Source organism: Eleutherodactylus coqui, chromosome 7 (genome assembly GCF_035609145.1).
Source record: "Eleutherodactylus coqui strain aEleCoq1 chromosome 7, aEleCoq1.hap1, whole genome shotgun sequence".
NCBI lineage: Eukaryota > Metazoa > Chordata > Amphibia > Anura > Eleutherodactylidae > Eleutherodactylus > Eleutherodactylus coqui.
The window spans coordinates 201,260,165-201,369,562 of NC_089843.1; the positions used below are offsets into that span (position 1 = coordinate 201,260,165).

The 109,398-nt window shown below is 45.7% G+C and overlaps 18 non-coding genes and 2 pseudogenes across 18 annotated transcripts; all 20 read right to left on the reverse strand.

The window, feature by feature from the left end:
• Positions 1-2,597: 2,597 nt before the first annotated feature.
• LOC136574103 (U2 spliceosomal RNA) lies at positions 2,598-2,788 on the reverse strand. The gene has a single exon (XR_010786232.1). It is a non-coding gene; the product is annotated as a U2 spliceosomal RNA (small nuclear RNA).
• Positions 2,789-5,463: 2,675 nt separating this feature from the next.
• Positions 5,464-5,649, reverse strand: LOC136573940 (U2 spliceosomal RNA). Its single transcript, XR_010786140.1, has one exon. It is a non-coding gene; the product is annotated as a U2 spliceosomal RNA (small nuclear RNA).
• Positions 5,650-13,331: 7,682 nt separating this feature from the next.
• On the reverse strand, positions 13,332-13,522 carry LOC136574115 (U2 spliceosomal RNA). Its single transcript, XR_010786242.1, has one exon. It is a non-coding gene; the product is annotated as a U2 spliceosomal RNA (small nuclear RNA).
• A 2,665-nt stretch (positions 13,523-16,187) lies between these two features.
• LOC136574126 (U2 spliceosomal RNA) lies at positions 16,188-16,378 on the reverse strand. The gene has a single exon (XR_010786245.1). It is a non-coding gene; the product is annotated as a U2 spliceosomal RNA (small nuclear RNA).
• Positions 16,379-19,045: 2,667 nt separating this feature from the next.
• LOC136574138 (U2 spliceosomal RNA) lies at positions 19,046-19,236 on the reverse strand. Its single transcript, XR_010786255.1, has one exon. It is a non-coding gene; the product is annotated as a U2 spliceosomal RNA (small nuclear RNA).
• Positions 19,237-21,904: 2,668 nt separating this feature from the next.
• On the reverse strand, positions 21,905-22,095 carry LOC136574150 (U2 spliceosomal RNA). The gene has a single exon (XR_010786265.1). It is a non-coding gene; the product is annotated as a U2 spliceosomal RNA (small nuclear RNA).
• Positions 22,096-24,792: 2,697 nt separating this feature from the next.
• On the reverse strand, positions 24,793-24,984 carry LOC136574114 (U2 spliceosomal RNA). The gene has a single exon (XR_010786241.1). It is a non-coding gene; the product is annotated as a U2 spliceosomal RNA (small nuclear RNA).
• Positions 24,985-32,791: 7,807 nt separating this feature from the next.
• On the reverse strand, positions 32,792-32,982 carry LOC136574161 (U2 spliceosomal RNA). The gene has a single exon (XR_010786270.1). It is a non-coding gene; the product is annotated as a U2 spliceosomal RNA (small nuclear RNA).
• A 2,665-nt stretch (positions 32,983-35,647) lies between these two features.
• On the reverse strand, positions 35,648-35,838 carry LOC136574173 (U2 spliceosomal RNA). Its single transcript, XR_010786277.1, has one exon. It is a non-coding gene; the product is annotated as a U2 spliceosomal RNA (small nuclear RNA).
• Positions 35,839-38,501: 2,663 nt separating this feature from the next.
• Positions 38,502-38,692, reverse strand: LOC136574185 (U2 spliceosomal RNA). The gene has a single exon (XR_010786282.1). It is a non-coding gene; the product is annotated as a U2 spliceosomal RNA (small nuclear RNA).
• A 2,655-nt stretch (positions 38,693-41,347) lies between these two features.
• LOC136574196 (U2 spliceosomal RNA) lies at positions 41,348-41,538 on the reverse strand. The gene has a single exon (XR_010786287.1). It is a non-coding gene; the product is annotated as a U2 spliceosomal RNA (small nuclear RNA).
• Positions 41,539-55,028: 13,490 nt separating this feature from the next.
• LOC136573700 (U2 spliceosomal RNA) lies at positions 55,029-55,219 on the reverse strand. Its single transcript, XR_010785922.1, has one exon. It is a non-coding gene; the product is annotated as a U2 spliceosomal RNA (small nuclear RNA).
• A 2,687-nt stretch (positions 55,220-57,906) lies between these two features.
• LOC136573829 (U2 spliceosomal RNA) lies at positions 57,907-58,097 on the reverse strand. The gene has a single exon (XR_010786047.1). It is a non-coding gene; the product is annotated as a U2 spliceosomal RNA (small nuclear RNA).
• A 2,670-nt stretch (positions 58,098-60,767) lies between these two features.
• Positions 60,768-60,961, reverse strand: LOC136574145 (U2 spliceosomal RNA). The gene has a single exon (XR_010786261.1). It is a non-coding gene; the product is annotated as a U2 spliceosomal RNA (small nuclear RNA).
• A 7,693-nt stretch (positions 60,962-68,654) lies between these two features.
• Positions 68,655-68,845, reverse strand: LOC136573702 (U2 spliceosomal RNA). The gene has a single exon (XR_010785924.1). It is a non-coding gene; the product is annotated as a U2 spliceosomal RNA (small nuclear RNA).
• A 2,695-nt stretch (positions 68,846-71,540) lies between these two features.
• On the reverse strand, positions 71,541-71,731 carry LOC136573879 (U2 spliceosomal RNA). Its single transcript, XR_010786094.1, has one exon. It is a non-coding gene; the product is annotated as a U2 spliceosomal RNA (small nuclear RNA).
• Positions 71,732-79,708: 7,977 nt separating this feature from the next.
• On the reverse strand, positions 79,709-79,877 carry LOC136574037 (U2 spliceosomal RNA; annotated as a pseudogene).
• A 7,760-nt stretch (positions 79,878-87,637) lies between these two features.
• Positions 87,638-87,824, reverse strand: LOC136573921 (U2 spliceosomal RNA). The gene has a single exon (XR_010786124.1). It is a non-coding gene; the product is annotated as a U2 spliceosomal RNA (small nuclear RNA).
• Positions 87,825-95,850: 8,026 nt separating this feature from the next.
• Positions 95,851-96,039, reverse strand: LOC136574006 (U2 spliceosomal RNA). Its single transcript, XR_010786187.1, has one exon. It is a non-coding gene; the product is annotated as a U2 spliceosomal RNA (small nuclear RNA).
• Positions 96,040-103,688: 7,649 nt separating this feature from the next.
• LOC136573971 (U2 spliceosomal RNA) lies at positions 103,689-103,869 on the reverse strand (annotated as a pseudogene).
• Positions 103,870-109,398: the final 5,529 nt, after the last annotated feature.

Below are 109,398 nucleotides of genomic sequence, written 5' to 3' on the forward strand. Positions count from 1 at the left end.
ACACGCTCAGCCAGCACTCTGGGCGCACCCACAATGCACCCAGGCAGCGGGGAGAGCTTGTAAAACTTTACATAGCCCCGCCCCACGCCTTCTCAACCGCGCCCAGCCTCACACCCTCAGTCCTTCCTCTTGCACCGAGCTCACGCATCCTAGGCTTGCAGAGCCTGCTGCTGCAGGACTCGTCAGCTCCCTACAAACGAGGGTTAAGCCGGCGATGACACTAGAAGCAAGCACTAGTTTGTCTCTGAAGGTGCGTCGGCCGGTCGGTTGGAGGGATCTCTTCGGCCAGCCGCATTTCGAGTAGGGACGGATGGAAACTTTTTACCTAAAATAAGGGAAATTGGCTTCGGCCCCATAGGGCTTTATTGCCTTCCCCTGGGCCAGCATTAGTAGACCCTAGTAAGGAGAATATTAGAGCGGCATGGTCATCCGAAGAACTTAAAAACATACAGCAGGCCTTTTTTTCCCGCCATACATACATACATACATACATACATACATAACTACAGATTTTATATTTTTTTTACATATATACATTATATATATATATACACACACTATATATATATATATATATATATATATATATATATACACACACACACACACACTTATATACACACACACATACACACACAAACAATCTTAAATCTATCTTTAATCTATATCTACAAAATCTGTAATTTAGAAATAATCCATATCTATATTCTACATAATTAATAAAGATAGATAGATAGATAGATAGATAGATAGATAGACTCACATACATGCATACATACATACATACATACTGTATGCAATTGAGCCAGGTGTTTGGAAGGCTGATGATGTCACTCCTTTGTGATGTCATCAATTTAGAAGCATTAATACCGGGCTTGGCAGCCATTTCAGTCAGTCTCTGCTGCAGCTGGGAGACGGGAGATGGTCTTTATTTCCACCAAGAAGCTGCAGAACTACCGGTAACTGCATCATTTTTATTTTATTCAATATAGGTTTTATTGGTTTCATGGAGGGGGGGAAACTTTTGCCTTATCTCAAAGCAATGTAAAATTAACTTTGACAATGAAACTTAATAAATCAATTTCGAGTTGAACTATATCATGTTTGTCTGTGATATTTTATAAGGTCTACAAACAGGGGAATGAGGGGAGGGTAAGGGGGGGAGTGGTAAGGGATGGTAGGTATCTATGACACGGGAGAAAGAGAAAATAAAACAAAAAGGGGGGGGGGGCGGGCTCCGGGATTGTTGTTTCTCTTTACGATTGTGGTTTAAACGTGTTACTCACATGTCCCTGTCTGTAACCACCTAGTAAATAGGGGTGAGCTCCGGGCATCTATCCATATCGCCCAGGTGTGATACAATTTATCATAGCCTGACGGCTCATCTTGAAGCCTCATTCTCTCCCTACGCTCTATTTCGTGGATCAATGTTATTTTTAGTGGAGTGCATTTTTTATGCAGCACACAAGGGGGAGACAGCGGCCTACCAAAATCGAGTTGGCTGCTGCTGTGGCTTTCTTTTTTTAAAAAAAAAAGGTAGGTTCCGTTCTTCCATGGTGAGGAATAGGCAGGGAGGTTCCGTTTTTGCCAGCTGGGGAATGCTTATAGGCAAGGCCTTATCCCTGGTGGTGCATGTAACGTTAGACCACGTTTCAGCATTCAGTCAGTCAGTGGCTGACAAACGAGCTCCATGCAAGTTTACATTAAACAGACACATTTCTTTCTTTACTGTATTGACTGCGGTCTGTAATCGAGCGGTTGAACTGTTTCTGTGTCCATGCATTGAATAAAGCAATACATCCTTGTAAAGTAGACGTCCGTTCGTTGGAGTTCTTTGCTCCCCGAGTGTTGCTCCATCTCTAAACGTTGGCCTGGATCTTCATGGACGAATACTGCCCATCCCACGTGGAGCGTGTATCTCAGCCCGCGTGGAGTGCTGCAGTCCAATGAGGTATTCCGTGCTACATAGCAAGCCTTGGGCCTGTGTGATTGGGGGTCCGCTGCTGTCTGTCCACTCTGAAGCGCGCATCCGGGGCCGGCCGCTTTTCGACTACCAGCGACTGCAGGTCACACACACAGGCTGGTTGGAATGGCCTAGCATTATCCTGATCCGGAGGTGTAACTTGAAGCTGCGGGGCCCCAGTACAAAGTCTGGAACTGGGCCCCCAAACTATAAAGCTTCATTGATAGCATTGGTTTACAATGTGGGGAAGAGAGACTTTATGGGCCCCCTAGGGCTCCGGGCCCCCTGCACATACACCCATGACCCGAATACGTGGAGCATACAGACGCAGGCTGCCAGGATACGCTGTGCCTGCCCGATGTTTCCAACTTGGCTATTAGCGCAGCGGTAGGTACGAACTATAGAGTGCGGCTGCCATATGAACTGGTGTGTGTGTTGTTTTGCTTCCAGTTGTACCTGTGCTGTGCACACTCTGGCAGACGCAGCTGCTCAGTGGATACAATGTTGCGAGCAGACGGGCTGAGTGTCAATCAAAGTGCTTGGGTGGTGGTGGTAGCAGCAGCCGCCGCCACAGCTGCGCTGCACCTCTTGCTCGTCGGTGTTGTTTTTCTGCTTTTGGAAACGGTTGTAGGAAAGGGGGTGCACCGGTCCTGGAGGTACTGCAATACCAGGTCAATGCGTGGAGTGGACAGAGCAAGCTCTTTTTCCAGCTCCCTGTTCTAAAAATCCATTTAATATATGGTCCCCAGATAGGGGACGTATCAGATATTAAACTGATAAGAACAGATACTACACTTGATCTTAGCCAAAAGGCCGAGAAGCGATAACCCGAAATGGGTTTCACCTGTAGCCCGGTCCGCCCAACTCCACTTCTAAGGCTTGAGGCAACACGCTCAGCCAGCACTCTGGGCGCACCCACAATGCACCCAGGCAGCGGGGAGAGCTTGTAAAACTTTACATAGCCCCGCCCCACGCCTTCTCAACCGCGCCCAGCCTCACACCCTCAGTCCTTCCTCTTGCACCGAGCTCACGCATCCTAGGCTTGCAGAGCCTGCTGCTGCAGGACTCGTCAGCTCCCTACAAACGAGGGTTAAGCCGGCGATGACACTAGAAGCAAGCACTAGTTTGTCTCTGAAGGTGCGTCGGCCGGTCGGTTGGAGGGATCTCTTCGGCCAGCCGCATTTCGAGTAGGGACGGATGGAAACTTTTTACCTAAAATAAGGGAAATTGGCTTCGGCCCCATAGGGCTTTATTGCCTTCCCCTGGGCCAGCATTAGTAGACCCTAGTAAGGAGAATATTAGAGCGGCATGGTCATCCGAAGAACTTAAAAACATACAGCAGGCCTTTTTTTCCCGCCATACATACATACATACATACATACATACATACATACATAACTACAGATTTTATATTTTTTTTACATATATACATTATATATATATACACACACTATATATATATATATATATATATATATATATATATATATATATATATATACACACACACACACTTATATACACACACACATACACACACAAACAATCTTAAATCTATCTTTAATCTATATCTACAAAATCTGTAATTTAGAAATAATCCATATCTATATTCTACATAATTAATAAAGATAGATAGATAGATAGATAGATAGATAGATAGACTCACATACATGCATACATACATACATACATACTGTATGCAATTGAGCCAGGTGTTTGGAAGGCTGATGATGTCACTCCTTTGTGATGTCATCAATTTAGAAGCATTAATACCGGGCTTGGCAGCCATTTCAGTCAGTCTCTGCTGCAGCTGGGAGACGGGAGATGGTCTTTATTTCCACCAAGAAGCTGCAGAACTACCGGTAACTGCATCATTTTTATTTTATTCAATATAGGTTTTATTGGTTTCATGGAGGGGGGGAAACTTTTGCCTTATCTCAAAGCAATGTAAAATTAACTTTGACAATGAAACTTAATAAATCAATTTCGAGTTGAACTATATCATGTTTGTCTGTGATATTTTATAAGGTCTACAAACAGGGGAATGAGGGGAGGGTAAGGGGGGGAGTGGTAAGGGATGGTAGGTATCTATGACACGGGAGAAAGAGAAAATAAAACAAAAAGGGGGGGGGGGCGGGCTCCGGGATTGTTGTTTCTCTTTACGATTGTGGTTTAAACGTGTTACTCACATGTCCCTGTCTGTAACCACCTAGTAAATAGGGGTGAGCTCCGGGCATCTATCCATATCGCCCAGGTGTGATACAATTTATCATAGCCTGACGGCTCATCTTGAAGCCTCATTCTCTCCCTACGCTCTATTTCGTGGATCAATGTTATTTTTAGTGGAGTGCATTTTTTATGCAGCACACAAGGGGGAGACAGCGGCCTACCAAAATCGAGTTGGCTGCTGCTGTGGCTTTCTTTTTTTAAAAAAAAAAGGTAGGTTCCGTTCTTCCATGGTGAGGAATAGGCAGGGAGGTTCCGTTTTTGCCAGCTGGGGAATGCTTATAGGCAAGGCCTTATCCCTGGTGGTGCATGTAACGTTAGACCACGTTTCAGCATTCAGTCAGTCAGTGGCTGACAAACGAGCTCCATGCAAGTTTACATTAAACAGACACATTTCTTTCTTTACTGTATTGACTGCGGTCTGTAATCGAGCGGTTGAACTGTTTCTGTGTCCATGCATTGAATAAAGCAATACATCCTTGTAAAGTAGACGTCCGTTCGTTGGAGTTCTTTGCTCCCCGAGTGTTGCTCCATCTCTAAACGTTGGCCTGGATCTTCATGGACGAATACTGCCCATCCCACGTGGAGCGTGTATCTCAGCCCGCGTGGAGTGCTGCAGTCCAATGAGGTATTCCGTGCTACATAGCAAGCCTTGGGCCTGTGTGATTGGGGGTCCGCTGCTGTCTGTCCACTCTGAAGCGCGCATCCGGGGCCGGCCGCTTTTCGACTACCAGCGACTGCAGGTCACACACACAGGCTGGTTGGAATGGCCTAGCATTATCCTGATCCGGAGGTGTAACTTGAAGCTGCGGGGCCCCAGTACAAAGTCTGGAACTGGGCCCCCAAACTATAAAGCTTCATTGATAGCATTGGTTTACAATGTGGGGAAGAGAGACTTTATGGGCCCCCTAGGGCTCCGGGCCCCCTGCACATACACCCATGACCCGAATACGTGGAGCATACAGACGCAGGCTGCCAGGATACGCTGTGCCTGCCCGATGTTTCCAACTTGGCTATTAGCGCAGCGGTAGGTACGAACTATAGAGTGCGGCTGCCATATGAACTGGTGTGTGTGTTGTTTTGCTTCCAGTTGTACCTGTGCTGTGCACACTCTGGCAGACGCAGCTGCTCAGTGGATACAATGTTGCGAGCAGACGGGCTGAGTGTCAATCAAAGTGCTTGGGTGGTGGTGGTAGCAGCAGCCGCCGCCACAGCTGCGCTGCACCTCTTGCTCGTCGGTGTTGTTTTTCTGCTTTTGGAAACGGTTGTAGGAAAGGGGGTGCACCGGTCCTGGAGGTACTGCAATACCAGGTCAATGCGTGGAGTGGACAGAGCAAGCTCTTTTTCCAGCTCCCTGTTCTAAAAATCCATTTAATATATGGTCCCCAGATAGGGGACGTATCAGATATTAAACTGATAAGAACAGATTTTTTTTTTTTTTTTTTATAACCAAAGGTTTTTATTTATTCACCACATAATAAATCCATCACATTATACAACATAAATACATTACAAATCATGACAAATCAACTAATTGTATCCATTTTTTAACCTTCCATATTCCTTCCGCATCGACTCCATCCTTTCTTTTGTCCCATAAATAAATAAAGTATAATTTCCCCAACACCATTCGCACGCTGTCCCTCTCACTTACATCCTTCCTCTTGAACACATACACATTCCTTACATCCCACAACACTTCCTTCACGCACGCCATAAACAGCCACAACAGTCTCTCTCTCACACTGCCTCTCACACCCAAACCAAACATAACTAACTCAAAGGACATGAAATTAACTCCTGTTATTTCTTTGCATAACAGACCAAGTCTCCGCAGCACATTTTGTGCATGGCTGCAGTTCCAAAATAAATGAACCACATTCTCACATCCACCGCACCCCTCTCTCGGACATCTCTCACTCCTCACCAAACCTCTCACACGCTGAAACTCTCGCACCGGTAACACGCCATGCAGACTCTGCCATACAATCTCACTCTGCCTATTACTCATCCCATCCATCCGCACTTTCTTCCACACTCTCTCCACATTCACTCTGCTAACAGAATTAATATCAGACATCTCGTCCTTACTCTCAATCATTCGTTTAACCATTCGCTTATTCTTAAGTACATTCACTTCACAGTCATCCAACTCAAACTTCGCCACAAAACATGCTGTCCATTCATACCACTTAGGGATTTGGAAAGCAACTGGTTTCCTCAAGTCGTATACGCACCATTTCATACGTACAAACCATCTCCCTGCTAGATACCTCATCATGCACGCCCCTTTGGTGGTTTTTTGCAACATGCTTAGTAGGAAAACTACGCTGTTGCATCCAAAGTATGTCTCTAAATTGGGAAAGCCCATCCCTCCTCTCTCCCAACTCTTGTACACTGCCTCCCTCCTCAGACGTTCCATTTTGGACCCCCAGAAGAACAGAAACATGACCCTGTTCAGCCTCCTCTGACCCATGTATCCCGGAGGGAAAACTAATGCCACGTATAAGAAAATGGGCAAAATTACGCTCTTTAATATTACGATTTTGCCTATCATAGTCAGGTTGCGTAATTTCCAAAAATTTAACCGGTTCTCCACCTTCTGTCTTGCCTCCTCCCAGCTCTCTTCCCCCTGTAAATTGTTATTAAACCTAATGCCTAGAATTTTAATTGGCCCGGACACAATATTTAAACCTATATCTGCATCCACTCCAGTCTCACCAAACACCTTGCACTCACTTTTATCCCAGTTGACACGGAACGCAGACGCACCACAAAACACAGACACTAACAGCTTCACTCTCCTCACTGCACTCTCAGACTCACACATCACACACACATCATCCATATACGCACACACCTTTAACTCTCTGCCGTCACTACCTGGGATGTGGATCCCCCTCACCATCTTCTCCTGTCTTATTAGACATAGTAACGGCTCCATGGCGCAGATGAAAACCACGGCCGACAGCGGACACCCCTGACGCACACCAGACATCACATTCACTCTCCTTCCAACCTTCCCATTCACTAACATACTACTATAAATCCTTTCATACAGACTCCTCACTCGCTCTACAAACATACCCGGGAACCCCATGCACACCAACACTCGGAACAAGAATCCATGCGACAACCTATCATACGCTTTTTCAAAATCCAAGCTCACCACATACACACTCTTCTTTCGCTCCTTACAATCTCCCAGACAATCCCGCACCAGACACAGACTCTCATGCACCCTCCTACCGGGCACCGCACAGTACTGGTCCTCGCTCACCACGCTCTCCACTACCGCACGCATCCGATTTGCAATGATTTTAGCATAAATTTTATAGTCAGCATTAAGAAGCGTAATCGGACGCCAATTTTTTAAATTTTTCAGATTGCCCTTTTTGGGGATTAATACAACCACTCCACCTCGCATACTTTCAGCCATATCCACATTCACCCACATGTACTGGCACACTTCACACACATCTTTCCCTATCACACTCCACAGCATACGATAATATTCAATCGGTAACCCATCCATACCAGGCGTTTTATTAGCGGCCATACTCTGGACCGCCTCCCACACTTCTTTAGCGGTGATGTCATGTGTGATGGACACTTGGTCCGCCTCCCCTAACTTGTTTTCAAGTGTGGTTAACACGTCATCCTCCAGGACTTCATCCCTCCATTTTACCTTATATAAGTCCTCATAGAAGGATGCTACCTCTTCGTACACCTCCTCCCCCCTCACCTCCCCTCCTGTATCTCTCTCTATTACTTCGAAGGTAGGTTTTTTAGAAAACACTTTTTTAAAAAAGAACCGCGAACATGTCTCATCATGCAGCATCTTGTCTAATTTAGCGCGGTACATTATGCTCTTCCCTTTTTCCACTAGATAATTATTTATCTCTCTTCTGGTTCTCAAGATGTCTTCTTGCACATCTCTTCCGTTATCGCGCAATTTTATCAACAGGCTTAGTTTGTTGCCAAGCCTCACGTACTCTGCCTTCCTTTCCCTGGCTACTTTGTATCCTGCCGACTTGAAAAAGGTTTTAGTTTTCCCCTTTACCCAATCCCACCAATCTAAGACATTTACAAAGTCCCCCTTTCTGTCCCTCCACCTCCTATACAGACTTTCATATTGTTTTTTTATGTCCTGTCCCTCCAGAAGCTTGAGGTTCAGCTTCCAGACTCCCCTCCCCCACACAACACCGTTCCCTACCTCCACCCCACATAACAGACACTCATGATCTGAGAATAGCGCCATCTCTTGAACATAACTTGTGGCAGATAGACCTTCTGATAAAAAACAATAATCAATTTTGGAGTGGACTCCACCCCTGTCCGCATGGTATGTATTAAGCTGAGGGGATATGCCACACGCCTGTTGGATATCCCTCAGGTGAAAATCAGAGCATAGTTCAAATAAACATTTTGCAGACACGTCAAACGATTTTTTTGAGAGGTCACAATTCATGTCCCCTATGAGGACGGTAGGTGTCCTTCCTTGCATGAAAAACTTTATTTTGTTAAATAGAGCGCTCCTCTCATGCTTCTCCGCAGGTGCATACACATTAATAACACGGAATTGTGTACCTCTATATAATAACACCGCGGAGATGCATCTTCCAGCCTCAATTATTTCGCTACTCTGTAGCGCCAACTCTCTGGAGTTAATAAGTATACCGACTCCGTCGTTTTTGTTATATGCACTCCCAGACCACACAGCAGCACCATAAGGCCATTCTGACGGGCTGACATCAGTGTCTATACCACACTCCTGCAAGCAAAATAAATCAGCATTCTTCTGATGCAAAAACCTAAAAATTGCTGCCCTTCTGGCCTTTGATTTAAAAACGCGCACGTTCTGGGAACATATATTCAAAACCATAATTGTTATACCTTTGCAGAAAAATGTCTTAGTTCACGCAAAGACCTTTTAACAAATGTCATACACTTATATGCCTTCCACTTAAAGTGGCTAAACCACTAAATACACAGGATTATATAGACACTTTGTGGCTCATTTTATAAGTCCTCGCCACTCTCACCTGAGCACTCCAGGTCTTGCGCCAAAGTCTCGAAAGGGTTACTGACCTCCATGAGCCTTTTTGTGCACCTTCTTTTTTTGGCTGTGTTCTTTCCAGCCACCTCCACAAACTCCTCCTCACTGGAGTCATTCAGCCCACCACCTCCACCTCCCCCCTCCCTCTTACTCAGGACTGTCTCAGGGGAGGAAAATTCCTCAATGTTCCCTGAGGGGTTAATGGGGCTGTCCACTTCCTCGATGATCTCCTCCAACTGTCTGATAACCCCAACCACCTGCTCTTCCGGAGTAGCACTCCCAACATGCGGCGTCTCAGGTACTTTTTGGGTATCCACTTTCCTCTTAATTTCCTCCTCTTTTCCTGCTTTAGCAGCCGCAGACACAGACGCAGCTGCAGCTCTCACTGCCTTGGCTCTCACAGGAACAACAGGTGTAATACTTTCAGCAGTTCCCTGCTCAGGCTGGACAGACACCTCATTAGCTGCAGCTGATGGCCGAGGTTCTGCAGCAGCCGCACCTGCAGACGTGCTCGCCTTGCTGGCTGCTGCTCCCTCCTCAGGGGGTCGCCGCCAGCCACCAAAACCACCGTTCGCCGGGCAATCTTTCACCACGTGCTCAGACGACCCACAAAGATCGCACCTCTTTGGCTTAGGGCAGTCGCCAGCATGGTGCCCAACACCCTTGCAGTTTCTGCACACAAGGCCTTTGGTACAGTCCGCTTTAATGTGACCAAACTGCTCGCAATTCCGGCAATAGGTCGGCTGTCCCGCATAATGTAAGTAGCCACGGTAGCCAGCAATGGAAAAATTGGCAGGGGGGTGCATCACTCCCCCGATACGACTTGGGTTCCTCTTCAGTCTCACCATGAATTTATATTTACAGTTAAATATTCCTAGGATATTCTTCTGTTTTTCACCACCTCGTACGTGGTCGCAATACTGCTCAAGGAAACTGAAAAGGAGGCCCACATCCGTGTAAGGGTTAAACACGTGCACTGTCACCAGCCTCTCCTGCAAGCCAAACAGGGGGGTTATTTTAACCCCGTTAAGGAGCTCAGTGTCTCTCTGGGTTCGCAGCCATTCAAACACGTTTAGGCATGCCCCTTCATCACAAAAAGTGACATCATATTGCCCCTGACGGGGAAAGTCCTGGACACTATAAATCTCCTCCACAGGTACATCACCTTTTTCCAACAGTACGTCCCGGACGATGTAAACCAGGTTGTTCTTTAGGCTGCTCTTGGACTCCACCTCAAACCGGATCGTGTTCTTGATGCCGTACATCCTGCAAGGTAACTGTCGGTGTAACACCACAGATAAAGTGATCCTTCTCACTGGGTGAACCCCAGCACACCCACGGCCCACAGCTCAGACCAAGCTTTACACTTGATCTTAGCCAAAAGGCCGAGAAGCGATAACCCGAAATGGGTTTCACCTGTAGCCCGGTCCGCCCAACTCCACTTCTAAGGCTTGAGGCAACACGCTCAGCCAGCACTCTGGGCGCACCCACAATGCACCCAGGCAGCGGGGAGAGCTTGTAAAACTTTACATAGCCCCGCCCCACGCCTTCTCAACCGCGCCCAGCCTCACACCCTCAGTCCTTCCTCTTGCACCGAGCTCACGCATCCTAGGCTTGCAGAGCCTGCTGCTGCAGGACTCGTCAGCTCCCTACAAACGAGGGTTAAGCCGGCGATGACACTAGAAGCAAGCACTAGTTTGTCTCTGAAGGTGCGTCGGCCGGTCGGTTGGAGGGATCTCTTCGGCCAGCCGCATTTCGAGTAGGGACGGATGGAAACTTTTTACCTAAAATAAGGGAAATTGGCTTCGGCCCCATAGGGCTTTATTGCCTTCCCCTGGGCCAGCATTAGTAGACCCTAGTAAGGAGAATATTAGAGCGGCATGGTCATCCGAAGAACTTAAAAACATACAGCAGGCCTTTTTTTCCCGCCATACATACATACATACATACATACATACATACATAACTACAGATTTTATATTTTTTTTACATATATACATTATATATATATACACACACTATATATATATATATATATATATATATATATATATATATACACACACACACACTTATATACACACACACATACACACACAAACAATCTTAAATCTATCTTTAATCTATATCTACAAAATCTGTAATTTAGAAATAATCCATATCTATATTCTACATAATTAATAAAGATAGATAGATAGATAGATAGATAGATAGATAGATAGATAGATAGATAGATAGATAGACTCACATACATGCATACATACATACATACATACTGTATGCAATTGAGCCAGGTGTTTGGAAGGCTGATGATGTCACTCCTTTGTGATGTCATCAATTTAGAAGCATTAATACCGGGCTTGGCAGCCATTTCAGTCAGTCTCTGCTGCAGCTGGGAGACGGGAGATGGTCTTTATTTCCACCAAGAAGCTGCAGAACTACCGGTAACTGCATCATTTTTATTTTATTCAATATAGGTTTTATTGGTTTCATGGAGGGGGGGAAACTTTTGCCTTATCTCAAAGCAATGTAAAATTAACTTTGACAATGAAACTTAATAAATCAATTTCGAGTTGAACTATATCATGTTTGTCTGTGATATTTTATAAGGTCTACAAACAGGGGAATGAGGGGAGGGTAAGGGGGGGAGTGGTAAGGGAGGGTAGGTATCTATGACACGGGAGAAAGAGAAAATAAAACAAAAAGGGGGGGGGGGGCGGGCTCCGGGATTGTTGTTTCTCTTTACGATTGTGGTTTAAACGTGTTACTCACATGTCCCTGTCTGTAACCACCTAGTAAATAGGGGTGAGCTCCGGGCATCTATCCATATCGCCCAGGTGTGATACAATTTATCATAGCCTGACGGCTCATCTTGAAGCCTCATTCTCTCCCTACGCTCTATTTCGTGGATCAATGTTATTTTTAGTGGAGTGCATTTTTTATGCAGCACACAAGGGGGAGACAGCGGCCTACCAAAATCGAGTTGGCTGCTGCTGTGGCTTTCTTTTTTTAAAAAAAAAAGGTAGGTTCCGTTCTTCCATGGTGAGGAATAGGCAGGGAGGTTCCGTTTTTGCCAGCTGGGGAATGCTTATAGGCAAGGCCTTATCCCTGGTGGTGCATGTAACGTTAGACCACGTTTCAGCATTCAGTCAGTCAGTGGCTGACAAACGAGCTCCATGCAAGTTTACATTAAACAGACACATTTCTTTCTTTACTGTATTGACTGCGGTCTGTAATCGAGCGGTTGAACTGTTTCTGTGTCCATGCATTGAATAAAGCAATACATCCTTGTAAAGTAGACGTCCGTTCGTTGGAGTTCTTTGCTCCCCGAGTGTTGCTCCATCTCTAAACGTTGGCCTGGATCTTCATGGACGAATACTGCCCATCCCACGTGGAGCGTGTATCTCAGCCCGCGTGGAGTGCTGCAGTCCAATGAGGTATTCCGTGCTACATAGCAAGCCTTGGGCCTGTGTGATTGGGGGTCCGCTGCTGTCTGTCCACTCTGAAGCGCGCATCCGGGGCCGGCCGCTTTTCGACTACCAGCGACTGCAGGTCACACACACAGGCTGGTTGGAATGGCCTAGCATTATCCTGATCCGGAGGTGTAACTTGAAGCTGCGGGGCCCCAGTACAAAGTCTGGAACTGGGCCCCCAAACTATAAAGCTTCATTGATAGCATTGGTTTACAATGTGGGGAAGAGAGACTTTATGGGCCCCCTAGGGCTCCGGGCCCCCTGCACATACACCCATGACCCGAATACGTGGAGCATACAGACGCAGGCTGCCAGGATACGCTGTGCCTGCCCGATGTTTCCAACTTGGCTATTAGCGCAGCGGTAGGTACGAACTATAGAGTGCGGCTGCCATATGAACTGGTGTGTGTGTTGTTTTGCTTCCAGTTGTACCTGTGCTGTGCACACTCTGGCAGACGCAGCTGCTCAGTGGATACAATGTTGCGAGCAGACGGGCTGAGTGTCAATCAAAGTGCTTGGGTGGTGGTGGTAGCAGCAGCCGCCGCCACAGCTGCGCTGCACCTCTTGCTCGTCGGTGTTGTTTTTCTGCTTTTGGAAACGGTTGTAGGAAAGGGGGTGCACCGGTCCTGGAGGTACTGCAATACCAGGTCAATGCGTGGAGTGGACAGAGCAAGCTCTTTTTCCAGCTCCCTGTTCTAAAAATCCATTTAATATATGGTCCCCAGATAGGGGACGTATCAGATATTAAACTGATAAGAACAGATACTACACTTGATCTTAGCCAAAAGGCCGAGAAGCGATAACCCGAAATGGGTTTCACCTGTAGCCCGGTCCGCCCAACTCCACTTCTAAGGCTTGAGGCAACACGCTCAGCCAGCACTCTGGGCGCACCCACAATGCACCCAGGCAGCGGGGAGAGCTTGTAAAACTTTACATAGCCCCGCCCCACGCCTTCTCAACCGCGCCCAGCCTCACACCCTCAGTCCTTCCTCTTGCACCGAGCTCACGCATCCTAGGCTTGCAGAGCCTGCTGCTGCAGGACTCGTCAGCTCCCTACAAACGAGGGTTAAGCCGGCGATGACACTAGAAGCAAGCACTAGTTTGTCTCTGAAGGTGCGTCGGCCGGTCGGTTGGAGGGATCTCTTCGGCCAGCCGCATTTCGAGTAGGGACGGATGGAAACTTTTTACCTAAAATAAGGGAAATTGGCTTCGGCCCCATAGGGCTTTATTGCCTTCCCCTGGGCCAGCATTAGTAGACCCTAGTAAGGAGAATATTAGAGCGGCATGGTCATCCGAAGAACTTAAAAACATACAGCAGGCCTTTTTTTCCCGCCATACATACATACATACATACATACATACATACATAACTACAGATTTTATATTTTTTTTACATATATACATTATATATATATACACACACTATATATATATATATATATATATATATATATATACACACACACACACTTATATACACACACACATACACACACAAACAATCTTAAATCTATCTTTAATCTATATCTACAAAATCTGTAATTTAGAAATAATCCATATCTATATTCTACATAATTAATAAAGATAGATAGATAGATAGATAGATAGATAGATAGATAGACTCACATACATGCATACATACATACATACATACTGTATGCAATTGAGCCAGGTGTTTGGAAGGCTGATGATGTCACTCCTTTGTGATGTCATCAATTTAGAAGCATTAATACCGGGCTTGGCAGCCATTTCAGTCAGTCTCTGCTGCAGCTGGGAGACGGGAGATGGTCTTTATTTCCACCAAGAAGCTGCAGAACTACCGGTAACTGCATCATTTTTATTTTATTCAATATAGGTTTTATTGGTTTCATGGAGGGGGGGAAACTTTTGCCTTATCTCAAAGCAATGTAAAATTAACTTTGACAATGAAACTTAATAAATCAATTTCGAGTTGAACTATATCATGTTTGTCTGTGATATTTTATAAGGTCTACAAACAGGGGAATGAGGGGAGGGTAAGGGGGGGAGTGGTAAGGGATGGTAGGTATCTATGACACGGGAGAAAGAGAAAATAAAACAAAAAGGGGGGGGGGGGGGCGGGCTCCGGGATTGTTGTTTCTCTTTACGATTGTGGTTTAAACGTGTTACTCACATGTCCCTGTCTGTAACCACCTAGTAAATAGGGGTGAGCTCCGGGCATCTATCCATATCGCCCAGGTGTGATACAATTTATCATAGCCTGACGGCTCATCTTGAAGCCTCATTCTCTCCCTACGCTCTATTTCGTGGATCAATGTTATTTTTAGTGGAGTGCATTTTTTATGCAGCACACAAGGGGGAGACAGCGGCCTACCAAAATCGAGTTGGCTGCTGCTGTGGCTTTCTTTTTTTAAAAAAAAAAGGTAGGTTCCGTTCTTCCATGGTGAGGAATAGGCAGGGAGGTTCCGTTTTTGCCAGCTGGGGAATGCTTATAGGCAAGGCCTTATCCCTGGTGGTGCATGTAACGTTAGACCACGTTTCAGCATTCAGTCAGTCAGTGGCTGACAAACGAGCTCCATGCAAGTTTACATTAAACAGACACATTTCTTTCTTTACTGTATTGACTGCGGTCTGTAATCGAGCGGTTGAACTGTTTCTGTGTCCATGCATTGAATAAAGCAATACATCCTTGTAAAGTAGACGTCCGTTCGTTGGAGTTCTTTGCTCCCCGAGTGTTGCTCCATCTCTAAACGTTGGCCTGGATCTTCATGGACGAATACTGCCCATCCCACGTGGAGCGTGTATCTCAGCCCGCGTGGAGTGCTGCAGTCCAATGAGGTATTCCGTGCTACATAGCAAGCCTTGGGCCTGTGTGATTGGGGGTCCGCTGCTGTCTGTCCACTCTGAAGCGCGCATCCGGGGCCGGCCGCTTTTCGACTACCAGCGACTGCAGGTCACACACACAGGCTGGTTGGAATGGCCTAGCATTATCCTGATCCGGAGGTGTAACTTGAAGCTGCGGGGCCCCAGTACAAAGTCTGGAACTGGGCCCCCAAACTATAAAGCTTCATTGATAGCATTGGTTTACAATGTGGGGAAGAGAGACTTTATGGGCCGCCTAGGGCTCCGGGCCCCCTGCACATACACCCATGACCCGAATACGTGGAGCATACAGACGCAGGCTGCCAGGATACGCTGTGCCTGCCCGATGTTTCCAACTTGGCTATTAGCGCAGCGGTAGGTACGAACTATAGAGTGCGGCTGCCATATGAACTGGTGTGTGTGTTGTTTTGCTTCCAGTTGTACCTGTGCTGTGCACACTCTGGCAGACGCAGCTGCTCAGTGGATACAATGTTGCGAGCAGACGGGCTGAGTGTCAATCAAAGTGCTTGGGTGGTGGTGGTAGCAGCAGCCGCCGCCGCCACAGCTGCGCTGCACCTCTTGCTCGTCGGTGTTGTTTTTCTGCTTTTGGAAACGGTTGTAGGAAAGGGGGTGCACCGGTCCTGGAGGTACTGCAATACCAGGTCAATGCGTGGAGTGGACAGAGCAAGCTCTTTTTCCAGCTCCCTGTTCTAAAAATCCATTTAATATATGGTCCCCAGATAGGGGACGTATCAGATATTAAACTGATAAGAACAGATACTACACTTGATCTTAGCCAAAAGGCCGAGAAGCGATAACCCGAAATGGGTTTCACCTGTAGCCCGGTCCGCCCAACTCCACTTCTAAGGCTTGAGGCAACACGCTCAGCCAGCACTCTGGGCGCACCCACAATGCACCCAGGCAGCGGGGAGAGCTTGTAAAACTTTACATAGCCCCGCCCCACGCCTTCTCAACCGCGCCCAGCCTCACACCCTCAGTCCTTCCTCTTGCACCGAGCTCACGCATCCTAGGCTTGCAGAGCCTGCTGCTGCAGGACTCGTCAGCTCCCTACAAACGAGGGTTAAGCCGGCGATGACACTAGAAGCAAGCACTAGTTTGTCTCTGAAGGTGCGTCGGCCGGTCGGTTGGAGGGATCTCTTCGGCCAGCCGCATTTCGAGTAGGGACGGATGGAAACTTTTTACCTAAAATAAGGGAAATTGGCTTCGGCCCCATAGGGCTTTATTGCCTTCCCCTGGGCCAGCATTAGTAGACCCTAGTAAGGAGAATATTAGAGCGGCATGGTCATCCGAAGAACTTAAAAACATACAGCAGGCCTTTTTTTCCCGCCATACATACATACATACATACATAACTACAGATTTTATATTTTTTTTACATATATACATTATATATATATACACACACTATATATATATATATATATATATATATATATATATACACACACACACACACTTATATACACACACACATACACACACAAACAATCTTAAATCTATCTTTAATCTATATCTACAAAATCTGTAATTTAGAAATAATCCATATCTATATTCTACATAATTAATAAAGATAGATAGATAGATAGATAGATAGATAGATAGATAGATAGATAGATAGATAGACTCACATACATGCATACATACATACATACATACTGTATGCAATTGAGCCAGGTGTTTGGAAGGCTGATGATGTCACTCCTTTGTGATGTCATCAATTTAGAAGCATTAATACCGGGCTTGGCAGCCATTTCAGTCAGTCTCTGCTGCAGCTGGGAGACGGGAGATGGTCTTTATTTCCACCAAGAAGCTGCAGAACTACCGGTAACTGCATCATTTTTATTTTATTCAATATAGGTTTTATTGGTTTCATGGAGGGGGGGAAACTTTTGCCTTATCTCAAAGCAATGTAAAATTAACTTTGACAATGAAACTTAATAAATCAATTTCGAGTTGAACTATATCATGTTTGTCTGTGATATTTTATAAGGTCTACAAACAGGGGAATGAGGGGAGGGTAAGGGGGGGAGTGGTAAGGGATGGTAGGTATCTATGACACGGGAGAAAGAGAAAATAAAACAAAAAGGGGGGGGGGGCGGGCTCCGGGATTGTTGTTTCTCTTTACGATTGTGGTTTAAACGTGTTACTCACATGTCCCTGTCTGTAACCACCTAGTAAATAGGGGTGAGCTCCGGGCATCTATCCATATCGCCCAGGTGTGATACAATTTATCATAGCCTGACGGCTCATCTTGAAGCCTCATTCTCTCCCTACGCTCTATTTCGTGGATCAATGTTATTTTTAGTGGAGTGCATTTTTTATGCAGCACACAAGGGGGAGACAGCGGCCTACCAAAATCTAGTTGGCTGCTGCTGTGGCTTTCTTTTTTTAAAAAAAAAAGGTAGGTTCCGTTCTTCCATGGTGAGGAATAGGCAGGGAGGTTCCGTTTTTGCCAGCTGGGGAATGCTTATAGGCAAGGCCTTATCCCTGGTGGTGCATGTAACGTTAGACCACGTTTCAGCATTCAGTCAGTCAGTGGCTGACAAACGAGCTCCATGCAAGTTTACATTAAACAGACACATTTCTTTCTTTACTGTATTGACTGCGGTCTGTAATCGAGCGGTTGAACTGTTTCTGTGTCCATGCATTGAATAAAGCAATACATCCTTGTAAAGTAGACGTCCGTTCGTTGGAGTTCTTTGCTCCCCGAGTGTTGCTCCATCTCTAAACGTTGGCCTGGATCTTCATGGACGAATACTGCCCATCCCACGTGGAGCGTGTATCTCAGCCCGCGTGGAGTGCTGCAGTCCAATGAGGTATTCCGTGCTACATAGCAAGCCTTGGGCCTGTGTGATTGGGGGTCCGCTGCTGTCTGTCCACTCTGAAGCGCGCATCCGGGGCCGGCCGCTTTTCGACTACCAGCGACTGCAGGTCACACACACAGGCTGGTTGGAATGGCCTAGCATTATCCTGATCCGGAGGTGTAACTTGAAGCTGCGGGGCCCCAGTACAAAGTCTGGAACTGGGCCCCCAAACTATAAAGCTTCATTGATAGCATTGGTTTACAATGTGGGGAAGAGAGACTTTATGGGCCCCCTAGGGCTCCGGGCCCCCTGCACATACACCCATGACCCGAATACGTGGAGCATACAGACGCAGGCTGCCAGGATACGCTGTGCCTGCCCGATGTTTCCAACTTGGCTATTAGCGCAGCGGTAGGTACGAACTATAGAGTGCGGCTGCCATATGAACTGGTGTGTGTGTTGTTTTGCTTCCAGTTGTACCTGTGCTGTGCACACTCTGGCAGACGCAGCTGCTCAGTGGATACAATGTTGCGAGCAGACGGGCTGAGTGTCAATCAAAGTGCTTGGGTGGTGGTGGTAGCAGCAGCCGCCGCCACAGCTGCGCTGCACCTCTTGCTCGTCGGTGTTGTTTTTCTGCTTTTGGAAACGGTTGTAGGAAAGGGGGTGCACCGGTCCTGGAGGTACTGCAATACCAGGTCAATGCGTGGAGTGGACAGAGCAAGCTCTTTTTCCAGCTCCCTGTTCTAAAAATCCATTTAATATATGGTCCCCAGATAGGGGACGTATCAGATATTAAACTGATAAGAACAGATACTACACTTGATCTTAGCCAAAAGGCCGAGAAGCGATAACCCGAAATGGGTTTCACCTGTAGCCCGGTCCGCCCAACTCCACTTCTAAGGCTTGAGGCAACACGCTCAGCCAGCACTCTGGGCGCACCCACAATGCACCCAGGCAGCGGGGAGAGCTTGTAAAACTTTACATAGCCCCGCCCCACGCCTTCTCAACCGCGCCCAGCCTCACACCCTCAGTCCTTCCTCTTGCACCGAGCTCACGCATCCTAGGCTTGCAGAGCCTGCTGCTGCAGGACTCGTCAGCTCCCTACAAACGAGGGTTAAGCCGGCGATGACACTAGAAGCAAGCACTAGTTTGTCTCTGAAGGTGCGTCGGCCGGTCGGTTGGAGGGATCTCTTCGGCCAGCCGCATTTCGAGTAGGGACGGATGGAAACTTTTTACCTAAAATAAGGGAAATTGGCTTCGGCCCCATAGGGCTTTATTGCCTTCCCCTGGGCCAGCATTAGTAGACCCTAGTAAGGAGAATATTAGAGCGGCATGGTCATCCGAAGAACTTAAAAACATACAGCAGGCCTTTTTTTCCCGCCATACATACATACATACATACATACATACATAACTACAGATTTTATATTTTTTTTACATATATACATTATATATATATACACACACTATATATATATATATATATATATATATATATATATATATATACACACACACACACTTATATACACACACACATACACACACAAACAATCTTAAATCTATCTTTAATCTATATCTACAAAATCTGTAATTTAGAAATAATCCATATCTATATTCTACATAATTAATAAAGATAGATAGATAGATAGATAGATAGATAGATAGATAGATAGACTCACATACATGCATACATACATACATACATACTGTATGCAATTGAGCCAGGTGTTTGGAAGGCTGATGATGTCACTCCTTTGTGATGTCATCAATTTAGAAGCATTAATACCGGGCTTGGCAGCCATTTCAGTCAGTCTCTGCTGCAGCTGGGAGACGGGAGATGGTCTTTATTTCCACCAAGAAGCTGCAGAACTACCGGTAACTGCATCATTTTTATTTTATTCAATATAGGTTTTATTGGTTTCATGGAGGGGGGGAAACTTTTGCCTTATCTCAAAGCAATGTAAAATTAACTTTGACAATGAAACTTAATAAATCAATTTCGAGTTGAACTATATCATGTTTGTCTGTGATATTTTATAAGGTCTACAAACAGGGGAATGAGGGGAGGGTAAGGGGGGGAGTGGTAAGGGATGGTAGGTATCTATGACACGGGAGAAAGAGAAAATAAAACAAAAAGGGGGGGGGGGGCGGGCTCCGGGATTGTTGTTTCTCTTTACGATTGTGGTTTAAACGTGTTACTCACATGTCCCTGTCTGTAACCACCTAGTAAATAGGGGTGAGCTCCGGGCATCTATCCATATCGCCCAGGTGTGATACAATTTATCATAGCCTGACGGCTCATCTTGAAGCCTCATTCTCTCCCTACGCTCTATTTCGTGGATCAATGTTATTTTTAGTGGAGTGCATTTTTTATGCAGCACACAAGGGGGAGACAGCGGCCTACCAAAATCGAGTTGGCTGCTGCTGTGGCTTTCTTTTTTTAAAAAAAAAAGGTAGGTTCCGTTCTTCCATGGTGAGGAATAGGCAGGGAGGTTCCGTTTTTGCCAGCTGGGGAATGCTTATAGGCAAGGCCTTATCCCTGGTGGTGCATGTAACGTTAGACCACGTTTCAGCATTCAGTCAGTCAGTGGCTGACAAACGAGCTCCATGCAAGTTTACATTAAACAGACACATTTCTTTCTTTACTGTATTGACTGCGGTCTGTAATCGAGCGGTTGAACTGTTTCTGTGTCCATGCATTGAATAAAGCAATACATCCTTGTAAAGTAGACGTCCGTTCGTTGGAGTTCTTTGCTCCCCGAGTGTTGCTCCATCTCTAAACGTTGGCCTGGATCTTCATGGACGAATACTGCCCATCCCACGTGGAGCGTGTATCTCAGCCCGCGTGGAGTGCTGCAGTCCAATGAGGTATTCCGTGCTACATAGCAAGCCTTGGGCCTGTGTGATTGGGGGTCCGCTGCTGTCTGTCCACTCTGAAGCGCGCATCCGGGGCCGGCCGCTTTTCGACTACCAGCGACTGCAGGTCACACACACAGGCTGGTTGGAATGGCCTAGCATTATCCTGATCCGGAGGTGTAACTTGAAGCTGCGGGGCCCCAGTACAAAGTCTGGAACTGGGCCCCCAAACTATAAAGCTTCATTGATAGCATTGGTTTACAATGTGGGGAAGAGAGACTTTATGGGCCCCCTAGGGCTCCGGGCCCCCTGCACATACACCCATGACCCGAATACGTGGAGCATACAGACGCAGGCTGCCAGGATACGCTGTGCCTGCCCGATGTTTCCAACTTGGCTATTAGCGCAGCGGTAGGTACGAACTATAGAGTGCGGCTGCCATATGAACTGGTGTGTGTGTTGTTTTGCTTCCAGTTGTACCTGTGCTGTGCACACTCTGGCAGACGCAGCTGCTCAGTGGATACAATGTTGCGAGCAGACGGGCTGAGTGTCAATCAAAGTGCTTGGGTGGTGGTGGTAGCAGCAGCCGCCGCCACAGCTGCGCTGCACCTCTTGCTCGTCGGTGTTGTTTTTCTGCTTTTGGAAACGGTTGTAGGAAAGGGGGTGCACCGGTCCTGGAGGTACTGCAATACCAGGTCAATGCGTGGAGTGGACAGAGCAAGCTCTTTTTCCAGCTCCCTGTTCTAAAAATCCATTTAATATATGGTCCCCAGATAGGGGACGTATCAGATATTAAACTGATAAGAACAGATACTACACTTGATCTTAGCCAAAAGGCCGAGAAGCGATAACCCGAAATGGGTTTCACCTGTAGCCCGGTCCGCCCAACTCCACTTCTAAGGCTTGAGGCAACACGCTCAGCCAGCACTCTGGGCGCACCCACAATGCACCCAGGCAGCGGGGAGAGCTTGTAAAACTTTACATAGCCCCGCCCCACGCCTTCTCAACCGCGCCCAGCCTCACACCCTCAGTCCTTCCTCTTGCACCGAGCTCACGCATCCTAGGCTTGCAGAGCCTGCTGCTGCAGGACTCGTCAGCTCCCTACAAACGAGGGTTAAGCCGGCGATGACACTAGAAGCAAGCACTAGTTTGTCTCTGAAGGTGCGTCGGCCGGTCGGTTGGAGGGATCTCTTCGGCCAGCCGCATTTCGAGTAGGGACGGATGGAAACTTTTTACCTAAAATAAGGGAAATTGGCTTCGGCCCCATAGGGCTTTATTGCCTTCCCCTGGGCCAGCATTAGTAGACCCTAGTAAGGAGAATATTAGAGCGGCATGGTCATCCGAAGAACTTAAAAACATACAGCAGGCCTTTTTTTCCCGCCATACATACATACATACATACATACATACATACATACATAACTACAGATTTTATATTTTTTTTACATATATACATTATATATATATACACACACTATATATATATATATATATATATATATATATATATATACACACACACACACTTATATACACACACACATACACACACAAACAATCTTAAATCTATCTTTAATCTATATCTACAAAATCTGTAATTTAGAAATAATCCATATCTATATTCTACATAATTAATAAAGATAGATAGATAGATAGATAGATAGATAGATAGATAGATAGATAGATAGATAGATAGATAGATAGACTCACATACATGCATACATACATACATACATACTGTATGCAATTGAGCCAGGTGTTTGGAAGGCTGATGATGTCACTCCTTTGTGATGTCATCAATTTAGAAGCATTAATACCGGGCTTGGCAGCCATTTCAGTCAGTCTCTGCTGCAGCTGGGAGACGGGAGATGGTCTTTATTTCCACCAAGAAGCTGCAGAACTACCGGTAACTGCATCATTTTTATTTTATTCAATATAGGTTTTATTGGTTTCATGGAGGGGGGGAAACTTTTGCCTTATCTCAAAGCAATGTAAAATTAACTTTGACAATGAAACTTAATAAATCAATTTCGAGTTGAACTATATCATGTTTGTCTGTGATATTTTATAAGGTCTACAAACAGGGGAATGAGGGGAGGGTAAGGGGGGGAGTGGTAAGGGATGGTAGGTATCTATGACACGGGAGAAAGAGAAAATAAAACAAAAAGGGGGGGGGGGGGCGGGCTCCGGGATTGTTGTTTCTCTTTACGATTGTGGTTTAAACGTGTTACTCACATGTCCCTGTCTGTAACCACCTAGTAAATAGGGGTGAGCTCCGGGCATCTATCCATATCGCCCAGGTGTGATACAATTTATCATAGCCTGACGGCTCATCTTGAAGCCTCATTCTCTCCCTACGCTCTATTTCGTGGATCAATGTTATTTTTAGTGGAGTGCATTTTTTATGCAGCACACAAGGGGGAGACAGCGGCCTACCAAAATCGAGTTGGCTGCTGCTGTGGCTTTCTTTTTTTTAAAAAAAAAGGTAGGTTCCGTTCTTCCATGGTGAGGAATAGGCAGGGAGGTTCCGTTTTTGCCAGCTGGGGAATGCTTATAGGCAAGGCCTTATCCCTGGTGGTGCATGTAACGTTAGACCACGTTTCAGCATTCAGTCAGTCAGTGGCTGACAAACGAGCTCCATGCAAGTTTACATTAAACAGACACATTTCTTTCTTTACTGTATTGACTGCGGTCTGTAATCGAGCGGTTGAACTGTTTCTGTGTCCATGCATTGAATAAAGCAATACATCCTTGTAAAGTAGACGTCCGTTCGTTGGAGTTCTTTGCTCCCCGAGTGTTGCTCCATCTCTAAACGTTGGCCTGGATCTTCATGGACGAATACTGCCCATCCCACGTGGAGCGTGTATCTCAGCCCGCGTGGAGTGCTGCAGTCCAATGAGGTATTCCGTGCTACATAGCAAGCCTTGGGCCTGTGTGATTGGGGGTCCGCTGCTGTCTGTCCACTCTGAAGCGCGCATCCGGGGCCGGCCGCTTTTCGACTACCAGCGACTGCAGGTCACACACACAGGCTGGTTGGAATGGCCTAGCATTATCCTGATCCGGAGGTGTAACTTGAAGCTGCGGGGCCCCAGTACAAAGTCTGGAACTGGGCCCCCAAACTATAAAGCTTCATTGATAGCATTGGTTTACAATGTGGGGAAGAGAGACTTTATGGGCCCCCTAGGGCTCCGGGCCCCCTGCACATACACCCATGACCCGAATACGTGGAGCATACAGACGCAGGCTGCCAGGATACGCTGTGCCTGCCCGATGTTTCCAACTTGGCTATTAGCGCAGCGGTAGGTACGAACTATAGAGTGCGGCTGCCATATGAACTGGTGTGTGTGTTGTTTTGCTTCCAGTTGTACCTGTGCTGTGCACACTCTGGCAGACGCAGCTGCTCAGTGGATACAATGTTGCGAGCAGACGGGCTGAGTGTCAATCAAAGTGCTTGGGTGGTGGTGGTAGCAGCAGCCGCCGCCACAGCTGCGCTGCACCTCTTGCTCGTCGGTGTTGTTTTTCTGCTTTTGGAAACGGTTGTAGGAAAGGGGGTGCACCGGTCCTGGAGGTACTGCAATACCAGGTCAATGCGTGGAGTGGACAGAGCAAGCTCTTTTTCCAGCTCCCTGTTCTAAAAATCCATTTAATATATGGTCCCCAGATAGGGGACGTATCAGATATTAAACTGATAAGAACAGATTTTTTTTTTTTTTTTTTTTTTTTCCCTCAGATAGGGTTAGTAAACTACTTCACTTAAACGCTCAAGTGAAACTTCGCTCACATGACTACTGCCATGCTAACCCACTTCATCATCAGGATTTATTTTCTTTTTTGCATATAACATAACAATACATATAACTACATAGAACTCATGTCAAGTTTACCAACTGCATCCATTTCTTAATTTTCCATATGCCCTCTGCATCCACCCCCATCCTTTTTTTATCCCACAAATAACAAATAAACAGTTTCCCTAGCACCATCCTTACACTCGTTCTCTCACACAAATCCACTCTTTTGTACACATACACATTCCTCACATCCCACAGTACCTCTTTCACACATGACAAGAACAACCACAGCACTCTCTCTTTCACCCCCTTACTCACAGCCAACCCAAACATCAATAACTCAAAGGAAAAAAATGTAACGCCCGTAAGCTCTTTGCACAAAGGGCCCAACCTCCTCAGAACGTCCTGTGCGTAAGAGCAATTCCAAAATAAGTGTGTCACACTTTCAGAGCCGTTACACTGCCGCCTTGGGCATGCCTCATTGGCTATTAAGCCCCTGTTCCTTTGGAACTCTCTGACTGGTAGAGCACCATGTAGGCTCTGCCACACAACCTCAGTCTGTCTGTTGGTCATCCCATTCATCCGTACTTTCTCCCAGACTTTCTGCACATCCTTTCCAGCAACCATGTTTATCTCACACATCCCCTCTCTCACTTCAATCATTCTCACAACCAGACGCTTATTCCTTAACATACACACTTCCACCTCATTCAACTCATACTTCTCAACAAACTTCACCAACCATTCATACCACTTAGGTACCACAAACGCAACAGGCTTCCTCAGATCATACTTACACCACTTCAGTCTCACAAACAGTCTCCCAGCCAAATACCTCAACATGCACGACCCCTTCCCCTCCCTCTCAATCATAGCCAACACAAACACCAACGCATTCACCCCAAAATACACCTCTAAGTTCGGAAAGCTCATGCCTCCATTCCTCCAGCTCTTAACCACCACTTCCCTTCTCAGTCGCTCCATTTTGGAATTCCAAAAAAATACAAACAAAATTCTGTTCCACCTTCTAAGGTACAAATAATCAGGTGGAAAAACCAACGCTATATACAAAAAGATAGGCAAGATTATGCTCTTGATAATCACTATTTTCCCCACCAAACTCAAACTTCTCAGCTTCCAAAAAGTTAGCCGAGCCTCCACTCTCTTCATGACCTCCTCCCAACTATCTTTCCCGTCTATACTGTCATTAAATAGGACACCCAAAATCTTAATTGGCCCAGTGACCACATTCATACCTAGATCCCTTACACTACCGCCCCCATACACTTTACACTCACTCTTCAACCAATTCACCCGGAACGCAGACGCACCACAAAAAATAGAAACCAATAATTTAACCCTTCTCACCGCACATTCTGACTCACACACCACACATACATCATCCATATACGCATTCACCTTCCATTCTTTCCCCTCACTCCGAGGAATATGGATCCCTCTCACAATCTTATCCATTCTCATCAAGCATAACAAAGGCTCAATTGCGCATATGAAGGCTACCGGGGATAGCGGGCAGCCCTGCCGCACGCCAGAAAACACATTCACCCTTCTACCAACACATCCATTCACAAGCACTCTACTATAGATCCTTTCATACAGACTTCTGACTCTCCCTACAAACTCACTTGGAAAACCCATTCGCATCAACACACTAAACAAAAACCCATGCGACAACCTATCATACGCTTTCTCAAAATCTAACGAAACCACATACACATCTTTCTTCCGACTCTTACAATCCCACAACACATCTCTCAACAAAACCAGACTCTCATGCACACGTCTCCCAGGCACCGCACAAAACTGATCCTCACCCACAACCCATTCAACCACATCACGCATCCGATTGGCAATGATCTTCGCATATATTTTATAATCAGCGTTTAACAACGTGATTGGCCGCCAGTTTTTTAGACTTCTGCGATCTCCTTTTTTTGGAATTAACACAACCACTCCCTCACGCATACTCTCAGCGATCCCAACACTCTCCCACATATACTTACATACCGCACAGACATCCATCCCAACCACACTCCACAACATACGGTAGAACTCAATCGGAAGACCATCCGCACCAGGCGTCTTGTTAGCAGCCATACTTTGCACAACCTTCCACACCTCCTCTGTAGTTATCTGCCTCATCACATATCCTCTCTCAGCATCCCCAAGCTTTCTCTCAAGCACACTCAGCACATCACTCTCCAGCCTCTCATCCCTCCATTTCTCCGCATACAACTCATCATAGAACGCAGCCACTTCCTCATTCACACCATCCCCACTCACCTCACATCCATCCTCTTTCACCAGCACATCAAGAGCAGGTTTTTTGGAAAAAACTTTCTTAAAAAAGAACCTAGAACACTTTTCATCCTGTTCCATTTTCTCTAGTTTGGCCCTGTACATTATCCCTCTCCCTTTCTCTATCATATACGCATTAATCTCTCTTCTCACACATACCAACTCATTCTGCACATCCATACCGCTTTCTCTCAACTTATACAACAAACATAATCGGGCATTCAGTTTGGCAAGCTCCTCCCTCCTCCGTGCTGCCAGCTTATAGCCAAGTGTCTTGAAGAACCTCTTTGTTTTCCCCTTGACCCACTCCCACCACAGTAATATGTTTGTAAAGTCTCTCTTTCTCTCACACCACCTCTTGTACTCACACTCATACTGACTGCGGACGTCCTTATCCGCCAAGTGGCTGATGTTTAATTTCCACAGCCCCCTCCCATGAATACCCCTCACATTCACATCCAACTCACATACCAGGCACTCATGATCCGAGAACACCACCGGCTTCTGCTGATAAGACAACGGCACCAAATTATCTGAAATAAAACAATAATCCAAACAAGAATGGATCCCCCCTCTGTCCGAGTGATACGTATTTAACTTAGGATTAATATTACACAAAACTTGCATATCCTGCATATGAAAATCACTTGTTATCTCGGACAGGGTTTTACCGGAAATATCAAAGGCTTTTTTGTTAATGTCACAATTCATGTCACCAATCATAACGACCGGCATTCTACCTTGAATAAAAAATTTCATTTTTTCAAACAGCAATTTTCTTTCATTTTTGTCATTTGGCGCATAAACATTAACCAGCAAAAACCTGCTGCCCCTGTAGGTCATAACAGCGGATAGACATCTACCCTCTTCAATAATCATATAGCTTTCCAGCTCCACCCCACCTCCCTTAACCAGAATACCAACGCCATCATTTTTGTTCTGGGCACTCCCTGACCAGACAGCCTTTCCATAAGGCCACTCATCCTCCCTTAACCCTCCCACAATCCCACACTCCTGCACGCAGATCACTTGTGCTTTCTCCTCTTTCAGTAGATCCAATATTGCGGTTCTCCGGGCCTTGTTTTTAAACACCCGCACATTCTGGGATAGAATCACAAACCCCATTACAGCAGACCTTACACTTTGCACAAAATAAACATCAGAGCAAGTCTTTGCCCCATGTAATGCCTCATCTATACATCTGCATCACTGCCCACAGAACCTTCACTGTCTTCCTCCACCTCCTCCAGCGGGTTGCTGGTTTCCATCTCTTCCACCTTTTTCCTCGTATACTTTCTTTTCTTTTTTCTATCTTCTGCCACCTCTGTGAACTCCTCCTCGCTTGTGCTGTACCCACCACCCTCCCTTTTACACAAAGCGGTCCCTGGAGATGAACCAGCAGAACATTCAGGTGAGGAAAACTGGCCAATGTTAGCAGGGTCAGAGGGATGGGTGGGGCTCCCCACGCTCTCAATCACCTCCTCCAGGTGTCTTATTGCCTCAGACACCTGGGTCTCAGCCACAGTAGGAACGTCCATGCTTTCCACAGGTGCTGCCTTTTTAACTCCTATTTTCCTCCTTATGCTAGGACCTTCTCCAGCCACCTCCTCTGCAGTTGCAGCCCTCTGCTCTTTCTTCTCCTGCCTCCTTCCAGCCACCTCCTCAGCAGTTGCTGCCCTCTGCTCCTTTTTCTCCAGCCTCCTTCCAGCCACCTCCTCCTCAGCAGTTGCTGCCCTCTGCTCCTTTTTCTCCAGCCTCCTTCCAGCCACCTCCTCTGCAGTTGCTGCCCTCTGTTCCTTTTTCTCCAGCCTCCTTCCAGCCACCTCCTCTGCAGTTGCAGCCCTCTGCTCCTTCTCCTCTCTCTTTCCAGCCACCACCTCTGCAAATGATGGCCTCTGCTCATTCTCCTCCCTCCTTCCAGCACTTGTGCTCTCCTCAGCAAACAGCCTGGTTCCCCTGCAGTCTTTGTACATATGCTCATAAGAGCCACAGAGGTCACATGCTTTTGGCTTGGGGCAACTGCCTGAATGATGTCCAGTGCCTTGGCAGTTTCTACACACCTGCCCCTTGGTACATTCAGAGCTGACATGCCCAAATTCACAACAGTTGCGACAGTATCTGGGTTGCCCAGGGTACGACAGATACCCCCTGTTGCCGGCAATTGAAAAATTTGCAGGTGGGTGCTTCACACCACCGATACTGCTTGTACTCATCCGGAATTTTACATAGAATTTGTACTTGCAGTTAAATATTCCCAGTACATTCTGCTGCCTCTCACCTCCTCTCACCTGTTCACAATGTCGTTTCAGGAAGCTGATAATCAGTTGGACATCTGTGAACGGGTTGTACACATGGACAATCAAGGGTTTTTCACAAATGCCAAACAGCGGTGTTACCTTCACCCCTTGCAGGTAATCCTCGTTGTGGTGATTGCGCAGCCATTCAAAGGCATTAAGGCAGGAGTACTCATCAACAAAAGTAATGTCATAGGTACCTTGTCGGGGGAAGTCTTGTATGCTGAAGAATTGGTCTGTGGAAAATCCAGCTTTCTCCTGGAGAATATCTCTGGCGAGGTAAACCAGGCTGTTCTTGCTTGAATCGCTCGGGTCAACATCCAGACGGATAGAGTTCTTCAGTCCAAACATCCTTAGAAAGAAACTGTCGGTCCACGAACCACAGAAAAGGTTTGCACTAGGCAAAAGTCGCTGGGTCCACCCAGGACACTCGCACCCCTGACCAAGCCCAAGCTTACACTTGAGCTTAGCCAAAAGGCCGAGAAGCGATAACCCGAAATGGGTTTCACCTGTAGCCCGGTCCGCCCAACTCCACTTCTAAGGCTTGAGGCAACACGCTCAGCCAGCACTCTGGGCGCACCCACAATGCACCCAGGCAGCGGGGAGAGCTTGTAAAACTTTACATAGCCCCGCCCCACGCCTTCTCAACCGCGCCCAGCCTCACACCCTCAGTCCTTCCTCTTGCACCGAGCTCACGCATCCTAGGCTTGCAGAGCCTGCTGCTGCAGGACTCGTCAGCTCCCTACAAACGAGGGTTAAGCCGGCGATGACACTAGAAGCAAGCACTAGTTTGTCTCTGAAGGTGCGTCGGCCGGTCGGTTGGAGGGATCTCTTCGGCCAGACGCATTTCGAGTAGGGACGGATGGAAACTTTTTACCTAAAATAAGGGAAATTGGCTTCGGCCCCATAGGGCTTTATTGCCTTCCCCTGGGCCAGCATTAGTAGACCCTAGTAAGGAGAATATTAGAGCGGCATGGTCATCCGAAGAACTTAAAAACATACAGCAGGCCTTTTTTTCCCGCCATACATACATACATACATACATAACTACAGATTTTATATTTTTTTTACATATATACATTATATATATATACACACACTATATATATATATATATATATATATATATATATATATATATACACACACACACTTATATACACACACACATACACACACAAACAATCTTAAATCTATCTTTAATCTATATCTACAAAATCTGTAATTTAGAAATAATCCATATCTATATTCTACATAATTAATAAAGATAGATAGATAGATAGATAGATAGATAGATAGATAGACTCACATACATGCATACATACATACATACATACTGTATGCAATTGAGCCAGGTGTTTGGAAGGCTGATGATGTCACTCCTTTGTGATGTCATCAATTTAGAAGCATTAATACCGGGCTTGGCAGCCATTTCAGTCAGTCTCTGCTGCAGCTGGGAGACGGGAGATGGTCTTTATTTCCACCAAGAAGCTGCAGAACTACCGGTAACTGCATCATTTTTATTTTATTCAATATAGGTTTTATTGGTTTCATGGAGGGGGGGAAACTTTTGCCTTATCTCAAAGCAATGTAAAATTAACTTTGACAATGAAACTTAATAAATCAATTTCGAGTTGAACTATATCATGTTTGTCTGTGATATTTTATAAGGTCTACAAACAGGGGAATGAGGGGAGGGTAAGGGGGGGAGTGGTAAGGGATGGTAGGTATCTATGACACGGGAGAAAGAGAAAATAAAACAAAAAGGGGGGGGGCGGGCTCCGGGATTGTTGTTTCTCTTTACGATTGTGGTTTAAACGTGTTACTCACATGTCCCTGTCTGTAACCACCTAGTAAATAGGGGTGAGCTCCGGGCATCTATCCATATCGCCCAGGTGTGATACAATTTATCATAGCCTGACGGCTCATCTTGAAGCCTCATTCTCTCCCTACGCTCTATTTCGTGGATCAATGTTATTTTTAGTGGAGTGCATTTTTTATGCAGCACACAAGGGGGAGACAGCGGCCTACCAAAATCGAGTTGGCTGCTGCTGTGGCTTTCTTTTTTTTAAAAAAAAAGGTAGGTTCCGTTCTTCCATGGTGAGGAATAGGCAGGGAGGTTCCGTTTTTGCCAGCTGGGGAATGCTTATAGGCAAGGCCTTATCCCTGGTGGTGCATGTAACGTTAGACCACGTTTCAGCATTCAGTCAGTCAGTGGCTGACAAACGAGCTCCATGCAAGTTTACATTAAACAGACACATTTCTTTCTTTACTGTATTGACTGCGGTCTGTAATCGAGCGGTTGAACTGTTTCTGTGTCCATGCATTGAATAAAGCAATACATCCTTGTAAAGTAGACGTCCGTTCGTTGGAGTTCTTTGCTCCCCGAGTGTTGCTCCATCTCTAAACGTTGGCCTGGATCTTCATGGACGAATACTGCCCATCCCACGTGGAGCGTGTATCTCAGCCCGCGTGGAGTGCTGCAGTCCAATGAGGTATTCCGTGCTACATAGCAAGCCTTGGGCCTGTGTGATTGGGGGTCCGCTGCTGTCTGTCCACTCTGAAGCGCGCATCCGGGGCCGGCCGCTTTTCGACTACCAGCGACTGCAGGTCACACACACAGGCTGGTTGGAATGGCCTAGCATTATCCTGATCCGGAGGTGTAACTTGAAGCTGCGGGGCCCCAGTACAAAGTCTGGAACTGGGCCCCCAAACTATAAAGCTTCATTGATAGCATTGGTTTACAATGTGGGGAAGAGAGACTTTATGGGCCCCCTAGGGCTCCGGGCCCCCTGCACATACACCCATGACCCGAATACGTGGAGCATACAGACGCAGGCTGCCAGGATACGCTGTGCCTGCCCGATGTTTCCAACTTGGCTATTAGCGCAGCGGTAGGTACGAACTATAGAGTGCGGCTGCCATATGAACTGGTGTGTGTGTTGTTTTGCTTCCAGTTGTACCTGTGCTGTGCACACTCTGGCAGACGCAGCTGCTCAGTGGATACAATGTTGCGAGCAGACGGGCTGAGTGTCAATCAAAGTGCTTGGGTGGTGGTGGTAGCAGCAGCCGCCGCCACAGCTGCGCTGCACCTCTTGCTCGTCGGTGTTGTTTTTCTGCTTTTGGAAACGGTTGTAGGAAAGGGGGTGCACCGGTCCTGGAGGTACTGCAATACCAGGTCAATGCGTGGAGTGGACAGAGCAAGCTCTTTTTCCAGCTCCCTGTTCTAAAAATCCATTTAATATATGGTCCCCAGATAGGGGACGTATCAGATATTAAACTGATAAGAACAGATACTACACTTGATCTTAGCCAAAAGGCCGAGAAGCGATAACCCGAAATGGGTTTCACCTGTAGCCCGGTCCGCCCAACTCCACTTCTAAGGCTTGAGGCAACACGCTCAGCCAGCACTCTGGGCGCACCCACAATGCACCCAGGCAGCGGGGAGAGCTTGTAAAACTTTACATAGCCCCGCCCCACGCCTTCTCAACCGCGCCCAGCCTCACACCCTCAGTCCTTCCTCTTGCACCGAGCTCACGCATCCTAGGCTTGCAGAGCCTGCTGCTGCAGGACTCGTCAGCTCCCTACAAACGAGGGTTAAGCCGGCGATGACACTAGAAGCAAGCACTAGTTTGTCTCTGAAGGTGCGTCGGCCGGTCGGTTGGAGGGATCTCTTCGGCCAGCCGCATTTCGAGTAGGGACGGATGGAAACTTTTTACCTAAAATAAGGGAAATTGGCTTCGGCCCCATAGGGCTTTATTGCCTTCCCCTGGGCCAGCATTAGTAGACCCTAGTAAGGAGAATATTAGAGCGGCATGGTCATCCGAAGAACTTAAAAACATACAGCAGGCCTTTTTTTCCCGCCATACATACATACATACATACATACATACATAACTACAGATTTTATATTTTTTTTACATATATACATTATATATATATACACACACTATATATATATATATATATATATATATATATATATATATATACACACACACACACTTATATACACACACACATACACACACAAACAATCTTAAATCTATCTTTAATCTATATCTACAAAATCTGTAATTTAGAAATAATCCATATCTATATTCTACATAATTAATAAAGATAGATAGATAGATAGATAGATAGATAGATAGATAGACTCACATACATGCATACATACATACATACATACTGTATGCAATTGAGCCAGGTGTTTGGAAGGCTGATGATGTCACTCCTTTGTGATGTCATCAATTTAGAAGCATTAATACCGGGCTTGGCAGCCATTTCAGTCAGTCTCTGCTGCAGCTGGGAGACGGGAGATGGTCTTTATTTCCACCAAGAAGCTGCAGAACTACCGGTAACTGCATCATTTTTATTTTATTCAATATAGGTTTTATTGGTTTCATGGAGGGGGGGAAACTTTTGCCTTATCTCAAAGCAATGTAAAATTAACTTTGACAATGAAACTTAATAAATCAATTTCGAGTTGAACTATATCATGTTTGTCTGTGATATTTTATAAGGTCTACAAACAGGGGAATGAGGGGAGGGTAAGGGGGGGAGTGGTAAGGGATGGTAGGTATCTATGACACGGGAGAAAGAGAAAATAAAACAAAAAGGGGGGGGGGGGGCGGGCTCCGGGATTGTTGTTTCTCTTTACGATTGTGGTTTAAACGTGTTACTCACATGTCCCTGTCTGTAACCACCTAGTAAATAGGGGTGAGCTCCGGGCATCTATCCATATCGCCCAGGTGTGATACAATTTATCATAGCCTGACGGCTCATCTTGAAGCCTCATTCTCTCCCTACGCTCTATTTCGTGGATCAATGTTATTTTTAGTGGAGTGCATTTTTTATGCAGCACACAAGGGGGAGACAGCGGCCTACCAAAATCGAGTTGGCTGCTGCTGTGGCTTTCTTTTTTTTTAAAAAAAAGGTAGGTTCCGTTCTTCCATGGTGAGGAATAGGCAGGGAGGTTCCGTTTTTGCCAGCTGGGGAATGCTTATAGGCAAGGCCTTATCCCTGGTGGTGCATGTAACGTTAGACCACGTTTCAGCATTCAGTCAGTCAGTGGCTGACAAACGAGCTCCATGCAAGTTTACATTAAACAGACACATTTCTTTCTTTACTGTATTGACTGCGGTCTGTAATCGAGCGGTTGAACTGTTTCTGTGTCCATGCATTGAATAAAGCAATACATCCTTGTAAAGTAGACGTCCGTTCGTTGGAGTTCTTTGCTCCCCGAGTGTTGCTCCATCTCTAAACGTTGGCCTGGATCTTCATGGACGAATACTGCCCATCCCACGTGGAGCGTGTATCTCAGCCCGCGTGGAGTGCTGCAGTCCAATGAGGTATTCCGTGCTACATAGCAAGCCTTGGGCCTGTGTGATTGGGGGTCCGCTGCTGTCTGTCCACTCTGAAGCGCGCATCCGGGGCCGGCCGCTTTTCGACTACCAGCGACTGCAGGTCACACACACAGGCTGGTTGGAATGGCCTAGCATTATCCTGATCCGGAGGTGTAACTTGAAGCTGCGGGGCCCCAGTACAAAGTCTGGAACTGGGCCCCCAAACTATAAAGCTTCATTGATAGCATTGGTTTACAATGTGGGGAAGAGAGACTTTATGGGCCCCCTAGGGCTCCGGGCCCCCTGCACATACACCCATGACCCGAATACGTGGAGCATACAGACGCAGGCTGCCAGGATACGCTGTGCCTGCCCGATGTTTCCAACTTGGCTATTAGCGCAGCGGTAGGTACGAACTATAGAGTGCGGCTGCCATATGAACTGGTGTGTGTGTTGTTTTGCTTCCAGTTGTACCTGTGCTGTGCACACTCTGGCAGACGCAGCTGCTCAGTGGATACAATGTTGCGAGCAGACGGGCTGAGTGTCAATCAAAGTGCTTGGGTGGTGGTGGTAGCAGCAGCCGCCGCCACAGCTGCGCTGCACCTCTTGCTCGTCGGTGTTGTTTTTCTGCTTTTGGAAACGGTTGTAGGAAAGGGGGTGCACCGGTCCTGGAGGTACTGCAATACCAGGTCAATGCGTGGAGTGGACAGAGCAAGCTCTTTTTCCAGCTCCCTGTTCTAAAAATCCATTTAATATATGGTCCCCAGATAGGGGACGTATCAGATATTAAACTGATAAGAACAGATACTACACTTGATCTTAGCCAAAAGGCCGAGAAGCGATAACCCGAAATGGGTTTCACCTGTAGCCCGGTCCGCCCAACTCCACTTCTAAGGCTTGAGGCAACACGCTCAGCCAGCACTCTGGGCGCACCCACAATGCACCCAGGCAGCGGGGAGAGCTTGTAAAACTTTACATAGCCCCGCCCCACGCCTTCTCAACCGCGCCCAGCCTCACACCCTCAGTCCTTCCTCTTGCACCGAGCTCACGCATCCTAGGCTTGCAGAGCCTGCTGCTGCAGGACTCGTCAGCTCCCTACAAACGAGGGTTAAGCCGGCGATGACACTAGAAGCAAGCACTAGTTTGTCTCTGAAGGTGCGTCGGCCGGTCGGTTGGAGGGATCTCTTCGGCCAGCCGCATTTCGAGTAGGGACGGATGGAAACTTTTTACCTAAAATAAGGGAAATTGGCTTCGGCCCCATAGGGCTTTATTGCCTTCCCCTGGGCCAGCATTAGTAGACCCTAGTAAGGAGAATATTAGAGCGGCATGGTCATCCGAAGAACTTAAAAACATACAGCAGGCCTTTTTTTCCCGCCATACATACATACATACATACATAACTACAGATTTTATATTTTTTTTACATATATACATTATATATATATACACACACTATATATATATATATATATATATATATATATATATATATATATATATATACACACACACACTTATATACACACACACATACACACACAAACAATCTTAAATCTATCTTTAATCTATATCTACAAAATCTGTAATTTAGAAATAATCCATATCTATATTCTACATAATTAATAAAGATAGATAGATAGATAGATAGATAGATAGATAGATAGATAGACTCACATACATGCATACATACATACATACATACTGTATGCAATTGAGCCAGGTGTTTGGAAGGCTGATGATGTCACTCCTTTGTGATGTCATCAATTTAGAAGCATTAATACCGGGCTTGGCAGCCATTTCAGTCAGTCTCTGCTGCAGCTGGGAGACGGGAGATGGTCTTTATTTCCACCAAGAAGCTGCAGAACTACCGGTAACTGCATCATTTTTATTTTATTCAATATAGGTTTTATTGGTTTCATGGAGGGGGGGAAACTTTTGCCTTATCTCAAAGCAATGTAAAATTAACTTTGACAATGAAACTTAATAAATCAATTTCGAGTTGAACTATATCATGTTTGTCTGTGATATTTTATAAGGTCTACAAACAGGGGAATGAGGGGAGGGTAAGGGGGGGAGTGGTAAGGGATGGTAGGTATCTATGACACGGGAGAAAGAGAAAATAAAACAAAAAGGGGGGGGGCGGGCTCCGGGATTGTTGTTTCTCTTTACGATTGTGGTTTAAACGTGTTACTCACATGTCCCTGTCTGTAACCACCTAGTAAATAGGGGTGAGCTCCGGGCATCTATCCATATCGCCCAGGTGTGATACAATTTATCATAGCCTGACGGCTCATCTTGAAGCCTCATTCTCTCCCTACGCTCTATTTCGTGGATCAATGTTATTTTTAGTGGAGTGCATTTTTTATGCAGCACACAAGGGGGAGACAGCGGCCTACCAAAATCGAGTTGGCTGCTGCTGTGGCTTTCTTTTTTTAAAAAAAAAAGGTAGGTTCCGTTCTTCCATGGTGAGGAATAGGCAGGGAGGTTCCGTTTTTGCCAGCTGGGGAATGCTTATAGGCAAGGCCTTATCCCTGGTGGTGCATGTAACGTTAGACCACGTTTCAGCATTCAGTCAGTCAGTGGCTGACAAACAAGCTCCATGCAAGTTTACATTAAACAGACACATTTCTTTCTTTACTGTATTGACTGCGGTCTGTAATCGAGCGGTTGAACTGTTTCTGTGTCCATGCATTGAATAAAGCAATACATCCTTGTAAAGTAGACGTCCGTTCGTTGGAGTTCTTTGCTCCCCGAGTGTTGCTCCATCTCTAAACGTTGGCCTGGATCTTCATGGACGAATACTGCCCATCCCACGTGGAGCGTGTATCTCAGCCCGCGTGGAGTGCTGCAGTCCAATGAGGTATTCCGTGCTACATAGCAAGCCTTGGGCCTGTGTGATTGGGGGTCCGCTGCTGTCTGTCCACTCTGAAGCGCGCATCCGGGGCCGGCCGCTTTTCGACTACCAGCGACTGCAGGTCACACACACAGGCTGGTTGGAATGGCCTAGCATTATCCTGATCCGGAGGTGTAACTTGAAGCTGCGGGGCCCCAGTACAAAGTCTGGAACTGGGCCCCCAAACTATAAAGCTTCATTGATAGCATTGGTTTACAATGTGGGGAAGAGAGACTTTATGGGCCCCCTAGGGCTCCGGGCCCCCTGCACATACACCCATGACCCGAATACGTGGAGCATACAGACGCAGGCTGCCAGGATACGCTGTGCCTGCCCGATGTTTCCAACTTGGCTATTAGCGCAGCGGTAGGTACGAACTATAGAGTGCGGCTGCCATATGAACTGGTGTGTGTGTTGTTTTGCTTCCAGTTGTACCTGTGCTGTGCACACTCTGGCAGACGCAGCTGCTCAGTGGATACAATGTTGCGAGCAGACGGGCTGAGTGTCAATCAAAGTGCTTGGGTGGTGGTGGTAGCAGCAGCCGCCGCCACAGCTGCGCTGCACCTCTTGCTCGTCGGTGTTGTTTTTCTGCTTTTGGAAACGGTTGTAGGAAAGGGGGTGCACCGGTCCTGGAGGTACTGCAATACCAGGTCAATGCGTGGAGTGGACAGAGCAAGCTCTTTTTCCAGCTCCCTGTTCTAAAAATCCATTTAATATATGGTCCCCAGATAGGGGACGTATCAGATATTAAACTGATAAGAACAGATACTACACTTGATCTTAGCCAAAAGGCCGAGAAGCGATAACCCGAAATGGGTTTCACCTGTAGCCCGGTCCGCCCAACTCCACTTCTAAGGCTTGAGGCAACACGCTCAGCCAGCACTCTGGGCGCACCCACAATGCACCCAGGCAGCGGGGAGAGCTTGTAAAACTTTACATAGCCCCGCCCCACGCCTTCTCAACCGCGCCCAGCCTCACACCCTCAGTCCTTCCTCTTGCACCGAGCTCACGCATCCTAGGCTTGCAGAGCCTGCTGCTGCAGGACTCGTCAGCTCCCTACAAACGAGGGTTAAGCCGGCGATGACACTAGAAGCAAGCACTAGTTTGTCTCTGAAGGTGCGTCGGCCGGTCGGTTGGAGGGATCTCTTCGGCCAGCCGCATTTCGAGTAGGGACGGATGGAAACTTTTTACCTAAAATAAGGGAAATTGGCTTCGGCCCCATAGGGCTTTATTGCCTTCCCCTGGGCCAGCATTAGTAGACCCTAGTAAGGAGAATATTAGAGCGGCATGGTCATCCGAAGAACTTAAAAACATACAGCAGGCCTTTTTTTCCCGCCATACATACATACATACATACATACATACATAACTACAGATTTTATATTTTTTTTACATATATACATTATATATATATACACACACTATATATATATATATATATATATATATATATATATATATATATATACACACACACACACTTATATACACACACACATACACACACAAACAATCTTAAATCTATCTTTAATCTATATCTACAAAATCTGTAATTTAGAAATAATCCATATCTATATTCTACATAATTAATAAAGATAGATAGATAGATAGATAGATAGACTCACATACATGCATACATACATACATACATACTGTATGCAATTGAGCCAGGTGTTTGGAAGGCTGATGATGTCACTCCTTTGTGATGTCATCAATTTAGAAGCATTAATACCGGGCTTGGCAGCCATTTCAGTCAGTCTCTGCTGCAGCTGGGAGACGGGAGATGGTCTTTATTTCCACCAAGAAGCTGCAGAACTACCGGTAACTGCATCATTTTTATTTTATTCAATATAGGTTTTATTGGTTTCATGGAGGGGGGGAAACTTTTGCCTTATCTCAAAGCAATGTAAAATTAACTTTGACAATGAAACTTAATAAATCAATTTCGAGTTGAACTATATCATGTTTGTCTGTGATATTTTATAAGGTCTACAAACAGGGGAATGAGGGGAGGGTAAGGGGGGGAGTGGTAAGGGATGGTAGGTATCTATGACACGGGAGAAAGAGAAAATAAAACAAAAAGGGGGGGGGGGCGGGCTCCGGGATTGTTGTTTCTCTTTACGATTGTGGTTTAAACGTGTTACTCACATGTCCCTGTCTGTAACCACCTAGTAAATAGGGGTGAGCTCCGGGCATCTATCCATATCGCCCAGGTGTGATACAGTTTATCATAGCCTGACGGCTCATCTTGAAGCCTCATTCTCTCCCTACGCTCTATTTCGTGGATCAATGTTATTTTTAGTGGAGTGCATTTTTTATGCAGCACACAAGGGGGAGACAGCGGCCTACCAAAATCGAGTTGGCTGCTGCTGTGGCTTTCTTTTTTTAAAAAAAAAAGGTAGGTTCCGTTCTTCCATGGTGAGGAATAGGCAGGGAGGTTCCGTTTTTGCCAGCTGGGGAATGCTTATAGGCAAGGCCTTATCCCTGGTGGTGCATGTAACGTTAGACCACGTTTCAGCATTCAGTCAGTCAGTGGCTGACAAACGAGCTCCATGCAAGTTTACATTAAACAGACACATTTCTTTCTTTACTGTATTGACTGCGGTCTGTAATCGAGCGGTTGAACTGTTTCTGTGTCCATGCATTGAATAAAGCAATACATCCTTGTAAAGTAGACGTCCGTTCGTTGGAGTTCTTTGCTCCCCGAGTGTTGCTCCATCTCTAAACGTTGGCCTGGATCTTCATGGACGAATACTGCCCATCCCACGTGGAGCGTGTATCTCAGCCCGCGTGGAGTGCTGCAGTCCAATGAGGTATTCCGTGCTACATAGCAAGCCTTGGGCCTGTGTGATTGGGGGTCCGCTGCTGTCTGTCCACTCTGAAGCGCGCATCCGGGGCCGGCCGCTTTTCGACTACCAGCGACTGCAGGTCACACACACAGGCTGGTTGGAATGGCCTAGCATTATCCTGATCCGGAGGTGTAACTTGAAGCTGCGGGGCCCCAGTACAAAGTCTGGAACTGGGCCCCCAAACTATAAAGCTTCATTGATAGCATTGGTTTACAATGTGGGGAAGAGAGACTTTATGGGCCCCCTAGGGCTCCGGGCCCCCTGCACATACACCCATGACCCGAATACGTGGAGCATACAGACGCAGGCTGCCAGGATACGCTGTGCCTGCCCGATGTTTCCAACTTGGCTATTAGCGCAGCGGTAGGTACGAACTATAGAGTGCGGCTGCCATATGAACTGGTGTGTGTGTTGTTTTGCTTCCAGTTGTACCTGTGCTGTGCACACTCTGGCAGACGCAGCTGCTCAGTGGATACAATGTTGCGAGCAGACGGGCTGAGTGTCAATCAAAGTGCTTGGGTGGTGGTGGTAGCAGCAGCCGCCGCCACAGCTGCGCTGCACCTCTTGCTCGTCGGTGTTGTTTTTCTGCTTTTGGAAACGGTTGTAGGAAAGGGGGTGCACCGGTCCTGGAGGTACTGCAATACCAGGTCAATGCGTGGAGTGGACAGAGCAAGCTCTTTTTCCAGCTCCCTGTTCTAAAAATCCATTTAATATATGGTCCCCAGATAGGGGACGTATCAGATATTAAACTGATAAGAACAGATACTACACTTGATCTTAGCCAAAAGGCCGAGAAGCGATAACCCGAAATGGGTTTCACCTGTAGCCCGGTCCGCCCAACTCCACTTCTAAGGCTTGAGGCAACACGCTCAGCCAGCACTCTGGGCGCACCCACAATGCACCCAGGCAGCGGGGAGAGCTTGTAAAACTTTACATAGCCCCGCCCCACGCCTTCTCAACCGCGCCCAGCCTCACACCCTCAGTCCTTCCTCTTGCACCGAGCTCACGCATCCTAGGCTTGCAGAGCCTGCTGCTGCAGGACTCGTCAGCTCCCTACAAACGAGGGTTAAGCCGGCGATGACACTAGAAGCAAGCACTAGTTTGTCTCTGAAGGTGCGTCGGCCGGTCGGTTGGAGGGATCTCTTCGGCCAGCCGCATTTCGAGTAGGGACGGATGGAAACTTTTTACCTAAAATAAGGGAAATTGGCTTCGGCCCCATAGGGCTTTATTGCCTTCCCCTGGGCCAGCATTAGTAGACCCTAGTAAGGAGAATATTAGAGCGGCATGGTCATCCGAAGAACTTAAAAACATACAGCAGGCCTTTTTTTCCCGCCATACATACATACATACATACATACATAACTACAGATTTTATATTTTTTTTACATATATACATTATATATATATACACACACTATATATATATATATATATATATATATATATATATATACACACACACACACTTATATACACACACACATACACACACAAACAATCTTAAATCTATCTTTAATCTATATCTACAAAATCTGTAATTTAGAAATAATCCATATCTATATTCTACATAATTAATAAAGATAGATAGATAGATAGATAGATAGATAGATAGATAGATAGATAGACTCACATACATGCATACATACATACATACATACTGTATGCAATTGAGCCAGGTGTTTGGAAGGCTGATGATGTCACTCCTTTGTGATGTCATCAATTTAGAAGCATTAATACCGGGCTTGGCAGCCATTTCAGTCAGTCTCTGCTGCAGCTGGGAGACGGGAGATGGTCTTTATTTCCACCAAGAAGCTGCAGAACTACCGGTAACTGCATCATTTTTATTTTATTCAATATAGGTTTTATTGGTTTCATGGAGGGGGGGAAACTTTTGCCTTATCTCAAAGCAATGTAAAATTAACTTTGACAATGAAACTTAATAAATCAATTTCGAGTTGAACTATATCATGTTTGTCTGTGATATTTTATAAGGTCTACAAACAGGGGAATGAGGGGAGGGTAAGGGGGGGAGTGGTAAGGGATGGTAGGTATCTATGACACGGGAGAAAGAGAAAATAAAACAAAAAGGGGGGGGGGGGGGCGGGCTCCGGGATTGTTGTTTCTCTTTACGATTGTGGTTTAAACGTGTTACTCACATGTCCCTGTCTGTAACCACCTAGTAAATAGGGGTGAGCTCCGGGCATCTATCCATATCGCCCAGGTGTGATACAATTTATCATAGCCTGACGGCTCATCTTGAAGCCTCATTCTCTCCCTACGCTCTATTTCGTGGATCAATGTTATTTTTAGTGGAGTGCATTTTTTATGCAGCACACAAGGGGGAGACAGCGGCCTACCAAAATCGAGTTGGCTGCTGCTGTGGCTTTCTTTTTTTAAAAAAAAAAGGTAGGTTCCGTTCTTCCATGGTGAGGAATAGGCAGGGAGGTTCCGTTTTTGCCAGCTGGGGAATGCTTATAGGCAAGGCCTTATCCCTGGTGGTGCATGTAACGTTAGACCACGTTTCAGCATTCAGTCAGTCAGTGGCTGACAAACGAGCTCCATGCAAGTTTACATTAAACAGACACATTTCTTTCTTTACTGTATTGACTGCGGTCTGTAATCAAGCGGTTGAACTGTTTCTGTGTCCATGCTGATAGGGGTCAATCATTATTAATCAATAACCTAACATAAGAAAGATAAGGAAACAGTGTAATAAATGTGACATTAGTTATTTGGTTATATAATGTTATGTATTATATGTAAAACATTCCGGAAGTTGCTAGTAGAATTTGGATATAGAATCATATGTAAAAAGGTATATTCAAGCGTTTATTTGAATATTGATTTTAAAATACTAAATGTATGATTAATTAGATTTTATTCAGCTATCTTACTGAATACCAACTTACCAACTTTGTGCTGACTCCCAGTAGGTGGCTGGACCAGTTTTGTCTATGTGAAAAGTAGAAACAATGTCCCCTCTTTTGATGTGCAAATTGTTGATGGATCTTTAAGATTACATTCTGATTAAGTAGGTACTCAGGCAGCCAGGAGACAACCTTTATTATCACATGTAATTGTTTTATGTATAGTTCAAACAGCTTTGTTGATACCTTTTGTTTAAAAGGCTTTTGATTTACAGCCCTATTGTAATCTGTTGGAATGAGGGTTTGGTCAGCAAAAGTAGAATGAAACTAGGTATTGGAAACGCCTTCTTTCCAACTTGCATATAAACTAGCAATGTACAACAATAAACAGAATTCATTCTGATTTACTAAGTCTGTGTATAGTGGGTCATTATGGTTCTCAACTATGAGTACTCTATATAATATTTCCTCTTAATTTGGATACAGGCAACATTCGCATTACGGTCTGCGTTCCAGACCCCCCACAGTTTATTTGGCGCCCGACAAGTGGGGCAGAAGCTAACTCCTTACCTGCAGCCGATACCTGACTACACTACCTGCCGACCAGCCGGACGAGAGGCCACGGGACCCCAGATCTACAAAACACCGGTATACGGTAAGCTCTTGACTTGCCACTCAAGCTCTGGGCTCTCCTGACTTCATTCAGTCCTCGTGTCGACAGGGGGTGAGTTGCTGTATGTTATATAGGACGCTTCTGCCTGTTATTTACGGTGTTCTTAGTGACCGTGCTAGACGGAAGAACCCTTGTGTGTATATTGCCATGTTGCCTGTAGTAATTGTTGAAATCTGTACGTTGATAGTCTGTGTCGTGTTAGCCATAATTTGCTTTTACTGAGTCTGTTATAATATCACCAGAAGTTCCCTTAGAAGAGAGGTCTGGTCTCCCCAACCCCCCCCCCCCTTAAGGAGTCCGTAAAACTATTCCATGACCAGGGGTCCTTAGTGTACTGTGTGAAATAGAAGCCTGTGTGACCTATAGAAGCCTGTGTGACCTATAGAAGCCTGTGTGACCTATAGAAGCCTGTGTGACCTATAGAAGCCTGTGTGACCTATAGAAGCCTGTGTGACCTATAGAAGCCTGTGTGACCTATAGAAGCCTGTGTGACAAATAGAAACCTGTGTGACAAATAGAAACCTGTGTGACAAATAGAAGCCTGTGTGACAAATAGAAGCCTGTGTGACAAATAGAAGCCTGTGTGACAAATAAGGTTCTGTGTGCCATAAGCTGTGTGAGAAAGGGAAGGGGGAGACGATTGCAGACAAGTGTATAAAATATAGAAAGATAGGACTTAGAAAGCAGGAACCTTTAACTATGAGTTCTGGTAACAGTACGGAAAAAAAAAAAGCATATGAAAGATATCAGAGACGCCGGTTTAGATAAAGGAACAGACAATATGGGAAACGTACAGGGCAAGCAGTATGCCTATATGGAAATCAGCCAGAGAAATAGTAAAAGACAAAGAAGGCACGTTAGCTGTGGGAAGAAGAATGTAGTAAGGTGTTTAGAATTTTGGGAGTCTTAGACCAGCACGTTTGGGGAAAAGATTCAGAGATAGTCAAAAGGTTGTATAAAAATATGTTAGACAGATGGATTAAGGCAAGTATAGATACGGCAGTAAGGGGTTATCAGAGAAAGGGAATCCTCTTATAGTTTGTGTCCCTCTGGGACATAAAGTAAGTTCATGCAAAATCTGTGGACAATTATGTGACAAATAACCACTATTGTTTGTCTTGTAAGTCTTGTTGTTATGTAAACTAATCTTTGTTGTACGTCTTAGTGTTCTTGTAATGTCTAATTTCTAAGTGTAAGAAAGTTATACCCCACTCACATCTGTGGGGGTTCAAAAGAACAATGCACGGTAATAATAGTTGCTATCTGGAGTGGTGAATATCAGTATGTGGGTAGAAATGGGCATAAGTTGTATTGTGTTTGTCATTGGGTAGCCTATTCTGAGCGAATCGTGTAAAAACCGCGGTACTAAGAGTTTTTCTTATCTATACATAATTCGCTCATTATTGGAAGTCTGGTGTACAGTAAATACAATCCCAATTTCTACTTCACATATTATCAGTCCGTATAGGAATGGAAAAAAAAAAACCCTTAGTGAGTGTGAATTTGCAGTTTAGAAGATGTTTACAGGCAGTGGAACCAGTTATACAGCTATTTGTCTGGAGAAGTTTCTGTGTTCTATAGAAGATAAGATACATTTCAAAGGGTGGGGAGTACTGGGCTTTAGAAGACCTACTTGTCTTTGCAAAGAAATGTGAATTAAGAATTGGTTATATTTGGCTACACAGGAAGTATGTTGTATTATATATATACTGTTCAATAGCTAAAAATGAAATGAGAAAAGAATTCAAAGCACAGGTATATAATGTTCTCTCATTGTGGGGTCAGTTCCCTCTTCAACCTTCACCCCCTCCTTCATCTCAATTCCAACCGTCTCCTCCCCCCCACCCTATGCCAAGTCATCCACTCCAAGGTCAAACATTGGACTGGAGGGATGGACCTGCTGGCATTGTGGACAACAGAACCCGGATTGGAGAGAGAGCTGCCCTGCTTGCGGAGCTCCTCGGTGCAAACCGGTTATGCCTATGCTCACTAGATCCTAGGCTAGTGAGTGGAAGCATGAGGACAAGAAAGAGATGCAGGGAGCGGAGGGTGATATAGAAGCAGATGTAAAACAGGGAAGGCAGTGGGAACTATAATCTAAAATTATGTGAAAGACTATTGTGGCACAGATTGGGATAAAAATAAACATAAGAGAAGTAGTAGAGACGAGGGAAATAAGAAGGGTTGGGAAGTACCGACACTTTTAGACAAGTGAGGAAGTACTGACACTTAAAAAGTAGTAACTGACATGCAAATGTTTTTGTCTTTATGTGTGTGTATTAATGAAGGGCCCATATGAGAGTTAGATTGTGTTATATGGTGTATACTGTCCGGTGGCTAGAAACTAAATGAGGCAAGAAAGACCAAACACTGAGCCAGATCACAGGGGGTGGAGCTAGGTGATGTAAGGAGATGGGAGGGAAGAACAATAGGAAGAGGTCTTCCACCCTCAACACAGACCAGCCTAGGAGAGAAGTATACGTCTTGTAATTACTAATAATTAATGCTGTTTAAAGTCTGAATGTTTTAGTTGCTTATTAATATCTTAGCTATTGTTTCATAGAGATAAAATTCAGTGTCATAGAAAGGAAGAAAGACGCTGATGAAATAAGAAACTTGTAATGAATTATGTGAATTATACGGTCTTAAAAATAGAGAACATAGGGATTTTAAGATATATATATATATATTTTTGCTTTTTGTGTAAATGTCAGTTCTGTGATTGGTTGGACGTCTATATCACTGCTAAATGCTGTTAGTACTGCACTGTCTCTGAGAGAATGTTCTGTAGGAGAGACATGCAAACGACCAGCATCGAAGGGGTGGAGCTAGATAATGTAAAAGTAGGTAATGTTTCATCCTTCTTTTGTCTACAAAGGAGGGGGTGAGGAGCTTGGGCAGTTAGGAAGTTTTTTTTTTCTTCTTAAATTTGATGAGACATTGCAGGCAGGATCAGATTAATACATGTTTGTGGATTATTCTGCCTTGTTGTAATTCATGTCTGTTATTTGTACTAATATCTTACAAGCCTTATCTGCATCCATCAAATTTTCACCGGATGGATCGGTACGGGTTGAGACCTCAAGTGACAGTTCAGAGGAGGTTTGTAAACTAACTGCTCTCTTGGTAGATCCGGCTCATGCATTTGTCTTGATAGCTACTGCAGAAACTCAGCTTTCCGCAGGTCCTGACAAATAGTAAGCCACCTCCAAGACAAACTCCAATTCCTGAGTCATTGCTTAGCCCAAGGAACTGGATATCTGACATAGGTGATCCAGGTATTGCAGGTCAGCAATTTCAAAATTTTTAAATTTAATTTTTTTTTTTGCAACAAGGTTCTGATCTATTTTTAATAGAATACCAGCTTGATTGTCTAGCAGTAATTGGTGCAAGGGGTTTCAGGAGTGCCGATTCAGCTGGCAGAAACTGAACCACTAGAGGTAATGTTTAAAGGGTCACGATGCCTCATGCGCTTCCTTGTGCTGGAAAGTCCTGAAAGCATATTGGGAACCGACGTGATGGGATCCTTGGGATCTTGTATCGAACTTCACTCGTCCGGTGAGGCTCGTATACACCCCAGGTCTGAAAGTCACCCGACCTTTGGTCGGATGGCAGCAGACCTAGCGACACCTCTCCCTGTCTTCACTTTTACGCACGCAGAGAAACAAGTTCTTAGTGTCGTTCCTTTGAGCCTTTGGGCTACCAGTCAGACGGACCTCGACAGACTGTCTGTATTTGTTTGTATTTAATTTCAGAGGAAAGCAGTACTGTTGGATAGTGCTGCCACAAGGGGCACAGTATAGCCCAATACCAGTTCACCAGATTCATGAAACTGGTATTAGACGCCTGGCCAATTCGCGAGGGCACCGCCCTCTTGTAATATGTTGATGATTTGTTTTTAATTTACTTTTATGTACTGCTGACACAAATAGTTACCTCAATGCATCACTAAGCCTTTTGTGTTTCCTCCATCAGAGTAGAATGGCTGCAAAGCCAGCAAAGAGAAACTTCTTAGATTACACCATGGTGATCTACACCCCACATGACATACATGGTATCCTGACACAGGTAAGCCGTAGACATCTGTCTCTTGCTAGACGGATCAAAAATGGAACTTGCAGTACACTCTTCATCCAATGTCTCATTTCAACGTTGCACCACTTTGAATCCGGCCACCTTATTGCCATTAGGTGACACTGATTCAAATGGGGGAGTAAGTACAGAGGACCAGCTTTTTGCAAATTCTCTGACTGATGAAGAGGAGGCCTTTTGATGCAGAACACCAGCATGATTGTGACAGCTGGGTTCGCACATGTCACTGACAAACCTCTCCTAAACCCCCACCTTGAAATGTTTGTGGATGGATCTAGATACCTGAATGACAAAGGAAGGTTTGTAACAGGTTTTGAAGTAGTCACACTGAATGAGATGCTTGTACAAAAGCCACTGCCGCCACACATGTCAGCGCAGGAACTGAGGCCTGTATGATTGCGAAAGGTACCACTGCTAACATCTACACTGATTCCAGGTACGCCTTTGGTACTGCACACGATTATGGACCCATTTGGCGGTCCAGGAGCTTTCTCACGGCACAAGGCAAGCCCATTAAGCTATCATGTTGCCAGGACAGGTGGCCATAATAAAGGTTAAAGCACACACGCAGGGGCAGTCACCAGAGAACAAGGGGATAGGGCAGCCAAGGCTGCAGCTCTCCTGGACAGGACGCAAGACCCCTTGTGCTGTAAGTTGGATCTTGGTCCCACCACTCTTGTTGATTTGGGATTTGGCGTCCTACGGGACGTAGATGATGTACCAGCGGCTGCCTACACCCACCTCGCCGTCCTAGCTCACGGGAAAGTGCATGCCTCTCGGAATGCCATGGTTTCTGTTATGGACAAGGTATGGTATGCTCCAGGGTTCGACAGGTTGGCAAAGGCATATGTGAAGGTATGTGAAGTGCACACCCAGACCACTGTATCCTATTCAGAGATTACAAATCGATTACATCCAGCTTCCCAAATCAGGCAGGTACGAGTACGTCCTTGTGTGCGTGGACCTGTTCAAAGCCACCGCACAATGTACAGTGACTAAACTTGTGTCAGAACTTGTATGTAGATTTGGGGTACTAGAGACAATTGAGAGTGACAGAGGTACACAATTTACAGGTTAAGTGATGCGAAAGGTGATGTCAGCCCTTGGGGTGGAACAAGCGTTTTACACTCCATACCACCCGCAGAGTTTAACAGAGTTGAAAGAACTAAAATGATATGCTTAAGTTAAAAGAAGTGTTTGGCTCTATGCCAAGATTAGGCCTGTACCATCCACAGGCCCTACAGCAGGGGTGTGATAAGGTTATTGAATATGTACAAGAACTATGTCGTAAACTGAAAATAACACCCGATCTAGTGTTTTCCCCAATTCCAGACCCTGACAACCTAGAGGGGACTCATTTCTTGCCACCTGGAGATTGGGTGGTCACAAAAAGACACGTAGTAAAGGCCTTGGACCCAAGGTTTGACGACCATACCAAGTTCTGTTGTCAACGCCTACTTCTGTAAAAGTGGATACATGCCTCCCACTGCAAGAAAGTTCCCGAGCCAGAGGAAAAGTGATGGGTGGGATCCCGGCGTTGTTTGGGTGGGGGAGGTAATGGACATTTTGATTTTGACTTTTGCATTTGTCTTATTGGACTATCTTCTTATTGGGAAACACCACTACGAACAATCCACATGGAGAAGCGATGGACTGGATGGGCAAATATTTCCCACACGTGTATGCCCAACCTCAGGAGTGGAGAGGACATTTTGCGGACTTGTCTATTATCTGTCCCCACTCCTGTAGAGACTCTTCGAGACATACCCAAAAATACACCCCTTTAAGTGTCTAATATGACAATGACGATATTGATGTTGATAAATCTAAGATTACTGTATTGTAAACTTGATTGACTTGCAATATTTGATATTATGTCTTCATATCTTGATGGACATAGAGTGCACCATTCCTACCTGGGAACCCGACACCTATGGGTGACAGAACCAGGAGATAATGGTGGCTCTGATGTCCAAATGGGGGAATGATAGGGGTCAATCATTATTAATCAATAACCTAACATAAGAAAGATAAGGAAACAGTGTAATAAATGTGACATTAGTTATTTGGTTATATAATGTTATGTATTATATGTAAAACATTCCGGAAGTTGCTAGTAGAATTTGGATATAGAATCATATGTAAAAAGGTATATTCAAGCGTTTATTTGAATATTGATTTTAAAATACTAAATGTATGATTAATTAGATTTTATTCAGCTATCTTACTGAATACCAACTTACCAACTTTGTGCTGACTCCCAGTAGGTGGCTGGACCAGTTTTGTCTATGTGAAAAGTAGAAACAATGTCCCCTCTTTTGATGTGCAAATTGTTGATGGATCTTTAAGATTACATTCTGATTAAGTAGGTACTCAGGCAGCCAGGAGACAACCTTTATTATCACATGTAATTGTTTTATGTATAGTTCAAACAGCTTTGTTGATACCTTTTGTTTAAAAGGCTTTTGATTTACAGCCCTATTGTAATCTGTTGGAATGAGGGTTTGGTCAGCAAAAGTAGAATGAAACTAGGTATTGGAAACGCCTTCTTTCCAACTTGCATATAAACTAGCAATGTACAACAATAAACAGAATTCATTCTGATTTACTAAGTCTGTGTATAGTGGGTCATTATGGTTCTCAACTATGAGTACTCTATATAATATTTCCTCTTAATTTGGATACAGGCAACATTCGCATTACGGTCTGCGTTCCAGACCCCCCACAGTTTATTTGGCGCCCGACAAGTGGGGCAGAAGCTAACTCCTTACCTGCAGCCGATACCTGACTACACTACCTGCCGACCAGCCGGACGAGAGGCCACGGGACCCCAGATCTACAAAACACCGGTATACGGTAAGCTCTTGACTTGCCACTCAAGCTCTGGGCTCTCCTGACTTCATTCAGTCCTCGTGTCGACAGGGGGTGAGTTGCTGTATGTTATATAGGACGCTTCTGCCTGTTATTTACGGTGTTCTTAGTGACCGTGCTAGACGGAAGAACCCTTGTGTGTATATTGCCATGTTGCCTGTAGTAATTGTTGAAATCTGTACGTTGATAGTCTGTGTCGTGTTAGCCATAATTTGCTTTTACTGAGTCTGTTATAATATCACCAGAAGTTCCCTTAGAAGAGAGGTCTGGTCTCCCCAACCCCCCCCCCCTTAAGGAGTCCGTAAAACTATTCCATGACCAGGGGTCCTTAGTGTACTGTGTGAAATAGAAGCCTGTGTGACCTATAGAAGCCTGTGTGACCTATAGAAGCCTGTGTGACCTATAGAAGCCTGTGTGACCTATAGAAGCCTGTGTGACCTATAGAAGCCTGTGTGACCTATAGAAGCCTGTGTGACCTATAGAAGCCTGTGTGACAAATAGAAACCTGTGTGACAAATAGAAACCTGTGTGACAAATAGAAGCCTGTGTGACAAATAGAAGCCTGTGTGACAAATAGAAGCCTGTGTGACAAATAAGGTTCTGTGTGCCATAAGCTGTGTGAGAAAGGGAAGGGGGAGACGATTGCAGACAAGTGTATAAAATATAGAAAGATAGGACTTAGAAAGCAGGAACCTTTAACTATGAGTTCTGGTAACAGTACGGAAAAAAAAAAAGCATATGAAAGATATCAGAGACGCCGGTTTAGATAAAGGAACAGACAATATGGGAAACGTACAGGGCAAGCAGTATGCCTATATGGAAATCAGCCAGAGAAATAGTAAAAGACAAAGAAGGCACGTTAGCTGTGGGAAGAAGAATGTAGTAAGGTGTTTAGAATTTTGGGAGTCTTAGACCAGCACGTTTGGGGAAAAGATTCAGAGATAGTCAAAAGGTTGTATAAAAATATGTTAGACAGATGGATTAAGGCAAGTATAGATACGGCAGTAAGGGGTTATCAGAGAAAGGGAATCCTCTTATAGTTTGTGTCCCTCTGGGACATAAAGTAAGTTCATGCAAAATCTGTGGACAATTATGTGACAAATAACCACTATTGTTTGTCTTGTAAGTCTTGTTGTTATGTAAACTAATCTTTGTTGTACGTCTTAGTGTTCTTGTAATGTCTAATTTCTAAGTGTAAGAAAGTTATACCCCACTCACATCTGTGGGGGTTCAAAAGAACAATGCACGGTAATAATAGTTGCTATCTGGAGTGGTGAATATCAGTATGTGGGTAGAAATGGGCATAAGTTGTATTGTGTTTGTCATTGGGTAGCCTATTCTGAGCGAATCGTGTAAAAACCGCGGTACTAAGAGTTTTTCTTATCTATACATAATTCGCTCATTATTGGAAGTCTGGTGTACAGTAAATACAATCCCAATTTCTACTTCACATATTATCAGTCCGTATAGGAATGGAAAAAAAAAAACCCTTAGTGAGTGTGAATTTGCAGTTTAGAAGATGTTTACAGGCAGTGGAACCAGTTATACAGCTATTTGTCTGGAGAAGTTTCTGTGTTCTATAGAAGATAAGATACATTTCAAAGGGTGGGGAGTACTGGGCTTTAGAAGACCTACTTGTCTTTGCAAAGAAATGTGAATTAAGAATTGGTTATATTTGGCTACACAGGAAGTATGTTGTATTATATGTTGTATTATATATATACTATATATATACTATATATATTATATATATACTGTTCAATAATGGGATCCCGGCGTTGTTTGGGTGGGGGAGGTAATGGACATTTTGATTTTGACTTTTGCATTTGTCTTATTGGACTATCTTCTTATTGGGAAACACCACTACGAACAATCCACATGGAGAAGCGATGGACTGGATGGGCAAATATTTCCCACACGTGTATGCCCAACCTCAGGAGTGGAGAGGACATTTTGCGGACTTGTCTATTATCTGTCCCCACTCCTGTAGAGACTCTTCGAGACATACCCAAAAATACACCCCTTTAAGTGTCTAATATGACAATGACGATATTGATGTTGATAAATCTAAGATTACTGTATTGTAAACTTGATTGACTTGCAATATTTGATATTATGTCTTCATATCTTGATGGACATAGAGTGCACCATTCCTACCTGGGAACCCGACACCTATGGGTGACAGAACCAGGAGATAATGGTGGCTCTGATGTCCAAATGGGGGAATGATAGGGGTCAATCATTATTAATCAATAACCTAACATAAGAAAGATAAGGAAACAGTGTAATAAATGTGACATTAGTTATTTGGTTATATAATGTTATGTATTATATGTAAAACATTCCGGAAGTTGCTAGTAGAATTTGGATATAGAATCATATGTAAAAAGGTATATTCAAGCGTTTATTTGAATATTGATTTTAAAATACTAAATGTATGATTAATTAGATTTTATTCAGCTATCTTACTGAATACCAACTTACCAACTTTGTGCTGACTCCCAGTAGGTGGCTGGACCAGTTTTGTCTATGTGAAAAGTAGAAACAATGTCCCCTCTTTTGATGTGCAAATTGTTGATGGATCTTTAAGATTACATTCTGATTAAGTAGGTACTCAGGCAGCCAGGAGACAACCTTTATTATCACATGTAATTGTTTTATGTATAGTTCAAACAGCTTTGTTGATACCTTTTGTTTAAAAGGCTTTTGATTTACAGCCCTATTGTAATCTGTTGGAATGAGGGTTTGGTCAGCAAAAGTAGAATGAAACTAGGTATTGGAAACGCCTTCTTTCCAACTTGCATATAAACTAGCAATGTACAACAATAAACAGAATTCATTCTGATTTACTAAGTCTGTGTATAGTGGGTCATTATGGTTCTCAACTATGAGTACTCTATATAATATTTCCTCTTAATTTGGATACAGGCAACATTCGCATTACGGTCTGCGTTCCAGACCCCCCACAATGCATTGAATAAAGCAATACATCCTTGTAAAGTAGACGTCCGTTCGTTGGAGTTCTTTGCTCCCCGAGTGTTGCTCCATCTCTAAACGTTGGCCTGGATCTTCATGGACGAATACTGCCCATCCCACGTGGAGCGTGTATCTCAGCCCGCGTGGAGTGCTGCAGTCCAATGAGGTATTCCGTGCTACATAGCAAGCCTTGGGCCTGTGTGATTGGGGGTCCGCTGCTGTCTGTCCACTCTGAAGCGCGCATCCGGGGCCGGCCGCTTTTCGACTACCAGCGACTGCAGGTCACACACACAGGCTGGTTGGAATGGCCTAGCATTATCCTGATCCGGAGGTGTAACTTGAAGCTGCGGGGCCCCAGTACAAAGTCTGGAACTGGGCCCCCAAACTATAAAGCTTCATTGATAGCATTGGTTTACAATGTGGGGAAGAGAGACTTTATGGGCCCCCTAGGGCTCCGGGCCCCCTGCACATACACCCATGACCCGAATACGTGGAGCATACAGACGCAGGCTGCCAGGATACGCTGTGCCTGCCCGATGTTTCCAACTTGGCTATTAGCGCAGCGGTAGGTACGAACTATAGAGTGCGGCTGCCATATGAACTGGTGTGTGTGTTGTTTTGCTTCCAGTTGTACCTGTGCTGTGCACACTCTGGCAGACGCAGCTGCTCAGTGGATACAATGTTGCGAGCAGACGGGCTGAGTGTCAATCAAAGTGCTTGGGTGGTGGTGGTAGCAGCAGCCGCCGCCACAGCTGCGCTGCACCTCTTGCTCGTCGGTGTTGTTTTTCTGCTTTTGGAAACGGTTGTAGGAAAGGGGGTGCACCGGTCCTGGAGGTACTGCAATACCAGGTCAATGCGTGGAGTGGACAGAGCAAGCTCTTTTTCCAGCTCCCTGTTCTAAAAATCCATTTAATATATGGTCCCCAGATAGGGGACGTATCAGATATTAAACTGATAAGAACAGATACTACACTTGATCTTAGCCAAAAGGCCGAGAAGCGATAACCCGAAATGGGTTTCACCTGTAGCCCGGTCCGCCCAACTCCACTTCTAAGGCTTGAGGCAACACGCTCAGCCAGCACTCTGGGCGCACCCACAATGCACCCAGGCAGCGGGGAGAGCTTGTAAAACTTTACATAGCCCCGCCCCACGCCTTCTCAACCGCGCCCAGCCTCACACCCTCAGTCCTTCCTCTTGCACCGAGCTCACGCATCCTAGGCTTGCAGAGCCTGCTGCTGCAGGACTCGTCAGCTCCCTACAAACGAGGGTTAAGCCGGCGATGACACTAGAAGCAAGCACTAGTTTGTCTCTGAAGGTGCGTCGGCCGGTCGGTTGGAGGGATCTCTTCGGCCAGCCGCATTTCGAGTAGGGACGGATGGAAACTTTTTACCTAAAATAAGGGAAATTGGCTTCGGCCCCATAGGGCTTTATTGCCTTCCCCTGGGCCAGCATTAGTAGACCCTAGTAAGGAGAATATTAGAGCGGCATGGTCATCCGAAGAACTTAAAAACATACAGCAGGCCTTTTTTTCCCGCCATACATACATACATACATACATACATACATACATAACTACAGATTTTATATTTTTTTTACATATATACATTATATATATATACACACACCATATATATATATATATATATATATATATATATACATATACACACACACACACTTATATACACACACACATACACACACAAACAATCTTAAATCTATCTTTAATCTATATCTACAAAATCTGTAATTTAGAAATAATCCATATCTATATTCTACATAATTAATAAAGATAGATAGATAGATAGATAGATAGATAGATAGATAGATAGATAGATAGATAGATAGACTCACATACATGCATACATACATACATACATACTGTATGCAATTGAGCCAGGTGTTTGGAAGGCTGATGATGTCACTCCTTTGTGATGTCATCAATTTAGAAGCATTAATACCGGGCTTGGCAGCCATTTCAGTCAGTCTCTGCTGCAGCTGGGAGACGGGAGATGGTCTTTATTTCCACCAAGAAGCTGCAGAACTACCGGTAACTGCATCATTTTTATTTTATTCAATATAGGTTTTATTGGTTTCATGGAGGGGGGGAAACTTTTGCCTTATCTCAAAGCAATGTAAAATTAACTTTGACAATGAAACTTAATAAATCAATTTCGAGTTGAACTATATCATGTTTGTCTGTGATATTTTATAAGGTCTACAAACAGGGGAATGAGGGGAGGGTAAGGGGGGGGAGTGGTAAGGGATGGTAGGTATCTATGACACGGGAGAAAGAGAAAATAAAACAAAAAGGGGGGGGGGGCGGGCTCCGGGATTGTTGTTTCTCTTTACGATTGTGGTTTAAACGTGTTACTCACATGTCCCTGTCTGTAACCACCTAGTAAATAGGGGGTGAGCTCCGGGCATCTATCCATATCGCCCAGGTGTGATACAATTTATCATAGCCTGACGGCTCATCTTGAAGCCTCATTCTCTCCCTACGCTCTATTTCGTGGATCAATGTTATTTTTAGTGGAGTGCATTTTTTATGCAGCACACAAGGGGGAGACAGCGGCCTACCAAAATCGAGTTGGCTGCTGCTGTGGCTTTCTTTTTTTAAAAAAAAAAGGTAGGTTCCGTTCTTCCATGGTGAGGAATAGGCAGGGAGGTTCCGTTTTTGCCAGCTGGGGAATGCTTATAGGCAAGGCCTTATCCCTGGTGGTGCATGTAACGTTAGACCACGTTTCAGCATTCAGTCAGTCAGTGGCTGACAAACGAGCTCCATGCAAGTTTACATTAAACAGACACATTTCTTTCTTTACTGTATTGACTGCGGTCTGTAATCGAGCGGTTGAACTGTTTCTGTGTCCATGCATTGAATAAAGCAATACATCCTTGTAAAGTAGACGTCCGTTCGTTGGAGTTCTTTGCTCCCCGAGTGTTGCTCCATCTCTAAACGTTGGCCTGGATCTTCATGGACGAATACTGCCCATCCCACGTGGAGCGTGTATCTCAGCCCGCGTGGAGTGCTGCAGTCCAATGAGGTATTCCGTGCTACATAGCAAGCCTTGGGCCTGTGTGATTGGGGGTCCGCTGCTGTCTGTCCACTCTGAAGCGCGCATCCGGGGCCGGCCGCTTTTCGACTACCAGCGACTGCAGGTCACACACACAGGCTGGTTGGAATGGCCTAGCATTATCCTGATCCGGAGGTGTAACTTGAAGCTGCGGGGCCCCAGTACAAAGTCTGGAACTGGGCCCCCAAACTATAAAGCTTCATTGATAGCATTGGTTTACAATGTGGGGAAGAGAGACTTTATGGGCCCCCTAGGGCTCCGGGCCCCCTGCACATACACCCATGACCCGAATACGTGGAGCATACAGACGCAGGCTGCCAGGATACGCTGTGCCTGCCCGATGTTTCCAACTTGGCTATTAGCGCAGCGGTAGGTACGAACTATAGAGTGCGGCTGCCATATGAACTGGTGTGTGTGTTGTTTTGCTTCCAGTTGTACCTGTGCTGTGCACACTCTGGCAGACGCAGCTGCTCAGTGGATACAATGTTGCGAGCAGACGGGCTGAGTGTCAATCAAAGTGCTTGGGTGGTGGTGGTAGCAGCAGCCGCCGCCACAGCTGCGCTGCACCTCTTGCTCGTCGGTGTTGTTTTTCTGCTTTTGGAAACGGTTGTAGGAAAGGGGGTGCACCAGTCCTGGAGGTACTGCAATACCAGGTCAATGCGTGGAGTGGACAGAGCAAGCTCTTTTTCCAGCTCCCTGTTCTAAAAATCCATTTAATATATGGTCCCCAGATAGGGGACGTATCAGATATTAAACTGATAAGAACAGATACTACACTTGATCTTAGCCAAAAGGCCGAGAAGCGATAACCCGAAATGGGTTTCACCTGTAGCCCGGTCCGCCCAACTCCACTTCTAAGGCTTGAGGCAACACGCTCAGCCAGCACTCTGGGCGCACCCACAATGCACCCAGGCAGCGGGGAGAGCTTGTAAAACTTTACATAGCCCCGCCCCACGCCTTCTCAACCGCGCCCAGCCTCACACCCTCAGTCCTTCCTCTTGCACCGAGCTCACGCATCCTAGGCTTGCAGAGCCTGCTGCTGCAGGACTCGTCAGCTCCCTACAAACGAGGGTTAAGCCGGCGATGACACTAGAAGCAAGCACTAGTTTGTCTCTGAAGGTGCGTCGGCCGGTCGGTTGGAGGGATCTCTTCGGCCAGCCGCATTTCGAGTAGGGACGGATGGAAACTTTTTACCTAAAATAAGGGAAATTGGCTTCGGCCCCATAGGGCTTTATTGCCTTCCCCTGGGCCAGCATTAGTAGACCCTAGTAAGGAGAATATTAGAGCGGCATGGTCATCCGAAGAACTTAAAAACATACAGCAGGCCTTTTTTTCCCGCCATACATACATACATACATACATAACTACAGATTTTATATTTTTTTTACATATATACATTATATATATATACACACACTATATATATATATATATATATATATATATATATACACACACACACTTATATACACACACACATACACACACAAACAATCTTAAATCTATCTTTAATCTATATCTACAAAATCTGTAATTTAGAAATAATCCATATCTATATTCTACATAATTAATAAAGATAGATAGATAGATAGATAGATAGATAGATAGATAGATAGATAGATAGATAGATAGATAGACTCACATACATGCATACATACATACATACATACTGTATGCAATTGAGCCAGGTGTTTGGAAGGCTGATGATGTCACTCCTTTGTGATGTCATCAATTTAGAAGCATTAATACCGGGCTTGGCAGCCATTTCAGTCAGTCTCTGCTGCAGCTGGGAGACGGGAGATGGTCTTTATTTCCACCAAGAAGCTGCAGAACTACCGGTAACTGCATCATTTTTATTTTATTCAATATAGGTTTTATTGGTTTCATGGAGGGGGGGAAACTTTTGCCTTATCTCAAAGCAATGTAAAATTAACTTTGACAATGAAACTTAATAAATCAATTTCGAGTTGAACTATATCATGTTTGTCTGTGATATTTTATAAGGTCTACAAACAGGGGAATGAGGGGAGGGTAAGGGGGGGAGTGGTAAGGGATGGTAGGTATCTATGACACGGGAGAAAGAGAAAATAAAACAAAAGGGGGGGGGGGGGCGGGCTCCGGGATTGTTGTTTCTCTTTACGATTGTGGTTTAAACGTGTTACTCACATGTCCCTGTCTGTAACCACCTAGTAAATAGGGGTGAGCTCCGGGCATCTATCCATATCGCCCAGGTGTGATACAATTTATCATAGCCTGACGGCTCATCTTGAAGCCTCATTCTCTCCCTACGCTCTATTTCGTGGATCAATGTTATTTTTAGTGGAGTGCATTTTTTATGCAGCACACAAGGGGGAGACAGCGGCCTACCAAAATCGAGTTGGCTGCTGCTGTGGCTTTCTTTTTTTAAAAAAAAAAGGTAGGTTCCGTTCTTCCATGGTGAGGAATAGGCAGGGAGGTTCCGTTTTTGCCAGCTGGGGAATGCTTATAGGCAAGGCCTTATCCCTGGTGGTGCATGTAACGTTAGACCACGTTTCAGCATTCAGTCAGTCAGTGGCTGACAAACGAGCTCCATGCAAGTTTACATTAAACAGACACATTTCTTTCTTTACTGTATTGACTGCGGTCTGTAATCGAGCGGTTGAACTGTTTCTGTGTCCATGCATTGAATAAAGCAATACATCCTTGTAAAGTAGACGTCCGTTCGTTGGAGTTCTTTGCTCCCCGAGTGTTGCTCCATCTCTAAACGTTGGCCTGGATCTTCATGGACGAATACTGCCCATCCCACGTGGAGCGTGTATCTCAGCCCGCGTGGAGTGCTGCAGTCCAATGAGGTATTCCGTGCTACATAGCAAGCCTTGGGCCTGTGTGATTGGGGGTCCGCTGCTGTCTGTCCACTCTGAAGCGCGCATCCGGGGCCGGCCGCTTTTCGACTACCAGCGACTGCAGGTCACACACACAGGCTGGTTGGAATGGCCTAGCATTATCCTGATCCGGAGGTGTAACTTGAAGCTGCGGGGCCCCAGTACAAAGTCTGGAACTGGGCCCCCAAACTATAAAGCTTCATTGATAGCATTGGTTTACAATGTGGGGAAGAGAGACTTTATGGGCCCCCTAGGGCTCCGGGCCCCCTGCACATACACCCATGACCCGAATACGTGGAGCATACAGACGCAGGCTGCCAGGATACGCTGTGCCTGCCCGATGTTTCCAACTTGGCTATTAGCGCAGCGGTAGGTACGAACTATAGAGTGCGGCTGCCATATGAACTGGTGTGTGTGTTGTTTTGCTTCCAGTTGTACCTGTGCTGTGCACACTCTGGCAGACGCAGCTGCTCAGTGGATACAATGTTGCGAGCAGACGGGCTGAGTGTCAATCAAAGTGCTTGGGTGGTGGTGGTAGCAGCAGCCGCCGCCACAGCTGCGCTGCACCTCTTGCTCGTCGGTGTTGTTTTTCTGCTTTTGGAAACGGTTGTAGGAAAGGGGGTGCACCGGTCCTGGAGGTACTGCAATACCAGGTCAATGCGTGGAGTGGACAGAGCAAGCTCTTTTTCCAGCTCCCTGTTCTAAAAATCCATTTAATATATGGTCCCCAGATAGGGGACGTATCAGATACTAAACTGATAAGAACAGATTTTTTTTTTTTTTTTTTTTTTTTTTTATAACCAAAGGTTTTTATTTATTCACAACATAATAAATCCATCACATTATACAACATAAATACATTACAAATCATGACAAATCAACTAATTGTATCCATTTTTTAACCTTCCATATTCCTTCCGCATCGACTCCATCCTTTCTTTTGTCCCATAAATAAATAAAGTATAATTTCCCCAACACCATTCGCACGCTGTCCCTCTCACTTACATCCTTCCTCTTGAACACATACACATTCCTTACATCCCACAACACTTCCTTCACGCACGCCATAAACAGCCACAACAGTCTCTCTCTCACACTGCCTCTCGCACCCAAGCCAAACATAACTAACTCAAAGGACATGAAATTAATTCCTGTTATTTCTTTGCATAACAGACCAAGTCTCCGCAGCACATTTTGTGCATGGCTGCAGTTCCAAAATAAATGAACCACATTCTCACATCCACCGCACCCCTCTCTCGGACATCTCTCACTCCTCACCAAACCTCTCACACGCTGAAACTCTCGCACCGGTAACACGCCATGCAGACTCTGCCATACAATCTCACTCTGCCTATTACTCATCCCATCCATCCGCACTTTCTTCCACACTCTCTCCACATTCACTCTGCTAACAGAATTAATATCAGACATCTCGTCCTTACTCTCAATCATTCGTTTAACCATTCGCTTATTCTTAAGTACATTCACTTCACAGTCATCCAACTCAAACTTCGCCACAAAACATGCTGTCCATTCATACCACTTAGGGATTTGGAAAGCAACTGGTTTCCTCAAGTCGTATTCGCACCATTTCATACGTACAAACCATCTCCCTGCTAGATACCTCATCATGCACGCCCCTTTGGTGGTTTTTTGCAACATGCTTAGTAGGAAAACTACGCTGTTGCATCCAAAGTATGTCTCTAAATTGGGAAAGCCCATCCCTCCTCTCTCCCAACTCTTGTACACTGCCTCCCTCCTCAGACGTTCCATTTTGGACCCCCAGAAGAACAGAAACATGACCCTGTTCAGCCTCCTCTGACCCATGTATCCCGGAGGGAAAACTAATGCCACGTATAAGAAAATGGGCAAAATTACGCTCTTTAATATTACGATTTTGCCTATCATAGTCAGGTTGCGTAATTTCCAAAAATTTAACCGGTTCTCCACCTTCTGTCTTGCCTCCTCCCAGCTCTCTTCCCCCTGTAAATTGTTATTAAACCTAATGCCTAGAATTTTAATTGGCCCGGACACAATATTTAAACCTATATCTGCATCCCCTCCAGTCTCACCAAACACCTTGCACTCACTTTTATCCCAGTTGACACGGAACGCAGACGCACCACAAAACACAGACACCAACAGCTTCACTCTCCTCACTGCACTCTCAGACTCACACATCACACACACATCATCCATATACGCACACACCTTTAACTCTCTGCCGTCACTACCTGGGATGTGGATCCCCCTCACCATCTTCTCCTGTCTTATTAGACATAGTAACGGCTCCATGGCGCAGATGAAAACCACGGCCGACAGCGGACACCCCTGACGCACACCAGACATCACATTCACTCTCCTTCCAACCTTCCCGTTCACTAACATACTACTATAAATCCTTTCATACAGACTCCTCACTCGCTCTACAAACATACCCGGGAACCCCATGCACACCAACACTCGGAACAAGAATCCATGCGACAACCTATCATACGCTTTTTCAAAATCCAAGCTCACCACATACACACTCTTCTTTCGCTCCTTACAATCTCCCAGACAATCCCGCACCAGACACAGACTCTCATGCACTCTCCTACCAGGCACCGCACAGTACTGGTCCTCGCTCACCACACTCTCCACTACCGCACGCATCCGATTTGCAATGATTTTAGCATAAATTTTATAGTCAGCATTAAGAAGCGTAATCGGGCGCCAATTTTTTAAATTTTTCAGATTGCCCTTTTTGGGGATTAATACAACCAGTCCACCTCGCATACTTTCAGCCATATCCACATTCACCCACATGTACTGGCACACTTCACACACATCTTTCCCTATCACACTCCACAGCATACGATAATATTCAATCGGTAACCCATCCATACCAGGCGTTTTATTAGCGGCCATACTCTGGACCGCCTCCCACACTTCTTTAGCGGTGATGTCATGTGTGATGGACACTTGGTCCGCCTCCCCTAACTTGTTTTCAAGTGTGGTTAACACGTCATCCTCCAGGACTTCATCCCTCCATTTTACCTTATATAAGTCCTCATAGAAGGATGCTACCTCTTCGTACACCTCCTCCCCCCTCACCTCCCCTCCTGTATCTCTCTCTATTACTTCGAAGGTAGGTTTTTTAGAAAACACTTTTTTAAAAAAGAACCGCGAACATGTCTCATCATGCAGCATCTTGTCTAATTTAGCGCGGTACATTATGCTCTTCCCTTTTTCCACTAGATAATTATTTATCTCTCTTCTGGTTCTCAAGATGTCTTCTTGCACATCTCTTCCGTTATCGCGCAATTTTATCAACAGGCTTAGTTTGTTGCCAAGCCTCACGTACTCTGCCTTCCTTTCCCTGGCTACTTTGTATCCTGCCGACTTGAAAAAGGTTTTAGTTTTCCCCTTTACCCAATCCCACCAATCTAAGACATTTACAAAGTCCCCCTTTCTGTCCCTCCACCTCCTATACAGACTTTCATATTGTTTTTTTATGTCCTGTCCCTCCAGAAGCTTGAGGTTCAGCTTCCAGACTCCCCTCCCCCACACAACACCGTTCCCTACCTCCACCCCACATAACAGACACTCATGATCTGAGAATAGCGCCATCTCTTGAACATAACTTGTGGCAGATAGACCTTCTGATAAAAAACAATAATCAATTTTGGAGTGGACTCCACCCCTGTCCGCATGGTATGTATTAAGCTGAGGGGATATGCCACACGCCTGTTGGATATCCCTCAGGTGAAAATCAGAGCATAGTTCAAATAAACATTTTGCAGACACGTCAAACGATTTTTTTGAGAGGTCACAATTCATGTCCCCTATGAGGACGGTAGGTGTCCTTCCTTGCATGAAAAACTTTATTTTGTTAAATAGAGCGCTCCTCTCATGCTTCTCCGCAGGTGCATACACATTAATAACACGGAATTGCGTACCTCTATATAATAACACCGCGGAGATGCATCTTCCCGCCTCAATTATTTCGCTACTCTGTAGCGCCAACTCTCTGGAGTTAATAAGTATACCGACTCCGTTGTTTTTGTTATGTGTACTCCCCGACCATGCTGCAGCACCATAAGGCCATTCTGACGGGCTGACATCAGTGTCTATACCACACTCCTGCAAGCAAAATAAATCAGCATTCTTCTGATGCAAAAACCTAAAAATTGCTGCCCTTCTGGCCTTTGATTTAAAAACGCGCACGTTCTGGGAACATATATTCAAAACCATAATTGTTATACCTTTGCAGAAAAATGTCTTAGTTCACGCAAAGACCTTTTAACAAATGTCATACACTTATATGCCTTCCACTTAAAGTGGCTAAACCACTAAATACACAGGATTATATAGACACTTTGTGGCTCATTTTATAAGTCCTCGCCACTCTCACCTGAGCACTCCAGGTCTTGCGCCAAAGTCTCGAAAGGGTTACTGACCTCCATGAGCGTCTCTTTACTTTTTGTGCACCTTCTTTTTTTGGCTGTGTTCTTTCCAGCCACCTCCACAAACTCCTCCTCACTGGAGTCATTCAGCCCACCACCTCCACCTCCCCCCTCCCTCTTACTCAGGACTGTCTCAGGGGAGGAAAATTCCTCAATGTTCCCTGAGGGGTTAATGGGGCTGTCCACTTCCTCGATGATCTCCTCCAACTGTCTGATAACCCCAACCACCTGCTCTTCCGGAGTAGCACTCCCAACATGCGGCGTCTCAGGTACTTTTTGGGTATCCACTTTCCTCTTAATTTCCTCCTCTTTTCCTGCTTTAGCAGCCGCAGACACAGACGCAGCTGCAGCTCTCACTGCCTTGGCTCTCACAGGAACAACAGGTGTAATACTTTCAGCAGTTCCCTGCTCAGGCTGGACAGACACCTCATTAGCTGCAGCTGATGGCCGAGGTTCTGCAGCAGCCGCACCTGCAGACGTGCTCGCCTTGCTGGCTGCTGCTCCCTCCTCAGGGGGTCGCCGCCAGCCACCAAAACCACCGTTCGCCGGGCAATCTTTCACCACGTGCTCAGACGACCCACAAAGATCGCACCTCTTTGGCTTAGGGCAGTCGCCAGCATGGTGCCCAACACCCTTGCAGTTTCTGCACACAAGGCCTTTGGTACAGTCCGCTTTAATGTGACCAAACTGCTCGCAATTCCGGCAATAGGTCGGCTGTCCCGCATAATGTAAGTAGCCACGGTAGCCAGCAATGGAAAAATTGGCAGGGGGGTGCATCACTCCCCCGATACGACTTGGGTTCCTCTTCAGTCTCACCATGAATTTATATTTACAGTTAAATATTCCTAGGATATTCTTCTGTTTTTCACCACCTCGTACGTGGTCGCAATACTGCTCAAGGAAACTGAAAAGGAGGCCCACATCCGTGTAAGGGTTAAACACGTGCACTGTCACCAGCCTCTCCTGCAAGCCAAACAGGGGGGTTATTTTAACCCCGTTAAGGAGCTCAGTGTCTCTCTGTGTTCGCAGCCATTCAAACACGTTTAGGCATGCCCCTTCATCACAAAAAGTGACATCATATTGCCCCTGACGGGGAAAGTCCTGGACACTATAAATCTCCTCCACAGGTACATCACCTTTTTCCAACAGTACGTCCCGGACGATGTAAACCAGGTTGTTCTTTAGGCTGCTCTTGGACTCCACCTCAAACCGGATCGTGTTCTTGATGCCGTACATCCTGCAAGGTAACTGTCGGTGTAACACCACAGATAAAGTGATCCTTCTCACTGGGTGAACCCCAGCACACCCACGGCCCACAGCTCAGACCAAGCTTTACACTTGATCTTTGCCAAAAGGCCGAGAAGCGATAACCCGAAATGGGTTTCACCTGTAGCCCGGTCCGCCCAACTCCACTTCTAAGGCTTGAGGCAACACGCTCAGCCAGCACTCTGGGCGCACCCACAATGCACCCAGGCAGCGGGGAGAGCTTGTAAAACTTTACATAGCCCCGCCCCACGCCTTCTCAACCGCGCCCAGCCTCACACCCTCAGTCCTTCCTCTTGCACCGAGCTCACGCATCCTAGGCTTGCAGAGCCTGCTGCTGCAGGACTCGTCAGCTCCCTACAAACGAGGGTTAAGCCGGCGATGACACTAGAAGCAAGCACTAGTTTGTCTCTGAAGGTGCGTCGGCCGGTCGGTTGGAGGGATCTCTTCGGCCAGCCGCATTTCGAGTAGGGACGGATGGAAACTTTTTACCTAAAATAAGGGAAATTGGCTTCGGCCCCATAGGGCTTTATTGCCTTCCCCTGGGCCAGCATTAGTAGACCCTAGTAAGGAGAATATTAGAGCGGCATGGTCATCCGAAGAACTTAAAAACATACAGCAGGCCTTTTTTTCCCGCCATACATACATACATACATACATACATACATACATACATACATAACTACAGATTTTATATTTTTTTTACATATATACATTATATATATATACACACACTATATATATATATATATATATATATATATATATATATATATATATACACACACACACACTTATATACACACACACATACACACACAAACAATCTTAAATCTATCTTTAATCTATATCTACAAAATCTGTAATTTAGAAATAATCCATATCTATATTCTACATAATTAATAAAGATAGATAGATAGATAGATAGATAGATAGATAGATAGATAGATAGACTCACATACATGCATACATACATACATACATACTGTATGCAATTGAGCCAGGTGTTTGGAAGGCTGATGATGTCACTCCTTTGTGATGTCATCAATTTAGATGCATTAATACCGGGCTTGGCAGCCATTTCAGTCAGTCTCTGCTGCAGCTGGGAGACGGGAGATGGTCTTTATTTCCACCAAGAAGCTGCAGAACTACCGGTAACTGCATCATTTTTATTTTATTCAATATAGGTTTTATTGGTTTCATGGAGGGGGGGAAACTTTTGCCTTATCTCAAAGCAATGTAAAATTAACTTTGACAATGAAACTTAATAAATCAATTTCGAGTTGAACTATATCATGTTTGTCTGTGATATTTTATAAGGTCTACAAACAGGGGAATGAGGGGAGGGTAAGGGGGGGAGTGGTAAGGGATGGTAGGTATCTATGACACGGGAGAAAGAGAAAATAAAACAAAAAGGGGGGGGGGGCGGGCTCCGGGATTGTTGTTTCTCTTTACGATTGTGGTTTAAACGTGTTACTCACATGTCCCTGTCTGTAACCACCTAGTAAATAGGGGTGAGCTCCGGGCATCTATCCATATCGCCCAGGTGTGATACAATTTATCATAGCCTGACGGCTCATCTTGAAGCCTCATTCTCTCCCTACGCTCTATTTCGTGGATCAATGTTATTTTTAGTGGAGTGCATTTTTTATGCAGCACACAAGGGGGAGACAGCGGCCTACCAAAATCGAGTTGGCTGCTGCTGTGGCTTTCTTTTTTTAAAAAAAAAAGGTAGGTTCCGTTCTTCCATGGTGAGGAATAGGCAGGGAGGTTCCGTTTTTGCCAGCTGGGGAATGCTTATAGGCAAGGCCTTATCCCTGGTGGTGCATGTAACGTTAGACCACGTTTCAGCATTCAGTCAGTCAGTGGCTGACAAACGAGCTCCATGCAAGTTTACATTAAACAGACACATTTCTTTCTTTACTGTATTGACTGCGGTCTGTAATCGAGCGGTTGAACTGTTTCTGTGTCCATGCATTGAATAAAGCAATACATCCTTGTAAAGTAGACGTCCGTTCGTTGGAGTTCTTTGCTCCCCGAGTGTTGCTCCATCTCTAAACGTTGGCCTGGATCTTCATGGACGAATACTGCCCATCCCACGTGGAGCGTGTATCTCAGCCCGCGTGGAGTGCTGCAGTCCAATGAGGTATTCCGTGCTACATAGCAAGCCTTGGGCCTGTGTGATTGGGGGTCCGCTGCTGTCTGTCCACTCTGAAGCGCGCATCCGGGGCCGGCCGCTTTTCGACTACCAGCGACTGCAGGTCACACACACAGGCTGGTTGGAATGGCCTAGCATTATCCTGATCCGGAGGTGTAACTTGAAGCTGCGGGGCCCCAGTACAAAGTCTGGAACTGGGCCCCCAAACTATAAAGCTTCATTGATAGCATTGGTTTACAATGTGGGGAAGAGAGACTTTATGGGCCCCCTAGGGCTCCGGGCCCCCTGCACATACACCCATGACCCGAATACGTGGAGCATACAGACGCAGGCTGCCAGGATACGCTGTGCCTGCCCGATGTTTCCAACTTGGCTATTAGCGCAGCGGTAGGTACGAACTATAGAGTGCGGCTGCCATATGAACTGGTGTGTGTGTTGTTTTGCTTCCAGTTGTACCTGTGCTGTGCACACTCTGGCAGACGCAGCTGCTCAGTGGATACAATGTTGCGAGCAGACGGGCTGAGTGTCAATCAAAGTGCTTGGGTGGTGGTGGTAGCAGCAGCCGCCGCCACAGCTGCGCTGCACCTCTTGCTCGTCGGTGTTGTTTTTCTGCTTTTGGAAACGGTTGTAGGAAAGGGGGTGCACCGGTCCTGGAGGTACTGCAATACCAGGTCAATGCGTGGAGTGGACAGAGCAAGCTCTTTTTCCAGCTCCCTGTTCTAAAAATCCATTTAATATATGGTCCCCAGATAGGGGACGTATCAGATATTAAACTGATAAGAACAGATACTACACTTGATCTTAGCCAAAAGGCCGAGAAGCGATAACCCGAAATGGGTTTCACCTGTAGCCCGGTCCGCCCAACTCCACTTCTAAGGCTTGAGGCAACACGCTCAGCCAGCACTCTGGGCGCACCCACAATGCACCCAGGCAGCGGGGAGAGCTTGTAAAACTTTACATAGCCCCGCCCCACGCCTTCTCAACCGCGCCCAGCCTCACACCCTCAGTCCTTCCTCTTGCACCGAGCTCACGCATCCTAGGCTTGCAGAGCCTGCTGCTGCAGGACTCGTCAGCTCCCTACAAACGAGGGTTAAGCCGGCGATGACACTAGAAGCAAGCACTAGTTTGTCTCTGAAGGTGCGTCGGCCGGTCGGTTGGAGGGATCTCTTCGGCCAGCCGCATTTCGAGTAGGGACGGATGGAAACTTTTTACCTAAAATAAGGGAAATTGGCTTCGGCCCCATAGGGCTTTATTGCCTTCCCCTGGGCCAGCATTAGTAGACCCTAGTAAGGAGAATATTAGAGCGGCATGGTCATCCGAAGAACTTAAAAACATACAGCAGGCCTTTTTTTCCCGCCATACATACATACATACATACATACATAACTACAGATTTTATATTTTTTTTACATATATACATTATATATATATACACACACTATATATATATATATATATATATATATATATATATATATATATATATATATATATATATATATATACACACACACACACACACACACACTTATATACACACACACATACACACACAAACAATCTTAAATCTATCTTTAATCTATATCTACAAAATCTGTAATTTAGAAATAATCCATATCTATATTCTACATAATTAATAAAGATAGATAGATAGATAGATAGATAGATAGATAGATAGACTCACATACATGCATACATACATACATACATACTGTATGCAATTGAGCCAGGTGTTTGGAAGGCTGATGATGTCACTCCTTTGTGATGCCATCAATTTAGAAGCATTAATACCGGGCTTGGCAGCCATTTCAGTCAGTCTCTGCTGCAGCTGGGAGACGGGAGATGGTCTTTATTTCCACCAAGAAGCTGCAGAACTACCGGTAACTGCATCATTTTTATTTTATTCAATATAGGTTTTATTGGTTTCATGGAGGGGGGGAAACTTTTGCCTTATCTCAAAGCAATGTAAAATTAACTTTGACAATGAAACTTAATAAATCAATTTCGAGTTGAACTATATCATGTTTGTCTGTGATATTTTATAAGGTCTACAAACAGGGGAATGAGGGGAGGGTAAGGGGGGGAGTGGTAAGGGATGGTAGGTATCTATGACACGGGAGAAAGAGAAAATAAAACAAAAAGGGGGGGGGGGGGCGGGCTCCGGGATTGTTGTTTCTCTTTACGATTGTGGTTTAAACGTGTTACTCACATGTCCCTGTCTGTAACCACCTAGTAAATAGGGGTGAGCTCCGGGCATCTATCCATATCGCCCAGGTGTGATACAATTTATCATAGCCTGACGGCTCATCTTGAAGCCTCATTCTCTCCCTACGCTCTATTTCGTGGATCAATGTTATTTTTAGTGGAGTGCATTTTTTATGCAGCACACAAGGGGGAGACAGCGGCCTACCAAAATCGAGTTGGCTGCTGCTGTGGCTTTCTTTTTTTAAAAAAAAAAGGTAGGTTCCGTTCTTCCATGGTGAGGAATAGGCAGGGAGGTTCCGTTTTTGCCAGCTGGGGAATGCTTATAGGCAAGGCCTTATCCCTGGTGGTGCATGTAACGTTAGACCACGTTTCAGCATTCAGTCAGTCAGTGGCTGACAAACGAGCTCCATGCAAGTTTACATTAAACAGACACATTTCTTTCTTTACTGTATTGACTGCGGTCTGTAATCGAGCGGTTGAACTGTTTCTGTGTCCATGCATTGAATAAAGCAATACATCCTTGTAAAGTAGACGTCCGTTCGTTGGAGTTCTTTGCTCCCCGAGTGTTGCTCCATCTCTAAACGTTGGCCTGGATCTTCATGGACGAATACTGCCCATCCCACGTGGAGCGTGTATCTCAGCCCGCGTGGAGTGCTGCAGTCCAATGAGGTATTCCGTGCTACATAGCAAGCCTTGGGCCTGTGTGATTGGGGGTCCGCTGCTGTCTGTCCACTCTGAAGCGCGCATCCGGGGCCGGCCGCTTTTCGACTACCAGCGACTGCAGGTCACACACACAGGCTGGTTGGAATGGCCTAGCATTATCCTGATCCGGAGGTGTAACTTGAAGCTGCGGGGCCCCAGTACAAAGTCTGGAACTGGGCCCCCAAACTATAAAGCTTCATTGATAGCATTGGTTTACAATGTGGGGAAGAGAGACTTTATGGGCCCCCTAGGGCTCCGGGCCCCCTGCACATACACCCATGACCCGAATACGTGGAGCATACAGACGCAGGCTGCCAGGATACGCTGTGCCTGCCCGATGTTTCCAACTTGGCTATTAGCGCAGCGGTAGGTACGAACTATAGAGTGCGGCTGCCATATGAACTGGTGTGTGTGTTGTTTTGCTTCCAGTTGTACCTGTGCTGTGCACACTCTGGCAGACGCAGCTGCTCAGTGGATACAATGTTGCGAGCAGACGGGCTGAGTGTCAATCAAAGTGCTTGGGTGGTGGTGGTAGCAGCAGCCGCCGCCACAGCTGCGCTGCACCTCTTGCTCGTCGGTGTTGTTTTTCTGCTTTTGGAAACGGTTGTAGGAAAGGGGGTGCACCGGTCCTGGAGGTACTGCAATACCAGGTCAATGCGTGGAGTGGACAGAGCAAGCTCTTTTTCCAGCTCCCTGTTCTAAAAATCCATTTAATATATGGTCCCCAGATAGGGGACGTATCAGATATTAAACTGATAAGAACAGATTTTTTTTTTTTTTAAGTTGACAAACCCCGAGGGGTATTTTTATTTTAACAACATATTTTCAGACATATTAAAATGCTCATACAGTACATTAAAAACACATTGTATAACATATTAAAACATACCATATAAAACATTCCAAAAATTGTCTACCTATATTACATGTTGTTAAAATTCACATTAAAAACCACATAAAAGGGCACTTGGTGGCACTATATGATGGAGCTCCATTCCCCGATCAGCCATTTTCTCGATAAAATAGGAAAGTTTTTCCTGTCCACAATGTAATATTCGTACAAATCATTAAGAGCAATGGATAAAATATCTTTAACCGATAAAACCTCGTGCTTAAAAACTAAAATATTTCTGGATTTCCACAGAGCTGCCTTCACCGAGTTGACCATCTTCCATGCCATAATTCTCTGAGTCCGTGTGGGGCATTCCAGACATCCATATAGTATTCCTTCCAGTGTTAGTTTCTTTAGTCCTGTTATTCTTTTAAGCAAGGGTAAAAACTTAGTCCATATCCTTTTGGTTAAAAAGCAAGTCCATATCAGATGCTGTGTTGTTTCCTCTTCTCCACATCCGGGTCTTGGGCATGCGGCGGTGTTGGTCAGTCCTCTACGATGCTGGAATGCCCGGCATGGAAGACAGTCGTGTATGCAGCTCCAGGCCAGATCCTTCTGTGGGTTAAAAATATAGTTATTTATCATTTTCCACGTTTCTTTTGTTTTACTTTCATTAAAATTACTGACTTGGACATAAAAGCTACTTTCCTTAAAACTCTTTATCATTAGTTTGCTATTCATTAAAACCTGTGCACTTTTTCCAGTAAAATCGTATAAAACCACAATTTTCTCTAAAATCGTATAGTCTTTAGACAGATTAAAAGAATAAGGGGAGTTTAAAACCGTTTTGAACCATCCGTTCCGCCTCATAAAATAACCTGTGTTGTAGCGTAAAAAATAAGACCATGCGTGGTTTTTAAAAAGTGCGCCTAGGCACATGCTAAAATACTTTATATATAAAAAGGCTTTCAGATCGGGGAAGTCTTTACCACCCATTATTTTTGGCTTCATTACTATTTCTCTTTTTAGTTTTTCCATTTTGGAGCTCCAGAAGAAGGTAAAAACAGCTTTTACAATTTTGTTAAAAACTCTACCAGGAGGGGGGAACACTAGGCTTAAATACAATAAAATCGGTAAAATCACCATTTTTATGATTAAAACCCTCCCCTCCATGGTCAACCTTCTCATATTCCACATACATATTTTCTTGTTTATTTTTTGTGCCACCAAGTCCCAACTATTAAGACCTCTGTTTTCCTCGTTGAAGGAGACACCTAAAATTTGCACAGATTCAGACACAGGAATGGGGACATCTGATAATGGCAGGTCCCCGATATTTAAAATACTGCTTTTATTAAAATTTACCTTAAAACCCGAGGCGCAGCAATAAAACTCAATTTGTCTAGTTGCTCTCTGGATCGACAGGGTGTCCCTTCCAAGGATTGCCACATCGTCCATGTACCCCACTACTTTGGCCTCGATCCCCCCCCCGCCGGGCAGGGGGATCCCTCGGATCAGCTTGTCACGTCGGATTGTACATAAAAGAGGCTCTAGTGCGCATATAAAAAGTAGTGGGGACAAGGGACACCCCTGCTTCACCCCGGAGTTTAAAAGCACTTCCTGTGTCTTAAAACCATTTACTAAAATTTTGCTTGTGCAATTCTCGTAAAACGCTTTTAAAGACAATAAAAAACCTTCCGGTATACCCATTCTCTCTAAAACCTTAAAAAGATAAAAATGTGACACGCGGTCAAAGGCTTTCTCAAAGTCGATAGTTAAAATAGCCATTTGACCTCGTCTTGATTTTGTGTCACTAATAACATCTTTAATCAGGTTAAGATTCTCCCATATGCTCCTCCCGGGCACCCCACAGACCTGGTTGGGGTGTACATTTTTACTTGCTACGGTCTTGAGTCTGTTTGCGCAAATTTTTGCCATTATTTTGTAGTCGCTGTTCAGAAGGGTGATCGGTCTCCAGTTCTTGATGTCCGTCTTGTCTCCTTTCTTGTATAAAAGAGACACGTCACCCTTCCTCCAGGACCCCGGGAGGGCTTTAGACATAAAAACCTCAGTAAAAAGGGAGAAAAGGTCATCCTTAAAAATACCAAAAAAGGTGACATAAAACTCTATGGGTATACCATCGGGCCCAGGCACCTTACCTGGTTTAAAACTCTTAATAGTCTCTAAAATCTCCTGTTCTGTGATGTCCCTTAGTAAAATCTCACGAGAACCAGGATCTAAAACGTCAGTGATCTCCTTCAACGAGTCGTTCATAAAATCACTGTCAACAGGTTTAGTATTAAAAAGATCCGCATAAAACTCATACACTTTCTTTAAAATACCCTGTATGTCCTTGGTGCCACCGAGATCATCGAGGACTGTCCGCTTGTCTCTTATCTTCTTGAAGAAGTACCTGGAGCAGGTTTCATTTTCTTCCAGATGTTTCACTTTTGATCGAAATATAATTTCTTTTCCTCTCTGCTCCAGGCACCGGGCGATCTCTTTCTTCACCTCGATGATCTCGTGGTCCACCTCTATATCATGTTGCCGGAACTTATACAGGGTCTGCAGACGAGTGTTCAAATTTGCATAAAATGTCCGTTTTTCTTTAGCTTTGGTGATCCCAACCTTGATAAAAAATGATTTAATTTTTAGCTTCATCTTCTCCCACCATTGGCTGGTGGGAGTGTTGGGATCTTTCACTCGTCTGCAGTTTCTATAAAAAGTGATAAAATCAGATAAAACCTGCGGATCTTCTAAAAGGGACACATTAAATTTCCAGGCATTCTTACCGGATTTTCTCTTTAAAACTGAATCAACTTTAAAATATAAAAGCTTGTGATCCGAGAAAACATTGGTAAAAAGGTCACATCTAAAAGGCAGTATTTGATAAGAACAGAACATAAAATCAATCCTGGAGCTGCAGATCTTATTGCTCCAGGTGACGCCGGCTTCCTCTGTGGCATTGGGATTACATTTTTTATAAGCATCAGTAAGTTTCTGGTCTAAAATCACGTTATTTAGCATAGCAGAGGTCTTATCGTAGTTTCTACTTACTGAGCTGGAAAGCCGGCGTTCCCCCTTTAAAATGCAATTAAAATCCCCCGCTAAAATAAGAGGATCAGAATCACTAATAAAAAGGGGTAAAATCTCTAGCATTTCTGCACGTTCATTCTTATCTGCTGATCCGTAAAAGTTTAAAAACTGCCACTTTACTCCGTTAATAAAAGCTTTGACCAATAAAATTCTGCCTGGTAAAATTTCGTTAATAGTATCAATTAAAACGTTTCCTTTAAAAAGAATGGCGACCCCCGCCGATCTGGTCTCGTTAGAGCCGGACCAGACCGACGGTCCATGTACCCAGTCATCTTGGTATTTTTTATATTGGGCTCTATGCGGGATCCCGCACTCCTGCAGGAAGAAGACGGAGGCAGCGAATATAGTCAGATAGCTGAAGAGGGCGACCCTCCTCACGTGGTTCTCGATGCTCCTGACATTAAAAGTGAGTCCCGATAGAGCAGCCATTGGAGACTAGGAATATGTGTTGGTCTTCTTCTTAGAAGTCTCCGGGCAAGCCAAAGACCTCGCTGGCACTCTCACACCCCCCCGCGTCCGAATCTATCGTGAACGGGGACGCTGGAGAGGAACCTACCTCACTTAGTGGACCCCCAACGGTGCCCGAGAGAGGGATCTGTGTGAGGTCCCATATCGATTCGAATGCTTCCGGATTTCCCAAGGGGGCTAGCAGGCCAGCTCCCGTGTCCATCTCGTTCCCCTCTGCAGGGGTGGGTACTTGGCTCGTTCTTGACTCTGTAGTCTCGGAGGTGGCTCCCTGCGCCCCCTCCTGGCTGGGAGGGGGAGGGGCCTTCCGGGATGGCTCAGCAGGGGGTACTTCCTCCGGGCTCGCCATCCCTGTTGGGATTTCCGGCGTTCCCCCCTGCACCACCTCCGAATATAGCCTTCCGCCCGAGCCTTTCCTCCTTTTTGTTGTAGCTGCCGCCGTGCCCCCCGGGTCCTCCGCCTCGGGCACCGCTTGAGCGGGCATCGTGGGAGGGCCTGGACCGGCTTTCTCGGCTCTGCTACCTCCACCGGTTTCCCGGGAGGGAGAGCCTGTCCGCCGGTCACTCACCCTCCTCTTGATGCTCCGCTGCTCCATACCTGCCTTCTGAGGGGGTCCACCCGAAACCTCCATCTCTTCAGGTTCCTCTCCCTGGGGGGGCGCTTTTTGGTTCTCTGGCTGCCCTGGCTGCTCCTTCGGTCCGGGTCGCCCTTGCTGCTCCGCCTTCTGCGCTCTGTGGGGACAAGACGTGTAGAGGTGACCAACACCGCCGCAAAAATAGCACCCTTTTCCTTTCTTGCATTGACTTGTCTCATGGTCTGTGCCCCCACATTTTTTACATGTACTTGCGCAAGACTCTTTTTGGTGACCGTATTTCATACAAATCCTGCAGAAGTCAGGCATTCCCGCATAGTATAGGTCGCCATTCACTTTTCCTAATTTAAAACGCGCGGGCGGTAAGATCACTCCCCCGGGCCCGCTGGGGTCACTTACACACGTGGCTTGGAAACGCCATTTTGAGGTCCAGATACCAAACTCGTTCATAATCTTTCCCGTACATCTGACAGATTTGAAATAACGTAGCAGAAAGTCCTCGACCTCTTTCACATCAATGTAGGGAGAATACATCTTAATCACCACGAGTTTAGTGATGTCAAGGACGTGCTCGACCAGCAAGACACCCTCAAGCCTCGGATCTTTTTTTTCCGGAATCGCTGCCACCAAATCACGAAAAATGCCGTTTTCAGTAAAAGTCACGTCATAGATCCGACGCTTGGGGTAGTCTTGTATTGCTAGTATTTCGCGTTTCTGCACGTTAAACGCCCCTTTAAGCACGTCCTCGACCACATACTTCAAGCCACGTGTGTCCGCACTGTCCAAGAAAGAGACACGTATCGTGTTCTTAATCCGCGCATAAGCCGGTATATCGTGTGGGCCCTCGCCCATTTTTTAAGAGGTGGTAAAATCACAAAGCCGCTTTGTGATAGACAATAAATAAGCGCCCTCTCCTGGCCCGGAGACCAGAAGAGGCAGGGGGATCGCAACCCGTTTACCCTGGGACTAATCCCTCTCCCCAATAGCAGCAGGCGGGTGAAGCCCACCGGAGTGGGCGATCCCGCCAGGCAGAGGAGAGGGGTACCCGAGTTACCTTCTGACTAAGACCGCCTGTACCAGGTACACTTGATCTTAGCCAAAAGGCCGAGAAGCGATAACCCGAAATGGGTTTCACCTGTAGCCCGGTCCGCCCAACTCCACTTCTAAGGCTTGAGGCAACACGCTCAGCCAGCACTCTGGGCGCACCCACAATGCACCCAGGCAGCGGGGAGAGCTTGTAAAACTTTACATAGCCCCGCCCCACGCCTTCTCAACCGCGCCCAGCCTCACACCCTCAGTCCTTCCTCTTGCACCGAGCTCACGCATCCTAGGCTTGCAGAGCCTGCTGCTGCAGGACTCGTCAGCTCCCTACAAACGAGGGTTAAGCCGGCGATGACACTAGAAGCAAGCACTAGTTTGTCTCTGAAGGTGCGTCGGCCGGTCGGTTGGAGGGATCTCTTCGGCCAGCCGCATTTCGAGTAGGGACGGATGGAAACTTTTTACCTAAAATAAGGGAAATTGGCTTCGGCCCCATAGGGCTTTATTGCCTTCCCCTGGGCCAGCATTAGTAGACCCTAGTAAGGAGAATATTAGAGCGGCATGGTCATCCGAAGAACTTAAAAACATACAGCAGGCCTTTTTTTCCCGCCATACATACATACATACATACATACATAACTACAGATTTTATATTTTTTTTACATATATACATTATATATATATACACACACTATATATATATATATATATATATATATATATATATATATATATATATATATACACACACACACACTTATATACACACACACATACACACACAAACAATCTTAAATCTATCTTTAATCTATATCTACAAAATCTGTAATTTAGAAATAATCCATATCTATATTCTACATAATTAATAAAGATAGATAGATAGATAGATAGATAGATAGATAGATAGATAGATAGATAGACTCACATACATGCATACATACATACATACATACTGTATGCAATTGAGCCAGGTGTTTGGAAGGCTGATGATGTCACTCCTTTGTGATGTCATCAATTTAGAAGCATTAATACCGGGCTTGGCAGCCATTTCAGTCAGTCTCTGCTGCAGCTGGGAGACGGGAGATGGTCTTTATTTCCACCAAGAAGCTGCAGAACTACCGGTAACTGCATCATTTTTATTTTATTCAATATAGGTTTTATTGGTTTCATGGAGGGGGGGAAACTTTTGCCTTATCTCAAAGCAATGTAAAATTAACTTTGACAATGAAACTTAATAAATCAATTTCGAGTTGAACTATATCATGTTTGTCTGTGATATTTTATAAGGTCTACAAACAGGGGAATGAGGGGAGGGTAAGGGGGGGAGTGGTAAGGGATGGTAGGTATCTATGACACGGGAGAAAGAGAAAATAAAACAAAAAGGGGGGGGGGCGGGCTCCGGGATTGTTGTTTCTCTTTACGATTGTGGTTTAAACGTGTTACTCACATGTCCCTGTCTGTAACCACCTAGTAAATAGGGGTGAGCTCCGGGCATCTATCCATATCGCCCAGGTGTGATACAATTTATCATAGCCTGACGGCTCATCTTGAAGCCTCATTCTCTCCCTACGCTCTATTTCGTGGATCAATGTTATTTTTAGTGGAGTGCATTTTTTATGCAGCACACAAGGGGGAGACAGCGGCCTACCAAAATCGAGTTGGCTGCTGCTGTGGCTTTCTTTTTTTAAAAAAAAAAGGTAGGTTCCGTTCTTCCATGGTGAGGAATAGGCAGGGAGGTTCCGTTTTTGCCAGCTGGGGAATGCTTATAGGCAAGGCCTTATCCCTGGTGGTGCATGTAACGTTAGACCACGTTTCAGCATTCAGTCAGTCAGTGGCTGACAAACGAGCTCCATGCAAGTTTACATTAAACAGACACATTTCTTTCTTTACTGTATTGACTGCGGTCTGTAATCGAGCGGTTGAACTGTTTCTGTGTCCATGCATTGAATAAAGCAATACATCCTTGTAAAGTAGACGTCCGTTCGTTGGAGTTCTTTGCTCCCCGAGTGTTGCTCCATCTCTAAACGTTGGCCTGGATCTTCATGGACGAATACTGCCCATCCCACGTGGAGCGTGTATCTCAGCCCGCGTGGAGTGCTGCAGTCCAATGAGGTATTCCGTGCTACATAGCAAGCCTTGGGCCTGTGTGATTGGGGGTCCGCTGCTGTCTGTCCACTCTGAAGCGCGCATCCGGGGCCGGCCGCTTTTCGACTACCAGCGACTGCAGGTCACACACACAGGCTGGTTGGAATGGCCTAGCATTATCCTGATCCGGAGGTGTAACTTGAAGCTGCGGGGCCCCAGTACAAAGTCTGGAACTGGGCCCCCAAACTATAAAGCTTCATTGATAGCATTGGTTTACAATGTGGGGAAGAGAGACTTTATGGGCCCCCTAGGGCTCCGGGCCCCCTGCACATACACCCATGACCTGAATACGTGGAGCATACAGACGCAGGCTGCCAGGATACGCTGTGCCTGCCCGATGTTTCCAACTTGGCTATTAGCGCAGCGGTAGGTACGAACTATAGAGTGCGGCTGCCATATGAACTGGTGTGTGTGTTGTTTTGCTTCCAGTTGTACCTGTGCTGTGCACACTCTGGCAGACGCAGCTGCTCAGTGGATACAATGTTGCGAGCAGACGGGCTGAGTGTCAATCAAAGTGCTTGGGTGGTGGTGGTAGCAGCAGCCGCCGCCACAGCTGCGCTGCACCTCTTGCTCGTCGGTGTTGTTTTTCTGCTTTTGGAAACGGTTGTAGGAAAGGGGGTGCACCGGTCCTGGAGGTACTGCAATACCAGGTCAATGCGTGGAGTGGACAGAGCAAGCTCTTTTTCCAGCTCCCTGTTCTAAAAATCCATTTAATATATGGTCCCCAGATAGGGGACGTATCAGATATTAAACTGATAAGAACAGATTTTTTTTTAAGTTAACATCCCCATTGCTGGGGTGGCTTTATTTTACACAAAGAGTTTTACAATCATCATTAAAAAGAAACATTTCTGTGAACATTTTAAAACGTAAAATGCTCTTAAAAAAACTCTTTAAATACAAATACAAATACATATAAAATGGGCACTTGGTGGCATCAAATTATGGAACTCCACTCGCTTAAAAGCCATTTTCTAGATAAAATTGGAAAGTTTTTCTTGTCTATTAAAAAATAATCATATAATTCGTTAAGACAAATCGCTAAAACGTCCTGCACTGATAAAACCTCATGTTTGAACAGTAAAATATTTCGGGCCTTCCACAGAGCCGTCTTCACGCAGTTAATGATCTTCCATGCCATTATCTTCTCGGTCCTCGTGGGGCATTCCAGGCATCCATATAGCACGGTCTCCATCTTTATTCTTCTTATCCGGGTGATTTTGGTCATCAGAGGGCTTATTTTAGTCCATATTAGTTTAGTAAAATAGCAGGTCCACATGATGTGTTGCACTGTTTCGTCCTCACGACATCCAGGTCTTGGGCAGGCGGCAGAGTTGGTCAGCCCTCTTCGATGCTGGAATGCCCGGCATGGAAGACACTCGTGAACACAGCTCCAGGCAAGGTCCTTCTGTGGGTTAAAAAGAGAGTTGTCGTTAACTATTTTCCATATTTCTTTTGTTCTCTCTTCATTAAAATTACTTGCAGGAGCCATAAAACCACTTTCCTTTATATCTTTGTATGTTTTTTTACTATTTAAAAGGTATTGCACCGTCTTTCCGCTAAAATCATATAAAATCACTATCTTGGCTAAAATCGTGTACTCACTCGCCAGGTTAAAAGAATAGGGGGAATTTAAAACCGTGGAGAACCACCCGTGTCTTCTCATAAAATAACCTGTGTTAAAACGAATAAAATACGACCAGTAGTGATTCTTAAAAACAGCGTTAAGACACATGCTAAAATATTTCGTTAAAAGAAAAGCTCTAAAATCAGGGAAATCCTTCCCCCCCATGGCTTTGGGTTTTAAAACTATCTCTCTTCTGAGCTTTTCCATTTTGGAGTTCCATAAAAATGTGAAGCATGCCTTTGTGATCTTCTTCAGCAGCCGGTCTGGAGGGGGAAACACCATACTTAAATATAATAAAATGGGTAAAAAGATCATTTTTGTAATTAAAACCTTCCCCTCCAGCGTCAGCTGCCGCATGCTCCACATACACAACTTTTTGTTTATTTTTTGTGCCACCAAGTCCCAACTGGTAAAACCGTTGTTGGACTCATTAAAGGAGACACCTAAAATCTGCACGGTATCGGAAGCCGGTACAGGAATGTCCGTTAAAAGCATGTCTCCAATGTTTAAAATACTGCTTTTATTAAAATTCACTTTAAAACCGGAAGAGCAGCAAAAATACTGAATTTGTTTTAAAGTCTTCTGAATTGAGAGGGTGTCCCTGCAGAGCACCGCAACGTCATCCATGTACCCCACTACTTTAGCCTCGACACCCCCCCCCACCCGGTAGGGGGATGCCACGAACTTGCTTGTCCTTCCGTAATGCGCATAAAAGAGGCTCCAGTGCACAGATAAAAAGTAGTGGGGACAAGGGACACCCCTGCTTCACTCCGGATTTTAAAAGGACATCCTGCGTCTTAAAACCGTTCACTAAAATCTTACTCGTGCAGTTTTCATAAAAGGCTCTTAGAGACAGTAAAAAGCCTTCTGGTATACCCATCTTCTCTAAAACCTTAAAAAGATAAAAGTGCGACACTCTGTCAAAGGCTTTTTCGAAGTCTATGGATAAAATGGCCATTTTGCCATGCCTTGACTTCGTGTCGCTGATGCAGTCCTTTAAAAGGTTTAAGTTATCGTGAATCGCCCTCCCAGGGACGCCACAGACTTGGTTTTGGTGTATAATTTTATGTATTATCTGTTTCAGTCTGTTGGCGCAGATTTTGGCCATGATCTTGTAATCGGCGTTTAGAAGGGTGATGGGTCTCCAGTTTCTGATATCTGTCTTGTCACCTTTCTTGTACAACAGAGACACATCACCCTTCCGCCAGGACCCTGGGAGGCTTTTGGAATTAAAAACTTCTGTAAAAAGAGAATAAAAATCCTCTTTTAAAATTCCATAAAACGTAACATAAAACTCGATGGGTATACCATCCGGACCAGGCACCTTGCCTGGTTTAAAACTACGTATGGTGTCTAAAATCTCCTGCTCCGAGATATCACGTAATAAAAAACTCTGTGAGACAGGATCTAAAACATCAGTAATCTCCTCTAATGAGTCCTTCATAAAACTTACATCCACACTCTTGGTGCTAAAAAGATCCGCATAAAAACCATGTACCTTTCCTAAAAGACCCTGTACATCTGTGACTCCGTCCAGTTCATTTAAAACACATTTTTTATCGGTGATTTTCTTAAAAAAATACCTGGAGCAGGTCTCGTTTTCTTCAAGGTGTTTAACTCTAGAGCGAAATATAATTTCTTTACCTCTCTGCTCCAGGCATTTGGCAATCTCTTTCTTTACATCTAAAATCTCTCGAGTCACATCAATGTCATGCTCTCTCATTTTGTACAGGGTCTGCAGACGGGTGTTTAGATCAGAATAAAAGGCCCGTTTCTCTTTGGCTTTGGAGATCCCAACCCTGATAAAATAATCCTTAATCTTGATTTTCATCTTTTCCCACCACTGGCTGGTGGGAATGTTGGGATCTCTTGCCCGTCTGCACTCTTTAAAAAAGGTAATAAAATCCGATAAAACCTGCGGATCTTGTAGAAGGGACACGTTCATCTTCCAGGCACTACTGGTTCTCCTTCTCTCGGCAAGGTTTGCTTTAAAAAATAAAACCTTGTGGTCAGAGAATGTGTTGGTAAAAACATCAGATCTAAAAGGTTGTACCTGGTGAGAGCAGAAGATAAAATCAATCCTGGAGCTGCAGGTGGTGTTGCTCCAGGTCACGCCGGCCTCTTCTGGTAAAAGCGGGTTGCATTTTTTAAAAACATCCGTAAGCAGGTGATCTGATACGATGTTTTTGAGCATGTTGGCAGTTTTGTCATAGTTCCTGCTTACGGAGTTAGAGAACCGGCGTTCCCCCCTTAAAACACAATTAAAATCTCCAGCTAAAACTAAGGGATAAGAACTGTTAATAAAAAGGGGTAAAATCTCCAACATTTCTGCTCTCACCTTCTTTTCTGGAGAACCATAAAAATTTAAAAACTGCCATCTAATACCATTTAATAAAACTCTGACCAATAAAATTCTGCCTGGTAAAATTTCATAAAAATTTTCAATAAAAACGTTCCCTTTAAAAAGAATGGCGACCCCTGCTGATCTGGACTCGTTAGATCCAGACCAGACTGATGGACCGTGCACCCAATCTTTTTCGTATTTCTTATATTGGGATTTGTGCGGGATGCCGCATTCCTGCAGGAAGAACACGGAAGCAGCGAAAATGGTTAGATAGTTGAACAGGGCAGCCCGTCTCACTTTGCTCTCGAGGCTTCTTACGTTAAAAGTGAGACATGAAAGGTCCGCCATCATAGAGTGGGTTTAAGGATGGTGACATATCCTTCCACGGTGCTCAACTTAAAAACCACACTCTCCGGCTAAACCAGAGACCCCGCTGGAGCTCTCATACCCCCCCGCATCCGAATCCACAGTGAACAAAGATGATGCTGGAGAGGAACTCCCATCACTTAGCTGACCCCCCAGGACACCCGAGGCAGGAATGTCCGACAAATCCCAGATGGATGCCATGGGTAGCGTGTCCACCCCAGGGGTCGGCAAGTCGGCTTCTTGTTGTTCATGTTTCCCCTCTGCAGGGGTGGGTACTCGGCTCGTGGCCACTTCCTCGGAGGTTGCCCTTGGGTCCCCCACCTGGCAGGGAGGGGGAGGGGCACTGGTGGATGGCACCTTAGGGGGACCGTCCGGTTTCGCTGCGCCAGCAGGTACTTCCTTAGGTCCCCCCCGTACCACCTCCGAGTACAGGGTGGCCCTTGAGCCTTTCCGCCTTTTCATTGCCGCCGCGTCTCCCCCGGGGTCTTCTGCCTCGGGTACCCCCGCAGCCGGCGTGTCCTGCGGGCTGGGACCGGCTTCATTTGGACTCCCCTCTGGCCCCAGGTTCTGGGGATGGGAGTCCATCGGCCTATCTGCAGCCCTCCTCTTAGTACGCCGCTGCTCTTTGGCTTTACCTTCCTCGTTTTGGGGGGGTCTGCTGGTGGTATCCATATCCTCCGGTTCCTCTCCTTGGGGGGGTGCGGTTTGGTCTGCTGGTTTCCTTTGCTGCCCTTGCTGCTCCGTGTTCCGTGCCCTATGGCGACACTCAAAAAAAAGATGACCAACTCTGCCGCATGTATCACATTTCTTTGCCATAGGGCACTGGTTCGTCTCGTGCTCTGAACCACCACAATTCCTGCAGGTCACGCCGCAACTGTCTTTTTCATGGCCGTATTTTTTACAGTTGCGGCAGAAGGCTGGCATTCCCGCAAAATAGAGGTCGCCACTCACGTTTCCCAGTTTAAAACGAGCGGGCGGTAATTTTAGACCCCCTGGGCAACCAGGGTCATTAATACACGTGACCTGGAACCTCCATTTGGATGTCCAAATGCCAAACTCGTTCATAATTTTTCCCATACACTTCACTGATTTAAAGTAGCCTGCCAGGAACGCTTCAACCTCTTTCAGATCTGCGTAGGGAGAATACATTTTAATCACTACGAGTTTAGTCACATCCAGGACGTGCTCAATCAGTTGGACCCCCTCAAGCCGTGGATCTTTTTTGGAAGGAATTGCTGCAATCAAATCATGGAAAATACCTTTCTCCGTAAAGGTAACATCATATGTCCTTCGCTTGGGGTAATCCTGTATAGCCAAGATCTCTCGCTTTTGTATGTTAAAAACGCCCATGAGCACGTCCTCAACCACATACTTCAGGCCACGTGTATCCGCCGCTTCATTGTTAAAAACCACTCGTAAGGTGTTTTTAATCCGTGCATATGCCGGTATGGAACCAGGGTCCGCACCCATGGTTCCCAATAGCGCTTTTACAACCCGGTGTTGTAAATCTTCCTCAACTTGGCGCAAGGCCAAGCGGGCTAGGGGGATCGCAACTCGTTTACTCGAGGACCTAGTCCCTCTCCCCAATAGCAGCAGGAGGGTTTAGCCCACCGAAGTGGGCGATCCCGCCAGGCCGAGGAGAGGGGTGCCTGAGATACCTTCCGGCTAAGACCTCCTGTACTAGGTACACTTGATCTTAGCCAAAAGGCCGAGAAGCGATAACCCGAAATGGGTTTCACCTGTAGCCCGGTCCGCCCAACTCCACTTCTAAGGCTTGAGGCAACACGCTCAGCCAGCACTCTGGGCGCACCCACAATGCACCCAGGCAGCGGGGAGAGCTTGTAAAACTTTACATAGCCCCGCCCCACGCCTTCTCAACCGCGCCCAGCCTCACACCCTCAGTCCTTCCTCTTGCACCGAGCTCACGCATCCTAGGCTTGCAGAGCCTGCTGCTGCAGGACTCGTCAGCTCCCTACAAACGAGGGTTAAGCCGGCGATGACACTAGAAGCAAGCACTAGTTTGTCTCTGAAGGTGCGTCGGCCGGTCGGTTGGAGGGATCTCTTCGGCCAGCCGCATTTCGAGTAGGGACGGATGGAAACTTTTTACCTAAAATAAGGGAAATTGGCTTCGGCCCCATAGGGCTTTATTGCCTTCCCCTGGGCCAGCATTAGTAGACCCTAGTAAGGAGAATATTAGAGCGGCATGGTCATCCGAAGAACTTAAAAACATACAGCAGGCCTTTTTTTCCCGCCATACATACATACATACATACATACATAACTACAGATTTTATATTTTTTTTACATATATACATTATATATATATACACACACTATATATATATATATATATATATATATATATATATATACACACACACACACACTTATATACACACACACATACACACACAAACAATCTTAAATCTATCTTTAATCTATATCTACAAAATCTGTAATTTAGAAATAATCCATATCTATATTCTACATAATTAATAAAGATAGATAGATAGATAGATAGATAGATAGATAGATAGATAGACTCACATACATGCATACATACATACATACATACTGTATGCAATTGAGCCAGGTGTTTGGAAGGCTGATGATGTCACTCCTTTGTGATGTCATCAATTTAGAAGCATTAATACCGGGCTTGGCAGCCATTTCAGTCAGTCTCTGCTGCAGCTGGGAGACGGGAGATGGTCTTTATTTCCACCAAGAAGCTGCAGAACTACCGGTAACTGCATCATTTTTATTTTATTCAATATAGGTTTTATTGGTTTCATGGAGGGGGGGAAACTTTTGCCTTATCTCAAAGCAATGTAAAATTAACTTTGACAATGAAACTTAATAAATCAATTTCGAGTTGAACTATATCATGTTTGTCTGTGATATTTTATAAGGTCTACAAACAGGGGAATGAGGGGAGGGTAAGGGGGGGAGTGGTAAGGGATGGTAGGTATCTATGACACGGGAGAAAGAGAAAATTGAAGCCTCATTCTCTCCCTACGCTCTATTTCGTGGATCAATGTTATTTTTAGTGGAGTGCATTTTTTATGCAGCACACAAGGGGGAGACAGCGGCCTACCAAAATCGAGTTGGCTGCTGCTGTGGCTTTCTTTTTTTAAAAAAAAAAAGGTAGGTTCCGTTCTTCCATGGTGAGGAATAGGCAGGGAGGTTCCGTTTTTGCCAGCTGGGGAATGCTTATAGGCAAGGCCTTATCCCTGGTGGTGCATGTAACGTTAGACCACGTTTCAGCATTCAGTCAGTCAGTGGCTGACAAACGAGCTCCATGCAAGTTTACATTAAACAGACACATTTCTTTCTTTACTGTATTGACTGCGGTCTGTAATCGAGCGGTTGAACTGTTTCTGTGTCCATGCATTGAATAAAGCAATACATCCTTGTAAAGTAGACGTCCGTTCGTTGGAGTTCTTTGCTCCCCGAGTGTTGCTCCATCTCTAAACGTTGGCCTGGATCTTCATGGACGAATACTGCCCATCCCACGTGGAGCGTGTATCTCAGCCCGCGTGGAGTGCTGCAGTCCAATGAGGTATTCCGTGCTACATAGCAAGCCTTGGGCCTGTGTGATTGGGGGTCCGCTGCTGTCTGTCCACTCTGAAGCGCGCATCCGGGGCCGGCCGCTTTTCGACTACCAGCGACTGCAGGTCACACACACAGGCTGGTTGGAATGGCCTAGCATTATCCTGATCCGGAGGTGTAACTTGAAGCTGCGGGGCCCCAGTACAAAGTCTGGAACTGGGCCCCCAAACTATAAAGCTTCATTGATAGCATTGGTTTACAATGTGGGGAAGAGAGACTTTATGGGCCCCCTAGGGCTCCGGGCCCCCTGCACATACACCCATGACCCGAATACGTGGAGCATACAGACGCAGGCTGCCAGGATACGCTGTGCCTGCCCGATGTTTCCAACTTGGCTATTAGCGCAGCGGTAGGTACGAACTATAGAGTGCGGCTGCCATATGAACTGGTGTGTGTGTTGTTTTGCTTCCAGTTGTACCTGTGCTGTGCACACTCTGGCAGACGCAGCTGCTCAGTGGATACAATGTTGCGAGCAGACGGGCTGAGTGTCAATCAAAGTGCTTGGGTGGTGGTGGTAGCAGCAGCCGCCGCCACAGCTGCGCTGCACCTCTTGCTCGTCGGTGTTGTTTTTCTGCTTTTGGAAACGGTTGTAGGAAAGGGGGTGCACCGGTCCTGGAGGTACTGCAATACCAGGTCAATGCGTGGAGTGGACAGAGCAAGCTCTTTTTCCAGCTCCCTGTTCTAAAAATCCATTTAATATATGGTCCCCAGATAGGGGACGTATCAGATATTAAACTGATAAGAACAGATTTTTTTTAAGTTGACAAACCCTCCACAAGGGGGGGGCGTTTTTATTTGTACAACACATATTTACATAGACGACTTTAAAAATGTTTGTCAATAGTACATTAAAACATATTAATAACACATTAAAACATACCATTTAAAACATTTGTCTACGTATAATACATGTTAAAATACAGAACAAGTTAATATCACATAAAAGGGCCCTTGGTGGCTTCATATTATGGAGCTCCATTCTGCTAAAAGCCATTTTCTCGCTAAAACTGGGAAATTTTTCTTATCCACTAAAAAGTACTGGTGCATCTCATTAAGAGTAATGGCTAAAATGTCCTTCACAGTTAAAATTTCATGTTTAAAAACTAAAATGTTTCTGGATTTCCATAGAGCTGCTTTGACCGAATTGACCATCTTCCATGCCATAATTTTCTGAGTCCGTGTGGGGCATTCCAGGCATCCATACAGGACGGCATCCAATGTTAGTCTCTTAAGTCCTGTTATTTTAATCAGTAGCGGCAACATCTTAGTCCATATTCTCTTTGTTATGTAGCAGGTCCACATCAGGTGGGTCGTCGTCTCTTCTCCTGCACATCCTGGTCTTGGGCACGCGGCAGTGTTGGTCAAACCTCTACGATGCTGGAATGCCCGGCATGGAAGACAGTCATGGACGCAGCTCCAGGCCAGATCTTTCTGTGAATTAAAAATATAATAATTAACCATTGTCCAAGTTTCCTTGCTTTGTTTTTCGTTAAAATTACTTACTTGAACATAAAAACCACTTTTCTTAATATCCTTTAAAATGACTTTACTATTCATTAAAACTTGTGGGCTTTTGCCAGTAAAATCATATAAAATCGCTATTTTCTCTAAAATCTTGTATTCTCCGGGCAGATTAAAAGAGTAAGGGGAATTTAAAACCGTCTTGAACCAATTGTTCCTCCTCATAAAATAGCCTGTGTTATACCGGATAAAATAGGACCAATAGTGGTTTTTAAAAAGAGCACCAATACATAAACTAAAATACTTTGTATATAAAAAGGCTTTAAAATCAGGGAAATCTTTTCCTCCCATCTCCTTCGGCTTCATCACGATTTCCCTGCTTAGTTTCTCCATCTTGGAGCTCCATAAAAATGTGAAGCATGCTTTAACAATTTTATTAAAAACTCTGCCAGGAGGGGGAAACACTAAACTCAGGTACAATAAAATCGGTAAAATCACAGATTTGGTGATTAAAACCTTCCCCTCCATGGTCAGCTGCCGCATGCTCCACATACAGATTTTCTTATTGATTTTTTGTGCCACCAAGTCCCAGCTGTTAAGACCTCTGTTATCCTCGTTGAAGGAGACTCCTAAAATCTGCACCGAGTCGGACACAGGAATGGGGACATCTGGCAAGGGCAGGTCCCCGATTTTTAAAACACTACTTTTGTTAAAATTGACTTTAAAACCCGAGGCGCAGCAATAAAACTCAATTTGTCTAATAGCCTTCTGGATCGACAGGGTGTCCCTTCCGAGGATTGCCACATCGTCCATGTACCCCACTACTTTAGCCTCGATCCCCCCGCCGCCGGGCAGGGGGATCCCACGGATCTGCTTGTCCCGCCGTATGGTGCATAAAAGAGGCTCTAGTGCGCATATAAAAAGTAGTGGGGACAAGGGACACCCCTGCTTCACCCCGGAGTTTAAAAGCACTTCCTGTGTCCTAAAACCGTTGACTAAAATTCTACTCGTGCAGTTGTTATAAAACGCTTTTAAAGACAATAAAAAACCTTCCGGTATACCCATTCTCTCTAAAACCTTAAAAAGATAAAAATGCGACACGCGGTCAAAGGCTTTTTCAAAGTCGATGGTTAAAATTGCCATTTTTCCGCTTCTTGATTTTGTGTCGCTAATACAATCTTTGATCAGGTTAAGATTCTCCCATATTGCCCTCCCGGGCACCCCACAGACCTGGTTGGGGTGTACAACTTTGCTTATTACGGTCTTGAGGCGGTTTGCACATATTTTGGCCATTATTTTGTAGTCACTGTTCAGAAGGGTGATCGGTCTCCAGTTCTTGATGTCCGTCTTGTCTCCTTTCTTGTATAAAAGAGACACGTCACCCTTCTTCCAGGACCCCGGGAGGGCTTTAGACATAAAAACCTCAGTAAAAAGGGAGAAAAGGTCATCCTTAAAAATACCAAAAAAGGTGACATAAAACTCTATGGGTATACCATCGGGCCCAGGCACCTTACCTGGTTTAAAACTTTTAATAGTGTCTAAAATCTCCTGTTCTGTGATGTCCCTTAGTAAAATCTCACGAGAACCAGGATCTAAAACGTCGGTAATCTCCTTCAACGAGTCATTCATAAAATCACTGTCAACAGGTTTAGTATTAAAAAGATCCGCATAAAAACCATACACTTTCTTTAAAATACCCTGTATGTCCTTGGTGCCATCGAGATCATCGAGGACTGTCCGCTTGTCTCTTATCTTCTTGAAGAAGTACCTGGAGCAGGTCTCGTTCTCCTCCAGATGTTGCACTTTCGAACGGAATATAATTTCTTTTCCCCTCTGCTCCAGGCACCGGGCGATCTCTTTCTTCACCTCGATGATCTCGTGGTCCACCTCTATATCATGTTCTCTGAACTTATACAGGGTCTGCAGGCGAGTATTCAGATTAGAATAAAATGTACGTTTTGCTTTAGCTTTAGCGATCCCAACCTTAATAAAAAATGTTTTTATTTTCAGTTTCATCTTCTCCCACCACTGGCTGGTGGGAGTGTTGGGATCTTTTACTCGCCTGCAGTCTTTATAAAAAGTGATAAAATCAGATAAAACCTGCGGATCTTCTAAAAGGGACACGTTAAACTTCCAGGCATTCTTACCGGATTTTCTCTTTAAAACTGAATCAACTTTAAAATATAAAAGCTTATGATCCGAGAAAACATTGGTAAAAAGGTCACATCTAAAAGGCAGTACTTGATAAGAGCAGAACATAAAATCGATCCTGGAGCTGCACAGTCTGTTGCTCCAGGTAACGCCGGCTTCCTCTGATGCGCTGGGGTTGCATTTTTTGTAAGCATCAGTGAGCTTGGCGTCTGAGATGATGTTTTTTAGCAAGGCTGAGGTTTTATCATAATTTCTGCTCACTGAGCTTGAAAGCCGGCGTTCCCCCTTTAAAATACAATTAAAATCTCCCGCTAAAATGAGAGGATCTGAATCGTTTAAAAAGAGGGGTAAAATCTCTAACATTTCTGCTCGGGTGTTTTTATCTGTTGCACCATAAAAATTTAAAAACTGCCACTTTACTCCGTTAATAAAAGCTTTGACCAATAAAATTCTGCCTGGTAAAATTTCGTTAATAACGTCAATTAAAACGTTTCCTTTAAAAAGAATGGCGACCCCCGCCGATCTGGTCTCGTTAGAGCCGGACCAGACCGACGGTCCATGTACCCAGTCCTCTTGGTATTTTTTGTACTGGGCTCTATGCGGGATCCCGCACTCCTGCAGGAAAAAGACGGAGGCAGCGAAAATCGTCAGGTAGTTGAAGAGGGCGACCCTCCTCACGTGGCTCTCGATGCTTCTGACGTTGAACGTGAGTCCCGATAGAGCAGCCATGGGGGACTAGGAAATGTGTGGGTCTCTGCTCAGAAGTCCCCGGGCAAGCCAAAGACCTCGCTGACACTCTCACACCCCCCCGCATCCGAGTCCATCGTAAATGTCGATGCTGGAGAGGAACCTACCTCGCTTAGTGGACCCCCTACGGTGCCCGAGAGAGGGATTTGCGTAAAGTCCCATACCGATTCTATTTCTACTGGGAACTCCAAGGGGGCTGGCAGGCCAGCTCCCGTGCTCATATCTGACCCCTCCGCCGGGGTGGGTACTCGGCTCTCGCATGTATCTCTGCCCTCGGAGGTGGCACCCCGCGCCCCCTCCTGGCAGGGAGGGGGAGGGGCCTTCTGGGCTGACACCGCAGGGGGTACTTCCCCAGGGTCCTCCAACTGAGTCGGAATCTCCGGGGTTCCCCCCTGCACCACCTCCGAATAGAGCCTGCCTCCCGAGCCTTTCCGCCTTTTCTGTGTTGCTGCCGCCGTGCCCCCTGGGTCCTCCACCTCAGGCACCGCTTGAGCGGGCATCTTGGGAGGGCCTGGACCGGCTTCCCCGGCTCTACCACCTCCACCGGTTTCCCGGGAGGGAGAGCCTGTCCGCCGGTCACTCACCCTCCTCTTTATGCTCCGCTGTTCCTTACCGGTCTGGGGGGGTCCACTGGAGACCTCCATCTCCTCAGGTTCCTCTCCCTGGGGGGGTGCTGCTTGGTCATCTGGCTGCCCTGGCTGCTCCTTCGGTCCGGGTCGCCCTTGCTGCTCCGTCTTCTGTGCTCTGTGGGGGCAAAACGTGTAGAGGTGACCAACACTGCCGCAGAAATAACAACCTTTGCCTTTTTTGCACTCGCTTGTCTCGTGATCAGTGCCCCCACATTTCTTACAAGTACTCGCACAGTTTTCTTTTTGGTGACCGTATGTTGAACAAACCCTGCAGAAGTCGGGCATTCCCGCAAAGTACAGGTCGCCATTCACTTTGCCCAATTTAAAACGCGCGGGCGGTAAGATCACTCCCCCCGGCCAACTGGGGTCACTTATACACGTGGCCTGGAAACGCCACTTCGAGGTCCAGATGCCAAACTCGTTCATAATTTTTCCCATACATCTGACGGATTTAAAATATCGTGATAGGAAAGCCTCAACCTCTTTCACGTCAATGTAAGGAGAGTACATCTTAATCACCACGAGTTTAGTTATGTCGAGGACGTGCTCGACCAGCAAGACACCCGCAAGCTTCGGATCTTTCTTCTCTGGGATGGCCGCCACCAGATCTCGAAATATGCCAGTTTCAGTTAGGGTGACGTCGTAGATCCGTCGCTTGGGGTAGTCTTGGATCGCTAGAATCTCTCTCTTTTGCACATTAAATACTCCTTGTAGCACGTCCTCAACCACATACCTCAGGCCACGTGTATCCGCACTATTCGTAAAAGAGACACGTACTGTGTTCTTAATCCGCGCATATGCCGGTATTTCTTGTGGGCTTTCGCCCATGTTTGTAGAAGGGAAGTCACAAAACCGCTTTGTGACTCAACAATAGTAGCGCCCTCCTCTGGCCCGGAGACCAGAAGAGGCAGGGGGATCGCAACCCGTTTACCCTGGGACTAATCCCTCTCCCCGATAGCAGCAGGCGGGTGAAGCCCACCGGAGTGGGCGATCCCGCCAGGCAGAGGAGAGGGGTACCCGAGTTACCTTCTGACTAAGACCGCCTGTACCAGGTACACTTGATCTTAGCCAAAAGGCCGAGAAGCGATAACCCGAAATGGGTTTCACCTGTAGCCCGGTCCGCCCAACTCCACTTCTAAGGCTTGAGGCAACACGCTCAGCCAGCACTCTGGGCGCACCCACAATGCACCCAGGCAGCGGGGAGAGCTTGTAAAACTTTACATAGCCCCGCCCCACGCCTTCTCAACCGCGCCCAGCCTCACACCCTCAGTCCTTCCTCTTGCACCGAGCTCACGCATCCTAGGCTTGCAGAGCCTGCTGCTGCAGGACTCGTCAGCTCCCTACAAACGAGGGTTAAGCCGGCGATGACACTAGAAGCAAGCACTAGTTTGTCTCTGAAGGTGCGTCGGCCGGTCGGTTGGAGGGATCTCTTCGGCCAGCCGCATTTCGAGTAGGGACGGATGGAAACTTTTTACCTAAAATAAGGGAAATTGGCTTCGGCCCCATAGGGCTTTATTGCCTTCCCCTGGGCCAGCATTAGTAGACCCTAGTAAGGAGAATATTAGAGCGGCATGGTCATCCGAAGAACTTAAAAACATACAGCAGGCCTTTTTAACATACAGCAGGCCTTTTTTTCCCGCCATACATACATACATACATACATACATACATACATAACTACAGATTTTATATTTTTTTTACATATATACATTATATATATATATACACACACTATATATATATATATATATATATATATATATATATATACACACACACACACACACTTATATACACACACACATACACACACAAACAATCTTAAATCTATCTTTAATCTATATCTACAAAATCTGTAATTTAGAAATAATCCATATCTATATTCTACATAATTAATAAAGATAGATAGATAGATAGATAGATAGATAGATAGATAGATAGATAGATAGATAGATAGATAGATAGATAGATAGATAGATAGACTCACATACATGCATACATACATACATACATACTGTATGCAATTGAGCCAGGTGTTTGGAAGGCTGATGATGTCACTCCTTTGTGATGTCATCAATTTAGAAGCATTAATACCGGGCTTGGCAGCCATTTCAGTCAGTCTCTGCTGCAGCTGGGAGACGGGAGATGGTCTTTATTTCCACCAAGAAGCTGCAGAACTACCGGTAACTGCATCATTTTTATTTTATTCAATATAGGTTTTATTGGTTTCATGGAGGGGGGGAAACTTTTGCCTTATCTCAAAGCAATGTAAAATTAACTTTGACAATGAAACTTAATAAATCAATTTCGAGTTGAACTATATCATGTTTGTCTGTGATATTTTATAAGGTCTACAAACAGGGGAATGAGGGGAGGGTAAGGGGGGGAGTGGTAAGGGATGGTAGGTATCTATGACACGGGAGAAAGAGAAAATAAAACAAAAAGGGGGGGGGGGCGGGCTCCGGGATTGTTGTTTCTCTTTACGATTGTGGTTTAAACGTGTTACTCACATGTCCCTGTCTGTAACCACCTAGTAAATAGGGGTGAGCTCCGGGCATCTATCCATATCGCCCAGGTGTGATACAATTTATCATAGCCTGACGGCTCATCTTGAAGCCTCATTCTCTCCCTACGCTCTATTTCGTGGATCAATGTTATTTTTAGTGGAGTGCATTTTTTATGCAGCACACAAGGGGGAGACAGCGGCCTACCAAAATCGAGTTGGCTGCTGCTGTGGCTTTCTTTTTTTAAAAAAAAAAGGTAGGTTCCGTTCTTCCATGGTGAGGAATAGGCAGGGAGGTTCCGTTTTTGCCAGCTGGGGAATGCTTATAGGCAAGGCCTTATCCCTGGTGGTGCATGTAACGTTAGACCACGTTTCAGCATTCAGTCAGTCAGTGGCTGACAAACGAGCTCCATGCAAGTTTACATTAAACAGACACATTTCTTTCTTTACTGTATTGACTGCGGTCTGTAATCGAGCGGTTGAACTGTTTCTGTGTCCATGCATTGAATAAAGCAATACATCCTTGTAAAGTAGACGTCCGTTCGTTGGAGTTCTTTGCTCCCCGAGTGTTGCTCCATCTCTAAACGTTGGCCTGGATCTTCATGGACGAATACTGCCCATCCCACGTGGAGCGTGTATCTCAGCCCGCGTGGAGTGCTGCAGTCCAATGAGGTATTCCGTGCTACATAGCAAGCCTTGGGCCTGTGTGATTGGGGGTCCGCTGCTGTCTGTCCACTCTGAAGCGCGCATCCGGGGCCGGCCGCTTTTCGACTACCAGCGACTGCAGGTCACACACACAGGCTGGTTGGAATGGCCTAGCATTATCCTGATCCGGAGGTGTAACTTGAAGCTGCGGGGCCCCAGTACAAAGTCTGGAACTGGGCCCCCAAACTATAAAGCTTCATTGATAGCATTGGTTTACAATGTGGGGAAGAGAGACTTTATGGGCCCCCTAGGGCTCCGGGCCCCCTGCACATACACCCATGACCCGAATACGTGGAGCATACAGACGCAGGCTGCCAGGATACGCTGTGCCTGCCCGATGTTTCCAACTTGGCTATTAGCGCAGCGGTAGGTACGAACTATAGAGTGCGGCTGCCATATGAACTGGTGTGTGTGTTGTTTTGCTTCCAGTTGTACCTGTGCTGTGCACACTCTGGCAGACGCAGCTGCTCAGTGGATACAATGTTGCGAGCAGACGGGCTGAGTGTCAATCAAAGTGCTTGGGTGGTGGTGGTAGCAGCAGCCGCCGCCACAGCTGCGCTGCACCTCTTGCTCGTCGGTTTTGTTTTTCTGCTTTTGGAAACGGTTGGAGGAAAGGGGGTGCACCGGTCCTGGAGGTACTGCAATACCAGGTCAATGCGTGGAGTGGACAGAGCAAGCTCTTTTTCCAGCTCCCTGTTCTAAAAATCCATTTAATATATGGTCCCCAGATAGGGGACGTATCAGATATTAAACTGATAAGAACAGATTTTTTTTTTTTTTTTTTTTTTATAACCAAAGGTTTTTATTTATTCACAACATAATAAATCCATCACATTTATACAACATAAATACATTACAAATCATGACAAATCAACTAATTGTATCCATTTTTTAACCTTCCATATTCCCTCCGCATCGACTCCATCCTGTCTTTTGTCCCATAAATAAATAAAGTATAATTTCCCCAACACCATTCGCACGCTGTCCCTCTCACTTACATCCTTCCTCTTGAACACATACACATTCCTTACATCCCATAACACTTCCTTCACGCACGCCATAAACAGCCACAACAGTCTCTCTCTCACACTGCCTCTCGCACCTAAACCAAACATAACTAACTCAAAGGACATGAAATTAACTCCTGTTATCTCCTTACATAACGAGCCAAGTCTCCGCAGCACATTCTGTGCATGGCTGCAATTCCAAAATAAATGAACCACATTCTCACATCCACCGCACCCCTCTCTTGGACATCTCTCACTCCTCACCAAACCTCTCACACGCTGAAACTCTCGCACCGGTAACACGCCATGCAGACTCTGCCATACAATCTCACTCTGCCTATTGCTCATCCCATCCATCCGCACTTTCTTCCACACTCTCTCCACATTCACTCTGCTAACAGAATTAATATCAGACATCTCGTCCTTACTCTCAATCATTCGTTTAACCATTCGCTTATTCTTTAGTACATTCACTTCACAGTCATCCAACTCAAACTTCGCCACAAAACATGCTGTCCATTCATACCACTTAGGGATTTGGAAAGCAACTGGTTTCCTCAAGTCGTATTCGCACCATTTCATACGTACAAACCATCTCCCTGCTAGATACCTCATCATGCACGCCCCTTTGGTGGTTTTTTGCAACATGCTTAGTAGGAAAACTACGCTGTTGCATCCAAAGTATGTCTCTAAATTGGGAAAGCCCATCCCTCCTCTCTCCCAACTCTTGTACACTGCCTCCCTCCTCAGACGTTCCATTTTGGACCCCCAGAAGAACAGAAACATGACCCTGTTCAGCCTCCTCTGACCCATGTATCCCGGAGGGAAAACTAATGCCACGTATAAGAAAATGGGCAAAATTACGCTCTTTAATATTACGATTTTGCCTATCATAGTCAGGTTGCGTAATTTCCAAAAATTTAACCGGTTCTCCACCTTCTGTCTTGCCTCCTCCCAGCTCTCTTCCCCCTGTAAATTGTTATTAAACCTAATGCCTAGAATTTTAATTGGCCCGGACACAATATTTAAACCTATATCTGCATCCCCTCCAGTCTCACCAAACACCTTGCACTCACTTTTGTCCCAGTTGACACGGAACGCAGACGCACCACAAAACACAGACACTAACAGCTTCACTCTCCTCACTGCATTCTCAGACTCACACATCACACACACATCATCCATATACGCACACACCTTTAGCTCTCTGCCGTCACTACCTGGAATGTGGATCCCCCTCACCATCTTATCCTGTCTTATTAGACATAGTAACGGCTCCATGGCGCAGATGAAAACCACGGCCGACAGCGGACACCCCTGACGCACACCAGACATCACATTCACTCTCCTTCCAACCTTCCCATTCACTAACATACTACTATAAATCCTTTCATACAGACTCCTCACTCGCTCTACAAACATACCCGGGAACCCCATACACACCAACACTCGGAACAAGAATCCATGCGACAACCTGTCATACGCTTTTTCAAAGTCCAAGCTCACCACATACACACTCTTCTTTCGCTCCTTACAATCTCCCAGACAATCCCGCACCAGACACAGACTCTCATGCACCCTCCTACCGGGCACCGCACAGTACTGGTCCTCGCTCACCACGCTCTCCACTACCGCACGCATCCGATTTGCAATGATTTTAGCATAAATTTTATAGTCAGCATTAAGAAGCGTAATCGGACGCCAATTTTTTAAATTTTTCAGATTGCCCTTTTTGGGGATTAATACAACCACTCCACCTCGCATACTTTCAGCTACATCCACATTCACCCACATGTACTGGCACACTTCACACACATCTTTCCCTATCACACTCCACAGCATACGATAATATTCAATCGGTAACCCATCCATACCAGGCGTTTTATTAGCGGCCATACTCTGGACCGCCTCCCACACTTCTTTAGCGGTGATGTCATGTGTGATGGACACTTGGTCCGCCTCCCCTAACTTGTTTTCAAGTGTAGTTAACACGTCATCCTCCAGGACTTCATCCCTCCATTTTACCTTATATAAGTCCTCATAGAAGGATGCTACCTCTTCGTACACCTCCTCCCCCCTCACCTCCCCTCCTGTCTCTCTCTCTATTACTTCGAAGGTAGGTTTTTTAGAAAACACTTTTTTAAAAAAGAACCGCGAACATGTCTCATCATGCAGCATCTTGTCTAATTTAGCGCGGTACATTATGCTCTTCCCTTTTTCCACTAGATAATTATTTATCTCTCTTCTGGTTTTCAAGATGTCTTCTTGCACATCTCTTCCGTTATCGCGCAATTTTATCAACAGGCTTAGTTTGTTGCCAAGCCTCACGTACTCTGCCTTCCTTTCCCTGGCTACTTTGTATCCTGCCGACTTGAAAAAGGTTTTAGTTTTCCCCTTTACCCAATCCCACCAATCTAAGACATTTACAAAGTCCCCCTTTCTGTCCCTCCACCTCCTATACAGACTTTCATATTGTTTTTTTATGTCCTGTCCCTCCAGAAGCTTGAGGTTCAGCTTCCAGACTCCCCTCCCCCACACAACACTGTTCCCCACCTCCACCCCACATAACAGACACTCATGATCTGAGAATAGCGCCATCTCTTGAACATAACTTGTGGCAGATAGACCTTCTGATAAAAAACAATAATCAATTTTGGAGTGGACTCCACCCCTGTCCGCATGGTATGTATTAAGCTGAGGGGATATGCCACACGCCTGTTGGATATCCCTCAGGTGAAAATCAGAGCATAGTTCAAATAAACATTTTGCAGACACGTCAAACGATTTTTTTGAGAGGTCACAATTCATGTCCCCTATGAGGACGGTAGGTGTCCTTCCTTGCATGAAAAACTTTATTTTGTTAAATAGAGCGCTCCTCTCATGCTTCTCCGCAGGTGCATACACATTAATAACACGGAATTGCGTACCTCTATATAATAACACCGCGGAGATGCATCTTCCAGCCTCAATTATTTCGCTACTCTGTAGCGCCAACTCTCTGGAGTTAATAAGTATGCCGACTCCATCGTTTTTATTATATGTACTCCCCGACCATGCTGCAGCACCATAAGGCCATTCTGACGGGCTGACATCAGTGTCTATACCACACTCCTGCAAGCAAAATAAATCAGCATTCTTCTGATGCAAAAAACTAAAAATTGCTGCCCTTCTGGCCTTTGATTTAAAAACGCGCACGTTCTGGGAACATATATTCAAAACCATAATTGTTATACCTTTGCAGAAAAATGTCTTAGTTCACGCAAAGACCTTTTAACAAATGTCATACACTTATATGCCTTCCACTTAAAGTGGCTAAACCACTAAATACACAGGATTATATAGACACTTTGTGGCTCATTTTATAAGTCCTCGCCACTCTCACCTGAGCACTCCAGGTCTTGCGCCAAAGTCTCGAAAGGGTTACTGACCTCCATGAGCGTCTCTTTACTTTTTGTGCACCTTCTTTTTTTGGCTGTGTTCTTTCCAGCCACCTCCACAAACTCCTCCTCACTGGAGTCATTCAGCCCACCACCTCCACCCTCCCTCTTACTCAGGACTGTCTCAGGGGAGGAAAACTCCTCAATGTTCCCTGAGGGGTTAATGGGGCTGTCCACTTCCTCGATGATCTCCTCCAACTGTCTGATAACCCCAACCACCTGCTCTTCCGGAGTAGCACTCCCAACATGCGGCGTCTCAGGTACTTTTTGGGTATCCACTTTCCTCTTAATTTCCTCCTCTTTTCCTGCTTTAGCAGCCGCAGACACAGACGCAGCTGCAGCTCTCACTGCCTTGGCTCTCACAGGAACAACAGGTGTAACTCTCTCAGCAGCTCCCTGCTCAGGCTGGACAGACACCTCATTAGCTGCAGCTGATGGCCGAGGTTCTGCAGCAGCCGCACCTGCAGACGTGCTCGCCTTGCTGGCTGCTGCTCCCTCCTCAGGGGGTCGCCGCCAGCCACCAAAACCACCGTTCGCCGGGCAATCTTTCACCACGTGCTCAGACGACCCACAAAGATCGCACCTCTTTGGCTTAGGGCAGTCGCCAGCATGGTGCCCAACACCCTTGCAGTTTCTGCACACAAGGCCTTTGGTGCAGTCCGCTTTAATGTGACCAAACTGTTCGCAATTCCGGCAATAGGTCGGCTGTCCTGCATAATGTAAGTAGCCACGGTAGCCAGCAATGGAAAAATTGGCAGGGGGGTGCATCACTCCCCCGATACGACTTGGGTTCCTCTTCAGTCTCACCATGAATTTATATTTACAGTTAAATATTCCTAGGATATTCTTCTGTTTTTCACCACCTCGTACGTGGTCGCAATACTGCTCAAGGAAACTGAAAAGGAGGCCCACATCCGTGTAAGGGTTAAACACGTGCACAGTCACCAGCCTCTCCTGCAAGCCAAACAGGGGGGTTATTTTAACCCCGTTAAGGAGCTCAGTGTCTCTCTGGGTTCGCAGCCATTCAAACACGTTTAGGCATGCCCCTTCATCACAAAAAGTGACATCATATTGCCCCTGACGGGGAAAGTCCTGGACACTATAGATCTCCTCCACAGGTACATCACCTTTTTCCAACAGTACGTCCCGGACGATGTAAACCAGGTTGTTCTTTAGGCTGCTCTTGGACTCCACCTCAAACCGGATCGTGTTCTTGATGCCGTACATCCTGCAAGGTAACTGTCGGTGTAACACCACAGATAAAGTGATCCTTCTCACTGGGTGAACCCCAGCACACCCACGGCCCACAGCTCAGACCAAGCTTTACACTTGATCTTAGCCAAAAGGCCGAGAAGCGATAACCCGAAATGGGTTTCACCTGTAGCCCGGTCCGCCCAACTCCACTTCTAAGGCTTGAGGCAACACGCTCAGCCAGCACTCTGGGCGCACCCACAATGCACCCAGGCAGCGGGGAGAGCTTGTAAAACTTTACATAGCCCCGCCCCACGCCTTCTCAACCGCGCCCAGCCTCACACCCTCAGTCCTTCCTCTTGCACCGAGCTCACGCATCCTAGGCTTGCAGAGCCTGCTGCTGCAGGACTCGTCAGCTCCCTACAAACGAGGGTTAAGCCGGCGATGACACTAGAAGCAAGCACTAGTTTGTCTCTGAAGGTGCGTCGGCCGGTCGGTTGGAGGGATCTCTTCGGCCAGCCGCATTTCGAGTAGGGACGGATGGAAACTTTTTACCTAAAATAAGGGAAATTGGCTTCGGCCCCATAGGGCTTTATTGCCTTCCCCTGGGCCAGCATTAGTAGACCCTAGTAAGGAGAATATTAGAGCGGCATGGTCATCCGAAGAACTTAAAAACATACAGCAGGCCTTTTTTTCCCGCCATACATACATACATACATACATACATACATAACTACAGATTTTATATTTTTTTTACATATATACATTATATATATATACACACACTATATATATATATATATATATATATATATATACACACACACACACACTTATATACACACACACATACACACACAAACAATCTTAAATCTATCTTTAATCTATATCTACAAAATCTGTAATTTAGAAATAATCCATATCTATATTCTACATAATTAATAAAGATAGATAGATAGATAGATAGATAGACTCACATACATGCATACATACATACATACATACTGTATGCAATTGAGCCAGGTGTTTGGAAGGCTGATGATGTCACTCCTTTGTGATGTCATCAATTTAGAAGCATTAATACCGGGCTTGGCAGCCATTTCAGTCAGTCTCTGCTGCAGCTGGGAGACGGGAGATGGTCTTTATTTCCACCAAGAAGCTGCAGAACTACCGGTAACTGCATCATTTTTATTTTATTCAATATAGGTTTTATTGGTTTCATGGAGGGGGGGAAACTTTTGCCTTATCTCAAAGCAATGTAAAATTAACTTTGACAATGAAACTTAATAAATCAATTTCGAGTTGAACTATATCATGTTTGTCTGTGATATTTTATAAGGTCTACAAACAGGGGAATGAGGGGAGGGTAAGGGGGGGAGTGGTAAGGGATGGTAGGTATCTATGACACGGGAGAAAGAGAAAATAAAACAAAAGGGGGGGGGGGGGGGGGCGGGCTCCGGGATTGTTGTTTCTCTTTACGATTGTGGTTTAAACGTGTTACTCACATGTCCCTGTCTGTAACCACCTAGTAAATAGGGGTGAGCTCCGGGCATCTATCCATATCGCCCAGGTGTGATACAATTTATCATAGCCTGACGGCTCATCTTGAAGCCTCATTCTCTCCCTACGCTCTATTTCGTGGATCAATGTTATTTTTAGTGGAGTGCATTTTTTATGCAGCACACAAGGGGGAGACAGCGGCCTACCAAAATCGAGTTGGCTGCTGCTGTGGCTTTCTTTTTTTAAAAAAAAAAGGTAGGTTCCGTTCTTCCATGGTGAGGAATAGGCAGGGAGGTTCCGTTTTTGCCAGCTGGGGAATGCTTATAGGCAAGGCCTTATCCCTGGTGGTGCATGTAACGTTAGACCACGTTTCAGCATTCAGTCAGTCAGTGGCTGACAAACGAGCTCCATGCAAGTTTACATTAAACAGACACATTTCTTTCTTTACTGTATTGACTGCGGTCTGTAATCGAGCGGTTGAACTGTTTCTGTGTCCATGCATTGAATAAAGCAATACATCCTTGTAAAGTAGACGTCCGTTCGTTGGAGTTCTTTGCTCCCCGAGTGTTGCTCCATCTCTAAACGTTGGCCTGGATCTTCATGGACGAATACTGCCCATCCCACGTGGAGCGTGTATCTCAGCCCGCGTGGAGTGCTGCAGTCCAATGAGGTATTCCGTGCTACATAGCAAGCCTTGGGCCTGTGTGATTGGGGGTCCGCTGCTGTCTGTCCACTCTGAAGCGCGCATCCGGGGCCGGCCGCTTTTCGACTACCAGCGACTGCAGGTCACACACACAGGCTGGTTGGAATGGCCTAGCATTATCCTGATCCGGAGGTGTAACTTGAAGCTGCGGGGCCCCAGTACAAAGTCTGGAACTGGGCCCCCAAACTATAAAGCTTCATTGATAGCATTGGTTTACAATGTGGGGAAGAGAGACTTTATGGGCCCCCTAGGGCTCCGGGCCCCCTGCACATACACCCATGACCCGAATACGTGGAGCATACAGACGCAGGCTGCCAGGATACGCTGTGCCTGCCCGATGTTTCCAACTTGGCTATTAGCGCAGCGGTAGGTACGAACTATAGAGTGCGGCTGCCATATGAACTGGTGTGTGTGTTGTTTTGCTTCCAGTTGTACCTGTGCTGTGCACACTCTGGCAGACGCAGCTGCTCAGTGGATACAATGTTGCGAGCAGACGGGCTGAGTGTCAATCAAAGTGCTTGGGTGGTGGTGGTAGCAGCAGCCGCCGCCACAGCTGCGCTGCACCTCTTGCTCGTCGGTGTTGTTTTTCTGCTTTTGGAAACGGTTGTAGGAAAGGGGGTGCACCGGTCCTGGAGGTACTGCAATACCAGGTCAATGCGTGGAGTGGACAGAGCAAGCTCTTTTTCCAGCTCCCTGTTCTAAAAATCCATTTAATATATGGTCCCCAGATAGGGGACGTATCAGATATTAAACTGATAAGAACAGATTTTGAGTTAACATCCCCAACTAGTGGGGTGACTTTATTGAAACATCAAGAGTTTTACAAAATAAATGCACTTTAGAAACATTTTAAAACCTAAAATGTTCTAAAACAAAAACTCTTTAAAAATACAGATATACATACACATAAAATGGGCACTTGGTGGCATCACAATATGGAACTCCACTCACTTAAAAGCCATTTTCTGGATAAAATCGGAAAGTTCTTTTTATCTATTATAAAATAATCATACATCTCGCTAAAACAAATAGATAAAACGTCCTGCACTGTTAAAATCTCATGTTTAAACAGTAAAATGTTTCGGGCCTTCCATAGAGCTGCCTTCACGCAGTTGATGGTCTTCCATGCCATTATCCTCTCGGTCCATGTGGGGCACTCCAGGCATCCGTACAGCACGGTCTCCATCTTTAGCTCTTTAATCCGGGTGATTTTACGTAGAAGAGGGCTTATTTTAGTCCATATAAGTTGGGCGAAGTAACAGGTCCACATCAGGTGTTGTATCGTCTCGTCATCTCGGCATCCTGGTCTTGGGCATGCGGCAGAGTTGGTCAACCCTCTTCGATGCTGGAATGCCCGGCATGGAAGACACTCGTGAACGCAGCTCCAGGCAAGGTCCTTCTGGGAATTAAAAAGAGAATTATCATTCACCATTCTCCATATTTGTTTTGTTTTTTCTTCATTAAAATTCCCTGCAGGCGCCATAAAACCACTTTCCTTTATGTCCTTATATGTTTTTTTACTATTTAAAAGATATTGTACGGTCTTACCACTCAGATCATATAAAATCACCGTTTTTGCTAAAATCTTGTACTCGTCTGTCAGGTTAAAAGAATAGGGGGAGTTTAAAACTGTGGAAAACCACCTATGTCTACGCATAAAATAACCTGTATTAAAACGGACGAAGTAAGACCAATAATGACTCTTAAAAACAGCATTCAAACACATACTAAAAAACTTAGTTAAAAGAAAAGCCTTAAAATCAGGGAAATCCTTCCCCCCCATGGGTTTGGGTTTTAAAACTATTTCTCGTCTAAGTTTTTCCATCTTGGAGTTCCATAGGAAGGTGAAGCATGCTTTTGTGATTTTCTTTAGCAGCCGGTCTGGAGGGGGAAACACCAAACTGAGGTATAGTAAAATCGGTAAAATAATCATCTTTGTAATTAAAACCTTCCCCTCCAGCGTCAGCTGCCGCATGCTCCACATACACAGTTTTTTGTTTATTTTTTGTGCCACCAAGTCCCAACTGGTAAAACCATTGTTTGACTCATTAAAGGAGACACCTAAAATCTGCACTGATTCAGAAACAGGAACAGGAATGTCCGCTAAAAGCATATCTCCTATATTTAAAATGTTGCTTTTATTAAAATTTACCTTAAAACCGGAGGAGCAACAAAAATACTGAATTTGCCTCAAGGTTTTCTGAATTGAGAGGGTGTCCCTGCACAGCACAGCGACATCATCCATGTACCCCACTACTTTGGCCTCGATACCCCCCCCACCCGGTAGGGGGACTCCACGAACTTGCTTGTCTTTCCTTATGGCGCATAAAAGAGGCTCCAGTGCACAGATAAAAAGTAGTGGGGACAAGGGACACCCCTGCTTCACCCCGGATTTTAAAAGGACATCCTGCGTCTTAAAACCGTTTACTAAAATCTTGCTGGTGCAGTTATCATAAAAGGCTCTTAGAGACAGTAAAAAGCCTTCCGGTATACCCATCTTCTCTAAAACCTTAAAAAGATAAAAATGCGACACTCTGTCGAAGGCCTTCTCGAAATCTATGGATAAAATGGCCATTTTGCCATGCCTCGACTTCGTGTCGCTGATGCAGTCTTTTAAAAGGTTAAGATTTTCGTGTATAGCCCTCCCAGGGACGCCACAGACTTGATTGGTGTGTATAATTTTATGTATGATTTCTTTAAGTCTGTTGGCGCAGATTTTAGCCATGATCTTATAATCGGCGTTTAGAAGGGTGATGGGTCTCCAGTTTTTTATATCAGTCTTATCCCCTTTCTTGTATAATAGAGACACCTCACCCTTCCGCCATGACCCTGGGAGGCTCTTGGAATTAAAAATCTCGCTAAAAAGAGAATAAAAATCCTCTTTTAAGATTCCGTAAAACGTGACATAAAACTCGATGGGTATACCGTCCGGACCAGGCACCTTGCCTGGTTTGAAACTACGGATGGTATCTAAAATCTCCTGCTCCGAAATATCACGTAATAAAAGGCTCTGGGAGACAGGGTCTAAAACATCCGTGATCTCCTTTAATGAGTCTTCCATAAAACTTATATCCACACTTTTAGTGTTAAAAAGATCCGCATAAAAACCATGTACTTTTCCTAAAAGACCCTGTACGTCGGTAATTCCATCGAGTTCATTTAAAATACATTTTCTCTCGGTAACTTTCTTAAAAAAATACCTGGAGCAGGTCTCATTCTCTTCGAGGTGCTTGACTCTAGAACGGAATATTATTTCTTTACCTCTCTGCTCCAGGCATTTGGCGATATCTTTCTTGGCGTCCATTACTTCCTTAGTTACCTCTATACCGTGCTCTTTCATCTTGTACAGGGTCTGCAGACGGGTATTTAGATTGGAATAAAAAGCCCGTTTTTCTTTGGCTTTGGAGATCCCAACCTGGATAAAATAGTCCTTGATCTTGATTTTCATCTTTTCCCACCACTGGCTGGTGGGAATGTTGGGATCTCTTACCCGTCTGCATTCTTTAAAAAAAGTAATAAAATCAGATAAAATCTGCGGATCTTGTAGAAGGGACACGTTCATCTTCCAGGCATTACTGGTTCTCCTTCTTTCTCCAAGGTTTGCTTTAAAAAATAAAACCTTGTGGTCAGAGAGGGTATTATTAAAAACATCAGATCTAAAAGGTTGTACCTGGTGAGAGCAGAAGATAAAATCGATCCTGGAGCTGCAGGTGGTGTTGCTCCAGGTCACGCCGGCCTCTTCTGGTAAAAGCGGGTTACAGGTCTTAAAAACATCCGTAAACAGGTGGTCTGTGACGAGGTTCTTCAGCATATTGGAGGTTTTATCGTAGTTCCTGCTTACGGAGTTAGAGAACCGGCGTTCCCCCCTTAAAACACAATTAAAATCTCCAGCTAAAATAAGGGGATAAGAGGTGTTAATAAAAAGGGGTAAAATCTCCAACATTTCTGCTCTCACCTTCTTTTCCGGAGAACCGTAAAAATTTAAAAACTGACATTTAATACCGTTGATAAAAGCTCTGACCAATAAAATTCTGCCTGGTAAAATTTCATAAAAATTTTCAATAAAAACGTTCCCTTTAAAAAGAATGGCGACCCCTGCTGATCTGGATTCGTTAGATCCAGACCAGACTGATGGCCCATGTACCCAATCCTTCTCGTACTTTTTGTATTGGGATTTGTGCGGGATGCCGCATTCCTGCAGGAAGAATACGGAAGCAGCAAAAATGGTTAAGTAGTTGAACAGGGCAGCCCGTCTCACTTTGCTCTCGATGCTTCTTACGTTAAAAGTGAGACATGAAAGGTCCGCCATCATTGAGTGTGTGCGTAGATGTCTTGGAATACGCTCACGATGTTCAACTTAAAAACCACACTCTCCGGCTACGCCAGAGACCCCGCTGGAGCTCTCATACCCCCCCGCATCCGAATCTACAGTAAACAAGGACGATGCTGGAGAGGAACTCCCATCACTCAGCTGCCCCCCCGGGACACCCGAGGCAGGAATGTCAGACAGATCCCATATCGATGACATTGGTAATGTGCTTACCCCAGGGGTCGACATATCGGCCTTCTGCCGTTCACTTTTCCCCTCTGCAGGGGTGGGTACTCGGCTCGCCGCCACCATCTCGGAGGTTGCCCTGGGGTCCCCCACCTGGCAGGGAGGGGGAGGGGCACTGGTGGTTGGCACCTTGGGGGGACCGTCCGGTTTCGCTGCGTCAGCAGGTACTTCCTTGGGTCCCCCCCGTACCACCTCCGAGTACAGGGTGGCCTTCGAGCCTTTCCGCCTTTTCATTGCTGCTGCGTCACCCCCGGGGTCTTCTGCCTCGGGTACCCTCGCAGCCGGCGTCTCCTGCGGGCTAGGACCAGCTTCATCGGACTTCCCCTCTGACCCAGATTTCTGGGATGGGATGTCCATCGGCCGATCCGTAGCCCTCCTCTTGCTACGCCGCTGCTCTTTGGATGTTCCTTCCTCATTTTGGGGGGGTCTGCTGGAAGTGTCCATGTCCTCCTGTTCCTCTCCTTGGGGGGGTGCGGTTTGGTCTGCTGGCTTCCTTGGCTGCCCTCGCTGCTCCGTATTTCGTGGCCTATGGGGACAAGCATAAAAGAGGTGACCAACTCTGCCGCATAGATGACATTTTTTCGCCATAGGACACTGATTGGTTTCGTGATCTGAGCCTTCACAATTCCTGCAGGTGATGCCGCAACTGTCTTTGTCATGGCCATATTTTTTACAGTTGCGGCAAAAATCAGGCATTCCCGCAAAATAGAGGTCGCCACTCACGTTACCCAGTTTAAAACGAGCAGGCGGTAATTTGAGACCCCCTGGGCACCCAGGGTCCTTAATACACGTGACCTGGAACCTCCATTTAGATGTCCAAATACCAAGCTCGTTCATTATCTTTCCCATACACTTGACCGATTTGAAATAGCCATGTAAGAAGGCTTCCACTTCTTTTTGGTCAGCGTAGGGAGAATACATCTTAATCACTACAAGCTTGGTCACATCTAGGACGTGCTCAACCAACTGGACACCCTCAAGCCGTGGATCTTGTTTAGTAGGAATCGCATTGATTAAATCACTGAAAATACCTTTCTGCGTAAAGGTAACATCATAAGTCCTACGCTTGGGGTAGTCCTGTATTGCCAGTATTTCTCGCTTCTGGATATTGAAAACGCCCATGAGCACGTCCTCTACCACATAACGCAGGCCACGTGTACCCGCCGCTTCCTCAGTAAAAATTACACGGATGGTATTCTGTATCCGGGCATACGCCGGTATAGAGTCAGGGTCCGCACCCATGACTCCTTTCGCCCAAAACGCCTTACAACTCCGCAGTTGTAAACTGTATCCTCACTTGGCACAGGGCCAAGCGGGCAAGGGGGATCGCAACTCGTTTACTCGAGGACTAGTCCCTCTCCCCAATAGCAGCAGGCGGGTTTAGCCCACCGAAGTGGGCGATCCCGCCAGGCCGAGGAGAGGGGTGCCTGAGATACCTTCTGACTAAGACCGCCTGTACCAGGTACACTTGATCTTAGCCAAAAGGCCGAGAAGCGATAACCCGAAATGGGTTTCACCTGTAGCCCGGTCCGCCCAACTCCACTTCTAAGGCTTGAGGCAACACGCTCAGCCAGCACTCTGGGCGCACCCACAATGCACCCAGGCAGCGGGGAGAGCTTGTAAAACTTTACATAGCCCCGCCCCACGCCTTCTCAACCGCGCCCAGCCTCACACCCTCAGTCCTTCCTCTTGCACCGAGCTCACGCATCCTAGGCTTGCAGAGCCTGCTGCTGCAGGACTCGTCAGCTCCCTACAAACGAGGGTTAAG